The sequence below is a fragment of the Acipenser ruthenus genome, chromosome 52, assembly GCF_902713425.1.
Source record: "Acipenser ruthenus chromosome 52, fAciRut3.2 maternal haplotype, whole genome shotgun sequence".
In the NCBI taxonomy this organism is placed as follows: domain Eukaryota; kingdom Metazoa; phylum Chordata; class Actinopteri; order Acipenseriformes; family Acipenseridae; genus Acipenser; species Acipenser ruthenus.
Genome location: NC_081240.1, coordinates 4,912,621 through 5,056,799, shown reverse-complemented (window position 1 = coordinate 5,056,799; position 144,179 = coordinate 4,912,621). Strand labels below are relative to the sequence as shown.

Sequence of the window (144,179 nt, the reverse complement as noted above, 5' to 3'; positions counted from 1 at the left end):
AGTGACACACTATGCATCAGTAACAGCAATATATATATTTGCACCAAAGGCTGAACAATGGAAGACTGCAGTAAACACTCACCCAAGAATCATGCTTTTAATATAGAATTAAACATTATTGAGGAACACAATAAATTGACTCAGCAAGATGAAGAAGTCCCCATCATTTAAACATACTTCATTTGTATCCATTGTGGTGAAGAATGCTGTGCCCTACCTCGTTTGGATTGCAGACACTTCAGCACTCCTCCTATCAGCAGTACCAGCAGCACAAGGACCCCAGATCCTACCCCTGCACCCAGGTACAGAGCTGGAACAGATCCTGGGGGGATCCACATACAAATGGGATTCATTGTAAGATCCAGTTAAATATGTGCAAACAGATTCTATAATTCACTAATAACCTACTGACATAAAAGCCTGATCAAGATGGGTTCAAAACAAATATAATCCAATCCTGTTTTTACAGTGCCTTGATCTTGCAGCATGTGAATAGGGTACATACAGTGTGCTCCACAGTGAAGTCATACATTGTTGGTTTTTGAGCAGGTACACCAAACACACAATAAACAATTTCCAGAAAGCCTAGTTTTTTTGTTGATTTAATCTGGCATAAAATTGTCCATATGTACCAGCAATAATCAGAGCTGTAACCACTCTGATTAAATTATAATGTCTGATATATTAGCAATTTACTGCCTTGATTACTAACACTTTAAGAGCTTACTTTTCTTTCTGAAACTTGGACTAATTTAAAATAAGTTATAGGTTTACTTATAAAAAATGAAGTTATTCACACTTGCCTATCCCATCTGTCTGTTGGCTCTTGATAGATGTGGTTGGAGTTATCATATCTCCTGTGGAAACATAAACAACAGTATGAAGCAAGTTATCACCATTAGGCTAAAAAGGTAGCCAGCTCTTTAATAATTTTACTAATTCAGACCAATATTAATGTGATGATAATGTGTTCTCTTTAATGCTGTGAATAATGAGAGATATCAATACCACCCTTATAATGTATAAACCTGATCTTGTGCAGACCTCATTCTACTGACTATCTGTAGTCATGTTAAAAAGGGTTTCAATGAATCAATCTGGGGGAGACTTCAGAGGGAGTCATTTTAAGTGTTTACATGAATTAAAATGCACCACAATCTGTCTTGAAGATGCCTGCATTTCTATTCATTTCTATATGTCGTATTTTGTCAATCGTATTTTGTCATATACTTGTACTTGCTAGAACTAAAGTCATTGTATTTTTATCTTGCTCTTAATTGTATTATTACGTGTACTGTGATTCTTGAAATGTATATTTGTTTATGACTGTAAGTCGCCCTTGATAAGGGCGTCTGCTAAGAAATAAATAATAATAATAATAATAATAATAATAATAATAATAATAATAATAATAATAATAATAATAATATGTTGCCCTTCTATTGTAGCCTTGTTGTGGTTCAGGGGCAGGAGCAGAAGCAGAGACTTCTCTCATTGTCAAGCAGCTAGCTGTTTAAACCCTGTTCACCCCCCTTGTTTCCTCCTCTTAGTCACGCCACCTCTGCAACTGTGTTCTGGGCGCAAGTGAAGCTCACTTCCCAGCCTTGGAGCTCCGGTTTCAGACTCCCTTCAACTGAGGACTGCTCTCCACTGAAAGTGAGGAGAGCTCTTCATTCAAGCTTATTTCACTCATTCTCTCCCACTCTGTGTGTAAACAAAGCTCGTTCCCCAGCCAGAGGTCTGACTGCACTGGCCTTACCTCAGAGAGGATGGCTCTCCATTGAGACAGAGGGAGAGATAATCTACCTCTTCCTAGCCTCCTAGCCTTCTCTTCCATTGCGTCTGTCCCGTGAATCAGGCTAGTTAATGGCATGACATGTTAGTTAAGGGTGCTACATTTCTTTTTCATATATATTTTTCTTGTGATGGTGTATCAATAAAGAAGAGAAGTTATTTAAATGAGTCTGGAGTTCTACTTCTATCTAATCTTGTCACCACACCTTCAATTGAAAACATTTGGCATTAACATCAAAAGTTTGGCTGATTGAATTTCCCCTAGGAGGGCATACTATGAGCATCATAACATTATCCATGCTAATGATGTCAGCCCAGTCTTTATTTTGTTTGTATATTTGTATTTCATTCTGAAAGAGTATGGTTCAGATTATAGGTCAACTGGGGTTAATATCACCGTCCTGTACTTCATGGTGAGTCCTGTCAGAATGGTTTAATTTGAAGAAACCACTCCTACTGTATGCAATGATGGTTAACTCCAAGTCAATCATTCTAATTGAAATAAACACATTTTTTACTATTTTGTCGTAAACTTGAATTTAACCCTTTAACACATGCTGTTGCCTTAATAAGGCAACAAAATATATCTTTATCAAGGTTCAATATGATGCAATGTGAGGAGGTAGGACAGCCCATCAGGAAGCTGGACTTGTAAAGGACATGGTATGTAACTGACTTAAGAAACTTTCCTCTTTTGTTTGATCATTACAAAATATTGTTATTCTTTTAAACCACCATTAGTTTTTGAGAATTTTCAATGTCTCCCTCTGCTTTAATTTCCAAAATGTGATTTTGTTGCCTGAAAGCTACCTCATCAGTTTGCTCAAAAGAACATATTGATTATGCAATGAAAGCTACATCATACAACGAGAGGTAATTTCTAACCAATTAAAATATTTCTATAGATAATCGTTTCATAATCTTTTCAATAAAACATAAAAGAAAAGAATTGGACGATACAAACAATGAGGTTGTAAAGGCACTCAAAGTGAATAATCCCAGCGTAATAATCCAGGTTAGAAGTATAAAATGAACGGCATACAAGTCTAGAGAGGTTATGCTAAGATTATGCAAAGCCCTATTTATATCCCACCCAGGATAATGTGTGCAGTTTTGGTCACCTTACTAAAAAAAAGAGAAGGGCAACTAGGCTGATCCCAGGACTGAATGACATGAGCTATGAAGACAGGTCAAAACAATGAAATATCTCCAGCCTAAAAATAAGAAGAGAAACAGGGGACTTGATTGAAGTCTTTAAAATCATAACTGGTACAGATAAAGTTAGCCCAGGACACTACTTCAAATTTAGCACAGAGAGAAGAACAAGAGGGCATAAATGGAAGCCGAGTAAAAGCAAGTTTAGAACAGAAGGTAGGAAGCACAATTTTTCATAGTTATAAATACATGGAATAGCCTACCAGGTGAAGTAGTAGGCTTGTAAACACTGGGAATATTTGAAAAAGACTAGACTATGTGCTTTTAAATTAGTTCCCCTCCAGTAGTGGATAATGGTGTGCTAACCAGAGAGCTAACCTTTCTAGAGTTCCTCACCAATTAAAATAACAAATATAGGGATGGATGGATCAGACTAATTACTGCCCAAGAGATAGAGTATAAATAAATATCTTTGATTTACAGAAACAATTATGTAGAAGTTTTAGAACTGAGAACATGTACAAACAAATTATTCATGTTCAGTTTTTTGAACATGAAAGTCATTGATTTCTATAAACATACCATTATTATAAATTTCTAGTTTGATTTTTCCTATGAAATAAAGCACTAAAACTAGCTGTGTGTGCTTTGTTTTTACTGCCTTAACTGCACAGTGTTGTCTCTGGGTAACAAAATTATTATTATTATTAATTATTATTATTATTATTATTATTATTATTATTATTATTATTATTATTATTATTATTATTATTAGTATTATTATTATTATTAGTATTATTATTTATTTCTTAGCAGACGCCCTTATCCAGAGCGACTTACAATTATTACAAGATATCACATTGTTTTTACATACAATTACCCATTTATACAGCTGGGTTTTTACTGGAGCAATCTAGATAAAGTACCTTGCTCAAGGGTACAGCAGCAATGAGCAATGTCCTCCACCTGGGATTGAGATTGACAGAAAGTCATGCAGTAGAGGGTTTAATCAGAAAACATAATTGAAATCAAAATAAATAGAGACTTGCCTGTCAGTTTCTGTTGGGATTGAGTTGTCATATATTCTGTGGGAATATAAACAGAAATTAAAGCTGAGGTGGCAGTTTCTCTTCTAAATAATTCAGTCCAACAATAATTAAACCGAGGGATTCTGAAGATCTCTTCAGATTCATGAACTGCTTGTAAATTGATCTTTGCCACATTTCAAAGCAGTTTCATGTCTCATTGAAACTACATGAGAAACACAATAGTTAACATGTCATCAAGGAGACAAACATTAAAGGAGATTCAGTTCTATCTTCCACCCCCATACCAGCTTTAGAATATATCATAGACTATTTAATGCTGGTCTTTGCAGTGTCGTACAGCAAATATTGAAACAAGTAAATAAAAAAAAATGCAAATTACAGTGATGAGTAAGAAATAGGAGAAGGCTAATTATTTTTAAAGACTGTGCTGTACTATTTTGCATTTCTATATGGGAAAGTTTCACCTTACTAACAATACTGTACAGAAGACTCACAACAACTTTACAGATGTTGGTTTTCAGAGAGTCCCCTCATCTTATAACTAAAAGGGCAGCTGTATGTGCCACTGTTTAGATCAACTGAATAGACCCCACTGTGTAACACTGTGGTAGGATGGCTTGCAGTGGTGAGGTGTGGTGACATCACGGACCAGGAAGTAACTGAACCAAAACAGTGGATGGGCAGGTGAAGCTGAATGCTACGGCACTCAGCGTGTTTATTAATAAACAAAACAAAATAAAAGATTTAAACAAACAACAAAACAGAAACCAAAGGGCACGAGGGCCAAACGAATAAACAGAAACAAGTATATCTTATTTATATAGCAATTGTTCTTTATATTCTCCTCGCTCTCTCTCTCCGCTCTCCCGTACTCTCCTCTCTACACTCAACAACCCCGCAGCACGGACAGCTGCAGGTTCTTATACTCTGGCCAAGGGGTTAGCTAGCTGTTAATTATATTATTACCCCTCGGCCACAGTCTGCACGCGTTTGGTAAGGATGCGTGGCTGTCAGCTAGTTAAATAATCAGTAGCTGATCAGCCACACATCCTCACAGGGTTTTAAACATATAAACAAGAAGAAATACGCGGCGCTGTTATCCCCTTAGTCCCCAAAATCCCGGCTAGCAGTCCCGGCCTAGGAACAGGGCCACCAACGGGTCAAAGGTGGCGGCCACGGTGGGATGTCCTCCTCCCACCCAAACAGCCGTAGCGTTCCGATGGCCCGCGCACAGGCCGGCTCCTCTGGTCAGAAAAATTTTGGGGGTGGTCTCCAAACCTGCCCCCCCTTCTTCATGGCTGGTAGCTGCCCTTCATGGGGCTCCAGCTACAGTATTTCCTGCCGCGAAAGTGCGGCTGGGGAAGCTGGTCTCCTGACCTCCCCCCCCCCCCCTTCTTCGTGGCCGGCAGCTCCCCTTCATGTGGTTCCAGCCACAGTATTTCCTGTCGCATGGCAGGACTGGTAGCGACCCCAGGCAAAACAGGACACTCGGGAGGCGACGGCAGCAGCAGCGGATCCTTGGGAGGCGACGGCAGCAGCAGAGGACCCTCGGGAGGCGACGGCAGCAGCAGCGGATCCTCGGGAGGCGACGGCAGCAGCAGCGGACCCTCGGGAGGCGAACTTGGGAGGGGAGCCCCTGGCCATGGAGGCGGCAGCGGGAGCTCCACTTCTCTCTCATACCCTGTAACTGGTGGCTCTCCATGCGATGCGGAGCAACAGGCAGCCCAAGGCGATGCGGAGAAACAGGCAGCTCCAGGCGATGCGGAGCAACAGGCAGCCCCAGGCAATGCGGAGCAGGCATCCTTGGACGGTGCGTAGCAGGCATCCTTGGGCGGTGCGAAGCAGGCATCCTTGGGCAGTGCGAAGCAGGCATCCTTGGGCGGTGCGAGGCAGGACAGGAGCAGTCCTTCCCATGATGGTGGATGTGGAACCAGCAGGTATTCACCCTCTGCTGGTGGAGGTGGGAGGGGCAAGCAGTCCTCCCACGGCGGCTGAGGCGGAACCAGCAGGCATTCACCCCTGCTGGTGGAGCTGGGAGCGGCAAGCAGTCCTCCCACAGCGGTTGAGGCGGAACCAGCAGGTATTCACCCTCTGCTGGTGGAGGTGGGAGGGGCAAGCAATCCTCCCACGGCGGTTGAGGCGGAACCAGCAGGAATTCGCCCTCTGCTGGTGGAGGTGGGAGGGGCAAGCAGTCCTCCCACGGCAGTTGAGGCAGAACCAGCAGGCATTCACCCTCTGCTGGTGGAGCTGGGAGGGGCAAGCAGTCCTCCCATGGCGGCTGAGGCGGAACCAGCAGGCATTCACCATCTGCTGGTGGAGGTGGCGGAGGCAGAGGCAGCTCCTGCTGCTCTGCCCCAAGCAGTGGTGGAGACAGAGGCAGCTCCTGCTGCTCTGCTCCTGGTGCTGGAGACTGTGGCGAGGGCTCCTCACCCTCTGGCGTTGGAGACGGCAGCAATGGCTCCTCTCCCTCTGGCGTTGGAGACTGCAGCAATGGCTCCCCCCTCTGGGTGCTGGATGCACGGGCTCCCCCCCTCTGGGCGCTGGATGCTCGCGCTCCCCCCTTCTGGGTGCTGGATGCTCACGCTCCCCCCTTCTGGGCTCTGGATGCTCGCGCTCCCCCTTCTGGGCGCTGGATGCTCGCGCTCCACCTCTTCGTATTGCGTGGGGCATATGGCCACCGTGTGCCCATATGCCCCACAGCCAGGGCACAACTCCGCCACGAGGTTTACAATGTACACCTCCCAGCCATCCTCCTGCTGTTGCTGCGGTTGCATTTTTTATTTATTTTTTTTCTTTTCCCCAAAACACAAAACAAAATACTTTTTGAAAAAAGCAAAAAAAAAACGTCCTTTTCCTTCCTGGTCCGACTGTTGGAGGCGTTGTTTGTCCCACGCAGGACACCATGTGTGGCAGGATGGCTTGCAGTGGTGAGGTGTGGTGACGTCACGGACCAGGAAGTAACTGAACCAAAACAGTGGATGGGCGGGTGAAGCTGAATGCTATGGCACTCAGCGTGTTTATTAATAAACAAAACAAAATAAAGGGACCAAAGGGCACGAGGGCCAAACGAATAAACAGAAACAAGTATATCTTATTTATATAGCAATTATTCTTTATATTCTCCTCGCGCTCTCTCTCCGCTCTCCTGTACTCTCCTCTCTACACTCAACAACCCCGCAGCACGGACAGCTGCAGGTTCTTATACTCTGGCCAAGGGGTTAACTAGCTGTTAATTATCTTATTACCCCTCGGCCACAGTCTGCACGTGTTTGGTAAGGATGCGTGACTGTCAGCTAGTTAAATAATCAGTAGCTGATCAGCGACGCATCCTCACAGGGTTTTAAATATATAAACAATAAGAAATACGCAGCGCTGTTATCCACGCCGCAATCAAATACAGATAATAATAAATAGGGGCGGGACACTCCGCCACAAACACATATAACATTTTCAATAATTAATAAACACATACTTACATACATAAATTAATCAGGTCTATTCAATTGATCTAAACTGTGGCAAATCTAAATACCGAGATCATTCTAATATTGTAAAATGTGCTAAACCTGAACACAGAGACTCACACACACACAAATGCACGCACGCATGCACGCACGCACACACACACACACACACACACACACTGCTTTCACAAAGTTCCACCAGTGTTTGGATCAATTGAATCGGCCCCACTGTGACACAAAGTATTCAGCTCAGTCCTTACCTGTCACATGAAGGTAGACTGGGCGACTGCGTTTGCTGTTTGCTGAGTTCACAAGCTTCTCTTTTCCATACACACAGGTGTAGTTTCCTGTATCACTCCTCTTAACTTTTTTAATGGAAAACGTGACACCTGGTACGCCTTTGGGATGGGGTTGTGAATCGACATGGCTGCCATTTTTATATAGATGGAACAAACCCTCTTTTCCTGCTGCTTCTCTGAGTTCAGCTGGTATCATACATTTAAATGATACATCCATTCCTTCCATTGGGTTGTGTTTGTCTAGCTGAAGTGTGAGCTGATATCTTGACTCTGAAAATACAGTTTAACTTGTTAAAAACATTTTTTATTTTTTATTTATTTCTTAGCAGACGCCCTTATCCAGGGCAACTTACAATTGTTACAAGATTATACATTATTTCACTTTATACAGATATCACATTATTTTTACATACAATTACCCTGACTGCATGAGTCAGCACTTCCGCCCATAAACCACTGTGTATTCTATTGTTCTGAGAAACCTAATACTGGTCACCATCTCACTCAAACACTTTGCTCTTCTAGACACAGACCCCAGCACGCCTTGACCCAATCTATTAGCCACTTTGAAATATATTATTTAACAGCAGGGAACATTCAGCCACTGAAGTGTCCTCCAGTATTCTGTGTACAAACTGAAACACCCCTTACATTTGTTCTGTGAACTCAATCATTTTGTGCTCACACTGTACGGCAGGGGTGGTCATTATTATGATTTATTTCTTAGCAGACGCCCTTATCCAGGGCGGCTTACAATTGTTACAAGAAATCACATTACTTTTACATACAATTACATTATTATTTTTACATACAAATACCTATTTATACAGCTGGGTTTTTACTGGAGCAATCTAGGTAAAGTACCTTGCTCAAGGGTACAGCAGCAGTGTCCCCCACCTGGGATTGAACCCACAACCCTCCGGTCAGGAGCCCAGAGCCCTAACCACTACTCCACATGCCTTCAGAACGCAGCTAAAATATGAAATAACAAAACAGTAGATTCTTGCAAATCCAAACCCTGTTCACATTGATTGATTGTAATCTGTACCATATTCAAAACACTTTATTTAGTCTTAAGTTTGATATTTTTGTAAGTTACAGTTGATGATAAATCAGTAATAACAATTTGAATAAACCATTCAGAGACAGCTATTTTATACATTCTCACATAATTATAAGATTGAACTTTCTCCAGCCGATATCAGCACGCATTTAATTACCAGAGCATGGTTCAGATTAGTGTAAGTCTAGTGTATAGGAAATTTAGTTTCAAGACTAATTAAAAAAAAAAAAAAATCACCAATTGACTGATGGAGTATTCTGTATGTATATATACTACACATTTGTAAAATAACATTAGCTGAATGATTTAGGATCTAAAAGTAGTATAATTGTTTTTTCTTCAGTATGTCACAGTAATTGGTTTTGGTTTTGTTTGTTTAATAATATAAGACTGCTGTCTCGGGTTCATTGTGAGTGGGCAATATCATTGTTTGGATCTGTACCAGCCTTTGGGATAGATTTAACCTTGCACTACTGGATCTTACTGATCATTGCAGTGTATTTAAAGTTGCACAATTGGATCTTATTGGTTGTAATACATTTAAATTCATATGACTGGACACATGTATTGTGTTCTGAATAAATTCTAATTTGCTTCTAAATTGAGATACGCTATTCAATATGTTTGCCTACTTTATTGTCTTGCGTGATTGGATACCATTTAAATCTTAAAACCATTTTGTATCTTTAAGTGTTTTTTATCAATAGTTTTAAAGGCATTAACTTTGTCAACTCAATGTTTTTGTTGTTTAATGAAACTTACTAGTAGCACATTTTAATCTGGTCCTGAGTGCTGGTCCTACAATAACATACTTGTACAAACAAAAATTCCAAACTCTTAGGGCCTCATTTACTAAGCGGCGGTAATTTGGCCAGAATTGCAGGAGGAAAACTGAGATGACTGTGCATGGTATTTCCAAAGTGTCAAGCCCTATTTACTAACTAATTAAAAGCAAAAATACTGGTCTGAAAAATTCTAATTAGCATACAAATTGCGGGTGTCAACAGGTCTGAAGTTGCTCATGATATTTATTCTACTGACAACAGGTGAAGGAGCTTACTTACTGGTAGTGGCAGGGATAAAAATATGAGAGACAGATAAAAGAAAATATGATGAAATAAAACAATATTTTACTATATACATGTCCTACAAGAATGTGAAGCCTACAAACCATCAGCATGGTTTGTTTTTTTTATTACATGTAGGATAGATTAAAACAAAGCCTCTTAGGTATTCATTTAATGTTACTACTATACTGTTTAAGCCTATTGTACATAACTATATTTGTACATACTGTAATGTAATGTGTACAAACAAATTCATTTTATTTTAATATTACCTCATATGTATTAGGCTATTTTGTTTTTCTTTTTTTTTCCTAAAATACATAAATTGATTGAAAATGTACTAATTAATGTTGACATAAATATAGATACAAATATATGAATAACGAGCTAACTAAAATACAGATAAATACACTTGGTGTTGGCAAACGTAATGTAGAAACAATTAAAAGGCGCTGGTGGTGGGTGGTTGTTTTGGTTCCAGTAAAAACACTGTATAAATAGATACCAGAATTTGAACTCAATTTAACTGTTTGACACAATGTTACAAGATTTATCAAGATTCATTTTTACAACATAACCTCCAAACTTTGTTAAAGTAATAACCTGCAGAAATATATTGTAAAATGGGCTAAACCTCAACACAATTCACTCTAAAGAGACTGAGACACACAGTGTTCCATGACTCTTTGGATCAATTGAATAGATGCCACTGTTACACAAAGTATTCAGCTCAGTCCTTACCTGTCACATGAAGGTAGACTGGGCGACTGCGTTTGCTGTTTGCTGAGTTCACAAGCTTCTCTTTTCCATACACACAGGTGTAGTTTCCAGTATCACTCCTCTTAACATTTTTAACGGAAAACGTGACACCTGGTATGTCTTTGGGATCGGCTTTTGAATCGACACGGCTGCCATTTTTATATAGATGGAAAAATCCTTCTTTTCCTGTTGCTTCTCTGAGTTCAGCTGGTATCATACATTTAAATGATACATCCATTCCTTCCATTTGGTTTTGTTTGTCTAGCTGAAGTGTGAGCTGATAGCTTAACTCTGAAAATACAGTTTAACTTGTTAAAAATATGCCTTCAGAATGTACCTAAAAAGATGTCATAACAAACAGTTCAGTCTTAATCCAAAGTGTTCAGATTAGTGGTTTAATCGTGATCTGCTCCATATTAAAAACACCTTATCTAGTTTTATGTCTGATATTTTTTTTAAGTTATAGTTAATGATAAATCAGAACCATTTGAATAAAATACATTCTCACATAATTATAAGATTGAAATTTCTCCAGGCGATATCAGCAAGCATTTAATTTTCATAGCATGGTTCGGATTAGTGGGAGTCTAGTGTATGGGAAATTTAGTTTCAAGACTAATTAAAAAAAAAATCACCAATTGACTGATGGAGTATTCTGTATGTGTATATATACTACACATTTGTAAAATAACATTAGCTGAATGATTTAGGATCTAAAAGTAGTATAATTGTTTTTTCTTCAGTATGTCACAGTAGTTGGTTTTGGTTTTGTTTGTTTAATAATATAAGCCTGCTGTCTCAGGTTCATTGTGAGTGGGCAATATCATTGTTTGGATCTGTACCAGCCTTTGGGATAGATTTAACCTTGCACTACTGGATCTTACTGATCATTGCAATGTATTTAAAGTTGCATGATTGGATCTTATTGGTTGTAATACATTTAAATTCATATGACTGGACACATGTATTGTGTTCTGAATAAATTCTAATTTGCTTCTAAATTGAGATACGCTATTCAATATGTTTGCCTACTTTATTGTCTTGCGTGAATGGATACCATTTAAATCTTAAAACCATTTTGTATCTTTAAGTGTTATGTATCAATAGTTTTAAAGGCATTAACTTTGTCAACTCAATGTTTTTGTGCATGGGAAATTTAGTTTAAATATTTTTATATATTTTCAAGACTAATTAAAAAAAAATCACCAATTGACTGAAGGAGTCATATATATATATATATATATATATATATATATATATATATATATATATATATATATATATATATATATATATACTGTATATATATGTTACACATTTGTAAAATAACATTTTCAAATGTTTTTTTTTTTTATTTTTAATATTAAAATCAGTTAAATGCCTTCACAAAAAGTTACATTCAGGTCTGTACTTACTTGTTTGTAAGTACTTGTTTGTACCTACCTTGTACATTGAGGTTAACTGAAGACCCATGGTTGATGTTTTTCACATCTCCTGGATTCTCTTTTCCATACATGCAGGTATACTTTCCAGCATCATTCTTTCTGATGTCTTGTTTTATAAATGTGACAGCTCCTATTGCTCCGGAATCCGGCAGTGAGCTGATCTTCTCTCTGTTTTTATATAAATGGAACCAATTCATCTCCTTGTTCTCTGGTTGTTCTCCATGCACAGCTATTACACATTTGAATTCAATGGTCTCTCCTTCCACTGCAGTCGGTTTGCCAATTTGAATAATTGCTGTACGAAGTGGCTCTACATCATTTATTAAAAAATGAAAAAAATACAATTTGTTAAGTAAATAGGAACATATGAAAATGGTCTTTTTGGAGTATGTGATTAACCACCAATCACAGTTTTAGTATATCAGCTGCATTTATATTAGCTATACTGGAGGTGGAAAATACTGTAATAATACTAATAATATCAAGCAGTAGAAATACAGCTTTGTAAAACATGTATCCTGAGGCATAACATGAAACCACACAGCTTTCCACGAGCAGTATCACTAGAAATGGTAATAAACTATAATGCCTCGATAATAATCATCAACACCTCAATAACATGTTAATACACTGTGCTTGTTCTTTCAGAAATACAGTTGATTAAGGCACTTCAGAGTAAACAGCCTTGTGCATTTCACCCTCAATATTATTAATTTCTAATGTAATCATGCATTAAACCGTTATATCTTATTATGTGAAAATGTCAGAGACACACATACCTGTCGAAACCTGCAGCACGTCTCCAAGTGCAAAAACTGAAAAACAAATTAACCATTTTACAAATAAGAAAATGAACAAGTCAAATTTACTGACATAAAAAAGTTATCAAAGAAATAATACTTACATATCATGACTAATTTCACATCCCAAGGCATATTAGAATGCTGTTCACTTAATCTCTGAAACAAACACTGTACAGTTCCTCTATCTGTAACACAACTAAATGTAACAGTGCACACTGTGAGATTATAATACAGTAATGGAAAATCATGCGCAATAGAAATGTGTGTTTCCGTTATGCATACTCAAACGAATGCCAATGTGGCAACAAAAGATCAAGAGTGATAAACAAATAGTTTGAGCCCTTCACACTCTCTCATTGGAATCATCTAAACACTGCAACTAAAAATATTGTTCCTGTCTTAATAAAAGCCAGTGAAACTATTCCATTGCACACACTGTAAGCCCACACACGTGGCAATCAATGTATAACATGTAGGCCTGGAGTTACACAATGTGATGATGATGGCTCTTAACTCAAGGTGCTGTGTGGCAGGAACGATGTTGTAATTAAAATATTTTTATATTTGACTATTTTTATTTCAACATAATTTCTTACAAAGCTGTATCTGGTGGGTGTGAGGGAGTTTTCTTAAATGTATTAACATATGTATGAATGTTTATGTGAATGAATTCATGTTAGTAGTTTAATATTGATGTCTTGTTATTTATTGACTCAGCCCAGCCCTGGAAATGAATAGGGATGGAAGTCTGCACCGGGAAGCCTGCGGCCCGGAATGAGTTCCAGGATCACCATAAGGAATGAAGTCAGCAGACCCTGCTGTCTTAGTGCTGAGTACTGTAGCTGTAGCTAGTACACTTTTTCCTCTTGTAACAATGCTAACATTGTGTATATATATATATATTAGTTTTAAAGAATGTTCAAAAACAAACGTATTCATGCTTGCCTGTTGATTTTTTCTTGCTAGATGTGGTTTGAATTGTCATATATTCTGCGGGATAAAAAACAACAAATAAAGCAATGGTCAGCAAAAAGCAATGGTCAGCTTTTTAATAAGTTCAATTAATTTTAATAATTCAGAGTAACATCAATTAGGTCAATTTTGATTATGTAAATAGTAGGGCCGAGCAGATATTTGGAGTCATTCCCTTTAACACATTTTAAATTGAAGAATTGAACAAAACAAATTTTCCATCGTCTACCAATCCAAAACATCTGATTGAACAGTGTGATTGAATGTAGAACCAAACATGACTGAAATCACCTATTTTATATGTGATTACTAAAAACTGAATTGAAAACAAAACAAATACACACTTGCCTGTTCTATTTGGTTGAGTTGGTGATGTCATTTATTCTGTGGGAATTTAAGGAACAACATTTAGTAACTTAGATGGCAAGTTTCTCTTTTTTTAACTATTTAGACCAGCACCAACTGTATTACTTAGAATTTAAGATGCACGTTTTAAACCAATTCTGTCTTCTCAAAAATGGCCTGCGTCTTAAATTCGAGTATAAGAAGCTGCTCAAGTACACAGACAGGAACTGCCAGAGTAAAGAGAAACAAAAACGTTAGTCATCCATGATATATAGGCAGCCATTTTTCAAAGAAGCGTCATTAGCTTCCTGAGGAATTTGAAGAGAAACTTTTACAATTTCAGCGTTTCATTATTAGGCTCCAACAAAGAGCACCAGCTTGGATGGATCGGAAACACTGATCCAACCCCCATTTTTTTGACAAGCCAAGCAATACCACATTTCAGAAAACGGGAGAAAAACAGGTGCGAGCAATCAAGACTGGACATGAGAAGCAGTGCATAACTGTAATGATCTGTGTGACAGCAGACTAGAAATGAGAAGCAGCTCATAACTGTAATGCTCTGTGTGACAGCAGACTGGAAATGAGAAGCAGCACATAACTGTAATGCTTAGTGTGACACTAGACTGGAAATGAGAAGCAGCTCATAACTGTAATGCTTAGTGTGACACTAGACTGGAAATGAGAAGCAGCTCATAACTGTAATGCTCAGTGTGACAGCAGACTAGAAATGAGAAGCAGCTCATAACTGTAATGCTCTGTGTGATAGCAGACTGGAAATGAGAAGCAGCAGATAACTGTAATGCTTAGTGTGACACTAGACTGGAAATGAGAAGCAGCTCATAACTGTAATGCTCAGTGTGACAGCAGATGGCTGCAAACTGCCTACATACGTAGTTTTCTTATATGTGTAATGAAGGTGTCACAAATGACAAATTTGAATGGGTTCCTGTGTGTTTATATTATATATTTTAAATTGTGTGGAATCTGCTCCTCTTAAACCCCTGCTGTTTTTTTTGCTGTGCTGATTCATGGACAGGGTGCTGTTCTGCCTAGCAACAGGAAGCCCCGCCTGGTTAGTGCCATGGCCAATGGCGCTCCAGGTGGGACTATATAAGGCAGGGAGTTGAGACAGGAAGGAAGAGACGTGGAGGCAGGAAACAGAAGACTGGACAGGGCAACAGGAGTGTGTGCAGGCAGAAGCACGTAGCCTTGGAGGAATCATCTTGGGAAATCGACTGTTTGCTGGATTATTTTTCTTCTGGCTGGAACGCTGCTGAGGGAACTGGCCAGAGTTTCAAACATTGGATCCAACGGGTTTGGAAAAACTATTTTTTTTTTATTCTTATTTTTTTGTGCGGGACAGTATAGGGCGGAAGGCCGTATTTTGTGGCTGTTACTATATGTGATAACCAACATAGCTACCTTATCTAAAAAAACAAAGGGATTCACATTCATGTTTTTCTTTTGTTACTTTATTGTTGATTTAATTTGGGCACTTTACTTTTTTCTGTTTTATTTTGTTCACTCACTTTTGTTATTGCACTGTTTCTGGAACAAGATACTGGTTATTGGTTGGTGTCCCAGCTTTTGGACACCTGGGCTTTTCTCCCCACAGATCTGGGAGAGGGGTTATATTTTGAATTCTACCCGCGCTGAAAGAAATAAGAAGAAATGATTACTTGTGTTATTGTTTACACAGATGGACAAATTCCCAGTCTATTTTTTTTTATTGCAAAGAAAAAAAGAAACTACTTGCCTATGCTGGTTGGCCCGTACCACCCTTCTGGGTGTATTCGAGGACTACGGTGTGTTACTTACCTTAAGTCCAGGCTTTCCAGTCTAACTTCCAGGTCGGGCATGGTGGCAGTATACAGAGGCTCAGACGAGATCCGAGGCGTGTTAGGAACGTGGGAGAGAGGAGAGAAACGTAAAGTGAAAGACTGGCTGAAAGGAAGTGACCAGAGCTTCTGGTTGGAAGTAGTGATTTACTTGCCTGTGGTACGGTTCCTGACGGCCCCTTTTTCTTTACCCCGCTTCCTGGTCGCAAGTTCTTCGGGGTGGTGGTCGATCGGCCGGGAGAGGTCCAGCAGAGAGCGGCTGTCCTACCAGCGACAAGGAGTCCGATTTACGGACCAAGCGAGTTGGAGGGGGAGACCCCTGGAGCGTGGGATTTACCCCCGGACTATTTCTTTCTGTTTCTTCCCATTTTTGTGTTACGTTCGTGACTGTGATGTTTTATGTGGACCTTGTTTTTATGTGTTTTATTTTTTTCTCTGAGCCAGTGACCGACAAGAGGGGATTGCCTTAGTGTGCTGTGAATTTTTGCTTTTTTTCTGTTCTGTTTTTGGCATTCCCTAGTGTGGTCCTTTTTTTGATTTTAGTCTAGCGATCTCTTTTTATACCGTGTTTTTAGTACCGTCTAGAACAATTAAATTTGTTTTACCCGATACGGTTTCATTGTGTGTGTGGGAACCTGGGGATCAAAGAACCTGAACAGGAGAGTATAATTATCATTCGGTTACTAAGGTCCTAGCCTTATTAAAAACAATAATACATAGGTATTATCGTCAAGGTTATCTCAGGTCACCCCACCCGTGACAGAGGTTGTATCTTTGTAAATGCATCTTTTTTTTGTTTTATTTTTTCCTCAAATTGAGGGTGCATCTTAAATGCAAGGCTGTCTTAAATCCTAAGGAATACGGTATTCAGCTTAAGAGCCCTTGTGATTAATTGGTCTTCGCCAAATTTCTGACCAAATTAATTAGTAACTGAACTATGGAGACATACATAAGAAAGTTTACAAATGAGAGGAGGCCATTAAGCCCATCTTGCTCGTTTGGTTGTTAGTAGCTTATTGATCCCAGAATCTCATCAAGCAGCTTCTTGAAGGATCCCAGGGTGTCAGCTTCAACAACATTACTGAGGAGTTGGTTCCAGACCCTCACAATTCTCTGTGTAAAAAAGTGCCTCCTATTTTCTGTTCTGAATGCCCCTTTATCTGTTATGTCCTGAATGCTCTTTATCTGAATGCCCCTTTATACAATAGTTTGTATTTCATGAATCAAACTAGACATTAACCCTTTGCAGTCCTTTGTCGGACTGGGTCCGACATCATTATAGCAACGCAAAAAACGGGTTTCTAGTCGTTTTTTCTCCGGAAAAAGCCGAGAAAACCATTCAATTGCCGAGTGGGAGCGACAGGAGCCGAAACAAGTCGGGAAAAAAAAAGGCGTATCTCATGAATAGGCATACATGGTATCAGGTATCAGATAACGGGGCGGTCATAGTAAACAAGCTGGCTGAGTGCGTCAGCGCACAGAGACTATCATGGACATTTGCAGAGCTTTTTTCAGATGTTATAGTAATAAAATAATGAATTTGATCGCATTATTGAGGAGTTTGGTGATAAAACGAGTGATCCGGAGATGATTGATCGGTATGTACGAGTATTATTTTTATTATTATTTATTTCTTACATAGATGAAACGATAGCGAACGAAAGGGTGTGGTGGGGCTGGAGAAGCCTAGTGAGTGCTTTGTTGATATGCAGGGCCATTTAAACCCGTTTGACTGTGGAAAAAAATACATTTTAAACAGCGCGTCTAAAATTAACTGCGCGTGTGAAAATAAATTGGACCTGACGCGCACTTAATAAATGGACTGCAAAGGGTTAAATGACATGCTCACATCTATGTATTTATTTTAATACGGAAAGACATACAATAAAACAACAAACATTTGTTTTCACTTGCATCCCCCATAGCAGCTTTAGCGCAGTATTTAATACTGGTCTCTGGGGCAAGATGTTAAACACATTGAAGTAAGTGTTAATCAGGAACACATAAAATGATTAATAAATACATAAATTACTTTATTGTAAAACAGGCTAAATCTGAACACAACTATACTATAAAGAGACTCACACACACACTGTTTTCACAAAGTTCCACCACTGTTTGGATCAATAAAATGTACCACGATTTGGCACAAAGTATTCAGCTCAGTACTTACCTGTCACATGAAGGTAGACTGGGTGACTGCATTTGCTGTTTGCTGAGTTCACAAGCTTCTCTTTTCCATACACACAGGTGTAGTTTCCAGTGTCACTCCTCTTAACCTTTTTAATGGAAAACGTGACACCTGGTTTGCCTTTGGGATCGTGTTGTGAATCGACAAGGCTTCCATTTTTATATAGATGTTAAAAATCCTCTTTTCCTGCTGTATCTCTAAATTCAGCTTGCATCATACATTTAAATGATACATCCATTCCTTCCATTGCACTCTGCTTGTCTAGCTGAAGTGTGAGCTTATCTAAAAATATGCAATAACAAACAGTAGAGTTTTACTAATCCAAACTATTTTCAGATGAGTTTGATCATAATCTGCACCATATTAAAAAACACATTATGTAGTCCTATGTTTACACATGCAAATGTTGGCAATTAAAGTAACCAAAGATCAAGAGCAATGCACAAATAAGAACATAAGAACATAAGAAAGTTTACAAACGAGAGGAGGCCATTCAGCCCATCTTGCTCATTTGGTTGTTAGTAGCTTATTGATCCCAGAATCTCATCAAGCTGCTTCTTGAAGGATCCCAGGGTGTCAGCTTCAACAACATTACTGGGGAGTTGGTTCCAGACCCTCACAATTCTCTGTGTAAAAAAGTGCCTCATATTTTCTGTTCTGAATGCCCCTTTATCTAATCTCCATTTGTGACCCCTGGTCCTTGTTTCTTTTTTCAGGTCGAAAAAGTCCCCTGGGTCGACATTGTCTATACCTTTTAGGATTTCGAATGTTTGAATCAGATCACCGCGTAGTCTTCTTTGTTCAAGACTGAATAGATTAAATTCTTTTAGCCTGTCTGCATACGACATGCCTTTTTAAACCCGGGATAATTCTGGTTGCTCTTCTGTGCACTCTTTCTAGAGCAGCAATATCCTGAGTTCTTACTAATGCATTGTAAAGTTTTAACATTACTTCCCTTGATTTAAATTCAACACCTCACAATGTATCTGAGCATCTTGTTGGCCTTTCTTATAGCTTCCCTTCTTCAATTTCAGTATCTCCCATATGATGTTTATAATGCACATTTTTATGCCTGCGTGCAGTACTTTACACTTTTCTCTATTAAATGTCATTTGCCATGTGTCTGCCCAGTTCTGAATGCTGTCTAGATCATTTTGAATGACCTTTGCTGCTGCAACAGTGTTTGCCACTCCTCCTATCTTTAGGATTTATAATGACCTGATATGAGTCTTGTTAGAAGACTCATGAGTCAATCAAACTACAAAGGATCTTAACCTGAGAGACTCTGCCTCTGCACTTTTTCACATTTGACTTTCTGCTCCCACACGGTTCCTGTTGAGTTTATGCCATCTTTTTCATATACTCTTTGCATCAACCTAACAGCATATTGTTATGGCTATTGTTGGCCAGACCAGCACACCCTGTTTAGATTTTCATAAACAATTCTCATTGAGCATCAGAGAATCTCTGCTTCCTCATTCCTCTCAATGGCTGTGTAGTGCCCATTTTTAGTGAAAGCAGTTTGAAGCTGGTGTGTTTGAGTAGCCTTATTTACTGATGCAAGCACAATTACTCAACATGTTGTCACTGGAACAATATTTATTCACAGGTGTTGTGGTAGGACTGAAGCACGTGTAAATAATATGTGTTTGTATTTAATAGTAGACATTTTGTACAATGTATTACAGATTATACACAATTAACAAATATAACACTGCTTTATCAATCTTATCTCCCTTTTATCGTTTTTCTTTTCTTTCTTTTTTACTTTTTATCTGGAAAATCCCCCACCCATACACCTCTTCCCCACTGCAGGCCACAAACACCATAAACAGACTAATCACAGTGATGTGTGCTAGACCAGAGCTCTAACAGAGATGCACTAACCCTGCCAATGTGCAATGCCACATGGGCACCAGGGTATGCACACTATATATATATATATATATATATATATATATGTACAGAATTGTGTCAGAAAGGGTTTAGGGTTAGCGTTGGGGTTAGGAGTTTAGGATTGGGTTAGGTTTACAATTAGGGTGAGGGTTAGGGTTAGAAATAGGGTTAGGGTTAGGGTTAGAAATAGGGTTAGGGTTAGGGTTATACCATGCAAAAAGATTTTTGGTAGTGTGACAGGGCAGAGGCCCTGCACACTGGGATCATGCCTGTTTTGTGACTGCTTTGCACAGCCACAATATAATTGTTTAATTGCTTAATTGTTTTATTCAGCCATGATCAGAATCCCCTAATTAGCAGGTGGGGGTATAAGTAGGACTGAAATGTTTGCTGTGGCCTGAAGGAAGCCTGGGTGGTCAGACCTGTAAGTGACAAAGCAACCCCCGGTTTGTCACAGTAGATTGTAACTATGCATAATAACATTGTAATTATTGTAATTATGTGTAAGTACACATGTATATACTAAGTAACTACAATGTCAATATAGAGTAAATCAGTGATATTTAATGTAAAGTGTTACCAAGATATGACATGGTGTTAGATCCCTTTTGTAATTCCTATACTGTAGAACTGTAATGGACTTCCATAACATCATTATGCTCTATAGCGAGGTGGCCAACCCTGGTCCTGGAGAGCTGCAGAGTCTTCTGGTTTTCGTTCTACCTGAGTTTTCAATTACTTAACTGAACCAAATATTTTCTTAATTGGTCAACACTAACATTTCTTCAAGGTCTTTATCCATTGATGGTTTAAAGATATCCAGAAAGCTTGCAGGATTGTGGCTCCCCTGAACCAGGGCAGCAGTGTGGAGTAGTGGTTAGGGCTCTGGACTCTTGACCGTAGGGTCGTAGGTTCAATCCCAGGTGAGGGACACTGCTGCTGTACCCTTGAGCAAGGTACTTTACCTAGATTGCTCCAGTAAAAACCCAGCTGTATAAATAGGTATTTGTATGTAAAAATAATAATGTAATTGTATGTAAAAGTAATGTGATTTCTTGTAATAATTGTAAGCCTCCCTGGATAAGGGCGTCTGCTAAGAAATAAATCATAATAATGACCACCCCTGCCGTACAGTGTGAGCACAAAATGATTGAGTTCACAGAACAAATGTAAGGGGTGTTTCAGTTTGTACACAGAATACTGGAGGACACTTCAGTGGCTGAATGTTCCCTGCTGTTAAATAATATATTTCAAAGTGGCTAATAGATTGGGTCAAGGCGTGCTGGGGCCTGTGTCTAGAAGAGCAAAGTGTTTGAGTGAGATGGTGACCAGTATTAGGTTTCTCAGAACAATAGAATACACAGTGGTTTATGGGCGGAAGTGCTGACTCATGCAGTCTACAACAGTACAGGTTCTTGGCTATTAAAGAGACATAAATTAAACCAACTGCACTGTACTGGATGGAGAGATTAGAATGTTGGTTTACAGTAAGTATCGACTTTGATTAACTGGAGAACGACTTTAAGAGACGATGGAGAATACACAACTGATCGGAAGAGCAGTGGATTTAAATACCAGCACTTTCAAAAAATGAATGAAGAGCAACAGTGCATGTTAGGGTTGTTAGTTCTTATTATGTGTGTAAAAATATTTAAATGAGTAAGATTCATATTTTTAATGATTTAAATGTTGGTGGCATTTATATCCACAGCTGATTAAAATTCCAAATTAGCTGCACGCCAAGATCCTTTTCTTTGATGAGAACAAGATGTGATGTAGCCATGAAAACAGGATAGAGACTTTTCATACAAATATAGAACTATGTAATAAATGAGCATGCAGGCTGAGCTCCAGCACTAACGCTGTGTAATAAATCAACAGTCAGCATGCAGGCTGAGCTCCAGCACTAACACTGTGTAATAAATGAACAGTCAGCATGCAGGCTGAGCTCCAGCACTAACACTGTGTAATTGATCAACAGTCAGCATGCAGGCTGAGCTCCAGCACTAACACTGTGTAATAAATCAACAGTCAGCATGCAGGCTGAGCTCCAGCACTAACACTGTGTAATAAATCAACAGTCAGCATGCAGGCTGAGCTCCAGCACTAACACTGTATAATAAATGAACAGTCAGCATGCAGGCTGAGCTCCAGCACTAACACTGTGTAATAAATGAACAGTCAGCATGCAGGCTGAGCTCCAGCACTAACACTGTGTAATAAATGAACAGTCAGCATGCAGGCTGAGCTCCAGCACTAACACTGTGTAATAAATGAACAGTCAGCATGCAGGCTGAGCTCCAGCACTAACACTGTGTAATAAATGAACAGTCAGCATGCAGGCTGAGCTCCAGCACTAACACTGTGTAATAAATCAACAGTCAGCATGCAGGCTGAGCTCCAGCACTAACACTGTGTAATAAATGAACAGTCAGCATGCAGGCTGAGCTCCAGCACTAACACTGTGTAATAAATGAACAGTCAGCATGCAGGCTGAGCTCCAGCACTAACACTGTGTAATAAATCAACAGTCAGCATGCAGGCTGAGCTCCAGCACTAACACTGTGTAATAAATCAACAGTCAGCATGCAGGCTGAGCTCCAGCACTAACACTGTGTAATAAATCAACAGTCAGCATGCAGGCTGAGCTCCAGCACTAACACTGTGTAATAAATCAACAGTCAGCATGCAGGCTGAGCTCCAGCACTAACACTGTGTAATAAATGAACAGTCAGCATGCAGGCTGAGCTCCAGCACTAACACTGTGTAATAAATGAACAGTCAGCATGCAGGCTGAGCTCCAGCACTAACACTGTGTAATAAATCAACAGTCAGCATGCAGACTGAGCTCCAGCACTAACACTGTGGCAGCCAGTCAACAGTTATTTATGAGCTTATGCCTAAATTTGATTCCTCCCCATACTTAATTCAAAGTAAAGAAATTGCATAACAGCAGTGAAAGGGTAAACCGTGGATATTCACCTTCACTTATTATAAAATATTGAAACAAAAGCTTTGAAAACTACAAGAAATACCAACAGGAATACAAATAAAGTTTTATTTATTTAAAATCATTTATAAGGGATTGTGGCAGAGCAGGGCTCTGCCCTTGTAAATATCGACAGGGATGAGGTTAAATTTTCCTCCCTGCCCAGGTTTTATGTGTCATAAAAGGAGGCCTCATCACCTCAGTAAGGGGAGGTAGTTGAGAAAGCAAAGGTGTTTTTCATTTGTGTGTTGGGTTTTGTTCATTTTTCCAGCGAAGGCAAAGCTAAGCCTGGAAGCCTTATTCTTTGTAAGTTTTACTTTGTGTTTATTGTCTTTGTGTTTAAGAACCTTTTTGTTTGGCCCTCGTACCTGTTTATTTTGTGTCTTTTATTTATTAAAAGTCTTTTGTTTGAACTGCAGTCTGTCTCTGGGCCTCATTCCTTGCGCCTTCCTGTCACAGGGATTTTTAAACATTAGCATTTAATACAGTTTCACAATTTAAAAATCAATCCTAATCCTCTGATGTTAGCTGTGCCACCATGACCTCCAGGACATAGTTTGTAAGACAGTTAACGTGTTACCAAGATTTGACATGGTGTTGGATCTTAATTCAAAGTAATTGCATAACAACGGTGAAAGGGTAAACCATGGATATCCACCTTCACTTATTTTATATTATTGAAACAAAAGCTTTGAAAACAACAAGAAATGCCAATAGGAATACAAATAATTTTTTTTTTTATTATTTAAAAGCATTTATGAGGGAGTTTTAAACATTAGAATTTCATACAGTTTCACAATTTACAAACAGATCATATTCCTCTGATTTTTCCTGTGCCACAATGACCTCCAGGACATAGTTTGTGAGACAGTGTGTAAAGGGCAGCTGGAAAGCTTGAGATAACATAGCAGACATAACAACAGGGGAGTCCATGCTATGCATGCAGCTAAGCCTATTGCATGGAAACCCATCAGAACATGGGGGGCTGGGACTCTTCAAGCACATGAGCCAGTGCTGCTCATAGTCTGGCTGTGCGAGACGTGTACAGAGTTCATTTTAGCAAGCTTAGAAAGGAGCTTAAAACGCTGCTTCAGCAAACCACAGGATTTGAAATAGAAATCTTAAGAGGCCATCAACACACAACATGTCGTTTGGTGGTTACAGTGTGCCCTGATGAAGATTAGCGAATATGTAATGTGTGTGAGATAATAGACCCAACACTGTTATTTATTTGCAGTTTGGTCACTTCATTGGTTGTGTTTTTTGTTTCTATCAAATGAGGAAAAAAAGTGCCTTTTTGCTTATTGTCCCTGATTAATTTTGCAGCACTTCATTATTTTTTTATTGGTGGACTTGTGTGATAGATGCTTCCTGCACCTAGAAATAACTTAGCATCCCATCATGGAAGTTAAATAGAACTCTCAAATTCCAAAGAACAGATTGTCGAGCACAGCATGTATTAAAAACAAAGAATCGAGCAGCAGTTTGAACACCTGGATCTGAAATCTGAGAGCAGGTGATCAGAAACTGAGCACTTTTAAAATTTTTGTACATAGTCATTTTTACTTCACGTCAGTACAAAATAACTGTGAATTCAAAAAGTAGATTGCATCAACAGTAAAATCATAGGTCATTTTAAATGTAAAAATCTGTAATATGGAACAGAAAAAAAACAACAACAAAAAACATTAGTAACTGTGGCAGAATGTGCCGTGTGGTGTGTGACAAGACCAGGAAGCAGTGCACAGAACTCTGAACACTGCCACAGCAGTATGGTTATTAAATACAAACACAAGACTTTTCAAACTAAATAAAACACTCTTAAAAACACAAAACAAAAGGGTCACAAAACCAAATACAAAAAGTCTAATCAAATGAGTACCTTTGTAACAACTTCACAAAAACTAGTAGCAATCATCTGTCACTCTGTCTCTGTGAGTCTCTCTCCTTCTCCAACCACCCCCTTAGAACCCAGAGTGGGTCCTTATATACTGTGGCTGGAGCCTTTACCCATCAGTTCAAGCAATTACCTCATTAAGGCTCCAGCTACATTCTTCTCAAGGTTTTTATGGATGGAGAATTCACCCTATCCTTGCCACAATACACAATTCAAAATAATAATTTACCCTGTCACAGTAACAGACACATTGAATAGACAGTATTTATAAAAAAAAAGTGTTTTTATGAATGAAAAACAAACAGTATTGGGCAATACACAGATAAATGTGTCATTACAGTACATTGGTTATGAATTGTCTTTTTAACATTACCTGTTTTACAGAGTTTGCAATCATCACTCTAATTCTGAGCGGTTTTGAGTTCTATTGCTCCAGCTGCTTGATGAGATTCTGGGATCAATAAGCTACTAACAACCAAATGAGCAAGATGGGCTGAATGGCCTCCTCTCATTTGTAAACTTTCTTATGTATGTTCTTATGTTCTTATGAACTGGAACATGTATAATGATATTGAAACATGAACACTTAACTACACTTCAGAATCAGAATCATTCAGTCACACATTCCTTTCAATGTCTTTACTTATTTACTTCTGTTATGAAGGGAACAAATACAAATGTATGTCTCATGGCTACAATACAATGTTCCATTATTTTGTCTATAACAATCCTTTGTCACTAAGTTTAGCTGCGGGACAATGACCAGGACTTAGTGACAGTTTGATGAACAGGCGAATAACATGAGCAAACATAACAACAGTTAGGTACATGCTGTGCATGTAGCTCAGCATATAGCAATGAAACCAGTCGCTGAGTTCAGCACCCCTGACTCTGAAAGCACAAAGCAGGTAATGTGTGGCTCAGGTGAAATTGAAATGACTCATATGAAGTTATAAACATAAATTAATTATTTTTAGACACTAGACAGAAAAATGAGAAAGCCAATGCTACTCACAGCCTCATTGTGCAAGGCAATAATCATGGACTGCCTGTGTACATTAGGTTAGGTAAATTAGCACTACTGCTAACTGGGGTCTGTGTAACCCGCTGCTGGTTATTCAAATACATCTGATTGTTTTACAGTATGAACAGGAAACTCATGAACAACAGTAAATAAAAATTATTACTGACTTTCATTCATAATACAGCAGATTAGGTTCTCAAAGCTTTTATCAAGTTCTTTTGAAAGGAAGGAATAAAATTATTCGGAACAACTTACAAGCTGGGCATTCAGTCCTGAGTCTCTCTCGAGCACACTGGCAGTTGTACAGAATTGCTTGATAATGAATGCTTATAGTGGATAAAGTTGAGCCCACCAAACTTCACATACATTTGCTAACCTGACACACATTGAATATAAAATGACAGAGCAGGAATGATTCAAGATCTTCTTTCAACAGTTTTAAAAGGTTAATAATAGTTGCACTTTAATTTTGCAGTTTCCAGTTCTTTTCCGATTCCTATGCAATGAATTAACGTCAGATTACCATTGCTATGTGTTTTACTATACTGAACTTTACTGTTTGGTGTACCACTGTGAGTAGTAATATTACTATAGCTTATGTCAAAAGTCTGATTTATGATCCTTTTGACCTTTTTTGACCGGATGTGTGTGAAAATATGAATATATAATGAGGGGGCGTGTATTTATGAATGTATGAATATATAATGAGGGGGCGTGGATTTTATATAGGAGCGGTGGGGTATATATATATTTCACAAGTGCTTATAAACATTCTATATTTATAAATGTAAAAGAGTTTGAAATAAAATAATTACTGTTGGTAGGATTCGAACCCACGCAGACAATTGAGTCAAATGGATCTTAAGTCCATCGCCTTAACCACTCGGCCACAACAGTTTCTCTTAAAACTTTAATAAATAAAAAAATAAGTATTAAGCTTACCGGGGTTTCAGAGAATCAAGGTGGTATGGTGTTTGAGCAAAAGGTTGAACAGATCGAGACTATGAGGGGTTTTTGTTTTTTGTTTTTTAAACAGGGGCAAGTCTGGGCATGTTTTCAGACCTCATTAAAGGAGAACAATATTTGTGCAGTTTTATTAGAGTGTTACACAAGATGTCTCATACCGTTGTTAGTTCCTACTCTGAGAAAGTGGATCTTGAGGATCGGCTAATGTCTGAACTTATAAAAGCCTTTCAAAAAGATGTGCATTAGCCCTTCCTCAGAGGCTAAAGAAACCACAGACTGCAAAAAAAGGTTCAAGAGAGAGTCCAAGCAAGGGGCCTTCAAGCATCCGTCCCAAGGATCCTCTGTGTACTGTACAAACTCCTCTGTGGACTGAGCTGAAAACAGACATCAATGAGAGAGAGGGGCGGAAGTTTTAGGGTAACTAAGGGCGGCGCCTCATGGACCACACATTCATGGATCTCTGATAGGTCGTCTCAAAGGATCCCCCGTGAGGCCAGAGGCGTCATCACACTTCATAGGCCGACACCTAAACTTTGGGAGCATACTAAAGGGGGACCCCCACATACCCTTTTGACTGAAGGAGTCTGCCGCCATGTCTTCTGCGAACTTTAGATACTTCTCTGAAAATGCCGTTCTTGAACATAGCGATCTTGAGATGGATTGGACCACTGAAGAAATGACCCAGCTTATAAAGACTTTGAAAATGTCCCCCTTCTCAACCCTGCAGCGTCTGACGACATCGACGGCTCTTTAGGCATCTCTTTTGAAAAAGTATTAAAGATCTCTAGGGGTCTCCTGGCTTCTCTATTGGAAGTGATCATTGACCGTGATATGGTGGAAAATTGCCGCGGTTGCGAAATTGATCACCCGAGCCAGCTGAGACATAGTTGCCTTTATGAAGCGGACCAAAATTATTTTGATCAACATTTTGAAGAAATACTAGAAAAAATACACATCCCGTGGCTGAAGCTTCTGGTTGCTAAAGCTCTAGCTTGTTTCAATTTCCATCCATCTTTGACAAAACTTCAGAAACTGATGGAAGATATTTTAACAGAGCTAAGACCAGAATACAGCATTAGACGTAAACTGAGCCATCTACAAGAAAACCTGGATGACAAGACCCGAGACATTGTTAACAAAATAACCAAAGCTTTTTACCATCGCAGTTTTACTAACCCCCAAGCTCCTTTAGCTTATTACGGAGCCTGTGACTTTGAAAATGGGGAACGTCCAGACTCCAGCAAAACTGAGGAAAACCATGGAGGGGCTGCTGTTTGAGTTAATAGCTGAGAAAGTGGCTTGCAAGAGACTCTTTCAAAACCTGGTCCCCGTAAATGTAAAAATGTTCAACAATTTAAAAAGTGTAACTGATTAAATCCATAAAGATGTTGATGCTCAAGAATGGTTAGAATTGGTAGATATGCCTGTAAAACACTGTAACCCCTTAAATGCATTTTTAATGAATATATTACCTAAATGTTTGATGAAATAGAAGACTGCAAATGTACACATATCATTGTTTTGTATGCTTATGTGACTGGTGTCTGTTTTTATAACCTGGCAAGGTTTTTAAGAAATGAAGATATATCAAAAGTTGTACAAAATGTTGTGGATTACTTAGTGACTAATCATAAATGTTTGTGTAAAAACTTTATATGTCTTCTAAAATGTCCTAATCTTCTTGATAAACTGTGAATAAAACTTTTGAACTTTACACATGTCTCAGAGGTGCTATGATAAACTTTGAATAAAAACTTTTTGAACTACATATTTGTCGCAGTTGTGTTATTTTGGTTAAAGATGACACATCAGCGTCTGAAAAAAATATACTACGATCCCTCAAATCCTGGGGGTTTACAGACTCTTCAAAGGGATCTGGGGTCTGAGGGGCCTAAAGTCTCTGAGAGGGTCTTAACTGACTTTTTATCAGAGCAAGACTCATATACGTTGCATAAGCCCTCTAAAATAAACTCTAAAAGAAACACTGTATTTGTATCTAATATCGATACACAGTGGCAAGCTGATTTAGTGGATATGTCTAGCTTGTCAAAAGAAAATGGAGGTTACAAGTACATGCTAACATGTATAGATATCTTATCCAATATGCATGGGTAATACCATTGAAAAATAAGTCATCTAAGACGGTGACAGAGGCTTTCAAGAGGATCCTCAGCACGGGTAGGAAACCTAAAAAACTACAAACTGATAAAGGGACAGAATTTCTAAACAAAGCATTTCAGCACATGCTAAAAAACATAATATTCTACACTTTACCACGGGGAATGAACTAAACACCTCTATTATTGAGAGATACAACAGGACTCTGAAAACATGTATAGACATCTTATCCAAATATGCATGGGTAAAACCATTGAAAAATAAGTCATCTAAGATGGTGACAGAGGCTTTCAAGAGGATCCTCAGCACGGGTAGGAAACCTAATAAACTACAAACTGATAAAGGGACAGAATTTCTAAACAAAGCATTTCAGCACGTGCTAAAAAAACATAATATTCTACACTTTACCACGGGGAATGAACTAAACACCTCTATTATTGAGAGATACAACAGGACTCTGAAAACAAAAATGTGGAAATATTTCACCGCTTTTAACACTCACAGGTATATGGATAAACTACAAGAAATGGTACAGGCTTATAACAACTCCTTTCACCGTAGTATTCAAATGAAACCTTCAGAAGTTAATGAAGACAATTCATTTAAAGTGTTTAAAACTTTATACTCCAAGAAGAAAAGCCCTAAACATATAAAGTTTAAGTTTGCGGTCAGTGACAACGTAAGAATTTCAAAGTTAAGAGCTCCCTTTATAAAAGGCTATGAACAGACGTTTACGGCAGAATGTATACCAAGATTTCCACCTGTGTATAAACTATGTGATTATGATGGAGAGTCTATAATGGGCACCTTTTATGAACCAGAATTGCAGAAAATAAATGTCAAGACTGATAGGTTGTTTAGGATAGAGAAGATAGTTGCTGAGAAAAAGGAAAATGTTAAAAAGTCTTATCTCATAAAATGGGCCGGTTGGCCTGAAGAATTTAACAGTTGGGTTGCAGGGCATAAGGTGGTGGATCTAAAGAGTTAATAAGTCAGGGGTGTATTTAATTACACTTAAAACATTATTCAAGATGTCTCAAGACTCTTTTATTATTATTATTATTATTATTATTATTATTATTATTATTATTATTATTATTTATTTCTTAGCAGACGCCCTTATCCAGGGCGACTTACAATCGCAAGCAAATACAAATACATTCAAGTGTTACAATATAAGTCATACAACTTTTATGTGACTCTGCCTAGTAACGCTTCACAGGATGTTTTCCCTAAAAATACTTTTTCCAATTTTACAACCAAACTGGTTAAAACAATGAATCTACCGGGAAAATGGGAAGTTTGCTTAGCAGAGATTCAATATCCCCATACACGGGATAATATAAACCTTAATGACAGCACTTTTATTACTTATGATATAGAAAAGGCGATAAAACGTGATTATACTATACCAAAAGGATATTATGAGACCCTTCAGGATGTAATAACGACCATGAACGATGTCCTGCTCGGAAAATGACTAGATCAGAAAGGTGACAAGGCACCCGATGAACAATATAAAAATGATTTGAAATTTTTCTATAAACCTATAGAAAGACGAATTTATATAAAAAGTACTACTCCATTTGTGATTTTTGCCAAAGAACAACTCGGACAAATGTTGGGATTCCGTGAGACTATAAAGGGTGAAACTATTAGACTATTGGGCCCTATTGAGGCTAAACTGTATAGTGCTCATTTGAGAACCATCTACCCCACCGATATCCGAGCGGGTTTTTATACCATGTATGTCTATACAGATATCATTACACATCAAGCCGTTGGAGATAGTTACGTGCCTCTTCTAAGGTGTGTCCCTATTAAAGGCAAAAACAACGATATAATCACGGTAACTTACGACAGACCTCATTACGTACCACTCAGCAAGACCAACTTCGATACGATAACTATACAAATTAAGACGGATCAAAACAAGTTAGTGCCATTCCGTTTTGGGAAGGTTGCAGTGAAGTTACATTTCCGACCTGTAAAGCCTCTTTTTTACACCTAATTAAAAAAGAAAAATGAGACCTCATGGATATGTCAATCCTTATATTAATTATTACAAAAATCAAGCTGGTAATGGATTGCCTGGATTTTCTGGAACTCCAGTAATGTACGGAGCGGGTATAGGGGGTATTTTTCGAAGTCTTTTCAGAAAAGCTTTACCGTTACTTAGAAGGGGTTTTGAAATAGTTAAACCTCATTTTAAATCAGATGCTAAAAATATTGTTAGTGACGTAGTGTCAAATGTCCTAACAAGTCATAATCCTTCTAGCCACAACAAGAGCCAGTCAGGGGAGGGATTGATGGTGATGTCCAGAGGCTACAAGAGAAAACGTAGCAAACCCCCGGGATCTCGTTATCATCATCACAAAAAGGCCAAACCCTCTACATTCACGTCATTTAGTAGCGGTAAACGGAGAAGGAACAAGAAACCAAGGACTCACAGAACAAAGAAAAACAGAAACATCTTTTAAATCATGACTCTGGTACATCATATGTCTCAAGAATGTGTGAAATCAGAATTGGATCTGTTTACAATCCCTATACCCAAACAAGTATCGAAAAAAACCTTTATGTGGAAATTCCCCCCCGTCTGCCTTGTCTGACATGGCGCCGCTCGAATTTTACATAGCGGGAAATGGGGAAGATTATCTTGATTTGAATAATACTCTAAGACTTTCATGCAAAATTACTAGGGCTGATGGCACCGATTTAATTGGGGCCAGTATAGCTGGTATTATCAATTACCCTGTAGCTACCATGTTTTCACAAGTGGATGTAACTTTAGGAAACAGTCTAATTAGTCAAAGCAGTAATACTTATCCTTATCGTAGCATTATAGAAGCAATGCTAAACTTTAGTAAGGACACCCTAGAATCTCAATTCACAGCCGGCTTGTTTTACAAAGATACCCCAGGACACATGGATGAGACTGATCCTGCAGGGGCTAATGAAGGTCTAGTTAAACGGCATGCTTTTACCAGAATGAGCCATACCATCGAACTTTTAGGACCACTGCATGCTCATTCAAGAGAAACATGCTAAATGGTATTGACCTGAAAATTAAAATGGTTAGGGCCAGTGACACTTTTTGTTTAATGTCTGATGCCGCAGAAGCAAACTTAAAATTTTAGAAGCCTCTCTCTATATTAAAAAAGTAAAAGTAGCCCCGGAGGTTAGAATTGCTCACGCTCAGGTATTGATGACCTCTAATGCCAAATATCCTATTGATAGAGTGGCTAGGAAAGTTTTTAGTGTTCCTAGAGGGAGTAGGGTATGTAATCAGGAGAATTTGTTTCTGGGACAGTGTCACAAAGACGGCCGGAGTGGGTGGCGTCAGACCAGATGCAGGAAATAAACAGACAGAGATTTGGGGTTTGGTGAAGCTGGGCGCGTGATTGCGCTCAGCATTTAATAAACAGAACAGAAAATAAAAGGTTTGAACAGACAAAAACACAGGGCACGGCACTTTCGCCAAAATAAACAGACAAACAAAACGGACTACACAGACAAACAAACACGGTGAGCAGATACTCTAACTATTTACTTTTACAATTTACAATTACCTCCGTCTCCAATCCCGTTCTCCACTCACCGAACACCCAACCCCGACTGCAAGAAATGTGCGTCTATATATACTATTGTGCTGGGATTCAATTACTAATTAATTATTCACTTGAATCCCAGCACCTGAATTAATTCTGTGCAACCCTGTGCTCACATATTACATTTTAACCAGCATGTGAAGTGATTTGTGCCCTCCTCGTGCCTAAATACAAATCTACATTAAGTACACGTGAAACACAGACCCGTTTATATCCCGTGTACCAATCTCTATACACCAACATTAACACACGCAACATACAACATATAACACACAAATGCACACAGGGGCGGGGCACATTGCCACAGACAGTTACCAAAGTTTGTGGTTATTGGTTTAACAGATAATGACGCTTTTAGCGGTTCCTACGCTAAAAACCCTTTTAACTTTAAACACTTTGCTGGGAACTATATAGCTATGTACGTCGATGGTGAACAAGTCCCATCAAAACCTTTACAACCCGACTATACAGCAAGACACAACCCTGTCCGTGAATATTACAGTCTAATACAAGCCACGGGTAGACATCTCAAAGACAAACCGTTGATAATTGATAGGTCAGACTTTATTAGAGGCTATGCGCTCTATGCTTTTGATTTGACCCCTGACCAAGAATGTGGAGATCATTTTTCCTTAGTAAAAAATGGTAATATGCATCTTGAAATGCGTTTTGCCCATGCTCTGCCAGAGACTGTGAATATGATTGTTTATGCTGTTTTTGAGGACAAGAGCTGTTCTCTTTGATTACTGAAAAGTTTGATACAACTTTGATCCATTTTAAAAATGAATACCACCCAGCTTACAGCGCTGCTATCCAGTAACCCTTTGACTGCAAAGTATTTTTTGGGGGTCCTAGCTAGTGATCAACTACCCAAAGGAAAAATAAAAAAAACTTCCGGCGATACTCATTGTCAACACAGACTCCCAAAATTATCCTGGAGAACACTGGCTTGGGATTTATCTAAAAGAAGAGGGTCAGGGAGAGTTTTTTGATTCTTACGGTAACCCTCCAGATTTTATTTATTTTTATTTATTTTCCTAAGACTATCTCAAACTTTTTAGACAACGCTAAACAGTGTACAATAATCAGCCTCTACAAGGTCTTATGACCACGACATGCGGCCATCACTGTGTTTTCTTCTTACATCATCGAGCCAAAGGACTTACTTACCCTGAGGTTATAGCGCTCTACAGCTCTGATTTAAACAAAAATGATCTGATGGTGTCCCAATTTATACATTGTATGTCGAACCCTAAAAAACAGAACTGTATAAATATATTTTCATGCGTGCAGTGTGTCAAGACTCACCAGGATTTTAAAAAATGTTATGAATGTTAGTCTTCAAAAAAACTTATGACAATGTATATGTTGAATAAATATTTTTATTGTTGTAAAGACTCATACAGACATATATATCAGACATTGTTTATACACCATTTGCATGAATATACAACAAATGTATCAGACACTGTTTACACAACATTTGCATGAATATACAACAAAATGTAAACAGTAAAAACTCAATAAAAACAGTAACATCTTAATAAGTTTCCCATAACTTGTCTTTTTTCTGCTTCTTATTCATAGGGGTCTCTAAGGGTCGTTTTTTATAGGCTTCTATGAATTGTCGTGTTTGAGAATTAGGTACTGTAGAATTGGGGACATTTATCACAGCCAAACCTTTGATGAATTCAACCCATCCTACAGGTAGCCCATGTTCAGGGATATGGGTAGAAGAAGAGCAGACAGCGGCAAAGGCAGGAGATGCAGCAGCCGAAGAAATGTAGGCTGCTGCAACAACAGCCACCCCAGCTGGAGGACCCAGCGAGCCTCTTCCCGTGGTGTTCCTGGTGCGGGAAGGAGGATCATCGGTGGAGGTCCTGTCCAGATGGGCTACCAGCTGACTGGTGTGGGTACTGTGAGGTGGATGGCCACAACTGGGCAGGATGCCCCCACAATCGGGACCTGGAGCAGCTGCAAACCCCGTCCTCGGCAGCCACCCCACCACTTCCTACATCACCGCCTTCACCACCATCCCAGGAAATATGGGACTGGTTGATGCACCCTGAGGCGGACCTCTTCCACGACCTCCCCATAGTTATCAACACGCTGTGGCGTCGAGATGGGGGGAGGTGGGAAAAGTGGGAGGAACAGCATCACCCGGCATCCTTCGCAGAGCTGGCCCTGATGGTCGTAAACTACCTGGCGGTAGATATGGGAGATGCCCCAGTCATTCCAATAAAGAAGGTGGAGCCGCTGTCCCGAGAGCCAGAGAGGGGTGAGCCGGCGTCCCGAGAGCCAGAGAGGGGTGAGCCGTCGTCCCGAGAGCCAGAGAGGGGTGAGCCGGCGTCCCGAGAGCCAGAAGGGGAGGAGCTGCCGTCCCGAGAGCCAGAAGGGGAGGAGCTGCCGTCCCGAGAGCCAGAAGGGGAGGAGCTGCCGTCCCGAGAGCCAGAAGGGGAGGAGCTGCCGTCCCGAGAGCCAGAAGGGGAGGAGCTGCCGTCCCGAGAGCCAGAAGGGGAGGAGCTGCCGTCCCGAGAGCCAGAGAGGGGTGAGCTGTCGTCCCGAGAGCCGAAAGGGGAGGAGCTGCCGTCCCGAGAGCCAGAATGGGGGCCGCTGCCGTCGCCCAGAGAGGGGGAGCCGCTGCCGTTGCCCAGAGAGGGGGAGCCCGAATGTCCACAGCCCGAGAGGGAGGAGCCCGAACGTCTACAGCCCGAGAGGGAGGAGCCCGAATGTCTACATCCCGAGAGGGAGGAGCCCGAACGTCCACAGCCCGAGAGGGAGGAGCCCGAACGTCCACAGCCCGAGGGGGAGGAGCCCGAGAGGGAGGAGTCGGTGCGTCCACGGCCCGAGAGGGAGGAGTCGGTGCGTCCACGGCCCGAGAGGGAGGAGTCGGTGCGTCCACGGCCCGAGAGGGAGGAGTCGGTGCGTCCACGGCCCGAGCGGGAGGAGTCGGTGCGTCCACGGCCCGAGAGGGAGGAGTCGGTGCGTCCACGGCCCGAGAGGGAGGAGTCGGTGCGTCCACGGCCCGAGCGGGAGGAGTCGGTGCGTCCACGGCCCGAGAAGGGGAAGCCCACAGGCCTAGGGCTGAAGGAACCTGTAGGGGAAGAATACAGGCTGTTCCCGCCTCCGCCAGCAGAGGGAGACGAGCCGCCGTTCCCGCCTCCGCCAGCAGAGGGAGACGAGCCGCCGTTCCCGCCTCTGCCAGCAGAGGGAGCCGGGCCGCCGTTCCCGCCTCCGCCAGCAGAGGGAGCCGGGCCGCCGTTCCCGCCTCCGCCACCAGAGGGAGCCGGGCCGCCGTTCCCGCCTCCGCCACCAGAGGGAGCCGGGCCGCCGTTCCCCCCTCCGCCACCAGAGGGAGCCGGGCCGCCGTTCCCGCCTCCGCCACCAGAGGGAGCCGGGCCGCCGTTCCCGCCTCCGCCACCAGAGGGAGCCGGGCCGCCGTTCCCGCCTCCGCCACCAGAGGGAGCCGGGCCGCCGTTCCCGCCTCCGCCACCAGAGGGAGCCGGGCCGCCGTTCCCGCCTCCGCTACCAGAGGGAGCCGGGCCGCCGTTCCCGCCTCCGCCACCAGAGGGAGCCGGGCCGCCGTTCCCGCCTCCGCCTCCCGAGGGTCCGCTGCTGCTGCCGTCGCCTCCCGAGGGTCCGCTGCTGCTGCCGTCGCCTCCCGAGGGTCCGCTGCTGCTGCCGTCGCCTCCCGAGGGTCCGCTGCTGCTGCCGTCGCCTCCCGAGGGTCCGCTGCTGCTGCCGTCGCCTCCCGAGGGTCCGCTGCTGCTGCCGTCGCCTCCGGAGGGTCCGCTGCTGCTGCCGTCGGTTGGGGTCTTCGGGGATCCTGCTTTGCCTGGGGTCGCTACACTAGGGCCGGAGCCCCACGGAGGGGAGTTGCTGGCCATGAAGAGGGGGAGGGAGGTCAGGAGACCAGCTCCCCCAGCGGCACTTTCGCGGCAAGATGGTGTGTGGCCGGAGCCCCGGAAGAGGGAGCTGCCGGCCACGAAGAATTGGGTGGTGCCGGACGTCCCACCATGGCCACCCCCATGGACACTGTGCTTCCCCCTCTTCCGGGACTGAGACTGAGGGGGGAGGTGGCCATTTAGGCCATGTTGTGCTTGGCACAAGGGGGGGGATATGTGACGGGGTACTGCCCCGTCTTTATGATCAATGTTGGGACTGGCAGGGAGGGGGTTAAAATTCCTCCCTGCCAGGAAAACATGTGAGAATGTGGCCAGCCACAGGGAATAAAAGCCAGGGGAGAGGCCCTGGCTGGGGAGAGAGTTATAGAGGAGAGTTCCAGAGGAGAAGGTGTGTTTTGTTTGTGCTGTGATTTTTTGTTCCAGTGAAGGCAACGCCCAGCCTGGAAACCTTTATTTTTGTAAGTTTTTGCTTTGTGTGTTTATTTTATGTTTAAATCTTTTTGTTTGGCCCTCGTGCTGATTTATTTTGTATTTTTGTTTATTAAAAACTTTATTTTTGAACTTTACACTGTCTCTGAGTCTCAAACCTCGGTCCATCCTGTCACAGCGTATTTCATGAATAGTCATACATGGTATCAGGTATCAGATAATGGGCGTCCATAGTAAACAAGCTGGCTAAGTGCGTCAGCGCACTGAGACTATCATGGACATTTGCAGAGCTTTTTTCAGATGTTATAGTAATAAAATAATGACTTGGATCGCATTATTGAGGAGTTTGGTGATAAAACGAGTGATCTGGAGATGATCGATCGGTATGTACGACTATTATTATTATTATTATTTATTTCTTACACAGCTGAACGCTATAGCAAACAAAAGGCTGGGGCGGGGCTGGAGATGCCTAGTGTGTGCTTTGTTGATATGCATGGCCATTTAAACCCGTTTGACTGTGAAAAAAATACTTTTAAATAGCGCGTATAAAATTAACTGCGCGTGTGAAAATTAATTAGACCTGGCGTGCCTGACGCGCGATTAATAAATGGACCGCAAAGGGTTAATCAAGGCTAGATATCTCTGTAAGGAGCTTGTGTATAGCTTAACTTTCTCATGGTCACTGATGTCAGTCCTAAGTAGAATGCTTTTCATTTCAGAGTCAAGTCTGCTTTCAACTGCTTTTTTAATAGGTTCGGGGTGCTGTGGCTCAGGCTGTCGAAGTCTATCGAGTTGATGTTGGGGTATCAAACATTTTCTGGGAGTGAGTCATTTTTACAAATTAACTTTGCGGCATTAAGAGTCCTGATAAAAAAGGCAATGCAATCCTTGTTAAAGCGCCTATAAAACCACCACTCTGATTCACAGTTGTTTTCTTCTTTTTAATTGAATGGTTCTTATTACATAGGCTCTTTATAACACGCCGCTGCTTTTTGAGAGTGTTTAACTGACTCTAAGTTAAGGGGATGTGACCCTTTAAGGCGTTTAAGGCAATTTCCACAATAGATTTGATAAAATCGTCTGAAGCGTCTCGTAAAACTGCTCTTCTCTGATGAGCAGAGCTACAAACTATGCTCTTTAAGAGATGGAGGTTACGTTTTATTCTAGCCGACATGCTGCACTGTTGATGAATGATTATAAGTGTTTTGTCTTGGTATTTCTCATGATATAAGCAACTGGCCAATCAGGAGTAAAACAACCAGTTCTTAGACGGTATGCTTCGGGGGTTTGGGCTTTTAAGTCTATTAAAAGATAACCATAGGGTTTTTTTGTTGCATCTTCAAACACTTCTAAGAAAAACTTGGAGTTACCGGGGTACATCTGTCGGGTTAGCGTGTTGATTTGAAGTTTATCTCTAGGGTTTTTAAACAGAATAATGTAATTGGCATTCAAGTTTATGGTACGGCTCATTTTTCCTTGAAAAAACTAATTTTGAACCAAATACAGCACGCATAAATTCCTATGATGAACGTATTTTGTAAAAGCTTTCTGTATTTCATCATTTTCACTAGCCACTAAATTATCATCGGTTAATGAAGCCGGTATGCCTTCAATAAATTTTACATTTTTAAATTTAAGTGCCAATTCATTGTATAATGGCTGCCAAAAGCTATAGCACCATATGATATTCTCAGGGGTTTGGGAAAAGATCTGTTGAGAGTTTTCTAAAAGCTGCTTCACAAAATAACTTTTGCCTGAATTGGAGGGCCCCGATATTATAGCTGCAAAAGGTACCGTTAGTCTAATATCAAAACCATCTTCAGTAGCCATAAGGAAGAGATGCATAATCTGACAGCAAGACTCGCTTATTGTAGACTATTTGAAAAGTTTTCTGGAGTGGTTTGTTTTCCAATTGAAATTCTTTTTTATTACAGTGAATCTGGGAGCCTCGAATCATGATATGCTCAGCGGTGTTTCTATCATGATTCACAAAGTTTAGAACAAGGTCTTTTAATTAAGCGAGGTTAATTAATTTGGAATTCTCATAGTTTAGGGTAATACCCTTTACTTTGAGACATGTTTTTCCGCTGTTTGTGATGTATCCATACGTTTTAGGGCCCCCTGACACAAACTCTGTAATGTATTCCCTGAGCTTCAACTCGCTAGTTAAATCACCAAGATAATCACCTAGTTCTGGACGCCAAGCCTAGGGCCTACTGACAAAGATCACAGAGTACGTATCATGATACAGACATCGATCCTGCAGACGATCCATGATGTTATAGAGCTCTAACCGTGCGTAAGCGGTTGTAAATGCCGCTATGAATACGTTTACATTACCTGGGGGAGTATAGGTATCAGAAGCGTAACGCCATTGAACCTGAGCCACCGTATCACTTACAAAACAAAAATGCGAAACCTGATATCTTTTTGAAAAGAGATAATGGAAAAACTGGTCAGGATCTTTAACCAAGCTTGTAGAGAGTTGGTTAGTTCTTTGGGCTAGCTTCCCCCAAAGTGAGTTTAAACATAATTTGGAGATTGTCTTTTAGCAGGTGTAAATGAATCGACCCTCTTCGCGGTTCTAGCCCCTTTAAAAACACAACCCAACACACTGGAATGGATTTTAAAGTGGTGGTGCGCTATTTTTAATAAACACCAGAATAAACAGAATACCAAACAAACACCTAGCTCTTTACGAGCACTAACTAAACAAAAAGGAACACCCTGACTACGAGTGGAACAGCTAAGCTGTTTCCCCACCAAACAGAAAACAAAACACACAGGTTTAATACACCACACTTTACCTCACGACTGCTGGGAAGCAGTGTACCTCTTTCTGCCTCCTTCTACTCAGCAGCCCAGAGCAGACTGACTGCTCCCCTTATAAACCTTGCACCTGGCTCTAATTTACAATCATAGCCAGGTGCAGGTGATAATTAACAATAACACAATTAACAGAAAACCAATTAAACACCACAAATGAGCATTCCGCACATGTTTTTACTGCAGAGAGGTTTTAACCCCCTCCCTGCTGTCTCACACAGGGTTAACATTAATGTTTTGAGGATCTAATTGAACCCCCTCTTTCTGAAAATATTCAGCAATATAACGCTCTTTACGCACATCATCTGTACAATGAGCAGAGTAATCTGAACATTCCTGTTTCCTCTTGAGATGACTATTAATGTAACCTGTAAAGAGAGTGTCAGATTTCTGAGGAAAATGTCAAACTTCGTGTATTTTAGACACTTTGTAACCTTTCTCAAGAGCTTTGACTACCTCAACACTGCACCATGTTCCTGTCAAGGCTAGTTCTCCAGAGGTATGGTTACATACCACGGTCTGGTTTAGTGTTTCTGCGCATGAACGGCAGAGGGTAAACATTAATTTACCACAGATTCGGACAGGCAGTACGGGGAAAAAAAGACCCCTATGGGGCAGTACTGTTACTTTGAACAATCCAAAGTACTGCCTCAAGTCTTGAAAATTCTGGTAAATTATGGTAGGATGGTCTACATGATACACTTTGGTTTTGTTGACAAAGGGGTACAAGCTAGTGAAATCAAAGTATTCCACCCTTTCATTTTCTTGGGCCACATAATGTAATGTAATGGCATTTGTACGACCCCCAAACAGCACCTCACGAGGATTAATACGTTCTGGAAAATCAGAGCGAACCAGAAAATCGTGAACTTTAGGCTGTTTTTTCAGGGCGTTCCATTCATGCTCCCAAATAATTCTGACTTCCAACCTGTAAACCTTTTGCAATGTTTCAATCTTTTCATCAAAGTGATGATACATCGTACCGCAGGATACTTTGCTTAAGGGGTTTACATCGGCTGAATCATAGCATCGGGGACAACCATGAAAAAAGCACCCAGCAAATTCAAAAGCCGTACACTTACCATTAATCACAGCATACCCGTCCAAGAAAAAGGGTCCTATTTTAAGCTCCCCATAGTTTAAAGCATGTTGAATGAAAAAAATTTTCAGTTTCAGATACATACATTAACCATTGTATCGAGGCATATGAAAAGCTTTTTTGCTGGTCACTGTAATTGTCAGGAGGAATGATAGCTATTGTGTCTTTAGGCATGAATTTACTTCTATACATAGCCATGCACAGTGAAGCAATGGTAGTACATTGGAAGGGGTCTATCTGCCCTATAGCATAATCCTCTGTACAGAATTTGATACAGGCCTCTTTCAAAATTTCAACATCATTTTTACAGTAGAACGCCATTTCTTCTCTGAAATTAAAAACACCATTCTTAATCGACTCATACCATTTGTAAAAGTCATCACGTTCTTTAGACATCATTTGCTGAACACTGTAGTAACGTGGTTCAGGATAGGACCCTACATAATTCTGGTTTTCAACAGTATTAAAAAAATGAGGAAAATATCCTTTTCTGGCTTCAAATCCCATAGCTGCAGGCAGGGCACTTAACTTCATGGGTATAAAGTTAAAGGAATCAATGTAACGCATCTTAAAAGCTTCGTCTGTAAAACACATTAACTTGCTACCCTGAGCAATTATATGAGGGTTAACACTGCTGGTTACTAAATAATTCATCAGGAAATAGCTGTCATACGACTTTGCGTTGTGCGCTAAGAAAGTATAGCCTGCAATACCTTTCAAAAAACGTTTTCACACAATCCTCACCCTCCCAATATCACGATTCACCACCCATGTGGATGCAGTACAAATAATTTGGAATGTGCACGCCATCTTCCTGCCGACATTCAAAATCATAAAACACATATTTATCTGTGGGCTCACAAGGTTTAGGCACTTGAATGAAGCATTTGTGCTCAGTGTGAGGTAACACACAGCCTTACATATCTTGCAGTAGGGACTAACACATTTATGAGTCTGAGATTTATCAGGATTGCATTTATAGAGAGAATAGCATCTTGTACAAAGTTTTAAAATGTCAGACATAGAAACCTGTTTTTCAATGTTGGCTTTATCTCTGAGAATCTTATGTTCATCATAACAGAGCTGTGATCGACAATAACGATTGCAATCGTTACATTTTACCTTTACAGAGGCATCGCTGTTACAGACTGGTGAAAAAAACACATTACAGTGTCCCTCACAACGATGTCCAGATCGGTCACTGTAGGACGTGTAACAGTAATTACACAGATAGGCTACACCCAGAAAACCTTTCAAGTTAACAATACCGTAGAAATGATTCTCATGAAGAAACAGAAATACAGTTTTGCTTTTTGGTCTTTGAAGGTTAGCTTCAATCTGACTGAGAAAATCAGTAAAAACTTCAGCGTAGGAATCCAGATTATACAGATGTGTAAAGTTAAGAGGTTGCTTCAATTCGAAATTGTTAAACATAGGTCTATGTCTAAGATGTACACCTTCCCCACCAATTCTACCACCATCGCTAACCCTATGGGGGTCCTGTAAACCAGAAGGACCTGCCACTTGATCAACATGTAATACACCACCCCCTTGGACTTTTATGCTAAAAGAGTCATCCTGACAACCCCCCCTGTTTAAGCCTTTCCCTATTTGGCTTTCCATACCATCTACACTCTCTGTAGTAACATGATTTTCTCTAGACATTTCTTGCAAAAGCTTATCCAGAGTCAAAATTGATCTGAGTCAATTTAGCATCATTAATACCCCCTGGGTACTGGGAGTTATCGTTGTTTATATTTGGGATTATGTCATTTATAGGGGGACTATCTGTAGAAATGTCATCAATCAGAGCCCCGATTGAAGTTAAATTACACGAGTTATAATTTAAATCATTTAATAGTTTGTCTAGATAGTCAAAATTCTCAAAAACTCCTACATTTTAGGGGTGAACAATGCTTGGTCTTACATTTAGGGTTGGAGACTTACTATGTGTAGGGGAGCTTGTTGAGGGATTTGTATTTAAGGTACTTTGGGGGATGATTACAGAATTACCCACAGAATTTGACACAGTTTGACTCGGATCAATTGAAACCTTTTTATTTTTTTGAACACCAATCATAGCATCATCATTGTTAGAATCATCATCAACATTAATTTCAACATGTTTCCTCTTACAAGTATTTTTCCAAAAGGGTGCCATTATTGCTCTACAATTACAAAGTTACTGTTTTAAAAAACCTAGAGTTTTCAACAGGGTTATTAAGGTTTGAATATTCTGAAACACCTCAGGGTCTGACACTAGAGCCCTTATAGCAGGGTGTCTGTAAATGATCTGATCTATAGTCAATTCTACATGTTTCAAGAGCTCTACGCTGTGATACCTAGTATTCGAAGATGAGGCAGGCGTTGGTTTTAGCCTTTGAGGTACTTCTGAGACTGTGGGGGTGACTCTTGATTGCAGCGAAGTGTGTAACCTTCTGGAAATTTTACAGGGCCTTTTAGACTTTGGATCCCTGATGACTGATGTTTTGTCCTCTGAAGAATCGCTGTCCACAATAAGAGTAGGTCTAGTGGGCCGTTCTAAATGAAAATATACCAAAATATACAATCAGACCAAAATACATTAACAGATGTTTAATGAAATATTTAACATACTTTTTTAAAAAAAATGCTTCATTTTTAAATAGTTACTTACTTTTGAGAGGTCTTTTTGGTTTTTTGGTTGTTTATTGTGGGGGTCTAAGGGGGTCCTCGCCTGTACATCTATGCCCTCTGATGTACTGGAGTTATAGACCCGTCACAGACAAAACCGCTAGGGTCTTCATTCACAAGCTAAAAACACAGTTTTCCATAGGCTTAACGACATAAATTCCCATTAACATTTTGTTTTGATTCAGTTATATTCAATTCAATAAGCTTTATTGGCATGACAAGAATAAAAACACAGTTTTGCCAAAAAGCAAAATACATACCTGTTTGTTTGTTTATAGTTAAACGGTGGCTTAGTTATATCTATTTTCTTTACTCTGTATTACATGCAAAAAATACTCGCATTTTGTTAATGCTCATGCAGTCTATTTTAAAACTTCTTTCATTTTAGCATTTTTAATTTTATTTGCTTCAGGATAAAAATGTTCTCTCATTTTAGCTTTTTTTTTTTAAACAAACACAAACAAACAAACACGATTAAACAGGTTTTGTTTATAGAATTGTTTCCAGGTTTTAATCTTAACGAAAGTAAGCATTCTCCTTAATGATAATGTTTATTTCCCTCAAATAACCCCTTCAGTTGTATTTATTTAAAGTACCCACCACTATTATATATATATATATATATATATATATATATATATATATATATATATATATATTGTAACAGAGCTTCTCTCTTATCAGCTTGTTTGCCCTTTAAAAACACAGACCCAGACACAGAACTGCACAGTGAAGCACTTCGTGCACTTTTATTACAAAACAAAATAAACAAACAAAACAAAAACCTAGCTCTCATTGAGCACTAACTAAACACACAGGAACCTCAACTATAAGGCAGGGTGGCTAAGCCGTTTACCTGCTACACAAACACTCTGTTCTTTCAACTTACACTTTTCCTGTAACCTTTCTTGACTGCTTGGAAGCAGAGCACCCCTTCTGCCTCCTTCTCCTCAGCAGCCTAGAGCAGACTGACTGCTTCTTTTTTATACTCTGCACCTGGCTCTACTTTCCAATCATTGCCAGGTGCCGGTGATAATTAAACAAACAATAAAACAATTACCTTGGCAGGGAGGCTTTACTTCTGTCCCTGTCATAAAACAAAACTTTTTTCATATCGCAGGCCCCCTGTCCTGCTACATCCGTTACATATCCTCCCCCTTGTGTAACACACACCGGCCATTCCAAGGCCACCTCCCCCCCTAAAACACAACCACCCACTCTCAAGTCCACAAATGTCAATTTTCGCCCTCTTCCACGGGCGGGCTTGAGGGTGGGTCGGTTCCTCCGGCACTTCCAAGAAGGGACCGTGAACCAACGAGGGGGAATCCGGATGGCTTGACCAGGGCGACTGGAGTGCAGGCCGGCAACCGGGAGCAAGCAGTGACAGGCAGAGGTGTGCGACTGTGGACCCACGCAGCGACGTCTGGAGCTTCAGGGGGAGCAAAGTGAGGGAAAGGGGGAGCGCACGCGACGTCTGACCTTCACGTCGTGACGTCTGTATGTCCAGGAGGAGTAGAGTAGGGGACCAGACAAGCAACTGTGCCTGGCAATGCTGCGACCCGGGAGTCAGGACCAGCGGGGGGAGGTCTGGGCATTCCGGTAGGGGAACCACGACGTCCGGGCAAGGGACCGCACCAGTCAGTGCCGGAGTAGTTTGTAGGGCTGGTGGTTGGGGCTGTGGAGGAAGTAGTTTCCTCACTTCCTCCCCCTTGATTGTTGCTTCTCCCTCGGGTGCTGGAGACAGCGGCTTCTCCCTCAGGCGCTGGAGACAGCAGGGGTTCTCCCTCGGGCGCTGGAGACAGCGGGGCTTCTCCCTCGGGCGCTGGAGACAGCGGGGCTTCTCCCTCGGGCGCTGGAGACAGCGGGGCTTCTCCCTTGGGCGCTGGAGACAGCGGGGCTTCTCCCTCGGGCGCTGGAGACAGCGGGGCTTCTCCCTCGGGCGCTGGAGACAGCGGGGCTTCTCCCTCGGGCGCTGGAGACAGCGGGGCTTCTCCCTCGGGCGCTGGAGACAGCGGGGCTTCTCCCTCGGGCGCTGGAGACAGCGGGGCTTCTCCCTTGGGCGCTGGAGACAGCTGGGCTTCTCCCTCGGGCGCTGGAGACAGCGGGGCTTCTCCCTTGGGCGCTGGAGACAGCGGGGCTTCTCCCTTGGGCGCTGGAGACAGCGGGGCTTCTCCCTCGGGCGCTGGAGACAGCGGGGCTTCTCTTGACCTCACCCATCTCTGGAACATTAGCTCTAGCTCCGTTGGTTCTGGGTCCGGAAGTCCCCGCTCCTGTCTCCGTTTTCTGTTCAGTTCCTCCTGAACAGCGGTGGCCGCTTTCATTGCCCGGATCATCTCGTGCAGCGCTTCCATTTTTTATTTATTTATTTATTTTACTGTGCTGGGTCAGTAGGGCGCGTTTCTGCCTGCATTCTCCACCACATGTAACAGAGCTTCTCTCTTATCAGCTTGTTTGCCCTTTAAAAACACAGACCCAGACACAGAACTGCACAGTGAAGCACTTCCGTGCACTTTTATTACAAAACAAAATAAACAAACAAAACAAAAACCTAGCTCTCATTGAGCACTAACTAAACACACAGGAACCTCAACTATAAGGCAGGGCGGCTAAGCCGTTTACCTGCTACACAAACACTCTGTTCTTTCAACTTACACTTTTCCTGTAACCTTTCTTGACTGCTTGGAAGCAGAGCACCCCTTCTGCCTCCTTCTCCTCAGCAGCCTAGAGCAGACTGACTGCTTCTTTTTTATACTCTGCACCTGGCTCTACTTTCCAGTCATTGCCAGGTGCCGGTGATAATTAAACAAACAATAAAACAATTACCTTGGCAGGGAGGCTTTACTTCTGTACCTGCCATAAAACAAAACATTTTTCATATCGCAGGCCCCCTGTCCTGCTACATCCGTTACAATATATATATATATATATATATATATATATATATATATATATATATATATATATACAGGAAAAACGTATTCAAGTTGAGATAAACATCGTACTTTCCAACATCAGCAGACATCCTAGCCCCAAAGTCGGCTATGTTAAAGAAAAGATCTCACCATAGTTCACACATTTTCAAAAGCCTTCTCTGCGGGGTGCCTTCCTCTGCCCAAATATTATCTGTGCGTCAACACCTTAAGGGCTCCATATTGTTCATAGCGTGTAAAATCGAATATATATATTCTCACTCGTTTTTTGAACGTTTTATGCAATCTGTTTATAACTTATTTCATTTAAAGGTTTTATTAGTTTTTACCCATATCTACATCTTCTGTTTTATTTAATGTACACACAGCTATTATATATATATATATATATATATATATATATATATATATATATATATATATATATATATATATATATATATACAGTACTGTGCAAAAGTTTTAGGCAGGTGTGAAAAAATGCTGTAAAGTAAGAATGCTTTCAAAAATAGACATGTTAATAGAGTATATTTATCAATTAACTAAATGCAAAGTGAGTGAACAGAAGAAAAATCTAAATCAAATCCATATTTGGCAGCAGCAATTCTTCTAGGTACAGTCAGGGATTTTGTAGGCATATAGTCAGGTGTATGATTAAACAATTATACCAAACAGGTGCTAATGATCATCAATTCAATATGTAGGTTGAAACACAATCATTAACTGAAACAGAAACAGCTGTGTAGGAGGAATAAAACTGGGTGAGGAACAGCCAAACTCAGCTAACAAGGTGAGGTTGCTGAAGACAGTTTACTGTCAAAAGTCATACACCATGGCAAGACTGAGCACAGCAACAAGACACAAGGTAGTTATACTGTATCAGCAAGGTCTCTCCCAGGCAGAAATTTCAAGGCAGACAGGGGTTTCCAGATGTGCTGTCCAAGCTCTTTTGAAGAAGCACAAAGAAACAGGCAACGTTGAGGACCGTAGACGCAGTGGTCGGCCAAGGAAACTTACTGCAGCAGATGAAAGACACATCATGCTTACTTCCCTTCGCAATCGGAAGATGTCCAGCAGTGCCATCAGCTCAGAATTGGCAGAAAACAGTGGGACCCTGGAACACCCATCTACTGTCCGGAGAAGTCTGGTCAGATGTGGCCTTCATGGAAGACTTGCGGCCAAAAAGTCATACCTCCGACATGGAAACAAGGCCAATCGACTCAACTATGCATGAAAACACAGGAACTGGGGTGCAGAAAAATGGCAGCAGGTACTCTGGACTGATGAGTAAAAATTTGAAATATTTGACTGCAGCAGAAGGCAGTTTGTTCGCCGAAGGGCTGGAGAGCGGTACACGAATGAGTGTCCGCAGGCAACAGTGAAGCATGGTGGAGGTTCCTTGCAAGTTTGGGCTGCATTTCTGCAAATGGAGTTGGGGATATGGTCAGAATTAATGGTCTCCTCAATGCTGAGAAGTACAGGCAGATACTTATCCATCATGCAATACCTTCAGGGAGGCATCTGATTGGCCCCAAATTTATTCTGCAGCATGACAACGACCCCAAACATACAGCGAAAGTCATTAAGAACTATCTTCAGCGTAAAGAAGAACAAGGAGTCCTGGAAGTGATGTTATGGCCCCCACAGAGCCCTGATCTCAACATCATCGAGTCTGTCTGGGATTACATGAAGAGAGAGAAGCAACTGAGGCTGCCTAAATCCACAGAAGAACTGTGGTTAGTTCTCCAAGATGTTTGGGCCAACCTACTTGCCGAGTTCCTTCAAAAACTGTGTGCAAGTGTACCTAGAAGAATTGATGCTGTTTTGAAGACAAAGGGGTCACACCAAATATTGATTTGATGTAGATTTTTCTTCTGTTCACTCACTTTGCATTTAGTTAATTGATAAATATAAACATATAAACTAATAACATGTCTATTTTTGAAAGCATTCTTACTTTACAGCATTTTTTCGCACCTGCCTAAAACTTTTGCACAGTACTGTATATATATATTCATTCAGAGCATAGCTAGACTAGGCGGCGCCGCGATTCTCACCTCACAAATTATTTCCATTTTTTTCAGGGAAGCTAAATACAATACAAAAACCGTAGGCCTTATTCTCTATATTTAACATGTTTAGAACATGTTGAACTCTGTTGTTTTATTCATGTACACCTGTGTTTAATTTTCCTTCATTTGTTTCTTACAGAATCATAACATTTTGTTTTTATTCAGTTATATTCAATTCAATAAGCTTTATTGGCATGACAAGTATAAAAACATAGTTAAATGGCGGCTTAGTTATATCTATTTTCTTTACTCTGTATTACATGCAAAAAATATTCTCACTTGTTTTGTGAACGTTTTATGCAATCTCTCACCTCCCTCCTATCGACTCCTTTTCACAACTCTCCGTAGACTCTGCTACCTCCACCCTCTTCTCCTCACTCACCTCCTCCCTCGACTCCCTCTGTCCCCTCACCTCCCGACCTGCTCGCCCCTCCCCTCCCCATCCCTGGCTCTCCTCTGTGCTCCGCTCGGCAAGAATCACACCCGCTCCCTGGGCCCCCTCATCGCATCCTATGGTTTCTCATACCATTTCTATGCTGATGATGCTCAGATTTTCCTCTCCTTCCCCACCTCTGACTCCACCATCTCCTCCCGTATCTCTACCTGTCTGTCTGCTATTTCCTCCTGGATGCACTTGCATCACCTCAAACTCAACCTCTCTAAATCTGACCTCCTTTTCTTTCCCTCCTCCTCCCCCTCCTCTGATCTCTCTATCTCTGTTCCTCTGGAATCTACCACACTCTCTCCCTCTTCCTCTGCTAAGAACCTTGGAGTCACCCTGGACCCCTGCCTCTCTTATTCCCAGCACATCTCCACTCTGGCACGCACTTGCAGATTCTTCCTGAGCAACATCCGAAGAATCCGACCCTTCCTCACCAACTATGCTACCCAGCTCCTGGTCCAGGCCCTGGTACTCTCCCGTCTAGACTACTGCAACTCCCTCCTGGCTGGCCTCCCTGCGTCCGCCACCCGTCCGCTCCAGCTCATCCAGAACTCTGCTGCTCGCCTGGTGTTCTCTCTACCTCGCTTCGCTCACGCTACTCCACTACTCCGCTCGCTCCACTGGCTCCCGATCACCGCTCGCATCCAGTTCAAGACTCTTGTACTAGCCTACAGATGCCTTGATCAGACTGCACCCAGCTACCTCCAGACCCTCATCTCTCCCTACACCCCCACTCGACCTCTCCGCTCCGCCTGCACTAGAAGACTGGCTCTACCTCCGCTACGCTCCCCTGCCTCCCGAGCCCGCTCCTTCTCCACCCTTGCTCCGCAGTGGTGGAACGACCTTCCTACAGATGTCAGGACGGCCCAGTCCCTGACCACATTCCGGCGCCTCCTTAAGACTCACCTCTTCAAACAGCACCTGTAGAACTCCTCTGTTGTATCCTGGGACACTATCACCCTTCATTTAAATATGCTTTATTTTGCTCATATCTGCCCCCTATTTTACTGCATTTAATCCTGTACCTCAGAATATTGTAATCTACCAAGTGTTTAATCTGTAGTATTTTGTACTTAATCATATCCTGATGTAACTATCACTATTTAATCATATCCTGATGTAACTTTAACTATTATCTGCTGTATTATTGAATTGTGGTTTGTCACACTTGAGAATTATTGTATTTCTTGTTCTTATTGTATGACTTATATTGTAACACTTGAATGTATTTGCTTGCGATTGTAAGTCGCCCTGGATAAGGGCGTCTGCTAAGAAATATATAATAAATAATAATAATCTGTTTATAACTTATTTCATTTAAAGGTTTTATTAGTTTTTTACCCCCATATCTACATCTTCTGTTTTATTTAATGTACACACGGCTATTATATATATATATATATATATATATATATATATATATATATATATATACAGTATATATATATATATATATATATATATATATATATATATATATATATATATATATATAATTTTCCAGCCCCGTCCCCAGACAAGACGCCTACTAAAGTGTTAGATCATAAAGTTGCTAGCCAAAAGGTTTTACACCTAGCAAATGATTTTCGGGGTTAACTTCCTCTGACTAAGGCTATCTGTGCGTCAACACCTTAAGGGCTCCATATTGTTCATAGCGTGTAAAATCGAATATATATTGCGAAATAACAGACACAATTTAGATAATGTAACTTATAAAGGATCATTACAACAGGATGGTGAAAACATAACGCTACACTATTGCTCATATAGTTTAAAAATCTAAACAGTAAAACGTATTAATGATCTGCAAAATCATCAGAATAGTATGATTGTGTTTGAAAGCTATTCAAAGCTACTGGGGCTTAGCCTGATCGGAGGCTATTCAAAAACTGGTGGTGATAAAACACTTACAATATTTCTGTTTTATTTTTATTTGGAATACAACACATATTCCAATTTTATATATCTTTTAAAAACAATTATTTTGTAATCTTTTTGATTGAAACTATATTCAGTTTGAAATAGCACTAGGCTTGCCGATCCTGCTGAGACCCGACATGCTGGCCCCAAATTCTGATATGTTAAAGCATTCTCCGCTGGGGTTTCTGTGTATGTGGCTGTGTCTCAGTGACTGTGCACATGTGGTCGCGCGTGTTAGTGTATCTATAGGTATTAGTGCGCATGTCCTGGGCCAAACGACCGCCCCCTATTTAATTCACAGAACGAGTTTTGAAGTCATTCCTCTGCTGAAGTTTGAAGGGAGAAGATGTCTGAGAGGGAGAGAATTCAGGCAGGGTTTATGCGTTTTGTCCGGGGAGGTTTTTTTTTTGAAGACGGTAAAAGAGAGCTTTTTTCAGAACTTATACTCTGGTAGATTTTGTTTTGCTTTTGTTTTATAAATATTTAATTTAATATCTATTTTATTTTGTTTTGGCGATACACTTTTAAAACGACTAACGCGCAAGTTGTACTGTGATTTATGTATATAATAAATTGTTTTCTGCATTTTTCTATTGCTTTTGTGATACGCTGTTTTAAACATTGTCCTGTTTCAACTATTGGTTTCTGTATGTGAAAATATCTTTTGCTTTTAACGTTGCCTGGTAAAAATATATATACACCAAACATATAAAATGTAAAATCACAGCGCCTCAAACCTTTGAACAACCTCAAGCGTCTTACTAAACAAGGATTTTTGTAAACATGGACAATTGCATTAAGTGTATATGCATATATATATATATATATACACCATAAGCATATGTGTCTGTGACACCTTTTTAAACGACAAAACACTTACTGTGTGTTAAATGCTTTTAAATGGCAAATAAGGTGTTGTCTTTTTTTTTTGCTTTTTGCTTTTAATACCCTCTTTTAAACTTTCTCCTTTTTCATTAAGTGTCTTATGTAAAGAATACTAAGACTTCAATGTTGTCTGCACCAAGCATAAGTTAACATAAGCATTTATAAAACTAGGGTACCCACTATCCCCTGATTACATAAATAACATATTAAACACTGATTTTTGTACATATCTTATAAAAGACGTGCAATAAGTTTATAGGCATATATATGCCTATATTCATTAAGCATATCTGTCTTGTAACAACCATAAAATCCATGCCCCCTCATTATATATTCATAAATTCATAAATCCACGCCCCCTCATTATATATTCATATTTTCACACACATCAGGTCCAAAAAAGGTCAAAAGGATCATAAATCAGACTTTTGACATAAGCTAAAGTACTATTACTACTACTGTGTATTGTCGTAAATGTTTTACTCCAGTTCCACTGTTGGGACTATTCTAAATTAACCCAATTCAGTCTGGAAAAAAGTGAAAAGAATTGAACTCAATTCATTTTACTGAACTAGTTTTGCTTTAAAAATAGTAAACATATTACGACCTTTTACATATGGTTTATTTCCAAATTAACCCAATTTTAGACCCTTTTGCATTCACACCTGTGGCAATGTGCTCTGCCCCTGTGTGCATTTCTGTGTTGTATGTTGCGGGTGCATGTGTTAATGTTGGTGTGTAGATATGGCTGCACGGGATATAAATGGGTGTGTGCAGCACAAGTTATTTAAAATGTATAGTTGTATTTAAGCACTAGGATTGCACATCACGTGAATTTTAAAGTATTTAATATGTGAGCACGAGGTTGCACATAATTAATTCATGTGCTGGGATTCAAGTGAATAAGTAATTAGTAATTGAATCCCGGCACAACGGTATATATAGATGCACGTTTTACTCACTCGGGGTTGTGTCTTCGGTGAGTGGAGAACGAGTGTGGAGAAGGAGAAAATAAAAAGTAAAACTAAGGAAAAAGTAAATATAAGTTTGCTTGAACTCACCGTGTTTGTTTGTCCCTGTTTGTTAGTGTTAGTCTGTTTTGTTTGTCTATTTATTTTGGCCTCAAGTGCCGTGTCCTGTTTTCTGTTTAAAACCTTTTTATTTGTTTATTAAACACTGAGCGCTGCCGCAACTCAGTTTCATTTCTCACCACTGTCTCTGTGTATTCCTTTCTGGTCTGACGTCATTCACAAAGCTACCCTGTCACAACACCACACCTCAATCCAAGCTAAATCAGTTCACTGAGAATTCAGAAGTGACTTTGTCTTTAAACAAATGATAATCTAGCTCTCTTTGTCATTTAGAGTACCGGTAAGTGGGGCTGGCATGAGGCAGGTTGTTCAGTAATGGATCCTCGAAGCCAGGTAGGATTTACAGAGAAATGATTAGAATGTAATATTGGAGCAACAGAACCCAGAACCACCCAGAATGATTGACCATAAGAAATGCATTGTGTGTTAGCTTTGATTAAGAAATGCATTGTGTGTTAGCTTTGATTAAGAATCCCACACTCCTACAGGGAAACACACAGTATGCTACTAGCTATTTGAACACTAGAACCTGTGCAGAAGGTTTCATAGAAATGTTTGCCTCCCAGCACTGATGGAATTGCTATCAATGTGTCTTCCATTGTTTGACACATTCCACCACAGTCTCCTAGATTATTTATATCTCCAATGGTTTGTCATTTCTGGGACAAGAACTAAAGTGCCTCCCTCTGACCGGACTCTGTATGATTGTTCTGGTAGGAATGAAAGCAGAGAGTACGTAGATAAAAGGGAAAGACAATTTTAATGCATTGACTATTCAGGTATTTTTCAAAACAACATTCATTTTTCCCCAGTGGTTTTCAGTATGTGGAAATTCTAACTGTTGCGTATGTTACATTGTCTTCATCAGGTGCAGAGCTGGGTTTCTTCTTGGTGACACGGGCAGTGTTTATTTCTGAGTAGGTGAATGTGTCGTCCTGTTGCTTTGAAGGCTGCTTAGGCTTACACTGCAATAAATTATCAGATTGGAGAGAGGTCAGGATGGCTAAACGGTACTAAACAAACTGTCCAAACAAAGAGATACGACCTAATAAAAGAAAAGGGCTTTTTATTCATCTGTAAATATATACCCGTAGCTGCACAATATCTTCCTGTTATACCCTATTCAAAATACTTAAAACAACACCTAAACAATGTGTAATGTGTTGAAACCATGTCATTATCATTCATTTTGTTCACAGTCGTGTTTAAGCATGTGATTATGATGCATTATTTAGGTTGTGTGAATGAGGCGTTAGACACTCTCAGCGTTCCTCTACTCCATACCCGCTGTAAGGTTCCAATACAATTCATACACTCCTCAACTAAGAGTTTTTACCTATAGCCTATTTATAGGGCAAATGTAGCCATCAGTCAATGGAACCCAAAGATGTAAAAATACCCTTTCCTGGAGCAAATTCAAATCGCTCAACTCAACATAAGGTCTAAATGAACTTTACAAAACAGTAATAATAACAATAACTGGATTATTATCAGAGATTCTGTATATCCAATGTTTTATGTGTGTTTTTATAACTTTACATGATCTTATAAACCTGTATTGTTCACACAGCGATGGTAAATACTGAAAAAACATGTATCAGTCAGCCCGGCTTGCAGAATTCACTGGTCAAGTTTCACGTGTTTCCAGCAGTATATTTTGCTTGACTAAAATGATAAATAATGGAACTGTATCCATTTAAATAAGAAAGAACTGGATATGTACAAGCAAATTGTTTGAGAGACATGTAACATATAGGACTTACCACCGTGGTGTATACAGGTTCAATCTGGACAGCAGGGTCTGGAATGGCATTGTATCAAATAGATTAGTTTCCTACTTTGAATGGGATGTAAACAGCTAATGACACACTATGCATCAGAAACATTAAGATATATTTTTGCACCAAAGGCTGAACAATGGAACACTGCAGTAAACACTCACCCAAGAATCATGCTTTTAATATAGAATTTAACATGATTGAGGGTCACAATCAATTGACATGCGAGATGAAGAAGTTCCCATCATTTAAACACACTTCATTGGTATCCATTGTGGTGGAGAATGCTGTACTGTCACACAGCTGGCTGAGTGGTGACGTCAGATCCAGGAAATGAATATACACAGGACAGATGAGGTGAAATGATGAAAGCGCTGTTGCACGGTTTATTATAAATAAAAGGTTTAAACAAACAGAAGACAGGCCAAAATAAATAGACAAACAAAACGGACTAACATTAACAAACGGTGGACGGACAGACACACAAACACGGTGAGTAAATAAACAAACATTTACTTTTTAGTTAGTTTTACTTTCTCCTTCTCCACACCCGTTCTCCACTCACCGAACACACAACCCCGAGTGAGTGAAACGTGCACCTATAAATACTGTTGTGCTGGGATTCAATTACTAATTAATTATTCACTTGAATCCCAGCACGTGAATTAATTATGTGTAACCTCGTGCTCACATATTATATACTTTAAATGCTCGTGAAGTGATGTGCCATCCTCGTGCCTAAATACAAATCTACATTTTAAATCGCACGTGAAACACAGACCTGTTTATATCCTGTGTACCAATGCCTATACACCAACATTAACACAGCACACGCAACATACAACACAGAAATGCACACAGGGGCGGAGCACATTGCCACATATACCCCCCCCTTGTGCGTAGCACACATGGCCTTAACGGCCACCTCCCCCCTTAAAAGCCCAAAAGTCCAGCACAAAGTCCTGGGCCAGAACTGGAGGCTTCAAGGGGTCCACAGGTGGCAATGTTGCCAGTAGCCAGGATGCTACTGGCCATGCTGTCAGCAGACGTGCTGACAGCTCCCAGGCTGACTCCTTCAGCCGGGACAGTCCTGGCAGCAGAAAAGCTGTTTGGGGGGTGGTCTCCTGACCTCCCCCCTTCTTCGTAGCCGGCAGCTCCCCCACGTGGGGCTCCGGCCACAGCACTTTCTGCAGCGCAAGTGCTGCAGTGGGAGCAGATCTCCTGACCTCCCCCATGATCTCCGGCAGCGAAACTGCTGCTGGGGTTGGTGGTCTCTGGACCTCCTCCCTCTTCTTCAAAGCCGACAGCTCCCCTTGGTGGGGCTCCGGCCACAGCACTTTCTGCAGCGCAAGTGCTGCAGTGGGAGCAGATCTCCTGACCTCCCCCATGATCTCCGGCAGCGAAACTGCTGCTGGGGTTGGTGGTCTCTGGACCTCCTCCCTCTTCTTCAAAGCCGACAGCTCCCCATTGTGGGGCTCCGGCCACAGTACTTCCGGCAGCGAAAGTGCTGCAGTGGGCGCAGGTCTCCTGACCTCCCCCACGATCTCCGGCAGCGAAACTGCTGCTGGGGTTGGTGGTCTCCAGACCTCCTCCCTCTTCTTCGTGGTCGGCAGCTCCCCTTGGTGGGGTTCTGGCCAAAGTACTTCCTGCTGCGATGCTGAGCAACAGGCAGCCCCAGGCGATGCGGAGCAACAGGCAGCCCCAGGCGATGCGTAGCAACAGGCAGCCCCAGACGATGCAAGGCTGGAATCCTTGGGCGAAGAGAGGCTGGCATCCTTGGGCGAAGCGAAGCTGGCATCCTTGGGAGAAGCGAAACTCAGCTGCAGCTCCTCTTGTGGTGGAGGTGGAAGCAGCAAGCAGTCCTCCCATGTTGGGGAAGGCGGAACCAGCAGGTATTCACCCTCTGCTGGTGGAGGTGGGAGGGGCAAGCAGTACTCCCACGACAATGAAGGCGGAACCAGCAGGTATTCACCCTCTGCTGATGGAGGAGGCAGAGACAGCTCCTGTTGCTCTCCTCCTGGTGGAAGCGGTTGAGGTGGTGGAGACAGAGGCAGCTCTGCTCCTGGAGGTGGCAGAGGCAGAGGAAGCTCTGCTCCTGGTGGAGGTGGTGGAGGCAGAGGCAGCTCCTGTTGCTCTGCTCCTAGTGGTGGAAGCGGTGGAGGTGGGAGCAGCGTGTAGTCTCCTGGTGACGGAGGTGGGAGCAGCGTGTAGTCTCCTGGCAATGGAGGTGAGAGCAGCGTGTAGTCTCCTCCTCTTGCAGGGGACTGGTGCTGCTCTCCCTCTCTTGCAGGGGACTGGTGTGGCTCTGCCTCTCTTGCAGGGGACTGGTGTGGCTCTGCCTCTCTTGCAGGGGACTGGTGTGGCTCTGCCTCTCTTGCAGGGGACTGGTACGGCTCTGCCTCTCTTGCAGGGGACTGGTGCGACATTCTTCATCTGCTGGTTGTAATGGTTGAGGCAGAGGCAGCGGCAGCTCCGGCTCCTCTCCTCGTGATGGTGGGGGAAGTGATACCAGCAGGCATTCACCCTCTGCTGTTGGAAGTGGGGACAGCAGGCATTCTCCCTCTGCTGGTGGAAGTGGGGACAGCAGGCATTCTCCCTCTGCTGGTGGCCCTATTACCTGGGCTGCTGTTCTGTTTACAGCTGCCTCCAGGTAGCTGAGGACCAACTCCACACCTTCCTCCAAGGTGTTTCGGGTGTGTTCCCTCTCATACGCCTCCCATCGCTCCCTGTCCATCAGCCACAGGACTCGTATGGCTATGGGCATAGACTGGGCCTCCAGCCCAGCATTGTCCAGGATCCAGTCCCGCAGCCTGATGGCGTCTTCTTCCATTACCCCCTTTTTTTCCCCAAAAGGACACCTCAACAAAAAAAATGCACTTTCCCTGGTCTGACACTAGGGGCCACTGTCATCCCACTCTGACACCATATGTCACACGGCTGGCTGAGTGGTGACGTCAGATCCAGGAAATGAATACACACAGGACAGATGACATGAAATGATGAAAGCACTGTTGCACGGTTTATTATAAATAAAAGGTTTAAACAAACAGAAGAATGGACACGGCACTTGCGCCAAAATAAATAGACAAACAAAACAGACTAACACTTAACAAACGGTGGACGGACAGACACACAAACACGGTGAGTAAATAAACAAACATTTACTTTTTAGTTAGTTTTACTTTCTCCTTCTCCACACCCGTTCTCCACTCACCGAACACACAAACCCGAGTGAGTGAAACGTGCACCTATATTTACTGTTGTGCTGGGATTCAATTACTAATTAATTATTCACTTGAATCCCAGCAAGTGAATTAATTATGTGTAACCTCGTGCTCACATATTATATACTTTAAATGCACGTGAAGTGATGTGCCATCCTCGTGCCTAAATACAATTCTACATTTTAAATCACGCGTGAAACACAGACCCACTTATATCCCGTGTACCAATGCCTATACACCAACATTAACACAGCACACGCAACATACAACACAGAAATGCACACAGGGGCGGAGCACATTGCCACATGTACCCTACCTCGTTTGGATTTCAGACACTTCAGCACTCCTCCTATCAGCAGTAACAGCAGCACAAGGACCCCAGATCCTACCCCTGCACCCAGGTACAGTGCTGGAAAATACAAATGGAGTTAATTGTAAGATCCAGTTAAATTTGTGTAAACAGATTCTATAATTCACTAATAACCTATTAACATAAAAGCCTGATCAAGATGTGTTCAAAACAAATGTAATCCAATCCTGTTTTTACAGTGCCTTGATCTTGCAGCATGTGAATAGGGTACATACAGTGTGCTCCACAGTGAAGTCATACATTGTTGTTTTTTGAGCAGGTACACCAAACACACAATAATCATGTTTTCCATAAAGTCTAGTTTTTGGGGTTGGTTTAATCTGGTATGAAATTGTCCACGTGTACAGGCAATAATAAGAGCTGTGACCATTCTGATTCAATTATAGTTTCTGATATGTTAATTAGTTATATACTGCCTTCAATATTGACACCTTAATAATTTACTTTTCTCTGTAAAACTTGGACTACTTTAAAATAAGTGATAGGTTTACTTATAAAAAATATAGTTATTCACACTTGCCTGTCTCATTTGTCTGTTGGGTCTTGATAGATGTGATTGGAGTTGTCATATCTCCTGTGGGAACACGAACAACAACATGTAGAAAAGTATCACCATTAGGCTAAAAAGGTGGCCAGCTGTTTAATAATTTTAATGATCTTGAGTGACATCATTCCACTGATTATCTGTAGTCATGTTAAAAAGGATTTCAATGAATCAATCTAGGGGAAACATCAGAGGGAGTCATTTTGAGTGTTTACATGAATTATAATGCACCACCATCTGTCCTGAAGATGTCTGCATTTCTATTAATTGCTATGTGTTGCCCTTCTGTTGTAGTCTTGTTGTGGTTCAGGGGCAGGATCAGGAACACAGACTCCTCCCACTGTCAAGCACCTATTTGCTTAAACCCTGTTCACCCCCCTTGTTTCCTCCTCTCACTGTCAAGCAGCTAGCTGTTTAAACCCTGTTCACCCCCCTTGTTTCCTCCTCTTAGTCACGCCACCTCTGCAACTGTGTTCTATCTGTGGACAAGTGAAGCTCACTACCCAGACTTAGAGCTCCTGCAACTTCAGACTCCCTTCAGCTGAGGACTGCTCTCCACTGAGATAGGAGAGGGGGGGGGGTGTTCTGACACACTGGTATGTTCAGTCACAAGCACAATCAGATACTGATATGTTCAGTCATAAGCACAATCAGACACTGGTATGTTCAGTCATAATCACAATCAGACACTGGTATGTTCAGTTACAAGCACAATCACACACTGGTATGTTCAGTCACAAGCACAATCACACACTCCCTTTCCCTCAGTTTCTCCTCTGGGGGTAAATGAAGTTCATTCCCCAGCCTTGGAGGTCAGACAGCGCTGGCACCTCAGCGAGGATGGCTCTCCACTGAGACTGAGGAGAGCTCTTCACTCAAGCTTATTTCTTCCATTCTGAGGATAAACGAAGCTCGTGCCCTCATTTTGGAGCTGAAAGTGCTGGCCCCACTTGCCTGTCTCATTTGTCTGTTGGGTCTTGATAGATGTGTTTGGAGTTGTCATATCTCCTGTGGGAACATAAGCAACAACGTGTAGAAAAGTATCACCATTAGGCTTAAAAGGTAGCCAGCTGTTAAATAATTTTAATAATTCAGATCAATATTAATGTGATGATGATGTGTTCTCTTTAATGCTGTGAATAGTGGGAGATTTCAATACCGGCCCTATAATATATAAACCTCATCTTGTGGGGACTGTACTTCATGGTGAGTCCTGTCAAAACGGTTTCATTTGAAGAACAATAGTTATGTCATCAAGCAGACAAACATTAAAGGAGATTCAGTTCCATCTTCTACCCCCATACCACCTTTAGAATATATCATAGACTATTTAATGATGGTCTTTTCAGTGCAGTACAGTAAATATTGAAACAAGTAAATACATAAAAAAAATGTAAATTACAGTAATGAGTAATATGAAAAGGCTTATTATGTTTTTTTAAGATTGCTGTGCTATTTTGCTTACTAGACCATTTGGCCCATTTTTTTTTTTAAATCTTTACAATTGTAGTATAGCCCCACCTGGGACATTTCGTGTTTAATCTTTCTCATAATTACTGTAAATTACTGTAAGGAAGTCACACAAACCCCATTACAGATGTTGTTTTTCACCGTCCCCTCATCTGATGATTGAAAGATGGAGGCTGTATGTGCCAGAGTTTAGATCAATTGAGTTGACCCCACTGTGTCACAAAGTATTCAGCTCAGTCCTTACCTGTCACATGAAGGTAGACTGGGCGACTGCGTTTGCTGTTTGCTGAGTTCACAAGCTTCTCTTTTCCATACACACAGGTGTAGTTTCCAGTATCACTCCTCTTAACCTTTTTAATAGAAAACTTGACAGCTGATATGCCTTTGGGATCGTGTTGTGAAACGACAAGGCTTCCATTTTTATACAGATGGAAAAAACCCTCTTTTCCTGTTGCATCTCTGAATTCAACTGGTATTATACATTGAAATGATACATCCATTCCTTCCATTTGGTTGTGTTTGTCCAGCTGAAGTAGGAGCTGATAGCTTAACTCTGAAAATACATTTTAACTTGTTAAAAACATGCCTTCAGAATGAACCTAAATATATGCAATAACAAACAGTAGAGGTTTACTAATCCCTATTCTGTTCAGATTAGTGGTCTGATTGTAATTTGTACCTTATTAGAAAAATCTTATCACGTCCTATGTTTGATATTTTTTGTTATAGTTGATGATAAATCAGTAATAACCATTTGAATAAAACATTCAGAGACAGCTATTTTATACATTCTCACATAATTATAAGATTTAACTTTCTTCAGCTGATATCAGTAAGCATTTAATTACCATAGCATGATTCAGATTAGTGGGAGTCTAGTGTATGGGAAATTTAGTTTAAATATTTTTAATACAATTTCAGGATTTTTTATTTTAAATCACCAAGTGACTGAAGGGGTAGTATATTATTTATATACGCTAAACATTTGGAAAATAACATCAGTTGAATGATTTAGGGTCTAAAAGTAGTTAGTAAAGAACAACGCTAAGTATTTTCAAATGTGTTTCTGTTATTTTTTTATATTAAAATCAGTTAATGTATTTTACAAAAATTCAGGTTTCCTCGTTGTTTGGTGCTGTACTTACCTTGTACGTTGAGATAAACTGAAGAACCATGGCTGATGTTTGTCAGGTCTCCAGGATTCTCATTTCCATACATGCAGGTGTAGTCTCCAGCGTCATTCTTTTTGATGTCTTCTTTTATAAATGTGACAGTTCCCGTTCCTCTGGGCAGTGAGCTGATATTCTCTCTGTTTTTATATAAATGGAACCAGTTCATCTCCTTGTTCTCTGTTTGTTCTTCATGCACAGCTGATATTAAACATTTGAATTCAACCTTCTCCCCTTCCACTACAGATGCTTTCCCAATTTGAATTATTGCTGTGCGAACTGGCTCTATAAAGATGAAATTAAAAAAATGTAAAAAATAACATGAAAGAGAACAATCTGTTAAACAAATAGGAAGATATGGACATATGGACACTTAGTGAAGTGTGTGTTTAACCACTAATTACAACTGTAGCATATCAACTGTATTTATATTATACTGTAGGTGGTAAGTAATAATACTAATAATATCAAGCACTAGAAATACAGCTTTGTAAAACATGTATCCTGAGGCATAACATGAAACCACACAGCTTTCCACGAGCAGTATCACTAGACATGGTAATAAACTATAATGCCTCGATAATAATCATCAACACCTCAATAACATGTTAATAGATGTTTCATATACACTGTGTTTGTTCTTTCAGAAATAATGGTGCTGAAAACACTTCAGAGTAAACAACCTTGTGAATTTCTCCCTAAATGTTATTCGCTTCAAGCATTAAATAGGCTTATGGCAGCAGTGTGGAGTAATGATTATGGCTCTGGACCCTTGACCGGAGGGACATGGGTTCAATCCCAGGTGGGGGACACTGCAGCTGTACCCTTGAGCAAGGTACTTTACCTAGATTGCTCCACTAAAACCCAACTGTATAAATGGGTAATTCTATGTAAAAATAATGTTTAAAAAATAATGTAATTGTATGTAAAAATAATGTGATATCTGGTAACAATTGTAAGTCGCCCTGGATAAGGGCATCTGCTAAGAAATAAAAAATAAATCAATCATAATATCTTATTGTGTCAGAGACACACATACCTGTCGAAACCAGCAGCACGTCTCCAAGTGCAAAAACTGAAAAACAAATTAACCATTTTACAAATAAGAAAATGAACAAGTTAAATTTACTGACATAAAAAAAAGTTATCAAATAAATAATACTTACATAGCATGACAACGTTTATATTCCAAGGCATATTAGAATGCTGTTAACTTAATCTCTGAAACTAACACTGTACAGTTCCTCAAATGTAGTTCCCTAAATGTAACAGTGCACACTATGAGACTATAATACAGCAATGGAATCTCATGCACAATAGAAATGTGTGTTTTCGTTATGCATGTATATTTCTGGCATAATTAGACGAATATCAATGTGGCAACAGACGATCAAGAGAGATAAACAAATAGTTTGAGTCCTTCACACTCTCTCATTGCCATCATCTAAACACGGCAACTAAAAATATTGTTCCTGTCTTAATAAAAGGCTGTGAAACTATTCCATTGCACACACTGTAAGACCACACAATTGGCAATCAATGTATAACATGTAGGCCTGTATTTACACAATCTGAGGGTGATTGCTCTTAAATCAAGGAACTGATGTAATTTAAACCTTTTTTATATTTGACTATTTTTAAGTCTAAGTGACACTGCATACAATGCACAGTTCACAGCCTACCTCTGTAAAGCGCTTTGTGATGGTGGTCCACTATGAAATATGCTATATAAAGATATTATTATTATTACCCAATTGTAAACGTGAGCGAAGGGCAGGTTTTCTTGTTTTGAAATCAACACGTTAATGAATGGGTTTATTGAATACCGGCTGATAAATACTTCTTAAAAGCATTTCTGAGCAGGAGTATCAGCACAGCCCTAGAAATGAATAGGGATGGAAGTCTGCACCGGGAGGCCTGGGCCGGAAATTAGTTCCAGGAGGTCAGCCACAAAGAGCTGATATCCCCCGTCGAGCGGCACATTCTCACACAGTGCCTTGTAATATGGGTGTGTGTCTTTCTGAGCGGACCTGATGGAAAAACTGCCATTACACATTTGAATTCAACCTTCTCCCCTTCCACTACAGATGCTTTCCCAATTTGAATTATTGATGTGTGAACTGGCTCTATAAAAATGAAATAAAAACAAAATATTTAAAAAATACCACGAAAGAGAACAATCTGTTAAGCAAATAGGAACATATGGACACTTATTGAAGTGTGTGTTTAACCACTAATTACAACTGTAGAATATCAACTGCATTTACATTATACTGTAGGTGGTAATACTACCAATAATATCAAACACTACAAATACAGCTTTGTAAAACATGTATCCTGAGGCATAACATGAAACCACACAGCTTTCAACTAGCAGTATCACTAGAAATGGTAATAAACTATAATGCCTTGATAATAATCATCAACACCTCAATAACATGTTAATAGATGTTTCACTGTGTTTGTTCTTTCAGAAATAATGGTGCTGAAAACACTTCAGAGTAAACGACCTTGTGAATTTCACCATAAATGTTATTCGTTTCAAGCATTAAATAGGCTTAGGGCAGCAGTGTGGAGAGTGGTTAGGGCTCTGGACTCTTGAACAGAGGGTCATGGGTTCAATCCCAGGTGGGGGACACTGCAGCTGTACCCTTGAGCAAGGTACTTTACCTAGATTGCTCCAGTAAAACCCAACTGTATAAATGGGTAATTCTATGTAAAAATAATGTGTAAAAAATAATGTAATTGTATGTAAAAATAATGTGATATCATTTAACAATTGTAAGTTGCCCTGGATAAGGGCGTCTGCTAAGAAATAAAAAAAAAAAAATCAATCATTATATCTTATTGTGTCAGAGACACACATACATGTCGAAACCAGCAGCACGTCTCCAAGTGCAAAAACTGAAAAACAAATTAACCATTTTACAAATAAGAAAATGAACAAGTTAAATTTACTGACATAAAAAAGTTATCAAATAAATAATACTTACATAGCATGACAACGTTTATATTCCAAGGCATATTAGAATGCTGTTAACTTAATCTCTGAAACTAACACTGTACAGTTCCTCAAATGTAGTTCCCTGAATGTAACAGAGCACACTATGAGTCTATAATACAGCAATGGAAACACATGCGCAATAGAAATGTGTGTTTTCGTTATGCATGTATATTTCTGGCATAATCAGACGAATACCAATGTGGCAACAGACGATCAAGAGAGATAAACAAATAGTTTGAGTCCTTCACACGCTCTCATTGGCATCATCTAAACACTGCAACTAAAAATATTGTTCCTGTCTTAATAAAAGGCAGTGAAACTATTCCATTGCACACACTGTAAGACCACACATGTGGTAATCAATGTATAACATGTAGGCCTGTATTTACACAATCTGAGGGTGATTGCTCTTAAATCAAGGAACTGATGTAATTTAAACCTTTTTTATATTTGACTATTTTTAAGTCTAAGTGACTCTGCATACAATGCACAGTTCACAGCCTACCTCTGTAAAGCGCTTTGTGATGGTGGTCCACTATGAAATGCGCTATATAAAGATATTATTATTATTACCCAATTGTAAATGTGAACGAAGGGCAGGTTTTCTTGTTTTGAAATCAACACGTTAATGAATGGGTTTATTGAATACCTGCTGATAAATACTTCTTAAACGCAATTCCGAGTACGAGTATCTGATACATGCCACCTCCCGAACACTCAAATGTGCACGCCACAAAAACCAACATGAAAATCAAGATAACTGTAAAACTACAAATCCAGTCAAATTCTAACCACCATAGGGAATGAAGTCAGCAGACACTGCTGTCTCAATGCTGAGCACTATAGCTGTAGCTAGTACAGTTTTTCCTCCAGATCTGCTGGAAAATAACATTATAATTCAGATTGTACATTGAACATATTAACATTTTAACCCCTCTTATCTTTTAAATACTATTGAAAGAGTTTTCAAAGATTTAAAGAGACAATGTAACAAAGTGTTCATGTTTGAAAGGACGCCACTCTACCCTCTACCAATGTCAATATACTAATGGTTGAATATTGGAGTTTAAAAAATAAATGATGTTGAAATCACATGGCCACTAGGGGCTGTAGAGCAGCAGAATCCAACTTTGTGACTCTCCACAAGATCAGCCCTTAGCAGTCCATTTATTCAGCGTGTCTCAGGCGTGTCAGGTCCAATTTATTTTTACACGCGCAGTTTATTTTAGACGCACTGTTTAAAAGTATTTTTTTCACAGTACAACAGGTTTAAAAGGCACTGCATATCAACAGGACACTCAGTACTGCATCTCCAGCCCCGCCCCACCCCTTGTTCGCTGTATTTTTCACATACATCTACATAGTAGTGCATACCGATAAATACCGGGCTATCTGTATTCATGAGATACGCCCCTTTTTTTCGGCTTCTATCAGCTCCTAATGGTCTCACTCGACCATTTAATGGTTTTCTCGGCTTTTTCCGGAGAAATAACGACTAGAGACCTGTTTTTTATGTCTTTTTGATGATGTCGGACAGGGTCTGACATTGGACCAGAAAGGGAAAATTGCAATCTGATCTGGTCCTGAGTGCTGGTCCTCTCTGGCATTTTACATTAACATACTCGTACAAACAATTCTGCAGGTGAAAAACAGTGTTATAGGCCGACTGGACAAGTAGGAATAATACTAATGAGACAACTTAGATCAAAATATTTTATTATGCACAACAAAATAAACATAACCAAAAGAAAAGCCCTTTTCATCTACATAATAAAGAGTGTGTTTGACTAATGAAGCTAACAGTAACCCTGCAATGTTAGCAGCACAATGCAGCTCTGTGCTGTAAGTTCAGTGTGCAAGATGGCAATCATAATACATCTCTGACATTGTTGTGTGAATTATGAATCACCCTGATTTCCATTACACGAGAGTAGATGTTAAAACTTCATGCTGATTTGAACTCGGCTCTCGCCAAGATAAGCACCAACTAAGACGTAGCTTTACAGTAAACTAATGTGATCCATATGCGTCTCCATCCATTTGCGTTTCCTTCCATATGATGATGTAGATATCCTTCTGTCTGGTGTTAATGGCTGAAGTGTAATGCTGGCTCCAGGGATCAGCTTATTTTGCCTCCCTGGCGCATCAGCACACACAACGGCTGCGATGCTGGCTCCGGGGATCAACCAAAGTGCGGCCTCCCCAGCGCATCAGCATGACAACCGTCTGGATTGAGCTAAGTAGGGTACATCTCTGGGGTTTTCAAGTGGGCACCTTCCATCCTCAGTGTTTCGTCGACTAGCCCACGACACCTCAAGAGGGCTCGACGGTGATTCTGGCGTCCCAGCATCACCCCCCTCCGTCCCCCACTCAACTCAGCCCAGCTTACTTACCTGTCCCCAGCCAGAATCTTTCCGTCTCAACCACAGCCAGTTGCTGCTCCTCTCTGCTGCTTCAGATAAGTTCTTCACTGTGCGACGCAACTCTTGGCCACTGAATCCGACGTCTCTGAGAAACCGGGTTGTAGAGTGTGCCACAAATCCTCGACAACCCACTTCCACTGGGTAAACCCGAACTCTCCATCCTCGCTGTTCCGCTTCAGTGGCTAGTTGAGCATACCGCAGTTTCTTCCTCTCATACGCCTCATCTACAGCGTCCTCCCATGGCACTGTTAACTCTACCAGGTGAACAAGGCGTGCTGATCCAGACCACAAGACAATATCTGGTCGAAGGTTAGTGGTGGCAATCTCAGGTGGAAAAATAAGCCGTTGACCAACATCTGCCAGCATATTCCAGTCTCTAGCAGCTTCCAGTTGTCCTGGGCGAGGATTGGTTTTAACACCTCTGCAGTGTATCAAGTTCATGCTCCCTCTTGTCACAATGCTAATTTCCTGTTCCCACAACTCATCACTCATTCAGAGCACCAGCTTTGTTACAAGCGGGAGCCTGATCTGGATACACTGTGATGATTTGAAGAGAAATGATCTTCTCCTGATAAACACTCCTGAGAAATGTATTTCCACAAGGTGTGAAAAAAACACAAATAAATTGAAGAAGGTATGAAAAACAGACACAGCAAAAGCAAAGTATTGGGTTTCTAGTAAACACTGCAGGGTGTTCAGTAACACTTTATAAAATCAGCAATGTTGAATTCAGAAACTCAGAAACTAAATGTCATGCAGCCTTACAATAAGCTTGTATATGCTATCAGAGAACACAAGATAGCAACACTTTTACTTTGCTTTCACAAAGTGGTGCTTTTTGTAGATCAATCCTTTTCCTCGCAGGATATTTCTTTGTAACGTGTGAGCTGTTTGTGTCGTATTACAAGATGTGTTACACCTGCACTGCAGATTAAAGGACAGCGTTGAAGGATGGGCCGGTTTATTGTCCATTGGTGTCTGTAAGAGAGCAACATTTTATTAGGTAAAAATAGCCTTTAGAACCATCTTCAGCAAACCCAGCTAATTGCTGTTTGTCTGGACTAACTCATTTGCACTGGAAGACAGCCGTCAAGATCTTGGAAAGTGTCAATATTACTACAAAAGAAGGATTTTGTCACTATATATATATATATATATATACACACACACACATACATACATACAGTTTATTTGCGTAAAAACATTCATTTAACCAAAATTAAAAACACAAGTGTAACTTTATAATTGCTGATTGGAGAGCAGCTTTAGAGTCCTGAACATTACTTATCTTTGACCATTACATTGCTCACCATTACTAAGAACTGTTTTGTAACTTTGTGGAAACATTCTTTAATATATATAACAAAACAGCACCCAAGCACAGCATTCCTGGTGCACTTTTCTTTCTTTCTTTCTTTCTTTCTTTCTTTTCCTCTCCCAGCACTCACCTACACAACCCACTACAAACATTAATTCCCTTGATCTTTTATAGGAAGTGACAAGGGGTAATTGTGAATCATTCAATCACCCACCACCTGGCCACATTCCACACTTTTGAATGAAACAATCACACAATTAAACAATCTTCATTACCACACACACACACACACATGTGCACCCATGTGCAGAGCCTATATCTGTCACTATATATATATATATATATATGCACTATAGTCATCCAGTATGACTTCTTTCTGTGTGTATATATGAAAGATTCGTGATCAATCAGGCAATTATATTTAATCCATGAGGGAAGCTTCCTTACCATCCCCATGGTGTTTCCTCTGTCTGCTCCTGAAGTGTTCCCCCACAATAACTGAGAGCACAAGAAGGATCCCCAGAGATAGAAAGATTCTGATGTCATTCCCCAGCCCGTACGACTCTGCATTGAGGAGAAAACAGAATCAGTGGTTGGTTATACAGGCTGTGTGGGGACACAAGACAGGGATTATGAAGTTTTACTGTGAGCCAAACTAGACCCACCTGAGCTTCTCATCTATTATTATTATTATTATTATTATTATTATTAATTTCTTAGCAGACGCCCTTGTCCAGGGCGACTTACAATTGTTACAAGATATCACATTATACATTATTTCACATTATTAAGTTATCACATTATTTTTACATACAATTGACCATTTATACAGTTGGGTTTTTACTGGAGCAATCTAGGTAAAGTACCTTGCTCAAGGGTACAACAGCAGTGTCCCCCACTGGGGATTGAACCCACAACCCTCCGGTCAAGAGTCCAGTGCCCTAACCACTACTCCACACTGCTGCCCACTGTCTATATGTTAACATATGACAAAATGTTATATAATTCAATAAACAAATTATATAATTCACTAATAACCTATTAACATAAAAGCACGATCAAGATGTGTTGAAAACAAATGTAATCCAATCCTGTTTTTACAGTGACTTGATCTTGCAGTATGTTAATAGGGTACATACAGTATGCTCCACAGTGAAGCCATACATTCTTGGTTTTTGAGCAGGTACACCAAACACACAATAATCATGTTTTCCAGAAAGTCTAGTTTTCGGAGTTGGTTAAATCTGACATTAAATGTTCCATATGTACCAGCAATAATCAGAGCTGTGATCATTCTGATTCAATTATAATTTCTGGTGCAGTATATAAATCAATTAGTGCCTTGTGGCAAAGAGACAAGTGGTACGTGCAGGTGCAGTGTAGTAATCCAACAATGAAGAGACAGACAACAAAGTACGGGTGAAAATTAGTTCTGTTTATTTTAATCCAGGGGTCTGATGACCAAACAGAAAAAAAAAATAGGAGCAGGGCCGGCCTTAAGGCAAGGTGGTGGCCTAGGGCCTCACATGCGTCACAAATTATATGACGTTTTCAGAGTCGAAACAGTCTCGCGACTATTACGTCGGCCACTCGCAAGTACGAGTCGGGTCATTGTAAAAGGAAAATAAAAAAATATAAAGAAATTCAAGTCAAGCGACAATAAGGAATTCTGCTGCCGTATCTAGACAAACCGTCAAATAAAAGTCTGCTCCAGAAAGCAAATTAATCCGATTCAGACTCTTCACAATAATGATCTTCAAAATATTGATTTCTGCTTACCAATGTAACATTACCACATTTGCACTTTCTGACTGACAAAGTGGACATGTTTCCTCATGTGAGTGTACTCGATTATAAGAAATTTATTTTTAAAAAATCAGCATCTAAGTGTTAGCTGTCTGATAGGCTAATCAATAGCCTGTCCCTCTTTACATTCCATTGAAGAATACCAAGACACGGCGCAGAACAGTGCAGCATCGTCTTTTGAAAGTGCTGGCCCCACTTGCCTGTCTCATTTGTCTGTTGTGTCTTGATAGATGTGTTTGGAGTTGTCATATCTCCTGTGGGAACATAAGCAACAACGTGTAGAAAAGTATCACCATTAGGCTAAAAAGGTGGCCAGCTGTTCAATAATTTTAATAATTCAGATCAATATTAATGTGATGATGATGTGTTCTCTTTAATGCTGTGAATAGTGGGAGATTTCAATACCGCCCCTATAATATATCAAACTCATCTTGTGGGGACTGTACTTCATGGTGAGTCCTGTCAAAACGGTTTCATTTGAAGAACAATAGTTAAAATGTCATCAAGCAGACAAACATTAAAGGAGATTCAGTTCCATCTTCTACCCCCATACCACCTTTAGAATATATCATAGACTATTTAATGATGGTCTTTTCAGTGCAGTACAGTAAATATTGAAGTAAATACATAAAAAATTGTAAATTACAGTAATGAGTAATATGAAAAGGCTTATTATGTTTTTTTTTTTTTTTTTAAAGATTGCTGTGCTATTTTGCTTACTAGACCATTTGGCCCATTTTTTTAAATTTTTTTTTACAATTGTAGTATAGCCCCACCTGGGACATTTCGTGTTTAATCTTTCTCATAATTACTGTAAATTACTGTAAAGAAGTCACACAAACCCCATTACAGATGTTGTTTTTCACAGTCCCCTCATCTGATGATTGAAAGAAGGAGGCTGCATGTGCCAGAGTTTAGATCAATTGAGTTGACCCCACTGTGTCACAAAGTATTCAGCTCAGTCCTTACCTGTCACATGAAGGTAGACTGGGCGACTGCGTTTGCTGTTTGCTGTGTTCACAGGTTTCTCTTTTCCATACACACAGGTGTAGTTTCCAGTATCATTCCTCTTAACTTTTTTAATGGCAAACTCTACAACTGGTAAGTGTTTGGGATCGGCTTGTGAATCGACAAGGCTTCCATTTTTATACAGATGGAAAAAACCCTCTTTTCCTGCTGCATCTCTGAGTTCAAATGGTATCATACATTTAAATAATACATCCATTCCTTCTATTTGGTTGTGTTTGTCTAGCTGAAGTGTGAGCTGATAGCGAGACTCTAAAAATACATTTTAACTTGTTAAAAACATGCCTTCAGAATGAACCTAAATATATGCATAACAAACAGTAGAGGTTTACTAATCCCAATTCTGTTCAGATTAGTGGTCTGATTGTAATTTGTACCATATTAGAAACATCTTACCACGTCTCGCGACTACTACGTCGGCCCCTCGCAAGTATGAGTCGGGTCATTGTAAAAGGAAAATAAAAAAATATAAAGAAATTCAAGTCAAGCGGCAATAAGGAATTCTGCTGCCGTATCTAGACAAACCGTCAAATAAAAATCTGATCTAGAAAGTAAATTAATCCGATTCAGACTCTTCACAATAATAATCTTCAAAATATTGATTTCTGCTTACCAATGTAACATTACCACATTTGCACTTTCTGACTGACAAAGTGGACATGTTTCCTCATGTGAGTGTACTCGATTATAAGAAATTTATTTTTAAAAAATCAGCATCTAGTGTTAGCTGTCTGATAGGCTAGTCAATAGCCTGTCCCTCTTTACATTCCATTGAAGAATACCAAGACACGGCGCAGAACAGTGCAGCATCGTCTTTTGAAAGTGCTGGCCCCACTTGCCTGTCTCATTTGTCTGTTGGGTCTTGATAGATGTGTTTGGAGTTGTCATATCTCCTGTGGGAACATAAGCAACAACGTGTAGAAAAGCATCACCATTAGGCTTAAAGGTAGCCAGCTGTTAAATAATTTTAATAATTCAGATCAATATTAATGTGATGATGATGTGTTCTCTTTAATGCTGTGAATAGTGGGAGATTTCAATACCGCCCCTATAATATATAAACCTCATCTTGTGGGGACTGTACTTCATGGTGAGTCCTGTCAAAACGGTTTCATTTGAAGAACAATAGTTAACATGTCATCAAGCAGACAAACATTAAAGGAGATTCAGTTCCATCTTCTACCCCCATACCACCTTTAGAATATATCATAGACTATTTAATGATGGTCTTTTCAGTGCAGTACAGTAAATATTGAAACAAGTAAATACATAAAAAAAAATTGTAAATTACAGTAATGAGTAATATGAAAAGGCTTATTATGTTTTTTTTTTTAAAGATTGCTGTGCTATTTTGCTTACTAGACCATTTGGCCCATTTTTTTTTTTTTAAATCTTTACAATTGTAGTATAGCCCCACCTGGGACATTTCGTGTTTAATCTTTCTCATAATTACTGTAAATTACTGTAAAGAAGTCACACAAACCCCATTACAGATGTTGTTTTTCACCGTCCCCTCATCTGATGATTGAAAGATGGAGGCTGTATGTGCCAGAGTTTAGATCAATTGAGTTGACCCCACTGTGTCACAAAGTATTCAGCTCAGTCCTTACCTGTCACATGAAGGTAGACTGGGCGACTGCGTTTGCTGTTTGCTGTGTTCACAGGTTTCTCTTTTCCATACACACAGGTGTAGTTTCCAGTATCACTCCTCTTAACTTTTTTAATGTCAAACTCTACAACTGGTACGTCTTTGGGAACGGCTTTTGAATCGACAAGGCTTTCATTTTTATATAGATGGAAAAAACCCTCTTTTCCTGCTGCTTCTCTGAGTTCAGCTAGTATCATACATCTAAATGATACATCCATTCCTTCCATTTGGTTGTGTTTGTCCAGCTGAAGTATGAGCTGATAGCTTAACTCTGAAAATACAGTTTAACTTGTTAAAAACATGCCTTCAGAATGAACCTAAATATATGCAATAACAAACAGTAGAGGTTTACTAATCCCAATTCTGTTCAGATTAGTGGTCTGATTGTAATTTGTACCATATTAGAAACATCTTATCACGTCCTATGTTTGATATTTTTTGTTATATTTGATGATAAATCAGTAATAACCATTTGAATAAAACATTCAGAGACAGCTATTTTATACATTCTCACATAATTATAAGATTTAACTTTCTTCAGCTGATATCAGTAAGCATTTAATTACCATAGCATGATTCATATTAGTGGGAGTCTAGTGTATGGGAAATTTAGTTTAAATATTTTTAATACAATTTCAGGATTTTTTATTTTAAATCACCAAGTGACTGAAGGGGTAGTATATTATTTATATACACTAAACATTTGGAAAATAACATCAGTTGAATGATTCAGGGTCTAAAAGTAGTTAGTAAAGAACAAAGCTAAGTATTTTCAAATGTGTTTCTGTTAATTTTTTATATTAAAATCAGTTAATGTATTTTACAAAAATTCAGGTTTCCTCGTTGTTTGGTGCTGTACTTACCTTGTACGTTGAGATAAACTGAAGAACCATGGCTGATGTTTTTCACGTCTCCAGGATTCTCATTTCCATACATGCAGGTATAGTTTCCAGTGTCATTCTTTCTGATGTCTTCTTTTATAAATTTGACAGTTCCCGTTCCTCTGGGCTCTGGCAGTGAGCTGATCTTCTCTCTGTTTTTATATAAATGGAACCAGTTCATCTCCTTGTTCTCTGTTTGTTCTTCATGCACAGCTGATATTAAACATTTGAATTCAACCTTCTCCCCTTCCACTACAGATGCTTTCCCAATTTGAATTCTTGCTGTGCGAACTGGCTCTATAAAAATGAAATTAAAAAAATGTAAAAAATACCATGAAAGAGAACAATCTGTTAAACAAATAGGAAGATATGGACATATGGACACTTAGTGAAGTGTGTGTTTAACCACTAACTACAACTGTAGCATATCAACTGTATTTATATTATACTGTAGGTGGTAAGTAATAATACTAATAATATCAAGCACTAGAAATACAGCTTTGTAAAACATGTATCCTGAGGCATAACATGAAACCACACAGCTTTCCACGAGCAGTATCACTATACATGGTAATAAACTATAATGCCTCGATAATAATCATCAACACCTCAATAACATGTTAATAGATGTTTCATATACACTGTGTTTGTTCTTTCAGAAATAATGGTGCTGAAAACACTTCAGAGTAAACGACCTTGTGAATTTCACCCTAAATGTTATTCGTTTCAAGCATTAAATAGGCTTATGGCAGCAGTGTGGAGTAATGGTTATGGCTCTGGACCCTTGACCGGAGGGACATGGGTTCAATCCCAGGTGGGGGACTGTCACAAAGACGGCCAGAGTGGGTGGCGTCAGACCAGAAGCAGGAAGTAAACAGACAGAGACTTGGAGTTTGGTGGAGCTGAGTGAATGGTTTCGCTCAGCATTTAATAAAACAGCACAGAAAATAAAAGGTTTGAAACACAAAAACACTGGACACGGCACTACACGCCAAAATAAAGAGACAAACAAAACGGACTACACAGACAAAACACGGTGAGTGAAAACACTTAACTATTCTTCTTCTTCTTCTTCTTCTTCTTCTTCTTCTTCTTCTTCTTCTTCTTATTACCTCTGTCTCCAATCCCGTTCTCCACTCACTGAACACCTAACCCCGACTGAATGAAAATGTGCATCTATATATACTGTTGTGCTGGTATTCAATTACTGATTAATTATTCACTTGAATCCCAGCACGTGAATTAATTCTGTGCAACCCCGTGCTCACATATTACATTTAATCAGCACGTGAAGTGATTTGTGCCCTCCTCGTGCCTAAATACAAATCTACACTTTTTAAATCACACGTGAAACACAGACCCGTTTATATCCCGTGTACCAATGACTATACACCGACATTAACACACGCAACATACAACACATAACACACAAATGCACACAGGGGCGGGGCACATTGCCACATATACCCCCCCCTTGTGCGCAGCACACATGGCCTCAACGGCCACCTCCCCCCTTAAAAATCCAGCAGTCCAGGACAAAGTCTCGGGCTGGGAAGTGAGGCTTCAGTGGGCTCCTGGCTGGCCATGCTGTCAGCACCCCTGCCGGTAGTGGCACGGCTGACAGCCTGCTAGTCCCCGCTTGCAGCGAACTTGCTGCGGGGGATGCTGGTCTCCTGACCTCTCCCCCTTCCTTCGTAGCCGGTAGCTCCCCTTGGTGGGGCTCCGACCACAGTACTGCCGGCAGCGAAGAAGCTGCAGTGGGAGCAGGTCTCCGGACCTCCCCCACGATCTCCGGCAGCAAAACTGCTGCAGTGGGAGCCGGTCTCCGGACCTCCCCCACGATCTCCGGCAGCGAAACTGCTGCAGTGGGAGCAGGTCTCCTGACCTCCCCCACCTTCTTCGTGGCCGGCAGCTCCCCTTGGTGGGGTTCCGGCCACAGTACTTCCTGCTGCGATGCGGAGCAACTGGCAGCCCCAGGCGATGCGGAGCAGCTGGCAACCACAGGCGATGCGGCGCGGCTGGCAACTCCAGGCGATGCAGCGCGGCTGGCAACCCCAGGCGATGCCAGACAGGCATCCTTGAGTGAAGCGTGGCAGGGAGTCAGGACCAGCCGGGGTGCGGGTGTTGGCCCTCTTCTCGGCCTCTGCGACCAGGCGGTTCTTCCCCATGCTTCCCTCAGCAGCCTATGCAAGGGCTGCTGAGGGCCGCCAGCTTCACGTACTGGTCTTTCTGGTGAAGGGAGAGGCAGCTCCTGCTTCTCTCCCTCTGATGGTGATGGAGGCAGAGGCAGCTCCCGCTCCTCTCCTCGGGATGGTGGGGAAAGTGATACCAGCAGGCATTCATCCTCTGCTGGTGGGGGAAGTGATACCAGCAGGCATTCACCCTCTGCTGGTGGACATGGCGGAGGCAGAGGCAGCTCCTGCTGCTCTGCTCCTGCCGGTGGAGGTGGCGGAGGCAGAGGCAGCTCCTGCTCCTCTGCTCCTGGCGGTGGTGGAGGCAGAGGCAGCTCCTGCTCCTCTGCTCCTGGCGGTGGTGGAGGCAGAGGCAGCTCCTGCTGCTCTGCTCCTACTGGAGGAAGTGGTGGAGGTGGCAGAGGCAGAGGCAGCTCCTGCTGCTCTGCTCCTGCCGGTGAAGGTGGCGGAGACAGAGACAGCTCCGGCTGCTCTGCTCCTGCCGGTGAAGGTGGGAGCAGCGTGTAGTCTCCTGACGACGGAGGTGGGAGCAGCGTGTAGTCTCCCCCTTTTTCAGGGGACTGGTGCTGCTCTGCCTCTCTTGCAGGGGACTGGTGCGGCTCTGCCTCGGAAGGGGAAACCAGCAGGCATTCTTCCTCTGCTGGTGGAGATGGGGACAGCAGGCATTTTCCCTCTGCTGGTGGAGGTGGGACCAGCAGGCATTCTCCCTCTGCTGGCAGCTTGGTTCCTAGGGTTATGGAAGCCCCGACTTTCCTCTCTTTGGGCTGTGGACGCACCGACTCCTCCCTTTTGGGCTGTGGACGCACCGACTCCTCCCTTTTGGGCTGTGGACGCACCGACTCCTCCCTTTTGGGCTGTGGACGCACCGACTCCCCCCTCTTGGGCTGTGGACGTTCGGGCTCCCCCCACTTGGGCTGTGGATGTTCGGGCTCCCCCCACTCAGGCGTAGGACGTTCAGGCTCCTCCCACTCAGGCGTAGGACGTTTGGGCTCCTCCCACTCAGGCGTAGTACGTTCGGGCTCCTCCCACTCAGGCGTAGGACGTTCGGGCTCCTCCCACTCAGGCTTAGGACGCTCAGGCTCCTCCCACTTGGGCTGTGGACGCTCAGGCTCCTCCCACTTGGGCTGTGGACGCTCAGGCTCCTCCCACTTGGGCTGTGGACGCTCCGGCTCCTCCTCATAACTGCGGAAGGGACAGTTGGCGAACAGATGATCCTGGTCGCAGAGGAGGCACCCCGGCGTTGGCTTGTTAAAGCGCCGTGGATGTCTGGCCCTTAGGCGGCACTCCTCCTCCCTGTCCTTCACCTCTTTATCCTCCTTCCATCCCATTTTATTTATTTATATATATTTTTTAATCCAAAAAATGCGGTTCCTGCTCTGGCCTGAGTCCTGGAGGCGCTGTCGATCCTACGCAGGACACCCCGTGTCACAAAGACGGCCGGAGTGGGTGGCGTCAGACCAGAAGCAGGAAGTAAACAGACAGAGACTTGGAGTTTGGTGGAGCTGAGCGAATGGTTTCGCTCAGCATTTAATAAAACAGCACAGAAAATAAAAGGTTTGAAACACAAAAACACTGGACACGGCACTACACGCCAAAATAAAGAGACAAACAAAACGGACTACACAGACAAAACACGGTGAGTGAAAACACTTAACTATTCTTCTTCTTCTTCTTCTTCTTCTTCTTATTATTATTACCTCTGTCTCCAATCCCGTTCTCCACTCACTGAACACCTAACCCCGACTGAATGAAAATGTGCATCTATATATACTGTTGTGCTGGGATTCAATTACTGATTAATTATTCACTTGAATCCCAGCACGTGAATTAATTCTGTGCAACCCCGTGCTCACATATTACATTTAATCAGCACGTGAAGTGATTTGTGCCCTCCTCGTGCCTAAATACAAATCTACACTTTTTAAATCACATGTGAAACACAGACCCGTTTATATCCCGTGTACCAATGACTTACACCGACATTAACACACGCAACATACAACACATAACACACAAATGCACACAGGGGCGGGGCACATTGCCACAGGGACACTGCAGCTGTACCCTTGAGCAAGGTACTTTACCTAGATTGCTCCATTAAAACCCAAATGTATAAATGGGTAATTCTATGAAAAATAATGTGTAAAAAATAATGTAATTGTATGTAAAAATAATGTGATATCTGGTAACAATTGTAAGTCGCCCTGGATAAGGGCATCTGCTAAGAAATAAAAAATAAATCAATCATAATATCTTATTGTGTCAGAGACACACATACCTGTCGAAACCAGCAGCACGTCTCCAAGTGCAAAAACTGAAAAACAAATTAACCATTTTACAAATAAGAAAATGATCAAGTCAAATTTACTGACATGAAAAAGTTATCAAATAAATAATACTTACATAGCATGAAAATGTTTATATTCCAAGGCATATTAGAATGCTGTTAACTTAATCTAACACTGTACAGTTCCTCACATGTACAGTTCCTCAAATGTAGTTCCCTGAATGTAACAGTGCACACTATGAGTCTGTAATACAGCAATGGAAACTCATGCGCAATAGAAATGTGTGTTTTCCTTATGCATGTATATTTCTGGCATAATCAGACGAATATCAATGTGGCAACAGACGATCAAGAGAGATAAACAAATAGTTTGAGTCCTTCACACGCTCTCATTGGCATCATCTAAACACTGCAACTAAAAATATTGTTCCTGTTAATAAAAGGCGTGAAACTATTCCATTGCACACACTGTAAGACCACACATGTGGTAGTCAATGGATAACATGTAGGCCTGTATTTACACAATCTGAGGGTGATTGCTCTTAAATCAAGGAACTGATGTAATTTAAACCTTTTTATATTTGACTATTTTAAGTCTAAGTGACTCTGCATACAATGCACATTTCACAGCCTACCTCTGTAAAGCGCTTTGTGATGGTGGTCCACTATGAAATACGCTATATAAAGATATTATTATTATTACCCAATTGTAAACGTGAGCAAAGGTCAGGTTTTCTTGTTTTGAAACCAACACGTTAATGAATGGATTTATTGAATACCGGCTGATAAATACTTCTTAAAAGCAATTCTGAGTAGGAGTATCAGCACAGCCCTATAAATGAATAGGGATGGAAGTCTGCACCGGGAGGCCTGGGCCGGAAATTAGTTCCAGGAGGTCGGCCACAAAGAGCTGATATCCCCCATCGAGTGGCACATTCTCACACAGTGCCTTGTAATATGGGTGTGTGTCTTTCTGAGCGGACCTGATGGAAAAACTGCCATTACACATTTGAATTCAACCTTATCCCCTTCCACTACAGATGCTTTCCCAATTTGAATTATTGATGTGTGAACTGGCTCCATAAAAATGAAATAAAAACAAAATATTTAAAAAATACCACGAAAGAGAACAATCTGTTAAGCAAATAGGAACATATGGACACTTATTGAAGTGTGTGTTTAACCACTAATTACAACTGTAGAATATCAACTGCATTTACATTATACTGTAGGTGGTAATACTACCAATAATATCAAACACTACAAATACAGCTTTGTAAAACATGTATCCTGAGGCATAACATGAAACCACACAGCTTTCCACGAGCAGTATCACTAGAAATGGTAATAAACTATAATGCCTCGATAATAATCATCAACACCTCAATAACATGTTAATAGATGTTTCATATACACTGTGTTTGTTCTTTCAGAAATAATGGTGCTGAAAACACTTCAGAGTAAACGACCTTGTGAATTTCACCCTAAATGTTATTCGTTTCAATCATTAAATAGGCTTAGGGCAGCAGTGTGGAGTAGTGGTTAGGGCTCTGGACTCTTGACCAGAGGGTCATGGGTTCAATCCCAGGTGGGGGACACTGCAGCTGTACCCTTGAGCAAGGTACTTTACCTAGATTGCTCCAGTAAAACCCAACTGTATAAATGGGTAATTCTATGTAAAAATAATGTGTAAAAAATATGTAATTGTATGTAAAAATAATGTGATATCTTTTAACAATTGTAAGTTGCCCTGGATAAGGGCGTCTGCTGAGAAATAAAAAAAAATAAATCAATCATTATATCTTATTGTGTCAGAGACACACATACCTGTCAAAACCAGCAGCACGTCTCCAAGTGCAAAAACTGAAAAACAAATGAATCATTTTACAAATAAGAAAATGAACAAGTCAAATTTACTGACATAAAAAAGTTATCAAATAAATAATACTTACATAGCATAACAACGTTTATATTCCAAGGCATATTAGAATGCTGTTAACTTAATCTCTGAAACTAACACTGTACAGTTCCTCAAATGTACAGTTCCTCAAATGTAGTTCCCTGAATGTAACAGAGCACACTATGAGTCTATAATACAGCAATGGAAACACATGCGCAATAGAAATGTGTGTTTTCGTTATGCATGTATATTTCTGGCATAATCAGACGAATACCAATGTGGCAACAGACGATCAAGAGAGATAAACAAATAGTTTGAGTCCTTCACACGCTCTCATTGGCATCATCTAAACACTGCAACTAAAAATATTGTTCCTGTCTTAATAAAAGGCAGTGAAACTATTCCATTGCACACACCGTAAGCCCACACATGTGGCAATCAATGGATAACATGTAGGCCTGGAGTTACACAATGTGATGATGATGGCTCTTAAATCAAGGAACTGATGTAATTTAAACCTTTTTATATTTGACTATTTTTAAGTCTAAGTGACTCTGCATACAATGCACATTTCACAGCCTATCTCTGTAAAGCGCTTTGTGATTTTGGTCCACTATGAAATGCGCTATATAAAGATATTATTATTATTACCCAATTGTAAACGTGAGTGAAGGGCAGGTTTTCTTGTTTTGAAGTCAACACGTTAATGAATGGGTTTATTGAATACCTGCTGATAAATACTTCTTAAAAGCAATTCCGAGTACGAGTATCTGATACATGCCACCTCCTGAACACTCAAATGTGCACGCCACAAAAACCAACATGAAAATCAAGATAACTGTAAAGCCACAAATCCAGTCAAATTCTAATCACCATAGGGAATGAAGTCAGCAGACACTGCTGTCTCAATGCTGAGCACTATAGCTGTAGCTAGTACAGTTTTTCCTCCAGATCTGCTGGAAAATAACATTATAATTCAGATTGTACATTGAACATATTAACATTTTAACCCCTCTTATCTTTTGAATACTATTGAAAGAGTTTTTAAAGATTTAAAGAGACAATGTCACAAAGTGTTCATGTTTGAAAGGATGCCACTCTACCCTCTACCAATGTCAATATACTAATGGTTGAATATTGGAGTTTAAAAAAGAAATGATGTTGAAACCACATGGCCACTAGGGGCTGTAGAGCAACAGAATCCAACTTTGTGACTCTCCACAAGATTAGCCCTTAGCGGTCCATTTATTCAGCGTGTCTCAGGCGTGTCAGGTCCAATTTATTTTTACATGTGCAGTTTATTTTAGACGCGCTGTTTAAAAATATTTTTTTCACAGTAAAACAGGTTTAAAAGGCACTGCATATCAACAGGACACTCAGTACTGCATCTCCAGCCCCGCCCCACCCCTTGTTCGCTGTATTTTTCACATACATCTACATAGTAGTGCATACTGATAAATCATCTCCTCATCACTCGTTTTATCACCAAACTCCTTAATAATGCTATCCAAGTCATTATTTTATTACTATAATATCTAAAAAAAAAAGTCTGCAAACGTTTGTGATATTCTTTGAGTGCTGGATGCAGAAGCAGCTATCTTGTTTGTTTATGTCCATGTTTTCTATGTGGTGGCGGGGCTATCTGTATTCATGAGATACGCCCCTTTTTTCGGCTTCTATCGGCTCCTAATGGTCTCACTCGACCATTTAATGGTTTTCTCGGCTTTTTCCGGAGAAATAATGACTAGAGACCTGTTTTTTTATGTCTTTTTGATGATGTCGGACAGGGTCTGACATTGGACCGGAAAGGGAAAATTGCAATGTCGAATCAGGTCCGACATAGGACCGCAAAAGGTTAGACACAGTTTGATGCTTGGTTGTATGTATTTTTAACAAATGTGCTCTACAGAAGCTACTGTGTATGTTTCTAGAAGGAATGCAAACATCATTAGATCAAAAGTAGGTTGCTATTTTTCTTTCGTATTTTTGTAATCTAATCTAATCTAAATTTTTGTAATGTAATGTTTCTGTACCATCCTTTGGGGTATAGTTAACCTTACACTGGTGGATCTTACTGATCATTGCAATGTATTTAAAGTTGCACGATTGGATCGTATTGGTCCTTGTAATACTTTTAAATTCACATGACTGGATATACTCATTGTGTTCTGAGTAAGTTCTAAATTGAGATACAGTATGCAATATATTTGCCTGATTGGATACCATTTCATTCTTAAAACCATTAGGAATCTTTAGAGTTTTGCATCAATGAAAGAGTTTTAAAGGCATTCAATTTGTCAACTCCATTTTTTTGTTGTTTTTTTTGTTTTTGTTTAATGAAACTCACGAGTAGCACATTCTGATCTGGTCCTGAGTGCTGGTCCTCTCTGGCATTTTACATTAACATACTCGTACAAACAATTCTGCAGGTGAAAAACAGTGTTATCGGCCGACTGGACAAGTAGGAATAATACTAATGAGACAACTTAGATCAAAATATTTATTATGCACAACAAAATAAACATAACCAAAAGAAAAACCCTTTTATTCTACATAATAAAGAGTGTGTTTGACTAATGAAGCTAACAGTAAACCTGCAATGTTAGCAGCACACTGCAGCTCTGTGCTGTAAGTTCAGTGTGCAAGATGGAAATCATAATACATCTCTGACATTGTTGTGTGAATTATGAATCACCCTGCAGTGTATCAAGTTCATGCTCCCTCTTGTAACAATGCTAATTTCCTGTTCCTACAACTCACCACTCATTCAGAGCACCAGCTTTGTTATAAGCGGGAGCCTGATCTGGATACACTTTGATGATTTTAAGAGAAATTATCTTCTCCTGATAAACACTCCTGAGAAATGTATTTCCATAAGGTGTGAAAAAAACATGAATAAATTGAAGAAGGTATAACAAATAGATACAGCAAAAGCAAAGTATTGCATTTCTTGTAAACATTGCAGTGTGTTCAGTAACTCTTTATACAATCAGCAATATTGAATTCAGAAACTCAGAAACTAAATGTCATGCAGCCTTACAATAAGCTTGTACATGCTATCAGAGAACACAAGATAGCAACACTTTTACTTTGCTTTCACAAAGTGGTGCTTTTTGTAGATCTCTCCTTTTCCTTGCAGGATATTTCTTTGTAACTTGTGAGCTGTTGGTGTCGTATTACAAGATGTGTTACACCTGCACTGCAGATCAAAGGACAGCGTTGAAGGATGGGCTGGTTTATTGTCCATTGGTGTCTGTAAGAGAGCAACATTTTATTAGGTACAAATAGCCTTTAGAACCATCTTCAGCAAACCCAGCTAATTGCTGTTTGTCTGGACTAACTCATTTGCACTAGAAGACAGCCGTCAAGATCTTGGAAAGTGTCAATATTACTACAAAAAAAAGATTTTGTCACTATATATATATATATATATATATATATATATATATATATATATATATATATATATATATACAGTTTATTTGCGTAAAAACATTTATTTAACCAAAATTAAAAACACAACACATTCTTTTATATATATATATATATATATATATATATAGTGGTGTAACGGAGTGGCCAAATCTGGCGTGCACCCTTGAAAATAGTACCCAGACACAATAACTTGCAGTTCAAATGCTTTTTGTTACAAACTTTTAATTAAACAAAACTAACACAAATCAAAAGTGTAAAAAAAAACAAACAATACTCTTCTTCAAAATAAACCCAATATAACAAAACAGCACCCAAGCACAGCATTCCTGGTACACTTTTCTTTCTTTCTTTCTTTCTTTCTTTCTTTCTTTCTTTTCCTCTCCCAGCACTCTTCTACACAACCCACTACAAACATTAATTCCCTTGATCTTTTATAGGATGTGACAAGGGGTAATTGTGAATCATTCAATCACCCACCACCTGGCCACATTCCACACTTTTCAATGAAACAATCACACAATTAAACAATCTTCATTACCACACACACACACATATGTGCACCCATGTGCAGAGCCTGTATCTGTCACTAATATATATATATATATATATGCACTATAGTCGTCCAGTATGACTTCATGCTGTGTGTATATATGAATGATTCGTGATCAATCAGGCAATTATATTTAATCCATAAGGGAAGCTTCCTTACCATCCCCATGGTGCTTCCTCTGTCTGCTACTGAAGTCTTCCCCCACAATAACTGAGAGCACAAGAAGGATCCCCAGGGATAGGAAGATTCTGATGTCATTCCCCAGCCCGTACGACTCTGCATTGATGAGAAAACAGAATCAGTGGTTGGTTACACAGGCTGTGTGGGGACACAAGACAGGGATTATGAAGTTTTACTGTGAGCCAAACTAGACCCACCTGTGCTTCTCATCTATATGTTAACATATGACAAAATGTTATATAATTCAATAAACAAATTATATAATTCACTAATAACCTATTAACATAAAAGCACGATCAAGATGTGTTGAAAACAAATGTAATCCAATCCTGTTTTTACAGTGACTTGATCTTGCAGTATGTTAATAGGGTACATACAGTATGCTCCACAGTGAAGTCATACATTCTTGGTTTTTGAGCAGGTACACCAAACACACAATAATCACGTTTTCCAGAAAGCCTAGTTTTCGGACTTGGTTAAATCTGACATTAAGTGCTCCATATGTAACAGCAATAATCGCAGCTGTGACCATTCTGATTCAATTATAATTTCTGGTGCAGTATATAAATCAATTAGTGTTTTGTTGCAAAGTGTCAAGTGGTATGTGCAGGTGCAGTGTAGTAATCCAACAATGAAGAGATAGACAACAAAGTACGGGTGAAAATGAGTTCTGTTTATTTTAATAGTCTCACGACTATTACGTCGGCCCCGCGCAAGTACGAGTCGGGTCATTGTAAAAGGAAAATAAAAAAATATAAAGAAATTCAAGTCAAGCAGCAATAAGGAATTCTGCTGCCGTATCTAGACAAACTGTCAAATAAAAATCTGCTCTAGAAAGTAAATTAATCCGATTCAGACTCTACCAATGTAACATTACCACATTTGCACTTTCTGACTGACAAAGTGGACATGTTTCCTCATGTGAGTGTACTCGATTATAATAAATTTATTTTTAAAAAATCAGCATCTAAGTGCCGTCTGATAGGCTAATCAATAGCCTGTCCCTCTTTACATTCCATTGAAGAATACCAAGACACGGCGCAGAACAGTGCAGCATCGTCTTTTAAAGTTTTACTGGAGGCTTTTCTTAAAGTGAGTAGGCTACTTTTAATCAATTAATGAACTCGAGAGTATTATTAAAGTGAGACGGACCACCACACCAACGGTCTGAATAGGTATCTGCAAGAGATTAAATGTTTGGAAGTACACCTGTAAATGCAGAGTGGTATAAAATAAAGCTGCTTCTTTGCTATAATATTCAGAAAAAAAGTCATGATGGGCATATTGTTTTAGTGTAATTTACACAGTAAAAATTAAAGAGCACTCAAAACTGCAGCTGAATGTGCAGTATCCAAATGTGAAATGTTACACGTGGATTTGATAAGTAGATCGGTCAAATATAATTTTAGATTTATATAAAAAGGCTAACGTTTGCAAACAGTTTTTATTTCACTTAAATGACAGCACATGTGCAGTATGGCTTGCCTACTTGATTACTGAAGATGAGCAGTAGCCTATGGTTTTATTGACATAATGTGTGGGGGGTTTTGTTTTTTTTTTAATTGGGATTTTTTTTGGGGGGGGGGGGGTGGCACCTTCTAGGACCCCCTCTTAGGGCCCCACACAGACTAAGACTGGCCCTGAATAGGACACAGCAATGTGCATTGCACAGGGATATGAAAGGTGGCAGTCCCATAAATAATAACAATGTCCAAACACCACACACAAACACGGTCACCTCTCCCAGTGAGTGCTGCAGTGTGGGTGGTGAAAGTACAATTTGTGAACAGTTAGTGCTTTGTTGTCTGGGTTTTGTGTTGGCCGTGGGCGACAGCTCAAGATCGTGTTAGCCGTCTAGTCTAACAAACAAGACAAACAGTAGACTTTAGACAGAGTGACAAAACGAACAAAAACACTTGGTCCGTTCGGTCAATAGCATAACCATTACATCCCCTATTCATACCGTCAACCATGACCCCTTGGTTAACTAGCACATCTGCTCCTCCAATCCGCGTAGTAGTAGTGTACCGTACCTCCACCCCCTTTCTAGATGTCCAACTTCCACCAAACCCTGGGAATGAATTGTCGGGCCAACTAGTCCAAGGTACTCTGTTCCCTTTACACAGCTCGGGGGGGGGGGATCTAACACCAAGAATCATTCAATCTCTGTCACATGCCTTTATTATTAACAACTTAAGAACTTACTTTGTTTTCTAAAACTTGAACTTTGAAATAAGTGATTTTATTAAGTTCAAGGAAATTTATAAAAACACAGTTATTCACACTTGCCTATCCCATTTGTGTGTTGGGTCTTGATGTGTTTGGAGTTGTCATATCTCCTGTGGGAACATAAACAACGTGTAGCAAATTATCACCATTGGGCTAAAAAAAGTTGCCAGCTGTTAAATGAATTTAATAATTCAGACCAACATTAATTTGATGATAATGTGTTCTTTGCAATGATGTGCAGACCTCATTCCACTGATTAGCTCTATTCATGTTAAAAAGGGTTTCAATGAATCAATCTGGGGGAAGCATCAGAGGGAGTCATTTTGAGTGGCAGTATTTGAATCTACGGCTGTTCTCCTGTCCGCAGTTCTATCTACTTCCATCTACTTGTATTTTAATTGTGAAAGAGTATGGTTCAGATTATAGGTCAGTTCTACTGGGTTAATGTTAGCGTACTGTACTTCATGGTGAGTCCTGTCAGAATGGTTTCATTTGAAGAAACTACCCCTACTGTATAAGGGCATTTCGTATGCAGACAGGCTAAAAGAATTGAATCTATTCAGTCTTGAACAAAAAAGACTAAGCGGCAATCTGATTCAAACATTCAAAATCCTAAAAGGTACTGACAATGTCAACCCAGGGGACATTTTCGACCTGAAAAAAGAATCAAGGACCAGGGGTCACAAATGGAGATTAGATAAAGGGGCATTCAGAACAGAAAATAGGAGGCACTTTTTTACACAGATAATTGTGAGGGTCTGGAAACAACTCCCCAGTAATGTTGTTGAAGCTGACATCCTGGTATCCTTCAAGAAGCTGCTTGATGAGATTCTGGGATCAATAAGCTACTAACAACCAAACAAGCAAGATGGGCTGAATGGCCTCCTCTCGTTTGTAAACTTTCTTATGTTCTTATGTTCTTATTGTAATTGTGAAATAGACACAGTTTTAATTATTTTGTCCAAACCTTTAATTTAATTCAGAAAACTCAATTCAAAACAAAACAAACACAGACTTGTCTGTTGGTTTCTGTTGGGATGGAGTTGTCATATATTCTGTGGGAATATAAACAACAACAATTAGAAACTAAAGCTGAGGTGGCAGTTTCTCTAATAAATAATTCAGACCAACAATTATTAAACTTAGGGATTGTGATGATCTCTTCAGATTTATGAACTGCATGGAAATTGATCTTTGCAACACTTCAAAGCAGTTTCATGTCTAATTGAAATCACATGAGAGCCACAATAGTTAAAATGCCATCAAGCAGACAAACATTAAAGGAGATTCAGTTCTATCCTCCATCCCCATACCAGCTTTAGATTGGATTGCAGACACTTCAGCACTCCTCCTATCAGCAGTAACAGCAGCACAAGGACCCCACATCCTACCCCTGCACCCAGGTACAGAACTGGAAGAGATCCTGGGGGATCCACATACAAATGGGATTCATTGAAAGATCCTGTAAAATATGTGCAAACAGATTCTATAATTCACTAATAACCTACTGACATAAAAGCCTGATGAAAATATGTTGAAAGCAAATGTAATCCAATCCTGTTTTTACAGTAGCTTGATCTTGCAGTATGTGAATAGGGTACATACAGTATGCTCCACAGTGAAGTCATACATTGTTGGTTTTTGAGCAGGTACACCAAACACACAATAATCACGTTTTCCATAAAGCCTAGTTTTTGGAGTTGGTTTAATCTGGCATGAAATTGTCCAGCAATATGTACCAGCAATAATCAGAGCTGTGACCATTCTGATTCAATTATAATATCTGATTTGTTAGTTATTTACTGCCTTGAATATTGACACCTTAATAATTTACTTTTCTCTGTAAAACTCGGACTACTTTAAAATAAGTGATAGGTTTACTTATAAAAAATATAGTTATTCACACTTGCCTATCCCATTTGTGTGTTGGATCTTGATAGATGTGTTTGGAGTTGTCATATCTCCTGTGGGATCATAAGCAACAACGTGTAGAAAAGTATCACCATTAGGCTAAAAAGGTAGCCAGCTGTTTAATAATTTTAATAATTCAGACCAACATTAATGTGATGATGATGTGTTCTCTTTAATGCTGTGAATAGTGGGAGATTTCAATACCGCCCCTGTAATATACAGACGTGCTCAAATTTGTTGGTACCCTTACAGCTCATTGAAATAATGCTTCATTCCTCCTGAAAAGTGATGAAATTAAAAGCTATTTTATCATGTATACTTGCATGCCTTTGGTATGTCATAGAATAAAGCAAAGAAGCTGTGAAAAGAGATGAATTATTGCTTATTCTACAAAGATATTCTAAAATGGCCTGGACACATTTGTTGGTACCCCTTAGAAAAGATAATAAATAATTGGATTATAGTGATATTTCAAACTAATTAGTTTCTTTAATTAGTATCACACATGTCTCCAATCTTGTAATCAGTCATTCAACCTATTTAAATGGAGAAAAGTAGTCACTGTGCTATTTGGTATCATTGTGTGCACCACACTGAACATGGACCAGAGAAAGCAAAGGATAGAGTTGTCTGAGGATATCAGAAAGAAAATAATAGACAAGCATGGTAAAGGTAAAGGCTACAAGACCATCTCCAAGCAGCTTGATGTTCCTGTGACAACAGTTGCAAATATTATTAAGAAGTTTAAGGTCCATGGAACTGTAGCCAACCTCCTGGGCGTGGCTGCAAGAGGAAAATTGACCCCAGAGTGAACAGAAGGATAGTGCGAATGGTAGAAAAAGAACCAAGGATAACTGCCAAAGAGATACAAGCCGAACTCCAAGGTGAAGGTACGTCAGTTTCTGATCGCACCATCCGTCGCTTTTTGAGCGAAAGTGGGCTCCATGGAAGAAGACCCAGGAGGACTCCACTTTTGAAAGAAAAACATAAAAAAGCCAGACTGGAATTTGCTAAAATGCATATTGACAAGCCACAATCCTTCTGGGAGAATGTCCTTTGGACAGATGAGTCAAAACTGGAGCTTTTTGGCAAGTCACATCAGCTCTATGTTCACAGACGAAAAAATGAAGCTTTCAACTGCATGATGTGGGAAATCCGAGAAAACCCAACAGAGCTCAACCAAGTTTGTGTAAAGTGCCGCACCATCCAGGACTTGCTTCAGCGATTAAGCCTGCTAGAAAAGGAGATGGAGGAAATGAGACAGCAACAGGAGCTTGAGGAGCTGACACACCCACAATTCATGGAAGTCTGCACCCCTAGCAGACTGAAAGCCACCAGGGAGATGGAAGAGAGTCGAAACAGCTGGGTTCAAATAGGCAGAAGCAGGGAAAAAAAGAAACTTCGTCAAACACAACCACCAGAAATCCAGACATCCAACACATTTGAGCCACTTCAACATTTAGATGACCAAAACCAACATCAAGAGAATGAAAGAAACAACACCCAGGACCCTATAAACAGTGCTGACCAGCCAGCAAAAAGAAGGGAGGTCATGATTGTTGGGGACTCCATACTGAGAAACACAGCAAGTTCAGTTCGCAGTTTGGACCCCCTTACTACAACAGTGTGCTGCCTTCCAGGAGCCTCTGTCAAGCACATCACTGAGAACGTGGACAGGCTCCTAGAACGAACTGGAGATGACCCGGTAGTAGTCGTCCACATTGGTACAAACAACATTGGAAGAGACAGGCCAAGATCCCTGCAGAACAAATTCAGAGAGCTAGGAAGGAAATTAAAAGACAAGACCAAAACTGTGGTATTTTCTGGGATACTGCCGGCGCCTTGCAAAGGACCATATGGACAGCTGGAAATACAAAATCAAAATGCATGGCTGAAATCGTGGTGCACACAGGAAGGCTTCACCTTTCTTGAACATTGGAGCACTTTCTACAACAAGGACTATCTATACAGGTGGGACGGACTGCACTTAAACAGAAAGGGAACCAATCTACTCGGAGAAAGGATCCTTCAGGCGGTACAGAAGCATTTAAACTAGAAAGGAAGGGGGGAGAAAACAAAAAAACAGAAGGGAGACTACATCAAAACAAGGGCAACAACTCAGGTAAGACCACTATTAAATGTATTTATCTTAATGCTAGAAGTCTCAGAAACAAAATGTTAGAACTTGAAGCTACTGCACTAACAAGTAACTACGATGTGATAGGTGTTACAGAAACTTGGTTGTCTGAGAGTGATGGAGACGAATATAATATCAGTGGGTACACACTGTATAGGAAAGACAGGCAGGACAGAAGAGGCGGAGGGGTAGCGCTATACATAAGAAATAGCCTTGAAGCCCAGGTGTTAAATTAGGACAAAGAAAACAATGCAGAATCAATATGGGTCAGAATAATGGACACAAATTCAAAGGGCATAATAATAGGAGCATGCTATAGACCGCCAAATTCAGACGCTGAGCAAAATAATCTGTTGTACAATGACATTAGGAATGCGTGTAGAAAAGGAGAAGCCATACTAATGGGGGATTTCAACTTCCCCCATATAAAATGGGAAAACCCAATGGGGGGCACGACGGACGAAATTGAAATGGTGGAAATGACAAATGACTGCTTCCTAACGCAATTTGTCAAGGCACCGACTAGAGGGGAGGCATGCCTTGATTTAGTCTTTTCAAATAATGAAGACAGAATAACTAAAACAGAGGTCAGAGAGCCATTGGCAAACTCAGACCACAACATGGTCTCATTTGAAATATTTTTTAAAACCCCAAAAGTAAGGACTAAATCTAAGGTTTACAATTTTAGAAAAGCAAACTATGAAGGTATGAAACGGAGACTAACAGAAGTAGATTGGAGTAAAATAGAGAAGACATCCACAGAAAAAGGGTGGCTGTCTTTTAAAAATGTAGTACTAGAGGCACAAAACAATTACATCCCAAAAGTAGACAAATCTAAATCTAAAACAAAATGGCCAAAATGGTTTAATAGATCAATTAAAAAAAATATTCAGCGAAAAAAGGCACTTTACAGAGCGTTTAAAAGGGACCAAAAACAAAGCACACAGAAAGAGTACTTGGAACTGCAAACACAAGTCAAAAAGGAAGTTAGAAAGGCCAAGAGAGAGATAGAAATCAATATTGCTAAGGGGGCTAAAACCAATTCCAAAATGTTTTTCCAATATTATAACAGCAAGAGAACATTCAAAGAGGAGGTTAAATGTCTAAGAGACACAAATGGCAAAATCATAGATCAAGAAAAAAAAATAGCAAATATATTAAATGATTACTTTTCACAGGTTTTTACAAAGGAGGACACGGACAACATGCCCCACATGTCGACCTGTTCCTATCCAGTTTTAAATAACTTTAGCATAACAGAGGCAGAAGTGTTAAAGGGACTAGGAGCTCTTAAAATAAACAAATCCCCTGGGCCGGATGAGATCCTCCCAATAGTACTCAAAGAAATGAAAGAAGTTATTTACAAGCCGCTAACCAAGATCATGCAACAGTCTCTTGACACAGGGGTTGTACCGACAGACTGGAAAATAGCAAACGTAATACCGATCCACAAAAAGGGAGACAAAACCGAACCAGGTAACTACAGACCAATAAGCCTGACTTCTATTATATGTAAACTTATGGAAACTATAATAAGATCCAAAATGGAAAATTACCTATATGGTAACAATATCCTGGGTGACAGCCAGCATGGTTTTAGGAAAGGGAGATCATGTCTAACTAACCTACTTGACTTTTTTGAGGATGCAACATTGAAAATGGACAACTGCAAAGCATACGACATGGTCTATTTAGATTTCCAGAAAGCTTTTGACAAAGTCCCGCATAAAAGATTAATTCTCAAACTGAACGCAGTAGGGATTCAAGGAAATGCATGCACATGGATTAGGGAGTGGTTAACATGTAGAAAACAGAAAGTACTGATTAGAGGAGAAACCTCGAAATGGAGTGAGGTAACCAGTGGTGTACCACAGGGATCAGTATTAGGTCCTCTGCTATTCCTAATCTACATTAATGATTTAGACTCTGATATAGTAAGCAAACTCGTTAAATTTGCAGACGACACAAAAATAGGAGGAGTGGCAGACACTGTTGAAGCAGCAAAGGTCATTCAAAATGATCTAGACAGCATTCAAAATTGGGCAGACACATGGCAAATGAAATTTAATAGAGAAAAGTGTAAAGTATTGCATGCGGGCAATAAAAATGTTCATTATAAATATCATATGGGAGATAGTGAAATTGAAGAAGGGAACTATGAAAAAGACCTAGGAGTTTATGTTGACTCAGAAATGTCTTCATCTAGACAATGTGGGGAAGCTATAAAAAAGGCTAACAAGATGCTTGGATATATTGTGAGAAGTGTTGAATTTAAATCAAGGGAAGTAATGTTAAAACTCTACAATGCATTAGTAAGACCTCACCTAGAATATTGTGTTCAGTTCTGGTCACCTCGTTACAAAAAGGATATTGCTGCTCTAGAAAGAGTGCAAAGAAGAGCAACCAGAATTATTCCGGGTTTAAAAGGCATGTCGTATGCAGACAGGCTAAAAGAATTGAATCTATTCAGTCTTGAACAAAGAAGACTACGCGGCGATCTGATTCAAACATTCAAAATCCTAAAAGGTATAGACAATGTCAACCCGGGGGACTTCTTTGACTTGAAAAAAGAAAAAAGGACCAGGGGCCATAAATGGAGATTAGATAAAGGGGCATTCAGAACAGAAAATAGGAGGCACTTTTTTACACAGAGAATTGTGAGGGTCTGGAACCAACTCCCCAGTAATGTTGTTGAAGCTGACACCCTGGGATCCTTCAAGAAGCTGCTTGATGAGATTCTGGGATCAATAAGCTACTAACAACCAAACGAGCAAGATGGGCTGAATGGCCTCCTCTCGTTTGTAAACTTTCTTATGTTCTTAACACCATACCTACAGTGAAACATGGAGGAGGCTCGGTTATGTTTTGGGGCTGCTTTGCTGCGCCTGGCACAGGGTGCCTTGAATCTGTGCAGGGCACAATGAAATCTCAAGACTATCAAGGCATTCTGGAGCGAAACGTACTGCCCAGTGTCAGAAAGCTCTGTCTCAGTCGCAGGTCATGGGTCCTCCAACAGGATAATGACCCAAAACACACAGCTAAAAGCACCCAAGAATGGATAAGAACAAAACATTGGACTATTCTGAAGTGGCCTTCTATGAGTCCTGATCTGAATCCTATCGAACATCTATGGAAAGAGCTGAAACTTGCAGTCTGGAGAAGGCACCCATCAAACCTGAGACAGCTGGAGCAGTTTGCTCAGGAAGAGTGGGACAAACTACCTGTTAACAGGTGCAGAAGTCTCATTGAGAGCTACAGAAAACGTTTGATTGCAGTGATTGCCTATAAAGGTTGTGCAACAAAATATTAGGTTAGCGGTCCCATCATTTTTGTCCATGCCATTTTCATTTGTTTTCTTATTTACAATATTATGTTGAATAAAAAATCAAAAGCAAAGTCTGATTTCTATTAAATATGGAATAAACAATGGTGGATGCCAATTACTTTTGTCAGTTTTAAGTTATTTCAGAGAAAATTGTGCATTCTTCGTTTTTTGTGGAGGGGTACCAACAAATTTGAGCACGTCTGTATAAACCTCATCTTGTGGGGACTGTACTTCATGGTGAGTCCTGTCAAAACGGTTTCATTTGAAGAACAATAGTTAACATGTCATCAAGCAGACAAACATTAAAGGAAATTCAGTTCCATCTTCTACCCCCATACCACCTTTAGAATATATCATAGACTATTTAACGATGGTCTTTTCAGTGCAGTACAGTAAATATTGAAACAAGTATATACATAAAAAGATTGTAAATTACAGTAATGAGTAACATGAAAAGGCTCATTATGTTTTTTAAACACTGCTGCGCTATTTTGCTTACTAGACCATATGGCCCATTTTCTTTTCTCAATTTAATCTTTACAATTGTAGTATAACCCCACCTGGGACATTTCGTGTTTAATCTTTCTCAGAATTACTGTAAATTACTGTAAAGAAGACTCACAAACCCCATTACCGATGTTGCTTTTCACAGTCCCCTCATCAGATGATTGAAAGATGGAGGCTGTATGTGCCAGAGTTTAGATCAATTGAGTTGACCCCACTGTGTCACAAAGTATTCAGCTCAGTCCTTACCTGTCACATGAAGGTAGACTGGGAGACTGCGTTTGCTGTTTGCTGAGTTCACAGGTTTCTCTTTTCCATACACACAGGTGTAGTTTCCAGTATCATTCATCTTAACTTTTTTAATGGCAAACGTTACACCTGGTAAGTGTTTGGGATCGGGTTGTGAATTGACAAGGCTTCCATTTTTATATAGATGGAAAAAACCCTCTTTTCCTGTTGCATCTCTGAGTTCAGATAGTATCAAACATTTAAATGATACATCCATTGCTTCCATTTGGTTGTGTTTGTCCAGCTGAAGTATGAGCTGATAGCGAGACTCTAAAAATGCATTTTAACTTGTTAAAAACATGCCTTCAAAATGTACCTAAATATATGCAATAACAAACAGTAGAGGTTTACTAATCCAAATTCTCTTCAGATTAGTGGTCTGATCATAATCTGTACCATATTAGAAACATCTTATCAAACATGTTTGATATTTTTTTTGTTATAGTTGATGATAAATCAGTAATAACCATTTGAATAAAACATTCAGAGACAGCTATTTTATACATTCTACATAATTATAAGATTTAACTTTCTTCAGCTGATATCAGTAAGCATTTAATTAGCATAGCATGATTCAGATTAGTGGGAGTCTAGTGTATGGGAAATTTAATTTAAATATTTTTAATACAATTTCAAGATTTTTTATTTTAAATCACCAAGTGACTGAAGGAGTAGTCTACTATTTATATATGCTACACATTTGAAAAATAACATCAGTTGAATGATTTAGGGTCTAAAAGTAGTTAGTAAAGAACAAAGCTAAGTATTTTCAAATGTGTTTCTGTTATTTTTTATATTAAAATCAGTTAATGTATTTTACAAAAATTCATGTGTTTCTTCATTGTTTGGTGCTGTACTTACCGTGTACACTGAGATAAACTGAAGAACCATGTCTGATTGTTTTTCACATCTCTGGGATTATTATTTCCATACATGCAGGTATAGTTTCCAGCATCATTCTTTCTGATGTCTTGTTTTATAAATGTGACAGCTCCCATTCCTCTGGGCTCTGGCAGTGAGCTGATCTTCTCTCTGTTTTTATATAAATGGAACCAATTCTCCTTGTTCTCTGGTTGTTCTCCATGCACAGCTGATGTTACACATTTGAATTCAACCTTTACCCCTTCCACTACAGATGCTTTCACAATTTGAATTATTGCTGTGCGAACTGGCTCTATAAAAATGAAATAAAAAAAAAAAAAATGTAAAAATTACCATGAAAGAGAACAATCTGTTTAGCAAGTAGGAAGATATGGACATATGGACACTTATTGAAGTATGTGTTTAACCACTAATTACAACTGTAGCACATCAACTTCATTTATATTATACTATAGGTGGTAAGTAATAATACTAATAATATCAAGCAGTAGAAATATAGAAATACAGTTTTGTAAAACATGTATCCTGAGGCATAACATGAAACCACACAGCTTTCCACAAGCAGTATCACTAGAAATGGTAATAAACTATATTACCTTGATAATAATCAACAACACCTTAATAACATGAGTGGAGGGAATTTATATTTTCTAAATATTTGTATATCTAACATTTAATGCTTAATCTGCAGGGAGCATTTGCGTTGATAGTATAAGTTTGCATTTGCAGGTTTCTAGCTGAGCAAATGTCAGATGGAACATTTGTGGTTTTCCTAACAGAAGTGAAACAGACATCTTCATCCTGACACAGACTCAGGAGGCGCAATAAGATGTCTGGGCAGATAGCCAGAAGTGACATGTGCCTAGTTTAGATACAAAGAGAGGTGGAAGTAAGTTTGTATGTGCGGGTAAGGTGTGAGCTAACAGGGTGATCACCTCAACGACTGGATATTGAACAAGAAGATGGGAGGCCCATGATGTCTGTGTATAAATAAATGTGTTTTTATTAATTAAGTATTTGCTTATAAGTTTTCATTTTATTCCATATATAGAATATTGCTTTGGCTTAGGACTCAGGGCGCAGTTCCACTTAAATGTGTCTGTAAGATGTGTTTCTACTTCTGCAAAATCATAGCATGCTCCGGCAGCAAAAGGTTAGACAACAGAAACTAGAATAGAGAACAAGGCCTAAACCACATGAATACGTGCAGGAATGAACATACAATGACAAAAACTATGAAAAACAACTCCTTGTAAGGAAAGTCTCTGTTCATCCTATATGACGTCAATGTACATATAAATATCTCTGTATTCGGCTGATAGTCAAGTCAGAATTGTGTTTTGAATGCATTTGCTGGCTTCCTTTGCGCATCGTATTAAAGATTATAAGACCACTGTTCCAAGCTTCCTGTGACGAATTCTTACAAAAAAACCCACTACACATGTTAACAGATGTTTCATATACACTTGGACATTCAGTGCATACACATCTGTTTGAAACATGCAGTTTTCAGGAAATTAAATAAGACCATTTGATTTCTGAAAATGCCACTTTTCTGGGTTTAATATTATTATTTTTTTGAAAACTGTACTTTAGTTTTGAAAGCTGAATTACTTACAAATTACAAATTACAGTTTATTAACAGCACAGATTGATAAAGAAATCAACTGTTTTCGGTAATAAAGTGACAATAGCGAGCATGTTAACTAAATGTGTATTGTTAATTCTCAACTCACGATTTCAAGCATAGCTGTTTCAATGAAGGTATTATAAAAGTGATCTGTACAATTAAGTAAAAATGTAAGCAGGAAAAAGGTTTAGATAGATTTTTGTATTCTTTTGTGTTATGGTTATGTGTGGTTATGGTTATGTACATTTATGTTACGAAGGATAAAGAAGTGTAAAGAATGGTATAGATGTCGAGGTCTTCAAAACACATGAAATAAACCGACATGAAATGTTTGCCAGTTCTTCAGATGAATGTGTTGTGCTGCTGTAGTGTTGACCGATGCAGTTGCTGAAACTGCTTTTAAAATGTGCCCAGAGGTATATGAGGTATATATTTGTTAAATAATCCAAGACAAAGTTTCAATTAATCTGTCTCTTTTTAAAACTGGTTAAACTAGGGCCACTGAAAATACAGATTTATCATTTTGACAATACAAGAAAAAGCTACCTTCGTAAATATTAATACATTTTTCATTCATTTTATAAACACATGTTTATGGCATGTAGTTATTTGAAAATGACCCTAGGTAAAGCATTTTGGAATAGTAACGGTGATGTTATTTGGAAGAAAAACACAAGGGTGCAATTTACAAAGCCATTTACTATAAAATATCATGGGCACCACTTCTTCTAAAAAGAGAGACAACCATTCATGGTAGAAAACTAGAAATAAACAAAATAAGAATATCTAAGAATTCCTGAGTTGATTATTTCAGGTTGAGTAACTTCATAGTGTGTGTTTATTCTAACAAGAATAATGGTGCTGAAGACACCAGAGTAAATGTATTTGTGAATTTCACTCTAAATGTTATTCATTTCTATTGTAATCAAGCATTAAACCATTGTATCTTATTATGCAAAGTGTCAGAGACACACATACCTGTCAAAACCAGCAGCACGTCTCCAAGTGCAAAAACTGAAAAATCATTTTACAAATAAGAAAATTAACATGTCACATTTACTGACATAGAAAGGTTAAAGAAATACTTACATAGCATGACAAATTTAACATTCAAGGCATATTAGAATGCTGTTCACTTAATCTCTGAAACAAACACTGTACAGTTCCTCAATTGGTAACACAACTAAATGTAACAGTGCACACTATCAGATTATAATACAGCAATGGAAACTCATGCGCAATAGAAATGTGTGTTTCCGTTACGCAAGTATATTTCTGGCATAATCAGACGAATACCAACGTGGTAACAGACGATCAAGAGAGATAAACAAATAGTTTGAGCCTTTCACACTCTCTCATTGGTGTCATCTAAACACTGCAACTAAAAATATTGCTCATGCACACACTGAATATTTTTCATGTCTTAATAAAAAGCCTACACATGTGCAATCACTGTATAACAGGATCAGAAAACTCAGATACACAATATCTAGCGCATAATATACACTGATAATTGAAGGCGGTTTTGAAGTGGCATCAGTTGGTTCGCCAGTACTGCAGTAAAAATGTCAGCATCCCGGATCAGAGGAAAATAATCTTCCAATCAGCTTTTAAAACAAGCAATGCAGAAGTTCATTCTCATTGATTGGTACCCAATTGTAAACGTGAGTGAAGGGCAGGTTTTCTTGTTTTGAAATCAACACGTTAATGAATGGGTTTATTGAATACCTGCTGATAAATACTTCTTAAAAGCAATCCCGAGAACGAGTATCAGCACAGCCCTAGAAATGAATAGGGATGGAAGTCTGCACCAGGAGGCCTGCGGCCCGGAATGAGTTCCAGGAGGTCAGCCAAAGACAGATGATATCCACCATGGAGCGGAATATTAGCACACAGTGACTTGTGTTATAGGGTTAGGGTTAGGCAGCACACAGTGCCTTGTGTTATAGGGTTAGGGTTAGGGTTAGGGTTAGGGTTAGGCAGCAACGGTGTGTAAACAGGATCAGTAAACTCAGATACTGACATCCTCATCGAGAGGGCAGCATTCTCACACAGTGCCTTGTGTTATAGGGTTAGGGTTAGGCAGCAACAGTGTGTAACAGGATCAGTTAACTCAGATACTGATATCCTCATCGAGAGGGCAGCATTCTCAAACTGTGTCTTGTGTTATAGGGTTAGGGTTAGGGTTAGGCAGCAATGGTGTGTAAACAGGATCAGTAAACTCAGATACAAATATCCCTGTCGAGCGGCAGTATTCTCACACAGTGCCTTGTGTTATGAAGGGCGTGTGTCTTTCTGAGCGGACCTGATGGAAAAACTGCCACCTCCCAAACGCTCAAATGTGCACGCCACAAAAAACAACATTTAAATCCAAATAACTGTAAAGCTACAAATCCAGTCAAGTTTGAATCACCATCGGGAGTTAAGTCAGTAGAGACTGCTATCTCGTTGCTGAGTACTATAGCTGTAGCTATTATAAGTTTTTCCTTCAGATCTGCTGAAAGAGGGCATTATTCAGATTGTACATTGGAAATGTTAATGTTTTACCCCTTTTATCTTTTAAAATACAAATCCTATTGAAAGATTGTTTAAATATTTAGAGACAATGTCACAAAGTGTTCATGTTCCAAAGGATATCACTATACCCCTCACCATTACTGAGATATTCATGGTTGAAAATCAGAGTTTATCATCGAAACAAGGTTGAAACCACAACTATTGCGGCACTATAATCTTATATGGCCACAAAGGTCTGTAGAGCAAAATAATTCAACTTTCTGACTCTTGCTAAGTTTAGACATAGTTTGATACTTAGTAGTATGTATTTTTAATGAATGTGCTCCACAGAAGCTACTGTGTATGTTTCTAGAGGGAATGCAGACATTATTTAATAAGTGAATGATTAAGATCAATTCTATATGTGACCCCTGGCTAAAATACACCCTTAAACACCAGGGCAAACAACTCTTCAACCACTTCACCAACTGGTTTTGTAAGGAGTAGGGGGAACTCCAGTGGTAAATAAAATGGTTATAACTGCTCTGCCCCGCTTACAGTCCCCTTTCAAATAAATGAAGGAAGAAGGATAAGTTCATGAAGGTTTGGCCCTGCCAAACGTAGACAAAGAGTTCTTTATGTCACACAAAGATAACAAACAGAAAAGATGAGATTTTGAAGTACAGTATTTTCTTTACTAACTAACAAGAGATGTATACTACAAGGACCACAGGCCTAAAAATATTTTTAAGAAGGTGGTTTGATGAGCACACGGATGGAAGGACAGGACTCTCCCCACACGACAGTCTCCTAGGAGGAAAAGTGCTCATAAACAAATAAATAAATACATAATGATCAAACTAACATATTGATGCACTATACAGAAGCTACTGTGTTTGTTTCTAGAGGGAATGTAGATAATATTTAATAAGTTCATTATTAAAATCAATTATATAGGAAAGTAGTGGGCTCCATTTTATTTGTTTAATGAAACTCACTAGTAGCACATTTTGATCTGGTCCTGAGTGGAGGTGCAACACAAGTACTAAAAACAGTCAAGTTATCAGAAAGGGCAGCCCTGTAGATATGTAATTTAAAATTTAAACAAGAAACAACTGGGGCAAACTTGGCCCTCATTGTTATTAAGGTAGGAACTAGTAGCGTCATGAATAACAAGTGAGGTTATGTTTGCCTAATTGTATCTTTTTTACATTACTGCACATCTTTACAGGGCTAATCCTTTTTGGTTTATAACTCAGTCATTTTTGTAGATTTCCCATGGTTGAACCCTTTATGCTAACTGGGCCATTTTTGTACATTCAACAGATTTAAGTGACAGTAGATGTAGTTTTAGTTTCAGTAGTTTATAGAGGACTCTCGCTGGCATTTTACATTTACATACTTGTACAAGCAAAAATTCCACACTCTTAGAGTCTGTTTTTCACAACATGCAAAAGTACCTTATTTCAGGTTATGGTACAGCTGTAATTGAAGTAGGGCCCTTAGAGTTTGCAGGTGTATCAAAGTAGTACAGATTCAGATCATGAACCTTAGTGCCTTTATGTAGTACAGTATGTGAGGGAAAACAATTCTGAAAGCCCTGCCGGTGTGAAATGTGTGTGTGGAATATTGGTTCAGCAGGGAAGGGGTTAAATTATTCCCTGTCAAAACACGTGGGAATGTGGAATGATTAATTAGGCTCCAGCCACAGGTGTATAAAAAGGGTGCCAATAATAGAATTAAAGTTGGTGATCGAGGAGGAGGTATGTGTTGCCGCGTCGCTGTGTTGACTTTTTGTTTTGGCCCTTGTGCCATTTTGTTTGTTAAATGTGTTTTTGTACTGTTTGTTTGTTTATTAAAAGTGTGCATTAACGCTTGAAACTGCAGCTTCTGTGTCTCTGAGTCTCTCTACCTAGCTTGGCCATGACGATACCCTGTCACAAGGTGTAAAACAGTGGTATAGGCAGACTGGACAAGTAGAAATAATAATAAATCAGACAACTTAGATCAAAATATTTTATTATGCAAAACAATTTTAAAAAACACAACCAAAAGAAAAGCCCTTTCATCTCTGTGGTAAATAATAAAAAGCGTGTTTGATCAATGAACGCAGTAGGGATTCAAGGAAATGCATGCACATGGATTAGGGAGTGGTTAACATGTAGAAAACAGAAAGTACTGATTAGAGGAGAAACCTCGAAATGGAGTGAGGTAACCAGTGGTGTACCACAGGGATCAGTATTAGGTCCTCTGCTATTCCTAATCTACATTAATGATTTAGACTCTGGTATAGTAAGCAAACTCGTTAAATTTGCAGACGACACAAAAATAGGAGGAGTGGCAGACACTGTTGAAGCAGCAAAGGTCATTCAAAATGATCTAGACCGCATTCAAAATTGGGCAGACACATGGCAAATGAAATTTAATAGAGAAAAGTGTAAAGTATTGCATGCAGGAAATAAAAATGTTCATTATAAATATCATATGGGAGATAGTGAAATTGAAGAAGGGAACTATGAAAAAGACCTAGGAGTTTATGTTGACTCAGAAATGTCTTCATCTAGACAATGTGGGGAAGCTATAAAAAAGGCTAACAAGATGCTTGGATATATTGTGAGAAGTGTTGAATTTAAATCAAGGGAAGTAATGTTAAAACTCTACAATGCATTAGTAAGACCTCACCTAGAATATTGTGTTCAGTTCTGGTCACCTCGTTACAAAAAGGATATTGCTGCTCTAGAAAGAGTGCAAAGAAGAGCAACCAGAATTATCCCGGGTTTAAAAGGCATGTCGTATGCAGACAGGCTAAAAGAATTGAATCTATTCAGTCTTGAACAAAGAAGACTACGCGGCGATCTGATTCAAACATTCAAAATCCTAAAAGGTATAGACAATGTCAACCCGGGGGACTTTTTTGACTTGAAAAAAGAAACAAGGACCAGGGGTCATAAATGGAGATTAGATAAAGGGGCATTCAGAACAGCAAATAGGAGGCACTTTTTTACACAGAGAATTGTGAGGGTCTGGAACCAACTCCCCAGTAATGTTGTTGAAGCTGACACCCTGGGATCCTTCAAGAAGCTGCTTGATGAGATTCTGGGATCAATAAGCTACTAACAACCAAACAAGCAAGATGGGCTGAATGGCCTCCTCTCGTTTGTAAACTTTCTTCTTAATGAAGCTAACAGTAACCCTGCAATGTCAGCAGCACTCTACAGCTCTGTGCTGTAAGTTCAGTGTGCAAGATGGAAACCAGAATACATCTCTGACATTGTTGTGTGAATTATGAATCACCCTGCAGTGTATCAAGTTCATGCTCCCTCTTGTAACATTGCTAATTTCCTGTTCCCACAACTCACCACTCATTCAGAGCACCAGCTTTGTTACAAGCTGGAGCCTGATCTGGATACACTGTGATGTTTTTAGAGAATGGATCTTCTCCTGAAAAAACACTCCAGAGAAATGTATTTCCATGATGTGTGAAAAAAACACAAATAAATTGAAGAATGAAAAACAGACACAGCAAAAGCAAAGTATTGGGTTTCTAGTAAACACTGCAGGGTGTTCAGTAACACTTTATACAATCAGCAATGTTGAATTCAGAAACTTGTTAAAAAACAACTAAATGTCATGCAGCCTTACAATAAGCTTGTACATGCTATCAGAGAACACAAGATAGCAACACTTTTACTTTGCTTTCACAAAGTGGTGCTTTTTGTAGCTCTCTCCTTTTCCTCGCAGGATATTTCTTTGTAACGTGTGAGTTGTTTGTGTCGTATTACAAGATGTGTTACACCTGCACTGCAGATCAAAGGACAGCGTTGAAGGATTGGCCGGTTTATTGTCCATTGGCCTCTATAAGAGAGGGATTAAGAATATTGGTTTACAGTAAGTATCGATTTTGATTAAGCAGAACGACTTTAAGAGACTATGGAGAATATTCAACTGATCGGGACAGCAATGGATTTAAATACCACCACTTTCAAAAAATGAATAAAGGGCAACAGTGCATGTTAGTGTCTTTAGTTCTTATAATGTTTGTAGAAATATTTAAATGTGTAAGATTCATATTTTTAATTATTTAAATGGTGGTGACATTGAGATCCACAGCTGATTATTTTAGCCAAGATCCTTTTCTTTAATGAGACCAAGACACAACCATTCTATGTAGCCGGGAAAACAGGATAGAGGCTTTTCATGCAAGTGCAGCACTGTGTAATAAATCAACAGTCAGCATGCAGGCTGAGCTCCAGCACTAACGCTGTGTAATAAATCAACAGTCAGCATGCAGGCTGAGCTCCAGCACTAACACTGTGTAATAAATCAACAGTCAGCATGCAGGCTGAGCTCCAGCACTAACACTGTGTAATAAATCAACAGTCAGCATGCATGCTGAGCTCCAGCACTAAGACTGTGTAATAAATCAACAGTCAGCATGCAGGCTGAGCTCCAGCACTAACACTGTGTAATAAATCAACAGTCAGCATGCAGGCTGAGCTCCAGCACTAACACTGTGTAATAAATGAACAGTCAGCATGCAGGCTGAGCTCCAGCACTAACACTGTGTAATAAGTCAACAGTCAGCATGCAGGCTGAGCTCCAGCACTAACGCTGTGTAATAAATGAACAGTCAGCATGCAGGCTGAGCTCCAGCTCTATCACTGTGTAATAAATGAACAGTCAGCACGCAGGCTGAGCTCCAGCACTAACACTGTGTAATAAATCAACAGTCAGCATGCAGGCTGAGCTCCAACACTAACACTGTGTAATAAATGAACAGTCAGCGTGCAGGCTGAGCTCCAGCACTAACACTGTGTAATAAATCAACAGTCAGCATGCAGGCTGAGCTCCAGCACTAACACTGTGTAATAAATCAACAGTCAGCACGCAGGCTGAGCTCCAGCACTTACACTGTGTAATAAATCAACAGTCAGCATGCAGGCTGAGCTCCAGCACTAACACTGTGTAATAAATCAACAGTCAGCACGCAGGCTGAGCTCCAGCACTAACACTGTGTAATAAATCAACAGTCAGCATACAGGCTGAGCTCCAGCACTAACACTGTGTAATAAATCAACAGTCAGCATGCAGGCTGAGCTCCAGCTCTATCACTGTGTAATAAATGAACAGTCAGCACGCAGGCTGAGCTCCAGCACTAACACTGTGTAATAAATCAACAGTCAGCATGCAGGCTGAGCTCCAACACTAACACTGTGTAATAAATGAACAGTCAGCGTGCAGGCTGAGCTCCAGCACTAACACTGTGTAATAAATCAACAGTCAGCATGCAGGCTGAGCTCCAGCACTAACACTGTGTAATAAATCAACAGTCAGCACGCAGGCTGAGCTCCAGCACTTACACTGTGTAATAAATCAACAGTCAGCATGCAGGCTGAGCTCCAGCACTAACACTGTGTAATAAATCAACAGTCAGCACGCAGGCTGAGCTCCAGCACTAACACTGTGTAATAAATCAACAGTCAGCATACAGGCTGAGCTCCAGCACTAACACTGTGTAATAAATCAACAGTCAGCATGCAGGCTGAGCTCCAGCTCTATCACTGTGTAATAAATCAACAGTCAGCATGCAGGCTGAGCTCCAGCACTAACACTGTGGCAGCCAGTAAACAGTTATTTATGAGCTTATGCCTAAATTTGATTCCTCCCCAAACTTAATTCAAAGTAAAGAAATTGCATAACAGCAGTGAAAGGGTAAACCGTGGATATTCACCTTCACTTATTATAAATCATTGAAACAAAGCTTTGAAAACTACAAGAAATACCAACAGGAATACAAATAAAGTTTTATTTATTTAAAAGCATTTATAAGGGATTATTAAACATTAGCATTTAATATGTAATACATTTAATACAGTTTCACAATTTACAAATCAATCCTAATCCTCTGATGTTAGCTGTGCCAGAGACATAGTTCGTGAGACAGTGTGTAAGGGGCAGCTGGAAAGCTTGAGATAACATAGCAGACATAACAACAGGGCAGTCCATGCTCTGTGTGCAGCTAAGCATATCGCATGGAAACCCATCAGAACCCAGGGGCTGGGACTCTTCAAGCGCATGAGCCAGTGCTGCTCATAGCCTGGCTGTGCGAGACGTGTACAGAGTTCATTTTAGCAAGCTTAGAAAGGAGCTTAAAACACTGCTTCAGCAAACCACAGGATTTAAAATAGAAATGTTAAGAGGCCATCAACACACAACATGTCATTTGGTGGTTACAGTGTGCCCTGATGAAAAGAAGCAAATATGTAATGTGTGTGAGATAACAGACTCAACACTGTTATTTATTTGCAGTTTGGTAACTTTATTGGTTGTGTTTTTGTTTCTATCAAATGAGGAAAAAAGTGCCTTTTTGCTTATTGTCTCTGATTAAGTTTGCAGCACTTTATTTATTATTTTTTTAATGGTGGACTTTTGTGATAGACGCTTCCTGCACCTAGAAATAACTTAGCATCCCATCAGAGAAGCTAAACAGAAATTCCAAAGAACAGATTGCCAACCACAGCATGTGTTAAAAACAAAGAATCGAGCAGCACTTTGAACACCTGCATCTGAGATCTGAGAGCAGGTGCTCAGAAAATGAGCACTTTTAAAATTTTTGTACATAGTCATTTTTACTTCACGTCAGTACAAAATAACTGTGAATTCAAAAAAGTAGATTGCATCAACAGTAAAATCACAGGTCATTTTAAATGTAAAAATCTGTAATATGGAACAGAAAGAAACATTAGTAACTGTCTGCCGTGTAGTGTGTGACAAGACCAGGAAGCAGTACACAAAACTCTGAAATGAGGGGCTGAACACTGCTGCAGCAGTATGTTTATTAAATAAAAACAAAAGACTTTTCAAACTAAATAAAACACTGTTGTAAACACAAAACAGAAGGGCACACGCTCAAAACAAAAGGGCACACGGCCAAAACAAAAGGGTCACAAAACCAAATACAAAAAGTCTAATTAAACTACTACCTTTGTAACAACTTCACAAAAGTTAGCAGCAATCATCTGTTTGGCGCTCTGTCGCTGAGAGTCTCTCTCCTGCTCCAACCACCCCCTTAGAGACCAGAGTGGGTCCTTATATACTGTGGCTGGAGCCTTAACTACCCATCAGTTCAAGCAATTCCCTCATTAAGGCTCCAGCTACATTCTTCTCAAGGTTTTTATGGATGGAGAATTCACCCTATCCTTGCCACAATACACAATTCAAAATAATAATGCATAATGCAAATAAATACACAAAAAGGTAACAACAATAATAATAATAATAATAATAATAATAATAATAATAATAATAATACAGTGCACATATGTACCCCGTCACAGTAACAGACACATTGAATAGACAGTATTAATTAAAAAGTGTTTTTATGAATGAAAAACAAACACGTATTAGGCAATACAAAAATAAATGTGTCATTACAGTACATTGGTTACAAATTCTCTTTTTAACATTACCTTTACTGTTTTACAGAGTTTGCAATCATCACTCTAATTCTGAGCAGTTCTGAGTTCTATTGCTCCAGTACTGAGTTTGTATCATATTCCTAATAACTCTGTCTTCACTTGGCTTTGAGCTTGTCTGGAGAATTGGAAATGTCTTCACTGGACACCCTTCCTCATTGAATTCAAACAATATCATCTTTCAACTCTGTGTTTGCTCTTTGCTGAGTTTACAAGATTCTCTTTTCCATTGACACATACGTAGTTTCCAGTATCACTCCTCTTAACTTGTTTAATGGAAAAGACGACATCTGGTAAGCCTTTGGGAACAGGTTGTGAATCGACAAGGTTGCATCCCTGAGTGAAGCTGCTATTATACATTTAAATTATACATCCATTCCTTCCATTGCACTCCGTCTGTCTAGCTGAAGTGTGCGCAAATAGCGTGACTCTGAAAATACTGTTTCTATGTGATATTACATAATCTATCAGTACAGAGCAGCTTAAAATAAAGGAATAATGCATGATAGGGCAACACACAACCTGGAGTGCATTATTCCTATTATGCAATGGCTCACACTGTAAAAATAGCAAATAAGACTCATTTCATATGTTTAAAGGTGATTTAATTAGACAAATGTGGAAATAACATTCCACCTCATAAAATAGTTCCTGTTTTCCATTTATAACTGTAATAAAGTATTAACTATGACAGCCTAATAATATATTAATGTTATGACTCAGGGGTGGTCCATTTAAGTATATGTTTAAGCCTGCTTTGAGCTCTAGGTAGCTGCTTATGCCGTACGGCTCTCCGGAGCTATTTCTGATTGTCATAAAATTGTCGTAGAACTGTATTAAGGTGTTCTATCATGACAGTTTTCAAGTCTATATTTGTGTTACTCTCACTCACCCAGTCATAAAATGCTTTGCCTGCCCAGTTGGTTTGTCATTCATGGATTTATCATTTCTGTCAAATATCTTGTCTAGGCTGTCAGTTTTTTTTCTCTCATTGAGAGGTGCTGTTTGGTCACCTGGCTTCTCTGTGTTTTGATGGCTCTTTGCCAGACTAGCTTTCCAAAGTTGTCTTGTTGTTTAAGGTAAAATTCACTTCAGGAATTGTGTCATTTATTCTCTGTTATTGACAGTTGTGGCAGATTTATAAGTTTGTCTAGGTTTTCAGTGCCGGTACTAGATCCGTGATTTTATGCTGGATAACATCACGGGTCTTGTACAAGGCTGACCAATCAGAGCTCAGGAATTTTTCATGCAATTGTATAATATACAGTCATAATACAGTAGACTCTTGCTCATCAGAAACCAATTGGGACTGGACCCAGTACTAAAATACCTTAATATAGAGACAGCCAGTTGCTAATCTTTGCACTGTGCTTAGATTTTACATTGAGATAAACTGAAGAACCATCGCTGATGTTTGTCAGGTCTCCTGGATTCTCTTTTCCATACATGCAGATATAGTCTCCAGCATCATTCTTTTTGATGTCTTGTTTTATAAATGTGACAGCTCCCATTTCTCCGGGCTTTGGCAGTGAACTGATCTCCTCTCTGTTTTTATATAAATGGAACCAATTCATCTCCTTGTTCTCTGGTTGTTCTCCATGCAGATATAGTTTCCAGTGTCATTCTTTCTGATGTCTTGTTTTATAAATGTGACAGCTCCCATTCCTCCGGGCTCTGGCAGTGAACTGATCTCCTCTCTGTTTTTATACAAATGGAACCAATTCATCTCCTTGTTCTCTGGTTGTTCTCCATGCACAGCTGATATCACACATGTGAATTCAACGGTCTCTCCTTCCACTACAGTCGTTTTACCAATCTGAAGTATCGTCATACCCAGTGGCTCTGTAATCATTTATAAAAAAATGAAAAATAACACATGACAGAAATATCTGTTAAGCAAGTAAGAACATGGACATTGTATAACTGAAATGTGTTATTTACCACAGATTACAATATTAGCATATATTACATGATGTAATAATAATAATAATAATAATAATAATACCCGTGCATGTGCTCAACCTGTATTAAACATGCTGATATCAGAACACTAAATAAGACACATGACTTGGACTGGTTACTCCAATAGGAATATTCTATTTAGCACTGAGTAAAGGCCAGTGCCTTTATCAGTATGATATGAAGATACTAGCCAAAGCCTTTGTCTTCTTGACTTTGTTTCTCTATAGTTTCATCTTTAAGGCAAAAAAATAAATATTTCTGATAGAAAAACAGAAGAGGTGAATATCACAAAGCTTTTATTCCAACCCATTAATGTTAGCACTAGAAATCAACAAACGAAGAATACCTAAGAGACCTTGCATTCAATTTCTGAGTTGTTTATTTCAGCTTTTATATGTTTAATGTGTGTGTGTTTATTCTTTCAGGAATAACAATGAGAAAGACACTTCAGAGTAAACAGCCATGTGAATTTCACTCTAAATGTTATTCATTTCTAATGTAATCAAGCATTAATCATTGTATCTTATTATGTGAACGTGTCAGAGACACACATACCTGTCGAAACCAGCAGCACGTCTCCAAGTGCAAAAACTGAAAAACAAATGAATCATTTTACAAATAAGAAAAGGAACATTTCCAATATACTGTCATAAACAAGTTATAAAATAAATAATACTTTCGTATCATGGTTAATTTCCCATTCCAGGGCATATTAAAATGCAGTTTACTTAATCTCTGAAACTAACACTATTCGTTTCCTCTATCTGTAACACAACTAAATATAACAGTGCACACTATGAGATTATAATACACCAATGGAAACTCATGCACAATAGAAATGTGTGTTTCCGTTATGCATGTCTGTTTCTGGCATAATCAAATGAATACCTGAAAACCTGAAAATGATTATTTAAAAAGAATAGGAAGAGTATGTACACACATAAAAAAGTAATGAAATAAATTATACTTACAAAGCATTATTACATTAAAATCCCAAGTCATTTTTACAAGCTGTCCAGTGACTACTTATAGTGCACAGGTCCTCTATTTGTAACACACCTAAAGACACAGTAATGGAAATACCACAGCCCCCTGCATAGATATGGGGAGATAATACTGACCTAGTATTTCCGTTCCACATGTAATTCTGATACAATCAAAGAAACAGATCAACAGCAATTCTTTATTGATCAGTTTAACTGTTTGCAATAAACCGTTTTAAAAAGTTCTGATGTGGTCCATGTTTGATGCCTCCTTAGACAGGTTCACACAACAATGATGTAGTATGACTATGTCACAATATTGTATATGCACCAATGAATCAGATACTAAAATATCCCTACAAACAATAAACATGACAGGTGTCTTAGAAACAGTGACCTCCACTTACTCTGCCATTTTCATATATCTTTTTACATTAATCTGTTGCAACCCACATTCCAGGCTATAAAACTGATAACTCTCCTTCCTGCTTTCAGTTCCAGACTTTCACTCAAATGAAGCTCTAGACATATAAGAGTTGTAAGCAGCCATATAATGCATATAGTATTATTTATTTCTTAGCAGACACCATTTTCCTTACAATTGTTACAAGATATCACATTATTTTTACATACAATTACCCATTTATACCGTTTTTTGTTTTTTATTGGAACAATCTAGGTAAGGTACCTTGCTCAAGGATACAGCAGCAGTGTCCCCCACCTGGGATTGAATCCTCAACCCTCCGGTCAAGAGTCCAGAGCCCTAACCACTACTCCACACTGCTGCCCATATAGTAGGATGCCTTCACATATGACTTCTCGGTTTATAGTAGTCCCTGAACAAACAGTATAATTTCAAACCAGATATTCCTTGAAAGAAAAGTATATTGCTCAAATAGGTGTCCCATTGAATCATTTCATCAGGCGCTGGAGTTTCAGCTGCATTGCATAAACCAAAGCGGAGTCGATTCAGTTTATTTCGTTCACAAAACCTAGTGCAGAGTTTGGGATCTATTTCCATCAGTCTTTGGCAGGGTTGAGGGTCAATCACCAGGCAGCGCCACTGAAAAAAAACAAAAAAAAAACAACAGCACACACCCACACTCCCAGCAAGTTGTACCACATTCCAGTTCCTGGCTGAAAGGGGCGCTCTTTTCTGATTTTGAATTACACTGTCCCTGCCTTTCTGTTTGGCTGACCACTCTCTCACAATCTAGTGAATAGAGGCCTTCAGGTCATTCACTCCCCTCTACTTTCTTCCAAGGCTTTCAAGATTTCCCCTACAGTATGTCCACCATATCTTCAGACATACTTATCATCTCTGTTCCTAAACTGACTCTTTACCAGTTTGTGGACAAGGGCAACCTGGAATGGATTTCAGAAACATGCTGGATGAGTTGCTGGGGTTCTTCTGAAGCAATCATGGGCAGAGTGGGAAGGACAGCATATTGAACTGGAACATGTATAATGATATTGAAACATTAACACTTAACTACACTTAAGAATCAGAATCATTCAGACACACATTCCTTTCAATGTCTTTACTTATTTACTTCTGTTATAAAGGGAACAAATGCAAATGTATGGCTCATGGCTACAATACAATTTTGTCTATAACAATCCTTTGTCACTAAGTTTAGCTGCCGGACAATGACCTTCAGGACTTAGTGACAGTTTGAGGAACAGACGGATAACATGAGCAAACATAACAACAGTTAGGTACATACTGTGCATGCAGCTCAGCATATAGCAACGAAACCAGACGCTGAGTTCAGCACCCCTGACTCTGAAAGCACAAAGCAGACAATGCGTGGCTGAGGTGAAATAGAAATGACTAATATACAAACAGAAATTAATTATTTTTAGACATTAGACAGAAGTTCTGAGAAAGCCAATGCTACTCACAGCCTCATTGTGCAAGGCATATGCAGTGTTTAATTTTAGCATGTGTAGCGAGGTGACAAGAATGACAGAGCCTTGCTTAAGCAAACCACAGTATTTAAAACAGAAATGATAAAAGGCCATCAATACAAAACATGTCCGGTGGTGTTGGCCACGATGAAAAAAAAACAGTGAGTTGAGATCATAGATAAGAGAAAACACAACCACACAAATGCATATTGTACACTTTATAACAATGAAGTTAAATACATACAGAGCCATGCTCAAGTTGCTGTAGCTCAGAGATGTGACTGATTGAACAGACCCACATGAGCACTAATCATGGACTGCCTGTGTACCTTAGGTAAGGCAATCTAACACTACTGCTAACTGGGGTCTGTGTAACCCACTGCTGGTTATTGAAGTACATCTAATTGTTTTACAGTATGAACAGGAAACACATGAACAACAGTAAATAAAAATTATTTCTGGCTTCCATTCATAACACAACAGATTAGGTTCTCAAAGCTGTAATCAAGTTCTTTTGAAAGGAAAAAATAACATTTACAATTTTAAACAACTTTCAAGCTGGACATTCAGTCTTGGGCCTCTCTCAAGTATGCTGGCAGTTGTACAGAATTGCTTGATCATTAATGCTTGTAGGGGGCTAAGATGAGCCCACCAAACTTCACATACGTTTTCTAATTCCCATTCCAATGTTATGAATTAACGTCAGATTACCATTGCTATGTGTTTTGCTATACTGAACTTTGTGTATTGTCGTAAATGTTTTACTCCAGTTTCACTGTTGGGACTATTCTGAATTAACCCAATTCAGTCTGGAAAAAAGTGAAAAGAATTGCTCTATTCATTTTACTAAACTAGCTTTGTTTTAAAAATAGTAAACTCGATTCATTTTACTGAACTAGTTTTGCTTTAAAAATAGTAAACATTTTAGGACCTTTTCAGATATGGTTTGTTGCAAAATTAACCTAATTTTAGACCCTTTTGCATTCACACCACACCTCAGTGCAAACTAAATCACTTCATTGAGAATTCAGAACTGATCTTGCTTTCAAACAATAATGCAATGATTATCCAGATCTCTTTGTCATTTGGAGTAAGTGAGGCAGGCATAGTTGAAAGGTCATGTTGTCATATGATTTGAAAGCAATGAGGCAGGTTGTTCAGTTCTGGATCCTCAAAGCCAGGTAATATTTACAGAGAAATGATTTGGGTTAGGGTGAGGGTATAAAATAATAATATTAAAATAATATTGCATGAAATAGTGCCATCAGTGTGTCTTCTATTGTCTGACATATTCCACCACAGTCTCTTAGATTATTTATCTCAAATGGTTTGTCAGTTCTGAGCCAATAACTAAATTATTCTGGTAGGAATGAAAGCAGAGAGTACGTAGATAAAAGGGAAATATCCTTTTGATTGACTATTCAGGTATTTTTCAAAACAACATTCATTTTTCCCCAGTGGTTTTCAGTATGTGGAAATTCTAACTGTTGCGTATGTTACATTGTCTTCATCAGGTGCAGAACTGGGTTTCTTCTTGGTGACACGGGCAGTGTTTATTTCTGAGTAGGTGAGTGTGTCGTCCTGTTGCTTTGAAGGCAGCTCCAGCTTATTCTGTAATAATTTAACAGATTGGAAAGTGATCAGTATGGCTAAACTGTACTAAAGGAATTGCCCAAACAAAGAGATACAAACAAATAAAAGAAGAACCTTTTATCCATCTGTAAATATATACCAGTAGCTGCACAATATCTTCTTATTATACCCTATCCACATCACTAAAAATAATACCTAAACAGTGCGCAATGTGTTGAAACCATGTCATTATCATTCACTTTGTTCACAGTCATGTTTTCAGCATGTGATTATCATGCATTATTTGGCTCATGTGAATGAGCTGTTAAGCTCAAGACAGACAGACAGGTGTGGCGTGGCACCGCTGGGTATTTTCACTGTGTGGTACCGCTAGTCTGCACCTGGACACACAGGAGCGGTATGCACTCCGCGGAACAGTAGTTGTCAGTACCACACCATAGGCTATGTTCTCGAATATAATTTACAAAATTTTTGCATCACCTTGTAAATATTAGGATGCAGACATAATTAAAAAAAAAGCTATATGAACACAATTTCAAAATTTTATTTAACATCATGCAATCTAAGAAACTACAAAATGGTATGTCAAAAGTCTACTGGAAACTACAATAGTAGTACAGTATTTCATGTTAGATTTCAAAACTACAAAGTGATATGTAATTTCAGTATGTTCACGTAACATTATTAATTCTATAGGGCGGGATGCAAACTTTTGGCCATAGTTGTAATGCCCCCCCCCCCTTATATAATCTACTAAATAAAAACACTGGTTTGTTTTTCAATGTTGTTTTTCTGTCATCTATATGCAGGTGTATGAAATGAGCGATCTGAGCTTAGCAAAGAAACATACAATATGTTGCTGACAACAAGTAGCCTACTTCTAAAGTGTTAGAAAATATATCCTTTTACAGCCAGTTATTTAGTAAAAATGTAGTGAACTACAGAAACAATTTTTAAAAAAGCCAGGAAGGATGCTTATCAGGGGCGATGCATAAAATATTGACTTGCCTGGCCTTGTATGAAATACTGGAGGGATCAAACACATCAGGGTGCTTTGACACCTCCGTAGACAACAGTTTCATTCATGATTTTTCCTGGCAAACATGTGTTGTGCGCACTTGGCTGTGATTGCTTAATCTGTCCAGCACCACATGAAAGCAACGGCAACGATACAGGTGGCAAAATGCCTTGCGTGCCGCACCGCGTCTGTCTGTCCCGGGCTTTAGACACACTCAAACTTCCTCTGTATCTATTAAAATCTGAAAGAACCTGTATATGTACAAGCAAATTGTCTGAGAGACATGTAACATATAGGACTCACCTCCGTGGCGTATGCAGAATCAGTCTGGACAACAGGGTCTGGAATGGAATTGTATCGAATAGATTAGTTTCCTAGTTTGAATGGTGGTGAAAACAGCTAGTGACACACTATGCATCAGTAACATCAAGATATATATTTTACACCAAAGGCTGAACAATGGAAGACTGCAGTAAACACTCACCCAAGAATCATGCTTTAATATAGAATTTAACATGATTGAGGGTCACAATAAATTGACACAGCGAGATGAAGAAGTATCCATCATTTAAACATACTTCATTTGTATCCATTGTGGTGAAGAATGCTGTGCCCTACCTCGTTTGGATTGCAGACACTTCAGCACTCCTCCTATCAGCAGAAACAACAGCACAAGGACCCCAGATCCTACCGTTGCACCCAGGTACAGAGCTAGAAGAGATCCTGGGGAGATCCACATACAAATGGGATTCATTGTAAGATCCAGTTAAATATGTGTAAACAGATTCTATAATTCACTAATAACCTATTGACATAAAAGTGTGATCACAATGTGTTTAAAACAGATGTAATCCAATCCTGTTTTTACAGTGACTTGATCTTGCAGTATGTGAATAGGGTACATACAATATGCTCCACAGTGAAGACATACATTCTTCGTTTTTGAGCAGTTACACCAAACACACAATAATCAAGTTTTCCAGAAAGCCTAGTTTTTGGAGTTGGTTTAATCTGGTATGAAAATGTCCATATGTACCACCAATAATCAGAGCTGTGGCCATTCTGATTTCTAATTTCTGATACAGTATATATGTTACACTCAGAGTCAGGATTTGGTTAATCACAGACAAAAATAACAATTCGTGATTTGAACATTTAACAATTAAAATTAACATTAACATTTTAAATTATCAAAGAACGAAATGAAAGGTTAAATGAAAAATGTACCCTAAGAAAACAAATGTTCTCTTCGTGCAGCAGCAACAAGTTTTGTCAAACAAAGAAGTGCTTCTGTGCGAGTAAGCGAGTTCAGTGCAATTCTGAATCCCAAGCAGCAAGCCTTGCAAAAACAAATACAAAATTCAGTGATTTGTATGTTTTCTAAATTTTAAATTGTGATTTTTTAAAATGTCTTTATGTATCTAATTTGATTAACTACTTTCATTTTACTTCACTTTTATTATCTAAACAATCAAATCGATGTTTTACAATGAGGCTCAGTATCCCAGTGGATCTCTCAATATGGTTTCTTTTGAAAATGCCAATTTATCAAAGTTGTCATCATCTAAAATAAAAAAAAAAACATTTAGGAAGGTGTTCTTGTTGTCAAAAGGCAGTCTCTTTATTCCAGAGGCGTGGCACTGTCTGCTGCTGATGGAGGGTCTGCAAAACCTGTTTTCTAAAAAGTGGTGGTACAGACCTTCCAGCGATTTATGAGAATATGAAATGTTTAATAAGCATACTTTTCTTTCTTTCTTTCTTTCTTTCTTTCTTTCTTTCTTTCTTTCGCTTAAAAAATGATTAGACAAACATGGATTGACATGTGGCTTTGCAGTTTAAATCTGTGTATACAGAACTCTTATGAAATGAATAAAACAATCCATTTTAAATGTGTTAGTTTTTTCCTCTAAAGCTGGATTTTCTAAATAACAAGGTGGGAACAATCCAAACTCGCTTGAAGAATGTTTGCGGTCATTATCCTCCTAAATTGCTTACCACAGCCCCCGTGCAAATGATGCCACGGTCTCAATGGGTTAACTTCCTGCATAAATAATAAATACATCAATAATTAATCAATGACATGTATCTCGAACATAATTTACTGATTTTATGTCCATTCAATAAAATATATTGTATTAAAGTTTGTATTTCACTTGATGCCCATGTTTTGCTATTCGCAGATTGAGCAGCATCTTCAAAATCTTTTCGTTCTTTGATAAATTTTAAATGCTCAAATCGCAAGATGGTTATTTCTTATTTTATTTAATGGTTATTTAATGGTTAATCCTGACTCTGACTGTAACATATACACCAATTAGAACCTTTATTATCAACAACTTAAGAATTTACTTTGCTTTCTAAAACCTGGACTACTTTAAATAACTGTGTTTTCTATCAGTAAACTTATCACTTATTTTACACTTGCCTATCCCATTTGTCTGTTGGGTCTTGATAGATGTGTTTGGAGTTGTCATATCTTCTGTGGGAACATAAGCAACAATTTGTAGTAAATTATCACCATTGGGCTAAAAAAAAGTTGCCAGCTGTTTAATAATTTTAATAATTCAGACTAACATTAATGTGATGATAATGTGTTCTTTGTAATGATGTGGATAGTGGAAGATCTAAATACCGCTCCTATAATGTATAAACCTGATTATCTGCAGTCATGTTAAAAAGGGTTTCAATGAATCACTCTGGGGGAAGCATCAGAGGGAGTCATTTTGAGTGGCAGTATTTGGATCCACAGCTGTTCTCCTGTCCGGAGTTTTATCTACTTCCATCAAATCTTGTCACTTTCAATTAAACATATTTGGCCATAATATCAAAAGAATGGGTGAATGAATTTCCCCTATTAGCATACTGTATTAGCATAATGTTAGCGTGCTGTACTTCATGGTGAGTCCTGTCAGAATGGTTTCATTTGAAGAAACTAACCCATATATATATATATATATATATATATATATATATATATATATGCAATGATGGTTAACTATTTTGTTGAAAACTTTCTTTAAATCAGAAAACTGAATTGAAAAAAAACACAGACTTGCCTGTCGGTTTCTGTTTGGGTGAAGTTGTCGTATATTCTGTGGGAATATAAACAACAAAAACAACACAAATTAGAAACTAAAGCTGAGGTGGCAGTTTCTTTTCTAAATAATTAATAAACCTAGGACTTCTGATTACCTCCCCAGATTTATGAACTACATGGAAATTGATCTTTGTCACATTTCAAAGCAATTTAGTGTCTGATTGAAACCACATGAGAGACACAATAGTTAACATGTCATCAAGCAGACAAACATACCAGCTTTAGAATACGTCATAGATTATTTAATGTTAGTCGTTGCAGTGCTGTACAGCACACAATGCAATAAGTAAATCATATATATATATATATATATATATATATATATATTGTAACACAGCAAGGATGGGTTTAATCCTCCCTGCATGAAAAAACATGTGTGAATGCACATTTCTTTTAATTTAAATTGTTTTGCTTTATTGTTTAATTTAATTTGTTAATTGTTTTATTATTAATTATCCCCTGCACCTGGTAATTATTGTTAAATTAGAAACAGGTGCAGGGTACTCAGGGCTGCTGAGTAGAAGGAGGCAGAAGGGATGCTCTGCTTCCATGCAGTCGTTAAAAAGTGTACAGTGTAAACCTGTGTGGCTTTGTTGGAGTTGTGTAGCAGGTAAACGGCTTAGACGTCCTGCCATTTAGTTTAGGTTCTGTGTGTCTAGTTAGTGCTTGTATAGAGCTAGGTGTTTTTTTTGTTTATTTTTGTTTTTGTGTGATTATTAAAAAGAGTGCGTCAGCGCTTTAGATTTCTGTGTCCTTGGTTGGTGTTTTAAAGGGGCAACGAACCCGAGTGAGTAGTGGCTTGGTTACAATATATATATATGGCAAACATTAAGTTTTTTATTATATTTATTTTCCTATACCATATGTCCCAAAAGTATTTTTAATTTTAATCTTTACGATTTTAGCGGAGCTCCACCTATGACAGTGTCATTAGTTTCATCTTACTAAAAATACTGAAAAGAAGACTCACAAACACCTTTACAAATGTTGTTTTTCACAAAGTCCCCTCAACTGATGATTAAAAGATGGAGGCTGTATGGGCCACCGTTTAGATCAACTGAGTTGACCCCACTGTGTCACAAAGTATTCAGCTCAGTCCTTACCTGTCACATGAAGGTAGACTGGGTGACTGCGTTTGCTGTTTGTCGAGTTTACAAGCTTCTGTTTTCCATAGATACAGGTGTAGTTTCCAGTATCATTCCTCGTAACATTTTTAATGGAAAACGTGACACCTGGTACGTCTTTGGGATGGGGTTGTGAATCGACAAGGCTTTCAGTTTTATATAGATGGAAAAATCCTTCTTTTCCTGTTGCTTCTCTGAGTTCAGCTGGTATCATACATTTAAATGATACATCCATTCCTTCCATTGGGTTGTGTTTGTCTAGCTGAAGTGTGAGTGTATCTAAAAATAACAAACAGACTCTTACTAATCCAAACCCTGTTCAGATTAGTGGTTTGATCGGAATCTGTATCATATTATAAACACCTTCTCTAGTCTTATGTTATATATTTTTGTAAGTTATAGTTCATGATAAATCAGAACCATTTGAATAAAACATTCAGAGACAGCTATTTTATACATTCTCATATAATTATAAGATTGAACTTTCTCCATCCGATATCAGCAAGCATTTAATTACCATAGCATGGATTGGATTAGTGGGAGTTTAGAGTATGAGAAATTTAGCTGAAATATCTTAAAACAGTTTTAATACTAGTTTTAAAAACTCATCAATTGACTGAAGGAGCAGTATATTATGTATATACATTTCAAGTACAATAACATTATTTGAATGATTTAGGATCTAAAAGTTGTAACACAAATCCATTTAAAAATAAACCCATCTATTTAGAACAAAGCCAAGCATTTTCAAATAGTTTTTTGTAATTTTTTGTTATAGTTAAAAACACCTTATCTAGTCCTATGTTTGATATTTTTAATGTTAATCAGTTTCTTTCTTTCACAGAAAGTTACATTCATGTCTTTTATCATTATTTGTACTTACGCTGTACATTGAGATAAACTGAAGAACCATGGCTGATGTTTTTCACATCTCCTGGATTCTCATTTCCATACATGCAGATATAGTTTCCAGTGTCATTCTTTCTGATGTCTTGTTTTATAAATGTGACAGCTCCCATTCCTCCGGGCTCCAGCAGTGAGCTGATCTTCTCTCTGTTTTTGTATAAATGGAACCAATTCCTCTCCTTGTTCTCTGGTTGTTCTCCATGCACAGCTGATATTAAACATTTGAATTCAACCTTCTCCCCTTCCAGTGCAGTCGTTTTACCAATTTGAATCATCGCTGTATGGAGTGGCTCTGTAAAAAAATTACAAATAGCATGACAGAGAATAATCTGTCAAGCAAATAAGAACATGATCATATGGACACGTATCTGTTTGAAACATGTAGTTTTCAGAAAATTAAAAAAAAGACAATTTCTTCTCTGAAAACTCCACTTTTCTGTGTTCATGTGATCTGGAACATTTAATCCAATAACAATAGTACAGTTTTTTTGTGTGTTTCAAAAGGCATTATAAAAGTTAAATTCAGTAAAAAAAAAAAATCAGTTATCTGTAACCAGAAGAAAAGTTTACATATGTTTAATTCTTTTTTGTTATGGTCTTGTGCGTTTGTGTTGTAGATGTTATGTAAGAAGTGTATAAAAGTGAAGATGTTGAGGAATTCTGTACAAGACAACGTTTAAATTAAGTCATCTCTATTTATGAACGTGGTTAAAACCAGGGTCACTTAAAAAGCAAATTTATCAGAGACACCTCCGCAAATGTTAATACATTTATCAGTAATATTATAAACACATGTTTATTGCATGTAGCTATTTCAAATTGGCCCTAGTTCAAGCATTTCAGAATAGTAACAGTGATGCCATTTGGTAGAAAAACACAACTATCATTTGCACCACTTCTTTCTGAAAAGATAAAGACACCCATTAATGTGAGAAAACTAGAAATAAACAACATAAGAATACCTAAGAATTCAATTCCTGAATTTCAGGTTGGGTTACTTCATTGTGTGTGTTTATTCTTTCATGGATAATGGTGTAAATGGAGTAAATGTCTGTGAATTTCACCCTAAATGTTATTCATCTTTAATGTAATCAAGCATTAATCATTGTATCTTATTATGTGAACGTGTCAGAGACACACATACCTGTCAAAACCAGCAGCACGTCTCCAAGTGCAAAAACTGAAAAACAAATTCATCATTTTACAAATAAGAAAAGCAACATTTCAAATTTACTGACATAAAAAAAAGTATTAAAGACATAACACTTACATATCATGATTAAGTTCACTTTCCAAGGCATATTAGAATGCTGTTGAACTAATTTTTGAAACTAACACTATACAGTTCCTCAATCTGTAACACAACTAAATGTAACAGTGCACACTATGAGATTATAATACAGTAATGGGAACTCATGCGCAATAGAAATGTGTGTTTCCTTTATGTAACTACTGTACTGCACACACTGTAAGCCCACACATGTGGCCATCAAGGTATATCAATTTATAGGCCTGGATTAACAGCATGTGAGTGGCTTTTAACACAAGGTGTTCTGTGGCGGGAACTGTTTATATTTGACTATTTTTATTTCAACTTAATTTCTTATAAGACTGTATCAGGTGGGGGAGGGGGACTTTTCTTTATAAACATGTTGACGAACATTTATGTGAATGAATTACTGTTAGTAGTTTAATATTGATGTTAAGTTATTTATTGAAAATTAATTTAAAAAAAATAAAGAAAGAAAGATGATGTGCAGCAAAGGTGTGTAACCAGGATCTGGGTCCTTTATGGTGTTACTAAAGCGGTTCTGGGCCAGAATGTGTTAATGACAGTGGTTCTCATTCCTAAAACATTCTTCTAAAGTGTATGTAACTTCCTCTGCTGTTTTTTTTTTTTTTTTAACCCTTTGCAGGCCATTTATTAATCGCGCGTCAGGCACGCCAGGTCTAATTAATTTTCACACGTGCAGTTAATTTTATACGCGCTGTTTAAAAGTATTTTTTTTCACAGTCAAATGGGTTTAAATGGCCCTGCATATCAACAAAGCATTCACTAGGCATCTCCAGCCCCGCCCCACCCTTTCGTTTGCTATAGCGATCAACTATGTAAGAAATAAATAATAATAATAATAATAATAATAGTCGTACATACTGATCGATCATCTCCGGATCACTCGTTTAATCACCAAACTCCTCAATAATGCGATCCAAGTCATTATTTTATTACTATAACATCTGAAAAAAGCTCTACAAATGTCCATGATAGTCTCTGTGCGCTGACGCACTCAGCCAGCTTGTTTACTATGAATGTCCCGTTATCTGATACCTGATACCATGTATGACTATTCATGAGATACGCCTTTTTTTTTTTTTTTTTTTCGATTTGTCTCGGCTCCTGTCGCTCCCACTCGGCAATTGAATGGTTTTCTCGGCTTTTTCCGGAGAAAAAACGACTAAACACCCATTTATTGCGTTGCTATAATGATGTCGGACCCAGTCCGACAAAGGACCTGTGAGGAATAATTGCAATGTCGGACCCAGTCCGACAATGGACCGCAAAGGGTTAATACGACTGTATTTATTAAAATGCCATTCTGGGCCATTCCGGCTTTTACTCCATCCCAACAAATGTTAACCTATTAAGTGTGGTTCAGGGGTGGGAGCTAGGCTCCTCACTACCCTCTGATCTCCTATCATCAATCAAATCTACTTCCTATTTAAACATTAGTCACACCCTATTCCTCTGTCTTGTGATTTTTCATTTTGGTTGTGAACCTAAGCAGATAGCAAGACCCCCAGCAATTTCTTTCAGAGTAAAGAATTAATGAAAAATCAAGCATGGTGTACTTACCACACATCTCTTCCTCGGATTCAGAGATTTTCAAAGATAACTTCTTGTCTGTGTCGGAATATTCTCTGACAGCTTTAACCCATGGTATGGTCAGCCCACCATTCTTTCCTCTATCAGACGTCGCAGTAACATGTGAACAGGTGCCTCCCAAGCAGGACAGCATACTACCCACCATCCAAGGAACCAATCCCCATCGATCTAAGTGGCTCCGGGCCCAGGATACACCTCCAGAGCGACAGTACTTTAAAGACTGGACTCAACAAACTCAGAAAGATCCTCCTCAAAAACGGCAGTGAGATCCCGGCAAGGAGCAATCAGGAAACCCAAGAGATTCTACCCAAGAAAACTCCCCAGCCGTGCTCGGCTGTTCAGAGGCCCAGGTCAGACAGCAGGAAGACTGTCTCAGACCAAGCTACTCCAGTAGCCAGCACATCAGGTCAGCAAGCAGCTGCTCCAGTCAACGAAACTCAGCAGGAACACTCTCGGATTTTTAATGAAATAAAAGTATTCATGCCACCATTTGCGGATACCTTATCCTCAGTCAATACCAAACTCAACTTGGATAAACGGGTGTCCAACATCAAGCAAGCGAAGCAAGGTTCTGCAGTTAAAGTATTTTCTTCCATTCCTGCACTAAACTCAGCTGCCTCTGTAGCAGCTACAGTCACTCCCAGTTTGATACCAACCCCGGTCATTATGGTCGAGCCTCTGATCTACAACCTTGCAACTGCCACAGCATATGGTTCCTTTACCTCAACCACTGCCCGTCGTCACTCAGTATCCCCACAGATTTGGCAAAGCATAATTGAAGGAAAGGACGTTAATCTGGTTTCTCTATTAATGGCTACATCTGAATTTCTGGACCATAGAGTGGTGGAATGTGGAGATTTATCAGTCACGCTGAAATCCAGAGACAGGAATGTGCTATGTTCAGTATACCCAAACCGCAGACAAGAACTAGATTCTTACAAATTCTACATAGTGGAGCTATCTGTCAGATATGGAAGAACCATGTTTTTCAACCGATCATTTACAGCAAAAGCAGCAGCTATTTTGGCATCAGATAACCACATCATCGACTGGGCATAACCTGATTTAGATCTGTTCAACAGGATTTTCAGCACTCTCAGAGCCAATGCATGTGGGGTCTACGCTTCCACTGGCTATTCAATCTCTCTCTGCCCAAAAGCTGCTATAGCATCAACCTCCTCCAGATCAGCAATTGGCATCACTCCTCCCTGTTTCTATAACAGAATATCGATCCCTAACTCCATCCATTCTTCAGCCCTGAGCAATCTACAAGGGAAGACAAAGAACAGGCAAATAATCAGATTCACAGGAGTAAAGCACATCTGTAATAATGTCAACTCAGGTATATGCACTTTTAAACAGTGCAAAAACATCCATGTGTGCGGTTTCTGTGGGTTACCCATTCCAAAGCCATCTTCCCAGTAACTCCAAAGTGACTCTCTCCAACACTTAAACTTCCTCATGACCAGTTTTCTCTACACTACATTACCATCTCAGACGCAATTCATTCAATTAAATTAGCAGTTCTTGGTTCCTAGTTAGCAAAAGCAGATATATCAGACGCATTTAACCCCTCGCAGTCCATTTATTAAATGCGTGTCAGGCATGCCAGGTCTAATTTATTTTCACACGCGAAGTTAATTTTAGACGCGCTGTTTAAAAGTATTTTTTTTCACAGTCAAATGGGTTTAAATGGCCCTGCATATCAACAAAGCACTCACTAGGCATCTCCAGCCCCGCCCCACCCTTTCGTTCGCTATAGCTTTCACCTATGTAAGAAATAAATAATAATAATAATAATAGTCGTACATACCGATCAATCATCTCCTGATCACTCGTTTTATCACCAAACTCCTCAATAATGCGATCCAAGTCATTATTTTATTACTATAACATCTCAAAAAAGCTCTGCAAATGTCCGTGTTCTCTGTGCGCTGATTCACAGGCAGCCAGCTTGTTTACTTACGACCGCCCCATTATCTGATACCAGGGCCATGTATGACTATTCATGAGATACGCCTTTTTTTTTCAACTTGTCTCGGCTCCTGTCGTTCCCACTCGGCCATTGAATGGTTTTCTCGACTTTTTCTATAATGATGTCGGACAGGGTCCGACAATGGACCTGATAGGAATAATTGCAATGTTGAACCAGGTCCGACAATGGACCGCAAAGGGTTAAAGTAATGCCAATCCATTTCCGTCACCTGTTTGGGATATGCTGGGAAGGAACATTTTCTTTTTTTAACTTCTGGCTGCTGCAGCAGCCCGAAAATATTTTATACGCTTTATGCTGGATACTTCTCAATTCATATCATGGTCCATTTCTGCTCCACCTACTCGATGACTTTCACTTGATCTCTCCTCCCTCAGGTCCACCAACAGAAGCGGTCACCAATCTTAAAAGTTTATTTTTAGAAGTTGGTGTCCTGCTTTCAGAGGAAAAAAACAATCATCCACCTTCTTTCAATGTAATTTCTGTGAATCATACTGGACACAGAAAAGTTATCTTTTAGTATCTAAACTCGACCATATTCGTTCCCTTACTCAGAACTTTCAGATTATTATTATTTATTTATTAGAAGACACCCTTATCCAGGGTGACTTACAATTGTTACAAGATATCACATTATTTTTGCATACTATTACATTATTTTTTACATATTATTTTTACATACAATTACCCATCTATACAGTTGGGTTTTTACTGGAGCAATCTAAGTAAAGTACCTTGCTCAAGGGTACAGCAGCAGTGTCCCCCATCTGGGATTGAACCCACAACCCTCCGGTCAAAAGTCCAGAGCCCTAACCACTACTCCACACTGCTGCCCCAGATCAGTAAAACAATCAGGAAACGTGCACTCCACTCCTGTGCTGGGCCATTTCAGTTTTGCAATTCGCATTATCCACCAGGGACGGACATTTATATGTCGATTACTCGCTGTGTCATCAACAGCACAAAACTTGGACTCCTACATCAGTATTTCATTAGAAGCTAGGAAAGACATTAAAATGTGGTCTGCTGTCATACTCATCTTAGATTCCCTCTTTATCCTCTTCCTGTGCATTTCCAAAATGATCAGCTTCTGCAAGGTCAATTTACTTAGCTCTCCTCTATGCCCATATGCTTCCATGCAGAAATATATCGCAGAACACAAACCTATTTCAAATTCTGACCCCCTGTTCATCGATTCAAACCGGACTGTTATATCCAGACATTGGTACACATCTCATCTGTCCACATTGGTTTAAAGAGCAGGACTTCCCCCGCAATTCTATACTCCCCATCCATTCAGAATCAGGGCAGCCACATCAGCAGCAACAGCAAAGATTAACCAGCATCTAATTAAAAATATGGGCACTGGACCGCATCAGCAGTTGAATCATACATACGTTCTTCCCCAGATCTCTTCTGCACAACCGTCTATTGCTAGTATGTCCAGAGTGGGGACAACCCTTCCATCGGGACCACCAAAGGTTTCCCCCAAAAAAGAAAGTTTTTTTTTTTCCTTTCCACTGAGCGGAGGGTCTTCACATAGTTAGTAGGGAGCCAGTTACTAACCCTCTTTGTTGTGTTAAATGTTTTCTTTCTTTTTGTTTGTATATGCATTGGAGGTTATTTTGTTTGTATGCACTCTTCTTTAGCAGGGAGCCGGGGGTCCATCCTTTTGGTGGGTTAGTGTCACACTTTCTCGACTTTTGCTATGCTTCCTTTAGCTACATGAGGGAGGTTCTCTTAGTGAGTAAAAGGGGACCCCCAGCCAAACCCAATCTTTAAGCATCTCATGTGCTATTGCTTCCCTTGCAATCTGAGGATCTAAGCTTATTCTAGCTAACTCACAGAAGGAGCTCTTTCTTTGTAACAAGAGGCAATCTTCTCGTTTCAGGTTCTCTGGGGGTGCGTTTCCGCCCCAGCTTCTCAGGGTAGTCTCCCTCTGTTCCAAATGCTTCTTGCGAAGTTGCTGTAAAATGTAACTGTAACTGTAAAATATATACTCTCCTTGGTAAATTCTTCTCAGTGCATTCTTTGTAAAATACCCAGGAGTTGATGGCTGCTAGGTCCAATGCATTGTAAAACACCTGAACAGACCACCGTCAGGATCCAGCTTTCATGGAATACTTCCGTGCCATCTGATCAAAAACATCAACTCCATATTTTATTGCATTGTAAAACTTGGTCAGTCATTCACTCAGGCAGAGAGTAGAGACTAATCTGATTACAGCTAAACACATTGCAGACTGGTAAATAAAAATAATAAAGTAGAATACTGTTCTGTATAATAAAAATACAATTGTTTTCTGTGTGGCCATCAATGTGACTGCTCCCGGGGCTTTTTGGTATAATGTAATATATCTCCTTTATTTCTGCACTCCTGCATTTCATGCTTTGTGAGAATATTTAATACATACGGACAGAAAGGTACACGAACGCACAGCCCCATTTGTGTTACACGACTATAGAAAATTACAATTTAAAACCAAAAACTGACAAAGTGATTTACATGATACAGTAAAAAAAACAATGCATAATTGTGGCAAAGTGGTAACGACGTGCAGGTGAATGCAATGCAGAATAATCACACGGACAACGTTGGTACAGGTGCAAGGGTGTTTATTTAATTTAATAAATGTCCAGAGCCTTAAGGCAAACCTGCAAATAATAATAGTGCTGGAAGTGATACAGCGGCGTGTATCACTTCTATTTGTAATCCACGGGTTTGACCCGTAACCCCAAAAGTCCCGTTCAGACACCCACACAAAACACAAACACAAAGACAGTGCGTGATTCAAGTGCTAATGGTGCAAACAAAAGACAGTTCCTGTAGTGGAAAAAGGTGAGTGGTGAAGTCCGGGTTTCTCGCTGGCCTGCGGCTGCAGCTCCGGATTGTGCTCAGTAATCTTTAGTGAAACAACACACAAGACACACAGTGTTAAGACACAGACACGAAACACTCACGGTTTATTTTCACAAGACGGGCTCCTTCTCGGTTATTTAATTTAACCATATGCAAAGGAACAGATTACTCAAGCCATGCCCCCTATTTAGACCCTCGCCCATGACCCCGAGGTTAACGAGCGCATCCGCTCCTCCAGTCCTCGGATGCCATGCCGCTTACCGTCTGGGTCACTGAGCTCGGGTGCCATAGCTTCGCCCCTTTCCGAACTGACCGACTTCCATCTACCCTACGGAATAAATTGTCGTGCCATTTCATTAAGGGTACTCTGTTCCTCGTACACCGTGCCCTCACAGGTCGAGAGGGAGATCTAACACTAAGACTCATTCGATCTCTGTCACAATAATACATTAGATACAGTGAAAAACATTGCATAATAAATACAAGGCTAGGATGTGAAAATTCTAAAACATAGTGGATGCATAAAAAAGTATATCTGGGCAGCAGTGTGGAGTAGTGGTTAGGGGCTCTGGACTCTTGACCGTAGGGTTGTGGGTTCAATCCCTGGTGGAGGACACTGTTGCTGTACCCTTGAGCAAGGTACTTTACTTAGATTGCTCCAGTAAAAACCCAACTGTATAGATGGGTAATTGTATGTAAAATAATAATGTGATATCTGTATAATGTGAAATAATGTATAATGTGATATCTTGTAACCGTTGTAAGTCACCCTGGATAAGGGCGTTTGCTAAGAAATAAATAATAATAATAATAATAATAATAATCTGTCTTAAAGAGCATGGAAAGCACAAGAGAACAAGTGGGTCTTGAGAGTTGATTTAAAGCGAGTGACGGTTGGAGCATCACGCACCAAAGCTGGGAGAGAGTCGGAGCCATGAAGTTAAACAAGTGTTCTCTAAGTGTAGTGCACTTTCGCTTGGGGCTAACAAGCAGGGACATAATCTTTGAGAGGTTTCCATGTTTTGAGAAAACCCCCCAGCTTCCCTCTAACATCTTGTAATAACTAAGTTTGGAAATGGTAAAATTCATTTAATGCATTTAAAAAGTACTGTTTGTGATTTCTAGGGTTACCATATGGCTCCAGATTAACCGGATGCTTTGAGACAGACCGGGATTTCAAAATTCCCCCTAAATTGAAAGTAATTCACGTATAAATGAGCTCCACCTTTGCTGAGATTAATCCTGCTGTGGTGGAATTGCTTGGGTGCAGCAAACAAGTCACACTGATCAGCTGCTGCTGATCAGATCTTAATGAACGAATAGCTAATCTATCGATAGAGCAACGAGATGATGCGATTGTATTTGCAGAATAATATGGGCGATTGAATTTTAACAAACAGAAAAAAATAGCGACTGGCTGCAATTCATTCTTGGTATAATACAATTATTTGACGCGCATGCGTGTATTTAAGCACCATTATTAATTGTAGCTAAGGATGGTTCATTTACACCTTCATTTATTTCAATTTAGGGGCAAGTTTGAAATCCCGTTCTGTCTCACAGCGTCCGGTTAATCTGGAGCCACATGGTAACCCTATGATTTCTCATTTGAATAGAAAACCGTTGTGGACAGTCCAAACTGATTTACATGGATGATGCTGTTTTATAGCTCACTCCTCATTTCACATCACTATAAAGGAAGTGTAAAATATGGAGCTAAATTGATTCTTTTGCTCTTCTGGTCAGATTGGAAATTGGACCTTAGTAACAGGTGCACTGAGATAATGAGATGCACAGGAGCAAAAGCACCAGTGGAGCGAGGGATTGAAAATAGTATTGTGGAGCAAAGCTATGAAAAGTGGAGCAGTGCAAAATTAGCTCACAAGCAAAACAATTGAAAATTGGCCTGACAATGCAGAAGTTCATTCTCATTGATTGGTACCCAATTGTAAACGTGAGTGAAGGGCAGGTTTTCTTGTTTTGAAATCAACACGTTAATGAATGGGTTTATTGAATACCTGCTGATAAATACTTCTTAAAAACAATCCCGAGTACGAGTATCAGCACAGCCCTAGAAATGAATAGGGATGGAAGTCTTCACCAGGAGGCCTGCAGTCCGGAATGAGTTCCAGGAGGTCAGCCACAGACAGCTGATATCCCCCGTCGAGTGGCACGTTATCACACAGTGCCTTGTGACATGAAGGGTGTGTGTCTCTGAGCGAACCTGATGGAAAAACTGTCACCTCCCAAATGCTGAAATGTTGCATTGTGATATTTGTTGTGTCCTGTTTTGAGATTAGAGGAGAGAAGAAGATTTTGGTGTAGAGGGAAGACACATCTTACTGCTCTGCTCCTCATTTAATTTAGCGTTGTTTCTTCTGTGTACCAAGGGAGGGGAACAGAGTTATGTGTAACTCTTAAGCTACAATAAAGATAACTAAAAAGTGGATTCCCTAAAACCCTTTGTCAGTGTGTTTGTTGCATCACTTCAGCCACCCCATTACTAACAAACTTCCCTTTGATGAGCATACCAATGATCAGGATTCCTCAAAGCATGCCACAACATTAAAATCTTAATAACTTTAAAACTACAAATCCAGTCAAATTCTAACCACCATAGGGAATGAAGTCAGCAGAGACTGCTGTCTTGGTGCTGAGCACTATAGCTGCAGCTATTATAGTTTTTCTTCCTGATTTGCTGGAAAATTACATTATAATCAGATCGGATTGTAGATTGGAAATGTTAACGCTTTAAGCCCCCTTTTATCTTTTAAAATGCTAATCCTACTGAAAGAGTGTTTAAAGATTTAAAGAGACAATGTCACAAAGTGTTCATGTTCCAAAGGACATCACTCTACCCCCTACGATTGCCGAGATATTCATTGTTGGAATATTAGAGTCGACATAGAAATGAGATTGAAACCACACTATCATGCTGCTATAATAATCTCATATGGCCACCAGGGCCTATAAAGCAACATAATTCAAATGTGTGACTCTACTCAAGTTTAGACATAATTTGATACTGAGTTGTATGTATTTATAACGAATGCACTCTACAGAAGCTACTGTGTATGTTGAAGATTCTGGTGATATGATTGATACGATCAGTCATCTAGGCTCTCTTCCTCAACACAGTATTCTTGTATGATTGATACGATCAGTCATCTAGGCTCTCTTCCTCAACAAAGTATTCTTGTATGATTGATACGATCACTCATCTAGGCTCTCTTCCTCAACACAGCATTCTTGTATAATTGATACGATCACTCATCTAGGCTCTCTTCCTCAACACAGTATTCTTGTATGATTGATACGATCACTCATCTAGGCTCTCTTCCTCAACACAGCATTCTTGTATAATTGATACGATCAGTCATCTAGGCTCTTCCTCAACACAGCATTCTTGTATGATTGATACGATCAGTCATCTAGGCTCCCTTCCTCAACACAGTATTCTTGTATGATTGATACGATCACTCATCTAGGCTCTCTTCCTCAACACAGCATTCTTGTATAATTGATACGATCAGTCATCTAGGCTCTTCCTCAACACAGCATTCTTGTATGATTGATACGATCAGTCATCTAGGCGCTCTTCCTCAACACAGCATTCTTGTATGATTGATACGATCAGTCATCTAGGCGCTCTTCCTCAACACAGCATTCTTGTATGATTGATACGATCAGTCATCTAGGCTCCCTTCCTCAACACAGTATTCTTGTATGATTGATACGATCAGTCATCTATGCTCTCTTCCTCAACAAAGTATTCTTGTAACTTTTGACATTGTGAGTCTCTATACCAATATCCCTCATGGTGGAGTCTAAAGGCTCCTTTGCAAACAAAACAGTGATCGTTTACCTTCAGCTTCTTTTGTGTTAACTTTAGCTGAATTGGTGCTATCAAAAAATTATTTTGCATTTCAATCAGATTTCTTTCTTCAAATTAAAGGTACTGCAATGGGTGCTACAAAGGCACCAAATTATGCTAATTTATACATAGCTTATTTAGAGGAAATGACTATTCGTCAGGCTTCAGTAAATCTCCACTTATCTAATATTATTTGGAAAAGATACATTGACAATATTTTTATCTTGTGGAAAGGAAATGCTCACAAACTTTCTTATTTTATGATTTTTTTTTTAAATGTAATGAACATTTTCAATTTACCATGCAATATGTCATTTAAAAGATTAATGAAGGTCATTTTCTGCATAGAAATTTATATAGAAAACCTACAGAGCGGTATACATTAATGATAGCAGGCAGTTTTCATCCACTTCCTTTAAAAGAATAGTTTACCTTGTAGTCAGTTTTGTAGAATTAAACATATTTGCAAACGAGAATCTGATTTTTCTAATAATTTGTCTGATATGCAGGCTAGATTTGAAATAAAGATAAATATCTCGATACTGCTATTCAAATTCCATTAAAAGCAGTTACAGACTCACTCCAGCACCATACATCTAAACGTAGTTGTGTAATTTTTGTGGTTTCACATAGTCCTTCTTGTGCATCTCTGCATTAAATATGTGTACAATATATTCATTAACTTGTTATTTTCTCTTCTGTTTGGGGTAGTATTGAATCTAGTGTTTATAGACTTCATTCAAGCCTTCCCATTTACATATATATATAGTGACAGAGTGGGGTGTTTTGTCACAGTTCTTTCGGGTCTTGAACACAGTCTTTCGGAACCAAGCACACTGGACAACAGTATTTTATTGTAAACAGGGCGGTGCCTGTATGTTTATTATCGTGTTCTCTTTATCCAGAGTCACACAAATCAAATATCAGCAACGTAAACAAAATAAACCAAACAAAACCTAGCTCTTTATTAAGAGCATTAACTAAACCTTTTAATTATCTTTTAACTACCCCTTTCTATAAGTCAGACAGCTAAGCTGTTTACTGACCAAAGTGAACACTTTAACTATGCAGCAGTTGTTTTCCCCTAGGTAGAACACCAACCTTTAATCTGTTTCCAGCACGTATCGGTCTCTCTGCATGTCATACCCTTTGCACACACTCGCGTTTGAAAAAAACCCATGCTCTTTTATGGCTGCCTAATTGGAGACAGGTGAAAACCCTTGTCTCAAAATGGTCTCCCCTGTGGAGCTCTGGGAATTGTAGTCTTTGTGACATTGGCAGTCAAAGACTACAACTTACTTATGTAACCCAAATTCAATGGAGAGGATACAGGCTTCTCTTCACTCTTGGACCAATATACACACCGTCCACCACTTTCCCATATATTTTATAGTTCACTTTGTCACTATATATATATATATATATATATATATATATATATATATATATATATATATATATATATATATATATATATATATCATTTACTGTATTACATTTTTGTGGAATTTCTACTATTGTAAAACTATATTTTAGTGACATTATAGATAACTGTTGATCAATTAACTAATGTGTAATTACATTCACCTGCTCTTTTTAACCCTGATAGTATTTAACTGTATTTTGCAGCCTGACAAAGGCACTTTGGCGATGTTTTTATGAATTAAAGATATATATATATTTGGATTGCAATTGAGGGTGTGGTTCTCTCTTTTTCTATATTAACTGATGGCTTCAGCCTTGTGAACTTGCACCTCGTCTGCTTTGGTGGGCGGACACTTTTGGTCAAGGAGGGCCATTTAACAGGTGGGACATTGGGTGGTGGGCTGCATAATAAAATTCCCCTATAAATAAACACCAATATGTGCCATAAATCTAACATACCTTTATATATAGACTCAAGACAGACATCTTTTCTGTTGCCTTTTCTTTGTTGGTTTCTGAAATATGATTTTTTTTTTTTATTTGATTTTATCATGTTTGTATTTATATTTTATTGGCTGGTTTCACAGACCCAGATTCGCACTGATTTTGGTTTACCTTACCTAAATTAACATTGGGTAGTCCAGGACTAGTACTAATCAGAGTCTGTGAAACCAGCCATGCATGTCTATGTTTATGGGGACATCCTAAAACGCTTACCATGGCTTAATGTGCTTAACCACTTCAACTCCAGATGTAAAAATGAAACTCCTTCCCAGGTACCAGATTTTGAAAATAATAATGTTTTCAAACCTGTAATTGCTATAAAATGTTAACATATGATGAATAAAACACAAATAAATGACCTAAACTGTGTTTTTAATTAACCATGTGTACTACATACCCATGTTCACTATAGAGATAAAAACACATTTTTTAATTTTTTTTTATTGTTTTTGTTTGAACAATGAAAACAAAAATGCTGCTAATAACAATAATAATCAGCAAACAGTAATTATCAAATAAAAATCAAACAACACCAAAATGTGGCCATTATCGACCTGCTCTGGTTGATCTTTTATTGAAATGTTCAATACAACAGAAACCGGGGTTGCCTTTGCAACCACTGCACATTTTTCGCGGTCTCTGCTTCCCTTGTGTTGGAGGGATAGTCATAAATGCTAATTTCACGGGCAGCAGTGTGGAGTAGTGGTTAGGGCTCTGGACTGTTGACCGGAGGGTTGTGGGTTCAATCTCAGGTGGGGGACACTGCTGCTGTACCCTGGAGCAAGGTACTTTACCTAGATTGCTCCAGTAATAACCCAACTGTGTAAATGGGTAACTGTATGTAAAAAATAATGTAATTGTATGTAAAAATAATGTGATATCTGTTACGCGTCTGTTAAGAAATAAATAATAATAATAATAATGCATGTACAGGGCTACTATGCGCAGGCATTGTGATGAATGTGGCTGCCGCAGATGCCTGCTTTATTGCCTTGTACCCAGTGCTGTATTTTGTCACAGCACTGCCATTTCAAACCAAACAGCTTCCAGGACTGGCATCATGGTAGGGATCAGTAATAAACCCAGTCCCCTGCTGTTCTTGGCTCCACATCCTCTTCATCATCATCGCTGAGTGATAAGTCAGCATCACTGTCGCTGGTATTGAAATCCTCCTAACCAACTTTTGAAATCTTCATCACTCTCCACGTATGTTGCCATGTTTACCTTTCACTAAAAACGACATAATCTACAACTAAACAAGTAAAACTAATAATAAAACAAAAAATAATAATATAAACACTATATATATACTTGTAAAAGTTGAATGGCTTCACGCAATATATCGCCGTCTTATAAACACCCACGGGTAGATTGGAATCTCTACACGGCACGCAATTGAATAAAAATGTCACCTGACCCCTTTCATTGCACATTATTATTATTATTATTATTTATTTCTTAGCAGACACCCTTATCCAGGACGACCTACAATTGTTACAAGATATCACGTTATTTTTACATACAATTACATTATTCTTTTACATACAATTACCCATTTATAGAGTTGGGTTTTTACTGGAGCAATCTAGGTAAACTACCTTGCTCAAGGGTACAGCAGCAGTGCCCCCCACCTGGGATTGAACCCACGGCCTTCCGATCAAGAGTCCAGAGCCCTAACCACTACCCCACACTTCCACAGTACTAGCACTGCCTTAGAGAATGAAAACTGAAATGCTAGACTGAGAAACCGCTCATAGAATAGAATGGGAAACTTGACATATGCACGTACGGCATAGTACTATAATTGGGTTACATTACCATGCCCCCCCCCATTTGATATTATTGGTTGTAATACATTTAAATTCACATGACTGGATACATTTATTGTGTTCTGAATACGTTCTAAGTTAAAGTGGTGCTTTTTGTAGATCTCTCCTTTTCCTCGCAGGATATTTCTTTGTAACTTGTGAGTTGTTTGTGTTGTATTACAAGATGTGTTACACCTGCACTGCAGATCAAAGGACAGCGTTGAAGGATGGGCCGGTTTATTGTCCATTGGTGTCTGTAAGAGAGCAACATTTTATTAGGTACAAATAGAACCATCTTCAGCAAACCCAGCTAACTGCATCCACATAGTTCTTTCTTTTTTCCTTTTAAAAACTCATTGGCAGTGTACAGTATGATGATCGTGTAAGTGACGTAATTTAACATGAGTGCTCGTAATCTGTAATAGTGGGGTGGACTTCATATTGAAGGTTGAATCAATTAGTACAAATCAGTATGGTAAAATGCCTTGATTGCTGGTGGACTGAAGTGGCCATTAATCAAGGTTCCACTGTATATTGGAATGTATTTAAAATACAGTCATATATGGATTCAACAGTATATTACTATATATTTTGGATCACCAAATATATTACATATAATGCATATTTTATCATATTTTTAATATGCCCCAGAATCCACTGCACTGCAGCCCCTCTTACTTTTTATATTGCAGGACTCCTGTTCCTGAAAGAATAACCCCCAGCTCAGGAAGATATTGCGCATCTAGACTGTAACTGTTTAAACTAGATGACCATTATATCGAGCCTACAGGTATAAGTGCAATAACTGTGTATTTCTGCAATACTAATAATCTTTGCTAATCCTTTGATAATCCTTGATAATGTAAATATAATAAATATGTAATAAAAAAAAATATTTACTCCATAAGGGAAGCTCCCTTACCATCCCCATGGTGCTTCCTCTGTCTGCTCCTGAAGTCTTCCCCCACAATAACTGAGAGCACAAGAAGGATCCCCAGGGATAGGAAGATTCTGATGTCATTCCCCAGCCCGTATGACTCTGAATTGAGGAGAAAACAGAACTAGTGTTTGGTTATACAGGCTATGTGGGGACACAAAACAGGGATTAGGAAGTTCTACTGTGAGCCAAACTAGACCCACCTGAGCTTCTCATCTGTATGTTAACATATGAAAAAATGTTATATAATTCAATAAACAAATTATGTAATTCACTAATAACCTAATGACATAAAAGCACGATCAAGATGTGTTGAAAACAACTGTAATCCAATCATGTTTTTACAGTGTCTTAATCTTGCAGTATGTTAATAGGGTACATACAGTATGCTCCACAGTGAAGTCATACATTCTTGGTTTTTGAGCAGGTACACCAAACACACAATAATCATGTTTTCCAGAAAGCCTAGTTTTCAGAGTTGGTTAAATCTGACATTAAATTTTCCATATGTACCAGCAATAATCGCAGCTGTGACCATTCTGATTCAATTATAATTTCTGACGCAGTATATAAATCAATTAGTGCTTTGTTGCAAAGTGTCAAGTGGTATGTGCAGGTGCAGTGTAGTAATCCAACAATGAAGAGACAGACAACAAAGTACGGGTGAAAATGAGTTCTGTTTATTTTAATCCAGGGGTCTGATGACCAAACAGAAAACAAATAGGAGCAGGGCCGGCATTAGGGCAAGGCGGCGGCCTAGGGCCTCACATGCGTCACAAATTGTATGACGTTTTCAGAGTCGAAACAGTCTCGCGACTATTACGTCGGCCCCTCGCAAGTACGAGTTGGGTCATTGTAAAAGGAAAATAAAAAAAATAAAGAAATTCAAGTCAAGCGGCAATAAGGAATTCTGCTGCCGTATCTAGACAAACCGTCAAATAAAAATCTGCTCCAGAAAGCAAATGAATCCGATTCAGACTCTTCACAATAATGATCTTCAAAATATTGGTTTCTGCTTACCAATGTAACATTACCACATTTGCACTGACTGACTGACAAAGTGGACGTGTTTCCTCATTTGAGTGTACTCGAATACAACATCTAAGGGTTAGCTGTCTGATAGGCTATTCAATAGCCTGTCCCTCTTTACATTCCACCAAAGAATACCAGGAATACCAAGAATACCAAAGGCGCAGGACAGTGCAGCATCGTCTTTTAAAGTTTTACTGGAGGCTTTTCTTATAGTTATATATTAATCGATTAATGAAATTGAGACTGTGTGTATTAACCCTTTGCGGTCCTATGTCGGACCTGGTCCGACATTGCAATTATTCCTATCCGGTCCATTGTCAGACCCTGTCCGACATCATAAAAAAAAAACGGTTTTCTAGTCGTTTTTTCTCCGGAAAAAGCCGAGAAAACCATTCAATGGCCGAGTGGGAGCGACAGGAGCAGAGACAAGTCGAAAAAAATATATATATAATAGGCCGTATCTCATGAATAGTGATACTTGCCCCTGGCATCAAATAGGGGTGGTCATAAGGAAACAAGCTGGCTGATACTGCATCAGCGCTCAGAGAATATCACGGACATTTGCAGAGCTTTTTTGAGATGTTATAGTAATAAAGAGATCTAACATCATGAATCATTCGATCTCTGTCACATGCCTTTATTATTAACAACTTTGTTTTCTAAAACTTGGCGTACTTTAAAAAGTGATTTTATTAAGTTCAAGGAAACTTATGAAAACACATTTATTCACACTTGCCTATCCCATTTGTGTGTTGGGTCTTGATAGATGTGTTTGGAGTTGTCATATCTCCTGTGGGAAAATAAACAACGTGTAGCAAATTATCACCATTGGGCTAAAAAAAGTTGCCAGCTGTTAAATAATTTAAATTTAGACCAACATTAATTTGATGATAATGTGTTCTTTGCAATGATGTGAATAGTGGGAGATCTAAATACTGCCCCTACAATGTACAATAAAATAAAATACAATAAAATATTCAGCGAAAAAAGGCCTTGATTTAGTTTTTTCAAATAATGAAGACAGAATACTAAAACAGAGGTCAGAGCGCCATTGGCAAACTCAGACCACAACATGGTCTCATTTGAAGTATTTTTTAAAACCCCAAAAGTAATGACTAAAGCTAAGGTTTACAATTTTAGAAAAGCAAACTATGAAGGTATGAAACAGAGACTAACAGATGTAGATTGGAGTTAAATAGAGAAAACATCTACAGAAAAAGGATGGCTGTTTTTTAAAAATGTAGTACTTGAGGCGCAAAACAATTACATCCCAAAAGTAGACAAATCTAAATCTAAAACAAAATGGCCAAAATGGTTTAAGAGATCAATTAAAAAAAAATTCAGCGAAAAAAGGCACTTTACAGAGCGTTTAAAAGGGACCAAAAACAAAGTACACATAAAGAGTACTTGGAACTGCAAACACAAGTCAAAAAGGAAGTTACAAGAGAGAGATAGAAATCAATATTGCTAAGGGGGCTAAAACCAATTCCAAAAATATTTTTCCAATATTATAAGAGCAAGAGAACATTCAAAGAGAAGGTTAAATGTCTAAGAGACACAAATGGCAAAATCATAGATGAAGAAAAAAAAATAGCAAATATATTAAATGATTACTTTTCACAGGTTTTTACAAAGGAGGACACGGACAACATGCCCGACATGTCGACCTATTCCTATCCAATTTTAAATAACTTTAGCATAACAGAGGCAGAAGTGTTAAAGGGACTAGGGGCTCTTACAATAAACAAATCCCCTGGGCCAGATGAGATCCTCCCAATAGTACTCAAAGAAATGAAAGACGTTATTTACAAACCGCTAACCAAGATCATGCAACAGTCTATTGACACAGGGATTGTACCGACAGACTGGAAAATAGCAAGCGTAATACCGATCCACAAAAAGGAAGACAAAACCGAACCAGGTAACTACAGACCAATAAGCCTGACTTCTATTATATGTAAACTTATGGAAACTATAATAAGATCCAAAATGCAAAAATTACCTGTATGGTAACAATATCCTGGGAGACAGTCAGCATGGTTTTAGGAAAGGGAGATCGTGTCTAACTAAGCTACTTGACTTTTTTGAGGATGCAACATTGAAAATGGATAACTGCAAAGCATACGACATGGTTTATTTAGATTTCCAGAAAGTTTTTGACAAAGTCCTGCATAAAAGATTAATTCTCAAACTGAACGCAGTAGGGATTCAAGGAAATGAATGCACATGGATTAGGGAGTGGTTAACATGTAGAAAACAGAAAGTACTGATTAGAGGAGAAACCTCAAAATGGAGTGAGGTAACCAGTGGTGTACCATAGGGATCAGGATTAGGTCCTCTGCTATAAGAACATAAGAACATAAGAACATAAGAAATTTTACAAACGAGAGGAGGCCATTCAGCCCATCTTGCTTGTTTGGTTTTTAGTAGCTTATTGATCCCAGAATCTCATCAAGCAGCTTTTTGAAGGAACCCAGGGTGTCAGCTTCAACAACATTACTGGGGAGTTGGTTCCAGACCCTCACCATTCTCTGTGTAATAAAGTGCATCCTATTTTCTGTTCTGAATTCCTAATCTACATTAATGATTTAGATTCTGGTATAGTAAGCAAACTCGTTAAATTTGCTTACTATACCAGAAATAAAGAATAGGAGGAGTGGCAAACACTGTTGAAGCAGCAAAGGTCATTCAAAATGATCTAGACAGCATTCAGAACTGGGCAGACACATGGCAAATGAAATTTAATAGAGAAAAGTGTAAAGTACTGCACGCAGGCAATAAAAATGTGCATTATAAATATCATATGGGAGGTACTGATATTGAAGAAGGGAACTATGAAAAAGACCTAGGAGTTTATGTTGACTCAGCAATGTCTTCATCTAGACAATGTGGGGAAGCTATAAAAAAGGCTAACAAGATGCTCGGATATATTGTGAGAAGTGTTGAATTTAAATCAAGGGAAGTAATGTTAAAACTCTACAATGCATTAGTAAGACCTCACCTAGAATATTGTGTTCAGTTCTGGTCACCTCGTTACAAAAAGGATATTGCTGCTCTAGAAAGAGTGCAAAGAAGAGCAACCAGAATTATCCCGTGTTTAAAAGGCATGTCGTATGCAGACAGGCTAAAAGAATTGAATCTATTCAGTCTTGAACAAAGAAGACTACGCGGCGATCTGATTCAAACATTCAAAATCCTAAAAGGTATAGACAATGTCAACCCAGGGGACTTCTTTGGCACTTTTTTACACAGAGAATTGTGAGGGTCTGGAACCAACTCCCCAGTAATGTTGTTGAAGCTGACACCCTGGGATCCTTCAAGAAGCTGCTTGATGAGATTCTGGGATCAATAAGCTACTAACAACCAAACGAGCAAGATGGGCTGAATGGCCTCCTCTCGTTTGTAAACTTTCTTATGTTCTTATGTTCTTATGTATAAACCTGATCTTGTGCTGACCTCATTCCACTGATTATCTGAAGTCATGTTAAAAAGGGTTTCAATGAATCAATCTGGGGGAAACATCAGAGGGAGTCATTTTGAGTGGCAGAATTTGGATCCACGGCTGTTCTCTTGTCCAGAGTTCTATCTACTTCCACCTACTTGTATTTTAATTGTGAAAGAGTATGGTTCAGATTATAGGTCCGTTCTACTGGGGTATATATTAGCGTACTGTACTTCATGGTGAGTCCTGTCAGAATGGTTTCATTTGAACTTTCTACCCCTACTGTGTGCAATGGTTAACTCCAAGTCAATCATTGTAATCATGAAATAGACACAGTTTTAATTATTTTGTCAAAAACTTTAATTTAAATTAGAACACTGAATTGAAAACCAAACAAACACAGACTTGCCTGCCAGTTTCTGTTGGGATGGAGGTGTCATATATTCTGTGGGAATATAAACAACAACAATGAGAAACTAAAGCTGAGGTGGCAGTTTCTCTAATAAATAATTCAGACCAACAATTATTAAACCGAGGGATTCTGATGATCTCTTCAGATTCATGAACTGCATGGGTATTGATCTTTGTCATATTTCAAATAAGTTTAATTGAAACTACTTGAGAGTTTCGAAAGCAAGGATAAGACAAGATCAATCCCATGGTCCAATTATGCAATCACATGATTCAATGCGCGTTTCCCTACAGGTGCCATTATTGGAGCCCACTCAGGAGGTGTGGGTAACAAAGCATTGCCACTCCATAATTAATGTAGACATAACAAACACAGTCGTGAGTGTAAGGGGTGGCAAGAAGTTTTTCCTCAGCAAAAGGCAGCCGGTGAAAAGATTCAGTTTGGCACCCCCTAATCAAAAGGGGGTGCCAACAAAAACCGGCCGTTAACTAAGCCAGTTTTTTTCAAAATTAAATATTCAAAACAAAGGGGGGGGGTGGCGCAGAGCACGCCACCCAGAGCCCACTGGTGGACAAAAGCCGTCATGTCGCCAGTGGACTCCGCGTCGGCGTGCTCCAACGCCACCCGGGAACGGAGGAGGGCCCTGAACATGGCCCCACAGTCAAAGAGACCCTCCCCGGTGATCTTACGCTTCCTGGTCTTGTAGATGGTAAGTTTGCCAAGAGCCAGGAGCAGATTCACCAGGAGGTCCCTCTTCCTGGTGGAGCCACGAACAGGGTGCCGGAAAATAAAAAGGGTAGGGGAAAAATGCAGCCAGAACTGCAGCAGGAGGTTCTTGAGGAACACAAAAAACGGCTGCAGCCTGGCGCAGAGGAGGTAGATGTGGAACACCGACTCGGACTCGCCGCAGAAAGGGCATGCGGGGTCCGAGTCGGTGAAGTGACGCAGGACCTCTCCTGACGCGAGCGCTCCGTGTAGCACTCTCCATCCCAGGTCCCACAAGGCCTCCCACTGGGGACTCTCGCCCTCCGGGGGTTGGAGGGGCTCCCGCCAAGCGGTGTCTCGGCGGGAGACGAGGGTGAGGAAGTGGAGGGTGTGGAGCGCCACCGCGTACAGGGTCCTCCTCGACACGGAACGAAGGGGGGTCGAGGAGAACTGCGAGATCCTGCTCAGGTGATTCTCGAGGGGAGGCTGAGGGGGAGCCCGATCCTTTGGTTTGATCAGCAGGACCGGAGAGCTGGGGGTAGGGAGGGACGATGGCTCCCCGGTCCTGAGGACCCCCTCGAGATACCCGACAGAGTCTGGGTGCAAAGCTGCCTTGCACTCCCGGATCGCTCGGCGGGCCGTTCTGAGGGTCCCCCGAGTTGCCCTGGCGACCAGCGACTCGGGAGTCAGCCACGCCGAGCGTTGGTGATCCAGGAGATCCCAGACTCTGGTCACCTTGGCCGAGATCAACAGGCTCCGCACCGCGGGGGATTCCAACGCCTGCGCACCTAGATGGGGGTTGTGCAGCAGGGGCTCCAGAAGGAATTCCTCCCCCTCGGTCGGAACCGCGTCTCGGCCGATGTCGAACATGCTCCGGGTCTTGAGCAGGTCCCTGTAAAAGACCGGCAGCTCGGGGAGACGGATCCCCGGGAGGTCGAGCCAGAACAGCTGCCGGTCGTAGCCCAAGTGGTGCAGCTGGCGCAGGAAGAGGGAGGCCAGCGCGCACCACTGCGGGGCCGGGTCCGCGTACAGGTATCTCTGCAGGGTCTGGAGGCGGAAGGTGTGCACCTGAGTCCTGATGCACACCAACCCTTGTCCCCCCTCGGCCAGAGGGAGGCTCAGCACCCCCGCAGAGACCCAATGCTTTCCGGCCCAGAAGAAGTCCGTCAGCTTCCTCTGGACCCTGGCCACAAACTCAGGGGGCGGGCTCAGGACGGTGAGTCGATGCCAGAGCATCGACGCCACCAGTTGGTTGATGACCAGAGCCCTGCCCCTGAAGGAAAGCACTTTCAGCAGACCCGACCACGACCTCAGTCTCGCAGCAACCTTGTCCTCCAACTCCACCCAGTTGGCTGCGACCGAGGTCTCCGCGGGGCTCAGGTGGACTCCCAGGTATTTGAAGCTGTCCGCGCTCCACTGGAACTGCTGGAGCGTGGCAGGGAGGGAGTCCACCCGCCAGAGGCCTACCAACAACCCGGAGCATTTGGTCCAGTTGATCCTGGCAGAGGACGCGGCAGAGTAAACGCTCTGGCAGCTCCGCATCCTCTCCAGATCAACCGGATCGGAGGCCACTAGGAGCACGTCGTCGGCGTAAGCCGACAGGACCACCCTCGTGTCCGGCGCGCCGAGCGCCGTCCCCCGTGAGCCTCCTGCGAAGGAGGCAGAGGAAGGGCTCGATGCACAGCGCGTACAGTTGTCCGGACAGAGGGCAGCCTTGACGTACTCCTCTCCTGAAGGCGAGGGGCGCGGTCAGGGAACAGTTCACCTTCAAAAGGCACTCGGCAGAGGCGTACAGCATTCGGAAGAGGCCGACGAACTTCGGCCCGAATCCGAATGCCCGCAGGGTTCCGAAGAGATACTCGTGATCCACCCGGTCGAACGCCTTCTCTTGGTCGAGAGACAAGAAGGCGACCGACCGACCGGTCCCCCTGCAGTAGTGCAGGAGGTCCCGAACCAGAAAGATGTTATCGAAAATCGTCCGGTTCGGGACCGTGTAGGACTGGTCGGGGTGGATCACGTCTGCCAGCACGGACTTGAGCCTCAGGGAGGCGGCCTTGGCCACGATTTTGTAGTCCGTGCACAGCAGCGAGACAGGGCGCCAGTTCTTCAGGCATCGGAGATCCCCCTTCTTGGGCAGGAGCGTGATCACCGCCCGCCTCATCGAAAGGGGCATCTCCCCGGTCTCGTAGGCTTCCGCCAGGACCCGCGCAAAGGCGGGCCCCAGCAAGTCCCAAAACTTCTTGTAGAACTCCACGGTCAGCCCGTCGATGCCCGGCGATTTGTTATAGGGCATCTGACTGAGGGCGTCGGAGAGCTCGGCCAGGGTCAGCTGGCCCTCGAACTCGTCCCTGACGCCCTCGCCGACCGTGGGAAGCCCGTCCCACAGAACCCTGCACGCGTCGGAGTCGACGGGATCTGGAGAGAAGAGGTCAGAGTAAAAGGCTCTGGCCCTCTCGTTCACGCTCTCCGGATCCGTCAGAAGGGAGCCGTCATCTGCCAGAAGGCAGGTGATGTTCCTGCGGTCTCCCTTCTTTCTCTCCAACGCGTAGAAGAAGTGTGAGCCGTGGTCCATCTCCCGGAGGAACTGGATCCACGAGCGCACAA

General features: G+C 39.9%; 2 protein-coding genes, 1 long non-coding RNA gene and 1 other non-coding gene across 9 annotated transcripts; all 4 read right to left on the bottom strand.

Moving 5' to 3' along the window:
- Positions 1-26,865: 26,865 nt before the first annotated feature.
- Positions 26,866-26,950, bottom strand: trnal-uaa (transfer RNA leucine (anticodon UAA)). The gene has a single exon. It is a non-coding gene; the product is annotated as a tRNA-Leu (tRNA).
- A 26,814-nt stretch (positions 26,951-53,764) lies between these two features.
- On the bottom strand, positions 53,765-59,483 carry LOC131722966 (uncharacterized). Of its 3 annotated transcripts, XR_009320076.1 has the most exons (3): positions 58,342-59,483; positions 54,787-54,824; positions 53,765-53,988 (listed from the first exon to the last, which is right to left on the bottom strand). XR_009320076.1 is itself a non-coding variant. In XM_059016186.1 (2 exons), exon 1 carries the CDS (start codon positions 57,225-57,227, stop codon positions 55,716-55,718), a length of 1,512 nt encoding a protein of 503 aa, XP_058872169.1. In that variant the 5' UTR covers positions 57,228-58,331; the 3' UTR covers positions 53,765-53,988; positions 54,787-55,715. The 3 variants fall into 3 exon arrangements, 2 of the variants coding, with proteins under 2 accessions (XP_058872169.1, XP_058872170.1); XM_059016186.1 differs by lacking the exon at positions 58,342-59,483 and having other exon boundaries at positions 54,787-58,331; XM_059016187.1 differs by lacking the exons at positions 53,765-53,988; positions 58,342-59,483 and adding an exon at positions 54,007-54,068 and having other exon boundaries at positions 54,787-58,331.
- A 1,144-nt stretch (positions 59,484-60,627) lies between these two features.
- On the bottom strand, positions 60,628-98,322 carry LOC117432701 (obscurin-like). Of its 4 annotated transcripts, XR_009320077.1 has the most exons (7): positions 80,116-80,433; positions 79,991-80,026; positions 78,155-78,190; positions 73,667-73,981; positions 72,766-73,074; positions 71,099-72,048; positions 69,330-70,383 (listed from the first exon to the last, which is right to left on the bottom strand). XR_009320077.1 is itself a non-coding variant. In XM_059016188.1 (6 exons), the coding sequence occupies exons 1-6, from the start codon at positions 80,144-80,146 to the stop codon at positions 71,879-71,881; spliced, it is 897 nt and encodes a 298-aa protein (XP_058872171.1). In that variant the 5' UTR covers positions 80,147-80,433; the 3' UTR covers positions 69,330-71,878. The 4 variants fall into 4 exon arrangements, 2 of the variants coding, with proteins under 2 accessions (XP_058872172.1, XP_058872171.1); XM_059016188.1 differs by having other exon boundaries at positions 69,330-72,048; XM_059016189.1 differs by lacking the exons at positions 69,330-70,383; positions 71,099-72,048; positions 72,766-73,074 and adding an exon at positions 60,628-60,962.
- LOC131722967 (uncharacterized) lies at positions 66,282-68,989 on the bottom strand. Its single transcript, XR_009320079.1, has 2 exons — positions 68,771-68,989; positions 66,282-67,983 (listed from the first exon to the last, which is right to left on the bottom strand). It is a non-coding gene; the product is annotated as an uncharacterized LOC131722967 (long non-coding RNA).
- Positions 98,323-144,179: the final 45,857 nt, after the last annotated feature.

What these genes read in the sequence shown, in the direction of transcription:
- LOC131722966 (XM_059016186.1), bottom strand. Translation starts at nt 57,227, where the DNA reads ATGTCGCACCAGTCCCCTGCAAGAGAGGCAGAGCCGTACCAGTCCCCT.
- LOC117432701 (XM_059016188.1), bottom strand. Translation starts at nt 80,146, where the DNA reads ATGCCTTGGAATATAAACGTTGTTATGCTAT. An exon ending in CGTGCTGCTGGTTTTGACAG is followed by an intron (nt 78,191 to 79,990) that starts GTATGTGTGTCT and finishes TTTGTTTTTCAG; the next exon opens with TTTTTGCACTTGGAGACGTG. An exon ending in AGTCTACCTTCATGTGACAG is followed by an intron (nt 72,049 to 72,765) that starts GTAAGGACTGAG and finishes ATGTTCCCACAG; the next exon opens with GAGATATGACAACTCCAAAC.